At 44.9% G+C, this 124,985-nt stretch overlaps 1 protein-coding gene across 4 annotated transcripts; it reads right to left on the bottom strand.

The window, feature by feature from the left end:
- Positions 1 to 15,085: 15,085 nt before the first annotated feature.
- AP3B2 (adaptor related protein complex 3 subunit beta 2) lies at positions 15,086 to 94,912 on the bottom strand. 4 transcript variants are annotated; one of them, XM_083183709.1, is made up of 27 exons: positions 94,727 to 94,912; positions 70,566 to 70,641; positions 70,411 to 70,485; positions 69,229 to 69,324; positions 61,228 to 61,388; positions 60,100 to 60,166; positions 52,188 to 52,370; positions 51,791 to 51,970; positions 51,002 to 51,099; positions 48,353 to 48,407; positions 47,300 to 47,371; positions 45,066 to 45,128; positions 44,190 to 44,322; positions 42,776 to 42,885; positions 42,192 to 42,368; positions 40,614 to 40,800; positions 40,277 to 40,395; positions 35,510 to 35,621; positions 35,180 to 35,327; positions 33,142 to 33,331; positions 31,846 to 31,918; positions 30,880 to 30,986; positions 30,506 to 30,737; positions 28,327 to 28,411; positions 25,205 to 25,302; positions 22,768 to 22,906; positions 15,086 to 17,840 (listed from the first exon to the last, which is right to left on the bottom strand). In XM_083183709.1, exons 1-27 carry the CDS (start codon positions 94,831 to 94,833, stop codon positions 17,690 to 17,692), a joined length of 3,294 nt encoding a protein of 1,097 aa, XP_083039835.1. In that variant the 5' UTR covers positions 94,834 to 94,912; the 3' UTR covers positions 15,086 to 17,689. The 4 variants fall into 4 exon arrangements, with proteins under 4 accessions (XP_083039835.1, XP_083039834.1, XP_083039832.1 ...); XM_083183708.1 differs by having other exon boundaries at positions 40,265 to 40,395; XM_083183706.1 differs by lacking the exon at positions 94,727 to 94,912 and adding an exon at positions 76,879 to 77,449 and having other exon boundaries at positions 40,265 to 40,395.
- Positions 94,913 to 124,985: the final 30,073 nt, after the last annotated feature.

Below are 124,985 nucleotides of genomic sequence, written 5' to 3' on the forward strand. Positions count from 1 at the left end.
ATCTACATTTTCTTATCTTTGTTTGTATATAGCTTTGGCTTCATAGGCGAATCTAGGGGGTGGTCCGGGGGTGCACAGGACCACCCATTAGCCCATTTTGTAGCTGAGTGATGGAGCTTTCCAACGAGCCTAGCCCCGTGTCTCTAGCCCACTGGGAATCGAAGATACGGCCAGGCAAACCTGGAACGTTTTCCCTATAGGATAACATGGGACCCGCTAATTCCGACCCCCACCCAGTTCAACGGCTGCCAATTCCCCCTTCGGCATCACTGAAGGTTGATCGCAGTCGAACCCAAATCGCTGGGCCTTAAATCTGATACCAGGCTGGATCCATATGGGTTAATTGGTTCCAGGGATATTGAGGTTAAACCGTTTTTTCTTAAATGTAATTTCATGACTGTTTATGTTCTTTGAGGGCAGATTTCTCTTGAACCAAACAGCCCAGTTTCACGGGACCAAAATCATTCGAAGCCAACTCAAAAGTTCTTCAATACGATACTGGTCTCATGTAAATGGGTCAGTTGGTTCCGAAGATATAGCTGACACCAGAAAATGCAGGGACTAGGCTGGTAAATAAGGGGTCATCCTGGAAATGTCCCTGCATGATCCTGGGACCATATTCCCGGGTAAATCCCTGCATTTTCTGTTGTGAAAGGGGTATTATTTCAAACAGCAGTGACCTGCAGTGCTCTGAATACAGCCGGGCAGCCCCCTGCTCTCTGCTCAGCTGTCAATGACTGTCACCCCTGCAGCTTCCGCTCCAATTCTTCTCCCTGCTTTTACCTCAGCCCGCCCCCCCCCTTTAATCGTGTGGTGCCGGCGCCCGGCGTGCTCCCCCGACGTCTTGTAAAACAACAGCGCGCACAATATTTCAAATGTCCACTCGGCTAGAGGGGACACCAGGAGTGGAGTGGGCGCGTGCTCTGCCCTGCGCTCTGCTCCTCTCCCCATAGAAGCAGCTGCACCGCTCTCCATCTCTCCCTGCAGCAGCGAAGGCTCATATAAAAATTTACAGTAAGTGGCACTTTTGGGCGCATTGCTTAAGGGATGCTACAAGTGGTGGTATGTGGGGGCATTACGCATAATGTGTGGCTTAATGTGTAAGGGGCATTACGGTGTGCAGCATCATGTGTAAGCGGCATTATGTTTGCAGCATCATGTGTAAGAGACATTATGTGCGCGGCATCATGTGTAATGGGTACTATGGTGTGCAGCATCCTGTGTAATGGGTACTAGGGTGTGCGGCATCATGTGTAATGGGTACTATGGTGTGTGGCATCATGTGTAATGGGTACTATGGTGTGCGGCATCATGTGTAATGGGTACTATGGTGCCATCAAGCAAGAACCCCCTAGCAATGAGCACGTAGGTAAGCAGCACTTATGTAGCAAATATGTAATGGGCATTACGGTTTGTTATATAGTATGTAATGGGCATCATGATGTATGGCACAATGTGTAATGTGCATTATGGTGTGTGGCCTTATGTGTAATTGGCATTACGGCGTGTGGCTTTATGTGTAATGTGTATTACGGAGTTTGCTAAAATGTGTAATGGGCATTACTGTGTATGGTCTTAAGTGTAATACCACACCCCTTTTTGTGATGCCACGCCTCCTTCCCATGAGGCCACGCCCCCTATTTGCCACGCGGCTGCGCCGCGCAAAGGTCCCCCTACTATTATGTCTAGGTCTGGGACCACCCATTACCATATTTCTAGATTTGCCTATGTTTGGCTTAGCACCACTTATATATATTAAGACTATAGTCTTTTCGCTGGTATGCTGCCCTGGACTTTCGGCATATGCTGATTTTTTGGGGTGCTGCACAATGCACATAGATATAGCTGTAGGGACCCCCAATACACAGAGTATCATGGTATCATTTAGGGTGCTGGGGAAACAAAGGGCCTTATTTTGGTTCACTCTTTCTGACAAAATCCTTCTTAGATGGACAAAACCATGTGCACTGCAGGGGGGCAGATGTAAAATGTGCAGAGAGAATTAGATTTGGGTGATTTATTTTGTTTCTGTGAAGGGAAAATACTGGCTGCTTTATTTTTACACTGCAATATAGATCTCACTTTGAAGTAAAACCCCACCCAAAACTTATTATATCTGCACAAGTTACATCTGCCCCACCTGCAGTGCACATGGTTTTGCCCATCTAAGAAGGATTTTGTCAGAAAGAGTGAACTAAAATAAGGCCCAAAGTGTGTTTTTCTTACTCAGAATTACCACTCCCTTGTGAGCACCTGAGTGATATCACTAAACCAAGTGAGCATCTGCAAGTATCTATCTATCTATCTATCTATCTATCTATACATATATATATATATATATATATATATATTATGGTACTTATGTAATATCTGGACTCCCGTTTTTCTTATGAGGCCGCGTCCCCTCGCGGGGCTTGCTGCGCTCACCACGCTTCGGGCACGGTGGCTCGCTGTGCTCGCCACACTATATAAAATCAACTCCATGCGTAGTTGGATAGTAGGGGTATGAAAAAATGGGGTGAATTTAACATGGGAGTCCACATAATACATAAGTACCTATATTATATATATATATATATATATATATATATATATATATATATATATATAATATATATCACAAGAACTCTGAAGTCTTATGGTAGATGAAGAGATCAAATTCTTCCTTAATGACTAAGATTTATCCAATTATAGGGCTTGATAAGTTGATAGCGGGTATGCAGAAGTGTTAGCCAATAAACGGCTTCAAATGTTCCTGCGCTGCACGGTCACATTGGGAAGTCGGGATAAGTGTGCTGCAAACACTATCTTGTTCCTGACCTCTTGATCCTGTCAAGAAGATCTGGAGGAAGTACTGTACACTTTTAGCACGGAATTGCTCAGTGGTTATGGGTGCACACCAATCAAATAATCATTTCTTCGTATTGGAGCTTTGTAGTATCTGCAAGATTTATCGGATAGTGGGTGGTACAAAGCTTAAGGAATCAGGTTTCAGAGCATATATGAAGAGGCTGATGAAGAAACACTTTATTTGTACCATGGTTAGCTAGAAAAAGGAGAGGAAAAGGGTAGTGATCAAAAGAGACAATACATATATTGCAGTTCATAAGAAAAAGGAAATCTTGGAGGAAAAATAACTCCTTGAGATACTTTCTGACAGCTGGGGGGACAGCAATAAATCTGCAGTCTCTCAACGGATTTCCAAAGTCTGGCATAGAAACATTTGTTGCAACACCGTATAAAACTTAAACCACACCTCCCTTGATATTATTATGACCCAAGTAGTTTCTAAAATCAAGATGATTCATCTTTACTATTAATATACATAGAAACATAGACTTTTATTAAACCACTTGGCCTATCAAGTCTGCACCATTGACAAAAGCCACAGGTGGTTATTGTTTTGCACATGTTAAGTCAGCACTTGTGTATGTACACCATGCATTTGTGTTTCACCATCAACTTAACCATTTATAGTAAATCATTGGTGGCTGGCTACCTCTGGCCATTGATGATAGGCGCTAAACCCGTGACATTGGTTATAAGAATTATCTTATAACATTTCTTCTGATATGCCCTTATTTGTACAATGTATATCTATGAACTGGCAATGAAAGATCCTATTTGTCTGTAGTTCTAATATGTATAATGCCTCCAAATGTAATATATATTTTATTCTATATATACTATTCAAGGCATGGGGAGAAGTATCCTGCCGGGGGAAAAAATTGTTCTAAAATCTGCCATTAGGGAAAAATATGACGCGATACAGTGGCATTTTTATAATAGGACTGCACCCATTTTTTTTAATACTTACCCTCTGGAAATCCTATGATGCAGTAGGGTCTAAGTGCTCTAGTGCTCAGAGCCTACAGCGCTGCTCTGCTACTGCTATAAAGATCGTGGGAATAATGGCCACCGGACCATTTTTCTGAAGATTTGGCATGCGCAGTAGGGTCTGAGCACCGGCAGAGAGGAGGGGGCCTGGGTGGAGGAAGCTAGTGTAGCAAAACTTGAAAGTTACCTGCTGGTGTAGCGAAACGCGTCAGTATCTGCTGCTTGACACTGTGCTACCGTAAGGATCCTGGTCTTCAGCTTGAACCAGCCCCTAAAACTCTCCTGTTTATAGTAAGACTGCTGTCTTAACGGAGATCACAGCATCTAACTTCCCCCCTCCCTCCCTCATTGTTTTAGGGTACAAGGCACCATAGCGCTGTTCCAGAATTGCAATATCTTCAGTGGATCATCTGTTACTATTGCTTATTTGCCAACCACGCGTAGACTAAAACTGGACAGAGATGCCATTTATGGAAATTCAGGTGTGGCAAATATTTTTTCAATTCACCAGCTTTCCAGTTAAAGGGGCATAATAGGAATGGACTTTCCAGGTCCTACCATGTAGCCGAGGATGTCAGGGGCAGATTTATTAAGCTTGGAGAAGAGATAAACTGGAGATAAAGCGGAGAAAAGGTAAAAGGAGATAAAGCACCAGCCAATCAACTCCTGACTGTCTTTTTCAAACACAGCCGATTGGCTGGTGCTTTATCTCCTTTTACCTTTTCTCCGCTTTATCTCCAGTTTATCTCTTCTCCAAGCTTAATAAATCTGCCCCTCAGTGCTCATGTTTTAACATATTAACATGGTGTATTTTTTTGGGAAGGCTGGTCATATCTCTACACACGGACATCCTCCTCTTTTAAAACGCCCCTGATGCTATAGATGAAATGCATGAAAAGAAACCTAAAATTAAATTTCACATTTTTATTTGTAGCCTTTGTGAAAACTGAACTGACCTAAATTTTTCATTCCAAAAAAAAAAATGCTTACTGCATAAATTCTGCCCCATTGACAATATTTATTTAATCAATGCAAAGTAAAAGATAATGATGAGCTAAAATGTGTTACCTACCAAACACTAAATCTAATTGCTATATGCTGGGATCATGTTACCCTTGCAATCTACTTGGAGCAGTTTTTACTATTTGTCACTTAGGGCCTTATTCTGGTTCACTTCTTCTGGCAAATTCTTTCTTGGCTGGACAAAACCATGTGCACTGCAGGTGGGGTAGATGTTACTTGTGCAGAGAGAATTAGATTTGGGTGGGGTTTAACTTCAAAGTGAGATCTATATTTCAGTGTAAAAAAAAAAAAGCAGTCAGTATTCTCCCTGCACAGAAAAAAATAACTCACCTAAATCTAATTCTCTCTGCACATGCTACATCTGCCACCCTGCAGTGCACATGGTTTTGTGGATCTAATAAGGAATTTTCCAGAAGGAGTGAACCAGAATAAGAGTCTTAATCTCATGATTGGGATCTGGGAGCCCACTTACCATAGGATTGCATATGCAATGTGATCTGGGTGGGACCTACTGCACAGGATCGCATTGCAATACGCCTGGATGTAAAGGCCCCCACATACAGCACGATATTCAGACATTTTCTGAGCGATTCTAACAAATCGCTCAGAAAATGCCTGAAGATGCATGTAAATCGCTGTGTATATAGCCCACACAGCGATTTACATGCGCGCAACCACCGTTCTGAATCTGTCCAAGATTCAGAACGGACGGGCTGTACAATACAGAGCAGTCGCTCAGAAAGCTCCTGCTCATCTCCCGCATGTGTGGCTGCGGGCAGATGAGCAGGGCCGAGCGACTGCGGACGCCGCAGACCCGCCGCACCCCGCGCCGCAGAACCCGCCGCCGCCACCCCTGACCCCCCTCCCCCACCAGCTGTAGCACCCATCGCCACCCCCACCTCACCTCTCCTCTCGGCGGCAGCGGGGCGGCAGCGCGGCGGACATGTTAAAAAAAAAATAAAAAAATTTAAATTTCTAAATGGCCGCGGCCAGCCAATCACGGCTCGCCGCGTCATTGCCCCGCCCCCTAGAGCTGGCTATATTAGCCAGCTCGAGACGGGGTAGGGGCAGTCGTCAGTCCGACGGCGGAGAAGGAGAGAAGAGCTCCTGAAGTCCTGGGAGGCGCGGCCAATGCAAAAGAGCTTAAAAGGCCGCCGCCCCCAGGTGAAGAACACAGATGAAGAGGCAGAAGCCCTGGGAGGCGGCAGCCATGCAAAAGAGCTTAGGTGGCTGCCGCCCCCAGGTAAAGATGCCGCAGAAGCCCTGGGGGGCTGAGCTCCCCTGGGTGAAAAAAGAAGAATCAGATTAATAAAATATTTTAAAACCAGTGTTTGTGTGTTTTATTTTAATATTTCCTTTACAGGGGGGCTATAGGTACCGGCGGGCCTTTAATGCCCCACATGCTGGTACCTGTGGTTCTCCCAAGTACCAGCATGTGGGGCAGGCTTGCTGGGACCTGTAGTCCTACTGTAAAAGACAATATTACTGTTAAACAAGCTATCAACCCTGCACCCACCGCCCAGGGGTGCAGGGGATAGCCCGGGGCTGCAGCCCAGGCCTGGGGTGCCCTGGAGAGGGGGGACCCCCTTATTCGGGGGGTCCCCACCTCCCCAAAACCTCCCGGCCTGGGCTGACTAGTTAGGGTGGGTAATGCTTTGGCCACGGGACACCATCAAGCGTGTCCCCTGGCTATGGCATTACACCCCCTGCTAGTGGAGCCTGGTGCTGGTCTCCAAAATACGGGGGACCCCTATTCATTTTGTCCCCCCGTATTTTGGGAACCAGGGCCAGCTCAAGAGCCTGGTGCTGGTCCCCAAAATCCGGGGGACCCCACGCACTTTGTCCTCTGGATTTTGGGAACCAGGACCACTCAAAAAGCCCGGGGCTGGTCATGCCTGGGGGGGGACCCCATGCCATTTTTTTATTTTACAAAATGATTGTCTGTATGACAGGACGAGACGCTGGACCCGGACTTGGTAAGTATTTTTTTTTATGTCCGTTCCCACTGTACCACCAATGTTTAAAAGTTTGCATATGGGGGGGTCGGTCGGTGCAGGGGGAACCACTAGCCACCAATGATTAACTTTTTTTGGGGGGGGGGGGGGGGGGGGCAATATTAGGGGGAGGTGAAAGAATACTTATTAAAGAGTTATAAGTAATGTTCAGTAATAATAACATTTTTGTGATGAAGTGCAGTGTTGTACTTCACTTTCTGTGACAGATTTGAAATCTCCCGTACTGAATCTCCCAATTTGAATCTCTGACACAAATCTCTCTGTATGTGGCTCATTGTCTGAAATAAGCCACAAGAGTGAAATCTCTTGTGCTGAATCTCCCGTTATGTATCTCTGGCACACATCTCAGCGTATGTAGGGCCCTTAACACTGGGCAGATGCAGTAGCAGTAGCTCCAGGACCTGATGCGATGTTGCCCGATAGTGGTACAAAGTAGAAACCTATGGGGGCTGCGAGCCGGACAAAGGGATTATAGCAGGGATTGGAGATTCCTGCTGCCGTCCCTCCTAGATACATTCCAATGGTACTTAATATTTGCGACTAACCCCCGAAAATGGGTGTTTTCAAGGAATTAGCCACAAATATTCAATGCTAAATATCATAGTTGCCTACCCTCCTGCATTCTGCAGGAAACTCTCTGAAATAGCAGCAATCTCCCTCTCTCCCTTATTAGTCTAGCAATCTCCCTCATGTCACCTAGCCCACATTACACTGTTACATCATAGTTACCTCCCCTCCTGCATTCTGCAGGAGACTCCCTGACATAGCAGCAATCTTCCTCTCCCCCTCATTAGTCTACAAATCTCCATCATGTCACCTAGCCCACATTACACTGTTACATCATAGTTACCTCCTCTCCTGCATTCTGCAGGAGACTCCCTGACATAGCAGCAATCTCCCTCTCCCCCTCATTAGTCTAGCAATCTCCCTCAGGTCACCTAGCACACATTACACTGTTACATCATAGTTACCTCCCATACTGCATTCTGCAGGAGACTCCCTGACATAGCAGCAATCTCCCCCTCTCCCTCATTAGTCTAGCAATCTCTCTTATTCACCTAGCCCACATTACACTGTTACATCACAGTTACCTCCCCTCCTGCATTCTGCAGGAGACTCCCTGACATAGCAGCAATCTCCCCCTCTCCCTCATTAGTCTAGCAATCTCCCTCATGTCGCCTAGCCCACATTACATGGTTACATTTTTTGGGTAAAAAAAGAAATGAGAGACAGATACATTTACATTGAATCGTCAGCACCATGTCCCAGCACTTTACCAAGTATAGTATCTCTTACTGCTTTGGGGCTCATCTACATTTGGATATAAGTCATTTTACAAGATTCCTCTCAGATATAGCAGTACACAGCCACGTTTCTAGGTGCCACTTTTACAATCTCTTTTCACAATATCTCCATATATGGAACTAGTCACGCCCTTTGGGAGGAGCATGACTCCTTTGGGAGGAGCATGACTTCAATGGGGTGCTGTGCAAAATTCTATTACCAACTATAATCTCCCTGAAACTAGTTTTCAAAAGTAGACAAGTATGCTAAATATGCCTACTGGCCCTCTCACCTCTCCGGCTGTTAATATTGCTGTTTGTTCTTAAATGTAAAACACATAGGAATATGCTGATACTACAGGGTTGCCGACTTTTTCTGTCTCCTCTCCGGGAGAAGCCCGGAGAGGAGACTTCCAGCTGCAGTTCGGGGGGCGGGGTTTGAGCTTTACATCATTAAGCCCCGCCCCCAGGATGTTAAATACCCCAATTCACAGATCTCAGTGACGCGATCTAAATGACGTGATTTTAGCTCCGCCCCCTCCTCTGAAACCCGCGGATTGATGCATTTCAATCCAAAGGTATGGGGGAAGACGCCGCAATCGGGGGGTGGCGTGGGGGTCCCCCGGAATCCGGGAGGGTTGCCCACCTTTCCGGGGGGCCGGGAGTAGGACCCGATTTTCGGGATCCTCCCGGTAATTCCGGGAGGGTCGGCAACCCTGTGATATACTATATAAGTAATAATACTGTAACTCCAAATGTTATCTATTTTTTTTACAGTATATTGTTACTGTCCTACCCACTGATGCACTTTAACATCACATATCACATTGTAGCTTTCACATCACACTTTTAAAACGGTATATTGCCGTTTTTTTGCCTTTTAAAACGTTTAAGGCTGCAGTGTGAAAGTGTCATAGTTGAAATACCATTTAAAGTTAACTGGTATTTCAACACGTTTAAAAAGCAGAGTCCTACCCGTTTTAAAGCCAATTCAGAGCCGTTTTTTGTGCTGTCCAAATGGCACTGAAATGGTATTTAGTAAAAAATAAAGGTTAGAGCACTGTGATAGGCTGTCCCTTGTCTTGTGTCCCTTCCCTGAACCAGGAAATAAGCTGTGGGTAGAAACGTGTTCAGAGTTTAAACGGCTTGACTGGTGATGTGAATGGTACTTAAACTGTATTTTTAAATGGTAATCTGCTGCAATATGAACACTAGACCTGTTTAAAATACCATTTAAAATTACAGTTTTTCAAAACGTTTCAAAATGTTTTATGTGATGTGAAAGCTAGATTTTGCATGTATAGTGTTAAAACAATATGTTTTTTTTCAGCAGACTGCGTGGGAGTCAGTTACACCATTATGGGGAGAGAGAGAGCAAGGAAAGGAGCAGGAAACTACTTGGACTGTCTGTTCTACATAATCACTCCCACGGTCTGCTGAGGTTGCAGATGAATTATCAGGAACATTGACAAAACTATAACTGAAATGAAATCATCAATGAATAAAGGGCAGACTCAAGCTATAGCACAACAAAGAGGTGTACCTATCATTTTGGCCATGTAGGGTCAGTAATTTTAATATATATATATATATATTTCTTGAACTGTTGCTTATTTACATCAGTTGTATTGCCAATATTCCCTAATAAAGTTTTTATTCAACAATAGCCTTGAATCACCATTTGGCATCTGAGACTGCTATGGATTTAAAACTGCAGCTTCATCAACCCAAGTTTATTTGGATCTGGATTAATAGATTAACAATATCTAGGTAGGTAGTTATTAAGTCGACTGTCTCTGTCTGTCTGTCTGTCTCTCTCTCTCTATACAGTATATATGTATGTGTGTGTTTGTGTGTGTTCATGTGGTAGGGAATTTAGATTGTAAGCTCCATTGGAGCAGAGACTGACGTGAATATTCAACTATTCTCTGTGAAGCGCTGCGGAATATGTGTGTGCTATATAAATAACTGTAAATAAATAAATAAAATAAATATATGGTTGACAAAGGTGAACAGTGCTTAAGGTCAACAGATTTAAAATGGCCGACATATTTATTTTTTTTGTCTCCAATGTAGTGTCTTTTCTGCTATCTGATCACCATCAGTACAGACTTGTACCTTCGCAGGCTCTCCCCGCTCGCTACACTTGGGTCATTGCTACTGTTCCCAGTAGATGTTCACGTGAATAGTAAATAAAGCAGAACCTGAATTTGGGACAAAAAAACAAAACAAAACAAAAATCTATGGCCCATTTTTATGTCAACCTTTTAAGTCTGTCAACCTATACATTGTTGATCGATCATCTGGATACTGTTTATTTGGCCGTGATTTAGTGTAAAGTAGCACTTGAATTTATTAGTGAGATACACATTAGTCATTACTGCATGAAACAGTTGGTCACCAGCAAGTTGTTAGGCAGTCATTAGGTCGACACCATTAGGTCGACATGCGTTTAGGTCGACATGAATCTCGGCATGGGTTAGGTCGACAGAGTCATAAGGACGAAATGGGTTAGGTTGACAGTCAAAAGGTCAACATGGGGTTTTTCACTGTTTTCTGACCCGAACCCGACACAGTCGACATGGACACAGGTTAAAGTGCACTGCGTCTTCTCGCATGGCTCACTGCGCTCGCCATGCTTCGGACATGGTGCCGCACACTATTTTATTCTCCCTTCACGCCCTAGTGGATGGCAGGGCATGAAATACCGCCTGTTGGCACATGTCGGCTCAAGAAACAGTAAAAAAAACCATGTCGACCTTTTGACTGTCGACATAACCCATGTCGACCTAATGTCCATGTCGACCTAATGACTTTGTCGACCTAATCCATGTCGACATAGACTCATGTCGACCTTCCTGCATGTCGACCTAGACACATGTTGACCTAAATACATGTCGACCTAATGGTGTCGACCTAATGACTGCCTAACAACTTGCTGGTGACCCAATGACCGTATGATCCCCATGAAACTGAAAGAGATTTTCTACTGTATCTGAGCAGCTATCTGCTAATAATATTACAGATAATGAATACTTCCAGAAGATCACTGTATCATTACAATGCAACCGCAAGTAACTGATAGAAACATTTGACGGCAAATAAAAACCACTTGGCCCATTTAGTCTGCCCCTGTATACAGTATATACCAGGGTTGCCTACCCTCCTGGAATGGCTGTGAGTCTCCCGAAAATCGGGTCCCCCTCCCAGCCCCCCCGGAAGGGTGTGCAACCCTCCCGGATTCAGGGGGGACCCCCGCTGCGCCCCCGATCACGGCATTTAAATGCCGCAATCCGCGGGATTCAGAGGAGGGGTCGGAGCTAAAATGGCAAAATTGCATCATTTTAGCCCCGCCCCTCCACGAAGATCCGCAAATTCACTTGTTTAACATCATGGGGGCGGGGCTTAGTGATGTCACGCTCAAGCCCCCCCCCTCCCGAGCAGATGCTGAAACTCTCCTCTCCGGGCTTGTCCCAGAGAGGAGAATATTAAAGTCGGCAACCCTGATATATACACTAGGGTTAATTTTTTTGTTGGGAGCCAATTAACTTGCCAGTATATTTTTGGATTGTGGGGGGAAAACTGGAGTACCCAGAGGAAAGCATGGGGAAAATATGCAAACTCCACATAGTTAGGAATTAAACCCATGCTCTCAGTGCTGTGAGGCAGTTATGTTGTTAACCATTACACCGTCCATACTGCCTCATGTATGTATCAAAGTCATCCTGATACCTGTAAAGACTGAGAAGAGTACTGTACATATTTTTGCTGCAAATGTGGAAAATGTATAGGTGTTGCCAATCACAAGGCAAGTGTGTAAAATTGTTTATAGATGACACAAACCTGTATAACAAGCAAAACATTCATTTATGCAGAGGGAAGCAAAATGTAGCTTTTACATACACCAAGACATTGTTATGGAGGATATTATGAGGGCTCTGGTGATTGAGACCACCATATTGCAGGAGCAGCAGAAGGCATGGCTGAAATTAGCCTCTATATAGAAGGTGTGCCTGGGGCATCTGTGCTGCAGAAAATGTCCTCCTCGAATGATGTGGAGGTGTATCTCTTAACCTCTGAGGAAACCGCCATGATACTTAAATGGCTGCCATAAGTTTGGGCAGAAAGTATAGCCTCGTATTCGAGCAGCGAAGTTCAGAGGGCTTATATCTGTTTGTATTAGCAAGGCTAGGCTGAGATTTTGGCCCAGGAGTGAAAGGGCCAGAGAGAGATCAGTACAGTCCATGATTGGCGTATTCTCAAAGGCAGTTCTTTCACAGCTGGAAAAACAAAATGTTAAAGAACTGGTTGCAGAAACCAATCACCAGGATATATGGTGGAGATTCTAGCAACTGATCAATGTATCCGTGGGCAGACTGGAGCTTACAGAGGTGGGTGCTACAAGCAGATACGCAGTCTTAGGCGGAGTTTGCTGCCGCGATAGACTGTCATTTGACACTGTAGTATATGTCTTAAGCTCCAGAGGGGAATTCCAAAGCTGTTGCCCAGGCAAAAGTTGTCATTACCAAAGGAAAGCCAACAGGGAAAGTCTCTCCTCCTAAGTATTTTGAATGTGCTGAACCTGGGCATTTCCATGAAATCAGGGACCAATGGAATGTACAATTGCTCAGCAGGGTTTTGTCTTTTTGCTGCACCATGTCACCTTTAATGGGGGGGGGGGGGGCATCGCTGTTTCAGCTGACTGTACTGATAAGCCAGCTTGTTGTTTTGGCCCCTGTGTACTCTGGAAGAAAGCTGACATTAGTCTCCAGTTCTGCTGTTACAAATGTACAAGTGATGGAAACGTTGCCTAAGATGAAAGTGCGATGCATCTATGGAACTAAAGAGGAATATGAGTGGATTTATCTTCTGCTTATGCTAATTGTCCAAACAATTACAGTAGTTGCTGCCATGGTCCCAAAACTATTATACCCCCTAATCTGTGGTGTGGTGAGACTTTACATTTTTCCAGGAGGTTCTTGGACACCAGCAACTGTTGCACTGGCCAAAAGTCCAACCTTAAGGAACCTGTCCAACTCTCACTGAATCTGGGAAAAGACACAACACAACCAACATCTATGGATTCTGAATACGTCTATGCCAGAGTAGACGAAAGGAGCAGCCAAGGCAAGAGTCGTCAAAGGACACTGTCGTGAAAAGTTTGGTTCCACCAACTATAGCTGAATGCTGTTCCCCGATTCCAACTTTTATTTTGTTACAAAAATTTGCTAGAATCAATACAATAATGTTAACCTAAAAAATGCATTTAAATCTGTTGAAGTTAATTGTACATAATTAAGCTGCCGGAAGGTTTACCTTAATTTTTGGTAAAGGAGAATTATTTTATAGAGCGTGGGTTGTCCAAATTTAATTTTGAAAGCTCCACATTTGGGAGAAGAAACAACTTAGAAATATTTAAGTCCTGACCATTGTCAGACAATGTCTGCAAAACCTGATTACGGCCTAGACCCTCTTGATTCCTACTTCAGGGTTCAATTCCCTTTTCAACAGATATGTATTTGATTATCAAATGCGCTATCCAGAAGCCATTCCATTGTGTAATGTACTATAGCCAACACGAGCTACTACTTCTTTCTATGAGGTTTGGGATTCCAAAAATAATTCTAACTTAACAGTGCACACCTTTTATTTCAAAGTTAATGAAAGATTTAAATCTCATGCGCCTCAGCCCAGTCTGTCATATAGCGGGCGGCAGCAGGAACTGTGTGCGCCTAGGAGGTAGCGGTAAGGCGAACTGACTGTAAAGTGAGAGATCATGTCAGAAGCCTGATACCGCACCCAGGCACAGGTTTGAACTGCGCATCCACCCGCTACCAGCCATTGTTATATTTGCAGATTATTGAAATATCCAATACCCCACTAACAAGGGTATAATCCCTGCATTGGATATACGCGGCAAGGTTGACAGCTGAGTCAACTCCCACACCTGTCACTAACAATTATTATTACATATACCAGTGGGTGTATGACACAATAAAACACCATACTGATGTTAGTGGGAGATCAGAAAGGGGAAAATACAGAGTTGGGGTATATTATCCCCTTTTAAATTCACTTTGTGTTGTGTGATTTGTGTGTCTAATACTTCGCTACATTTTTTAACAATATAACTAATAAAGGTTACATTTTAAGTGAATCATTCTTCAGGTGCATCACCCAGCGTCACACCTTTCTCTTTTTTGTAAATTTACATCTCAGCATGCCTTTCATCAGTTTAAGCATGGCCAAATAGCAGCTGGAGGGCAATTTATTACCCAGCCCTGAGATACAGGCATAATCACACACTGAATATAGGCATGCTGCATATGTGTCCACATACATCTATCCTCCATGCGATACACCCAATGTGCGCGCTCTGTGTGACTTTCTATCCATGAGTGTATATGCATCCTTTTGTAAAACTAAGTAAATGGGCCACTGAGTAAAGTATGTCTAACTTAGCATTTTATATGCAGATACAGCCGAATATAGGCATTCCACATATAATGTTAATCAGTAGAAGCTGCTTGTGCATCATGTTCAATCCATTTTTCGAATAAGATACATTTTGTTGGAAAAAGTAGCAAAAAAGATGCCTGCTGCTTCCAAGTCATGCAATGGCATGGGGCGACGTGACTAGAAGAGCTGTTTAACGTGAAAGGAGGCTACATGTACATAGACACATCTGTATGTATCACCCAATAGTGAAAAATGTAACTCTGACAGAGACGATAAGAGCAACAATTCCTCTAAATACGATAATATTAAAATAAAAACCTAAATTATTAGGGTATAATAAATGAGCACATTTTAAAGTAGTAAATATATACATAGTATGACATAGGCAGACAGAGGTAGACAGGGGGTACATTAAACAAGTTAACATACTTGATGACAGAAATCTGCTGAAAAAATGTTCATGACACATTTGTATGTTCACATTGGACTTTATTAAGTGTCAACAAAAATGAATAAATAAATGTAATTACTTACACTGGAAACAGTACAATACACTGGACTAGAAGGCAGTAAGAAGCCACTCAAGTCACTTCAGGAGCAATAATCTACAACTGTTACACTGTAACATCTAATCAGTGAGCTGCATCAACCATTGCTTATTATCATTAACATACAGTAGGTGTCTACACAGCCACTCACATAGGAGGTCACACTCAAACGGAGAAACGGCACCTGGCATAGGGCCGATAATGTGTCTAAAGATGCACCAGATGCAGCATATAGTGTCACTGTGGCCCTTATTCAGATCTGATCGCAGTACAAATTTGTTTGGAAAATGGGCAAAACCATGTGCACTGCAGGTGGGGCAGATGTAACACGTACAGAGAGAGTTAGATTTGTGTGAGTTATTTTGTTTCTGTGCAGGGTAAATACTGGTTGCATTATTTTTACACTGCAATTTATATTTCAGTTTCAACACACCCCATCCAAATTTAACTCTCTGCTCATGTTACATCTGCCCCACCTGCAGTGCACATGGTTTTGGCCATTTTTCAAACACATTTGTACTGCAATCAGATCTGAATAAGGGCCTGTGAGTGGGCACGTCAGTACTTTAACATTCGTATGCATTGGAATTAGCATAAGAATACAGACATGACTGCAGCAAGGACAGCCATAACTGCGTCTGACTCAGACCCTGGTTGGTCTGCACAATGATTGCCCATTGTATGAGGCTAGCATTAGCGTCTCCTGCTTACATCGTTAAGTGTTACTTACTGTACATAGCCTTGATCCAATTTCCCCCAAGTAATATGTTTACTAATCTATGTTTTCTCAAGGCATCTATGCTTATGTATTGTGTAAAATATTTATAGTTTATCTCGACTTTCAGCTTTTTGAATGTCTGCAGTTATTTAGGAATCTCTCATTCTGCGCATAGTTTCTTACAGGAACTCTGTACTTGCCTAAGTAGCCATTGTATACAAATTGGTTGATGGTTTCTTACTGCACATGCATCTGAGCCACACAGCAAGTTAAGTTCAATGCCAGATATACAGAGGAATTACTCCTCGCAAAGTGAAGGATGGAAACCAGCGTTTGGGTATGATAATGGGCAGTGGTCAGATAAATGCAGGAGTGTCATTGCCGTTCAGACGGCTTTTTCTGAATGTGCATAAATTACAAGTTGAGATCGTACTTGCTACAGGAAAGCCCTCAGCGTACCAGGAGAGCAGCTCGGCCTGCACATTTGAAGAGGATCTCAGAATCTGCAACATGACCCCAAATTGCGACGATGATACCAATGACCAATCATGCCGATGCTCATGTAGACAGGGCCGGCGCCACCACTAGGCAGGATTAGGCATGTGCCTAGGGCGCCGGCCACTGGAGGGCGGTAGTCGGGAGCAGGGACCCCCCTTCCCCCCCAGTGGAATGACTTGGCGGCATCCCGGCCGCCCACCCGCCACCCCAACACCGCCGTTGTGCACAGGGACCCCCACGGATTAAGGTGAGTGGCTGCTGTCACTCCCCCCCCAGCAACTTCGGCGGCCGCCACAGCATTGCCCCCCTCCCCCCGGTGGAATGACTTGGCGGCATCCCGCCCGCCCACCTGCCGCCTCAACCCCGCAGTGGAGCAATGCAGCAACAGCAGCCGCATCGCACCCGGCAACCCAAGCCACCACTCCCCCAGTGAAGTGACCTCATCACCCCCACCCCTGTAGCGGCGCGGCATCGCAAAGCCCCCCCTCCGGAAGATTATTCACTACTGCGTATGTGCAAAAGGTTCTGAAAAACCCGCTACAGTGCATGCATTACACAGAATGCACGCTATAAATGAGCGTATTTAGAGAGTGTTGCAGGCACGTCAATATAAGTGACAGCATTCAAACAGAGGAGGCTGTAGTCATACTGAGAAACCGCTCCTGCCACAGGGCTGGTGCAAGTGATGGCGATGTATAAGGATGCACCAATCGGCATTACAGTGTGCTCGGGAGCTAAAAGTGGGCATCTCAGTCTTTGCACATACAGCCACCCAGATATACACAAGGGAAGGAGTTTGTGGCTGCACCTGCATAATCTAACCTAGCAGCGGTCACCAGTGCTGTGTGCATGCAACTCAGAAGACGGCCCAATAGTTCTGTAATCATAATAACTTGGATACATAAAGATATGGAATAATTGCCATAATCAGTATCAGTCATATTTAATAGGTAACTAGCTTGTAGAATAATGATCAGACAGAGGCAGAAGAATATTCATGCCATACACATTTAATGCTTTGGTTTCATTATTGCAAATGCTTGCTGTCTTTATAAAGATTCCCAGAATGAAGTGGCTTTATAACCAAGGAGCTGACCTTTGCTGAGTACCTCATCACTAATTTAGGGATGTCGCAGACTATAGTTACCGAGTTTTGTGGAGAAAACTTATTACATTGATAACGCTGCTGTGTTATCAGCAGTGAAAAAAATAGCAGATGCCATACATTATATCAGTCTCTCAGAGCACTTGTGTCATTGGTTACACCAGTGTCACAAGGTCACTTTGTGTATCAAGTATCCGGAAACATCACTGTGTCAGTGACTGCACAATGTCCTTTGCTAACATGGTGGCAATCACCATTTTCTCGCTATTGATGGTCAGTAGTGCTGAATCAGCTTCCCTCAGAGTTAAAGTCACTAGGACCAGAGTTCCACTGGTCACCGTCTTAGCAGCAAACCTAGAAAAGTAAAACAGTAAATTAATAAGAAGTAAATAAATACTACACAAGGCGGTCTCTAATGATATAAAAACAGATTTGCAGAATATTGTATGTTAGCAGGAGTGTTACATGCAGGGGCACATTAAAGACTTAATGCATATATATCAAGCTTGTAGGTTTAGTACATCTCCCCCTGCATCTGAAGTAAAACACTATGAAAGATAAGAATTCATTTGCTGTGAACATGTAATGTAATTGGTCCCCTGTGCATTAGATTTGTTTGCGTCTGCACATGCCGTAGGGGTGTGAGCAATTTTAACCCCTTCATGACAGAGCCAGTTTTTGCCTTCCTGACAGAGCCCTTTTTTTCAAATCTGGCATGTATCACTTAAGTGGGGATAACTTTTTTTTGCTTTTACTTATCCCAGTGATTTTGAGATTGTTTTCTCGTGACACATTGTACTTCAAGTTAGTGGTAAATTTTCGTCGATACAGTCTGTGTTTTTTTGTGAAAAATACCAAAATGTCGTAAAAAAATGGAAAATTTTGCGATTTGCAAAATGTTAAATTTTCTGCTTGTGAGACAAATAATCTTACCACTCAAAATAGTGAATAACTAACATAGACCATATGTCTACTTTATGTTGCCATCATTATTTCAACCTCATTTTCATTTTTTTGGACACTAGGAGGCTTAAAATATGAATAGCAAATTCTCAAATTTTCAAGAAAATTTCAAACTCTGATTTTTTTAGGGACCAGGTCAGTTATGATGTGACTTTGAGTGACTTGTATGTGAGACACCCCCATAAATGATGCCATTTCAAAAACTGCACCCCTCACAGTATTCAAAACAGCATTTTGGAAGTTTGTTAACCCTTTAGGTGTTTCACAGGAATTAAAACAAAGTGTAGGTGAAATTTCAAAATTTCATTTTTTTTGCAGATTTGCAATTTTAATACATTTTTCTAAGGAACACAGTAGATTTTACTAGAGAAATGTGACTAAAAATTGATTCCCCCAATTCTTTGGTTTTCATAAATATCCTATATGTGGCCCTAGTGTGCACGGTGACCAAACCACAGGTAATACACATAATAGAAGGAGCACCTACTTGATTTTGGAGCCTCCTTTTTATGAGATTATTTTTTAGGCACAATGTAGGTTTCTAGGCACCATAAGATGCTAAAAGTTAGGTACCCCCCCACAAGTGACCCCATTTTGCAAACTACACCCTTCAGGGAATTCATCTAGGGGTATAGTGTACATTTCAAACCCCCAGGGGTTTCACCAATTGTGGTACAACTGGGCAGTGAAAATGAAAAAAAAAATAATTTTTCATTTTCACAGCTCAGTTGTATCAAAATTGGTGAAACCCCGGGGGGTTTGAAATGTACACTATACCCCTTGATGAATTCCCTGAAGGGTGTAGTTTGCAAAATGGGGTCACTTGTGGGGGGGTTCCACTGTATGGGTGTTTCGGGGGTCATTCAACCAGAATCTGTGCTGCAAAATCCAAAAATCACTCCTTCCCTTCTGAGTCCTGCCATGCACCCAACTGGTATTTTTTGGTCACACATGAGGCATTGCCGTACTCGGGAGAAATTGGGGCACAGATTTTGGGGTGCTTTGTCTCCTTCATTCCTTGTGAAAATGAAAAATTTTGAGCCAGATCTGCATTTTTGTGTAAAGAAATGTAATTTTTTACAGAAAAATGCAGTTCTGGCTCAAAATTTTTTATTTTCACAAGGAATGAAGGAGACAAAGCACCCCAAAATCTGTGCCCCAATTTCTCCCGAGTACGGCAATGCCTCACGTGTGACCAAAAAATACCAGTTGGGTGCATGGCAGGACTCAGAAGGGAAGGAGTGATTTTTGGTGGTGGAATGAATGGTGGGTGCTATGTCGCATTAGCAAGACCCCCGAAGCACCAATACAGTGGAACCCCCCCACAAGTGACCCCATTTTAGTCACCAGCTTTGGGAGGGGGGCTGGCGCTGCGGCTGGCGGGGGGGTGGGAGGGGTGCTGGTGCTGCGGCAGCCGGGTGGGTGGGAGGGGGGCTGCCGGGTGGGAGGGGGGGGGGGGGGCTGGCGATCGGTGCGGTATATACACACACACACACACACACACACATATATATATATATATGTGTGTATCTATATATATATATATATATACACATATATATACACACACATATATATATATATATATATATATATATATATATATGTGTGTGTATATATATATATATATATATATATATATATATATATATATATAGTTTTTCAGTGCATATATTTGAATTTTTAACCTTTTCTGCAGCTTGATGCTGCTGCTGCTGCGGGGGGGAGGGGGGAGGAGGTCAGCGCTGCGTGCGCTTCAGACGCTCCGGGGGAGCCGGGGGAGCTGCTGCTGCTGCCGGGTGAGTGCCCGGCGGGTTGGAGGGGGGGCTGCACATCGGAGGTGATCGGTGCTGTACTTGACAGCACCGATCACCACCGATCCCTGTGTTACCGAGCGGCTTAGCCGCCGGTAACACAGGAAACGCTGTGAATGGCTGTTCAGATTTGAACAGCCAATCACAGCGATCGCCGACCGGGGGGGGCACCCCTGCCCCCCCTGGGCGGCGAGGGGGGATGTCTGCTGTCAGGGACAGCAGACATCACCTAACTGTCACTGCGTCTCTAGACGCAGTGACAGTTAGAAGTCATGACGTATATATACGTCATGTGTCGGGAAGTACTTCCCGACCATGACGTATATATACGTCAAATGTCGTGAAGGGGTTAAGCGAATTCAGCCCAGCAAAGGGTGCAAGATTGGCTTCATTTGGGTGCCGTTTTCAGCATTTATATGGTACCCAAATGGCACCTCACACCCTTTGGCGCTAATAGGATTAACCCCAATGACTATTTTGAGGTAAAGTAAGGATTCACAACCATTATCTTGGGACATCAGAGCTCAGCTGAAATGGCTATGCCTAGTGTCCCATCATTGAATGTAACAATAAACAGGATAATAAGCCTGAGGTAACACAGTGGTTCTTAACCTCGGTCCTCAAGTACCACCAACAGTGCATGTTTTCCAGGTCTCCACACAGAATCACAGGTGAAGTAATTAGCTCCACCTGTCATCTTTTAAAATATGTCAGTGAATAATGAGTGCACCTGTGCACCTGCAGGGTGACCTGGAAAACCTGCACTGTTGGGGGCACTTGAGGTCCGAGGTTGGGAACCACCTAGGTAACATACAATTCCTGTGTTTTTGTTGCTGTTGCAATCACCCCAGTGTTCAGCATAGGTAACACACCACTCATTTGATTTTAGGATAGACATGATTAAGAAAAGGGCAACACATCTAAGTAAGATTATTTAGCACTCTTTAACACGGCAAGCAGACACTACCTTTTACATGTGGGTTCTGCGTCTGGACCATGTGTCTCACTGTATCAGGAGAATAGCTAATTAGCACAAAGGCAAGTATAAAACACTAAAATGATATCTGCAATGCATTTATATTCAAATGCTGAATCCAAGTTCCAGAGCATTTTATGGCAAGTCCATGGAACCTCCTATTCCCCGTGCTATTAATTTGGGACAATTGATTAACCATTGACTTACAAAAGTATTATGCTAAAGATTGTTTGTTAATGCCATACAGTATATGGTGACCATAATTAATTATATTTTTGTTCATCCATAAAGTTGTCTTACTGGGACAGTGAAAGGTAAAGTTTACAGTTAGAGCACTTGGACTAATAACCTTGTGATTGCCAACGTTGATGTGAGAGACCATTTAAATATATTCGCTAAAAATGCCAGCGATGCTCACATTGACGGTTCTTTTTTTGGCGAGCGAACGATGATGCTATTTTGAAAGCGGCTAACGGAATTTGTGTAAGCTGTGGCCGCAAAGATGAGGCAGTACCGATCGTTCTATTTACTATTTGCTTCCATTAATTGTTCATCCTGCTAGATGTTTATATAAGCTGTTCCCTGGATAACTGCCTCTAGTGGTCCTTTCTACCAGGATAAATAAGACATGGATGTATTCATGCAGTACATATCCTACATGTTTAGTTCCCTTGTATGGCTTTCCACACATTTTGACCTTTGTACTGGGCTCAAGATGGTTGCCTTGCCTGGAATGCCCAAGAGTTGGATTAAAAATACTTAGAAATAATGGTATGTGCACTGTAATGTATGGACACTGCATATGTATGGGCACCCCATTTTGTATCTCTTCTATGTGTTATCATGGTAACAAGCTCAAAATGGCGGCCTCATCTGGTACCGTTTCATGGGTGGGTTATGCAACCTGTGGGACTTAATAATAATGGTGGCACCAACCCTGCGTTAAGTTCCCTGTGCCCGTTATGTACACTTTTTTTGGTTTGTTTTCTTCAGCCTCTAATGCTAAACCTCTGTGCTAAGTTTCTGGTATTTGTAAAGCGACCTTAAGTCCTGCTGGAAAAAAGTATTATATAAATAAAATTATTATTATTATTTCAGGTGCCCCGATCGGGAATGTTCGAACCAGTTCGGGGAAGTGGGCGTGCTTGGGTGTTTGGGCGCTCATGTGTTCAGGCACCTGAATGCCCGAGTGCTCCCGAGCGACCCTGAACTTCCGGGGGAGTGCTCTGCAGTGGCGAGTGATCGGTGGTGGTGGCATGGAATGCCTGGCATCAGCGACGGGGAGTGCCTGGGGGACAGGTAAGTGGGAGGGCAGGGCAATGGGGGGGGGTTGCTACTAGAAGGTGGTGTGCACTTTAACGATTGTAGTGAGCCCATGAGGGTTGTCTCATTTGGTGAGTTTTGAATTAAAACTATATAAACTGCAGTCCTATGAGCAAAGAATTAGCAACTTATGAAGTGAATTCACACAATTCATTTAATAATGAATACTGACAGAAAAATGCATATGACTATGTAGACACGGTACCTGTATTCTTTATCAGCACCGCATGGGACACGGTTCATGTTAGCCGCAGATATGACTCGCTGCACAATGACGTGGTCACTGTTATATTTCCCAGACACTGACAACCGCTCTGTGATCTCATTCATACCAGTGAGTTTACCTACATTACAGGATGAGAGTGTTACTATGCAACCTACACAAACCAATTTACTCTGCAACCTACACATTTATGACTAAGATGGCCAGATGTACGAAGCTTGAAAAAGTGATAAAATGGAGAGTGATAAACCACCAGCCAATCAGCTCCTACCTACCATGTTGCAGGCTGTGTTTAAAAAATGACAGGTAAGGGCTGATTGGTTGGTTGTTTATCACTCTTCATTTCATCACTTTTCAGGGCTTAGTACATCTCTCTCCCAATCTGCTGAATTTTCGACAGATAACAAGCCTGGGGTGCCCGCAGAAGCCAGATTTACGGCTCGATGCAATTATCCATGCAGCTAGCTTCATGTGTATAGCTGTACCAACCACTGTTTTTTTATCTGCTGCCACAACTTTCACCATTACCTTTGAATGATACATCATTCCCATGCTTGGGACGAAAATATCAGTCGAAAACAGGCATACTTTGTCATATGCACACCTAAAGCTGGGTACACAGTGAGACAATATGTACCAGGACAAAATGGCATCCAACAGGCCCGCCATATTATTACCATGGTGCATATTACAACAGGTAATGAAGGAAGGAGCAACATATCACTCCTTCCTTTATTAGCATAACACCATGTCACTAGCATTGTCGTACATTTGCCCAGAATCGCTAGAAACCATTGACACTCGCATATCGGGCATACACAGTCAGCTATAGGCCCAATATGTTCTTCCGATTCAGCTGGTAATGACATATCGAGCTGATAATGTCTCAGTGTGTACCCAGTTTAAGATTACCACACAAGTCTGGCTGTACTCCCACATCACAAAACAAACCTCTTGCGGTTGTCCTCAAGGCAGCTGTCCAGATAACACCCAAAAATGCCTATTATAAACGAGGACTAACATCCATAAAGGGGCTTTTGCATGTGTATGTATAATGCGGAACATAATACTGTTAGATGTGTCCGCTTAAGGATCAGGCCCAAAATTAGATGGAAAATACTGTATATCCCTATATATTTTATGTTAGACATTAAGGGGCCAATTCATAGGTGTTGCCACCTCTGTCTTTCTACAGCTGTGTGAAAATATGCTGCAGTAGCTGTCTTGTGTAAATCCACGCCTCCAGCCAGCTTCTCTGATCCACTGCTGCATCCAAAAATGCAGCATTAGATCATCTTTTTGAACCTCAGGCATCTGAGTATCCATCAGGTGTTATGGGTGTCTGCTGAACTCATTCTGCCAGGGGCCAGTGAAGCTGCTTCCAAGGACACAGCAACTAACTACAACACACCCAGAAATCAGGGCCGACAATGTCAGCTGAAGTTCTTGGGGCACTGTGACCATTGTCGTGGAAACAGATCCTGTTTATGTGTGTTAATATTGTAGTAATGTCCATCTCTGAAGCAGTTCCTGACTCACAGATATCCCCATTTATTGAAGGGACATTGGGCTTAATTCAAACCTGACTGCAAAGCACCTTTTTTTCTCAATCAGACAAAACCATGTTGCACTGCAGGTGGGGCAGATGTAACAAGTGCAGAGAGAGTTACATTTTGGGGGATAATTTTGTTTCTGTGCAGGGTAAATACTAGCTTCGTTATTCTTACACTGCAATTTAGATGTCAGATTGAACATTTTGACATTTTGAGAAAAAAGGTGCTTTGCAATCAGTTATGAATTAGGCCCGTTATTCTTACATAAAACAAAAGTATGCCAATGGGAAATGTTTTTAAAAATCTGTACAGCTTAGATAGAAGAGAGTGTGAGCACAGACAGTGACAATTTGCCAACTGGCGGCACTGCCCTTTGAAGTCTATAAAGGAAGAAGCTGTATAGCAGTATATTCTGCATTACCGCATTACCGCATAACATATGTGCTGATGTAGTGTTAACTATTTATTGAAAGCGAACTCTTCTTACTGAATAAACAGTATATTCTATTGATATAATTTTTAGTGTGACAGAAACATTTCACAGATTGAACGAAACATTACTGTATGAACTACTTGTTATTAACATGTCATCATTTTTAATGAAATATCTGTGAGACAAGGAGTGCCCTCATTCAGACATTGTAACCTTACAAAACATACTTTCCTATTAGATTTAATAATATTTCCATATAATACTCATTCATGATATAAAATTGAACATACTAGAACATTTTGTTTGATCCTTCAAAGAAATAGAAAGCATCTCAGTGTAAATACTAATCCATCATCTTTCCTCCATCGCATTGCCTTTAATCTAGCTGCTGCTTTGTAGTCTTTGCCGCCCTTCCCTTCTCGCCATAACTCACCCTGCTCTCTCTTGAACTCATTTTCACTCATAAAAACAGGTTCCATTAATTCTCCCACCGGTGGCTGGATGGACACATAGAACTGACGGGTGTGTGTGCTGCAAAGGGAACACAATGGATATTTTCTTCATATTAGTATTATGCAATTATATATATATATATATATATATATATATATATATATATATATAACCAAATATCCCCACAACAGCCTGTGATCAAGTGGTAACATGTACACTTCGCACTCCATCTCATCGTCAGCCATGTAACACTAAAGCAGCACGATGCCTTCACAAAACCTCTCCCACCAATTAGAACGTAATTAGCATAACGCTTGTACTTGTAATGACTTCCTCAAATATGGGATTATTCATCAAGGTGATCTGGAGCCTGATTCAGGGCCAGATGTATCAAACTTGAAAAAGTGATAAAGTGGAAAATGATAAACAACCAGCCAATCAGCTCCTGCCTGTCATTTTTCAAACCCCGCCTGTAACATAGCAGTTAGGAGCTGATTGGCTGGCCATTTATCAACCTCCATCTTAACACTTTTTGAAGATTGATACATCTGGACCTCAGAGTTGTTAGCTGATGTGCAAATTCGCAATCCGTAAAAATGAGTACCCATGCGTACAGCTCGTAGCGCACATGTGTGAGACAAAATAACGGCAGAAATTACAAAAGGATCTAATCGCAATACCCTTACAATTTAACAGACAGGAAGCCAGTATTTGGGGGGAAGACAACTGCCGAGTGTCTGAAAATATGCAGGCATGCCCAGGCAATTTAAGGGAGGGTGTGACGTCAGCGCCAGCCTGGATTGAATCTGTTGCAGAGTTGGGAGAGGGTCACACTTACTCCCATGTGCACAGACTGGAAAAATTATTCGGATGGATTATCACGGCTCCCATCGCATGCCATATTTAGTGGCATGCGAAGGCATGCGATGGGATGCGATTTTTGCCGGTTTTAACGTTTTTGACAAAATCGCATGCGATTTGATCACATGCGATCGCATGCGATTTTTAACAGAAAAGCATCCAAATGCATTGAAATTAGTATGAAACATGTTCAATGGCCCCCAAATGGCATTTTTGAGGCTGTACCACCCCCACTAACAATGCGAACCTGAAGCGTGGCGAGCGCAGCGAGCCCGCAAGGGGCGGCGGTACGTGTCCTACGACCTTTTCATACCCCCACTATCCACGTCGGCGTGGAGTTGACAATAGAAAGTGTGGCGAGCGCAGCGAGTCACCGAGCCTGAAGCGTGGCGAGCGCAGCGGACACCTGTGAAGCCCGCGAGGGGACGCTGCGCTCGCCACGCTTCGGGCTCGGTGGCTCGCTGCGCTCACCACACTTTCTATTCTCAACTCCACGACGACGTGAATAGTGGGGGTATGAAAAGGTCGTAGGACGCGTACCGCCGCCCCTCGCCATGCTTCGTGTTCGCGTTGATAGTGGGGGTGGTACAGCCTCAAAAATGCCATTTGGGGGCCATTGAACATGTTTCATACTAATTTCAATGCATTTGGATGCTTTTCTGTTAAAAATCGCATGCAATGTGATTTTTTCATGTGCGATGCCCATCGTGGGAGCCGTGATACTCACAAGTACCAATGATTCAATGATTTGGAAATTGCATATGGTTGCATTCACCAGCAGATTTGCACAGGGTGGGTTTTCTTTCTGTCTGTGCAGTGGCTAACTACTCGCAGTCATCTGCAACTTTGCAGATGAGCGATCAGGTCTAAATCAAGCCCCTGATCCGTTAAAACATGCAGAAACAGAACATACTGCATGTGTCCTGTATTTTTAAGTTACTGTACATATCAATTCTCCATTGATGTACACTAGTATAGGGATATAGAAATTGTACAATTCTATAAGCTTCAAAAAACTGAGTTAGCACGCTAAGCTCTTTCCTATAATAAGAAGATCCAGATTGTGAAGGGGAATTCATCTGGATCCCTCTGCCTCCTTTGGCCCTCGTCCATGGTCCCATATGTACAGCAACACTGTTGGACAAAAAATAGCTATGGAGACAGCTACATCCAATCAGGAGTGAGCTCAGTCCTGCTTGGTTGAAGGGATACCCATTCCCTGAGTAGCAAGGGAGAGTCACCTGTATATACACACAGGCAGCTTCTTAAGTTCTGGGTTTGGGTTTTGCATTTCATTGAACCCCTTGCAGCCCTATCGGAGAAAAGGACAGACCTGCGGGGGAGTGGGTGGCAAGGTGAGTATGTATGTTTGTGTGCATAAATGGGTCTATGCATGTATGTTAAGAAAGCTCTACTGTTTTGGTGTATGTGTGTAATTATTGTAACATTGGGCATGCTGTGAGACAATTCCAAGCGGGCCCTCTAATGCCCCACATGCTGGGACTTGTGGTTCTCCAAGTCCCTGCATGTGAGGGAGGCTTCCTGGGACTTATTGTTCCACAGCACACCCCAATGTTACACAATTTTTAACCACAAAATAATCAGCCCGACGTCCACCACCCAGGGGCGCTGGAGACAGCTCCGGGCATCAGCCCTTGATGTCTGAAGCCTGGGGGGGGGGGGGGGGGTGAAACACCTTTATTGGGAGGGTCCCCACTACCCCAGGTACCCTGTCCAGGGGGTTTCAGCCGAGGGACCTTGTGTAAAAACTGTCCCCTGGCTGTGGAATGACACTGGTTGTTGAAGCCTGGTGCTAGTTAAAAAATACTTGGGACCCCCTACTTTTTTTGTCCCCATATTTTTGGAACCAGGACCGGTCTAAGAGCCAATTTCTTAAATACGGGAGTACCCCATCACTTTTCCCACGCATATTTGGGAAACCAAGACTAGCTCAATGAGCACGGGGCTGATTATGCTGGGGGGAGGGAGGGGGGGGGGGGTTAACCAAAAAAACCACACACTCCAGCTCCAGCTAAAAAAATTGCACTTTCGGGAGATCTGGTGCTTCTTATTGGGTGATCCTAACTTTATCGAGGATGACAGGATGCTGCCCAAAGTCTTGAGTTTTATTACTCTGTTTGTTTCCAAAAGTAAAGCGCTATATAAATAAATGTAGATAATCAAATCTTAATATTTTTAGTAGTAATAATAATAATAATATTAATAATAAATTGTTCTAACCAGAGCTGGAAGTTGGCAGCTTGCGTGGAGTCACTGAAATCAATGCCCAATATAACAGTGGTACTTTCTCCAGGAGGCAATAATTCTAAAGGATAAAAAGAGAGAATAGATTTTGTAACATGTAATGAGGAATCCGGATCCACTTATGGTCTGGGCCTGATTCAGATGTGCTTGGAGTTGCTATCATTACTGCTTACATGGAAGCAAAAGCGATAGCACTAATATGGTAATGCGGCAGTAGGCATTATGTCTCCTGCTGCATTACTGATCTGAACTGTGTCCAAGGATGCAGTACCGGATCTTCCCCCGGCACCACTGAACGATTTGTGGTACCTGAGCTGCACGACGTAAAGACCAGGAAATCTCAGAAGAAGAAGATCTCTGGCCTCTTCCCTCCCCCAAATAGCGGCAGCAAGGCTCTGGTTTCACAAACGCAGCCTATCACTGACAGTCTGTGCAGTCCCTGTATCATTTGTTGCAGGATCCATTCATGTACATTTGCAGAGAAATGAACATTGGTAATTTTCACATCATGGTGCAACTCCAACCACATCTGAATCAGTCCCTTGGTACATTGTGTAACATTTGTTCACTCAGAGGTGGACACTGCGACGTCCATCTTTATGCTGTACAGCCTTAATGTGCAAGGACTGAGATGCCGATTTTCTGAATCTTTTCATACTCAAACACTTCTTGGTGCGTTTATAGATGCCACCATTGGTAGCACCATTGAAACTTGCCCCCTCCCAATGCTAGGTGCAGAGTCTCTGCCAGAGTATGGTCTCCAATGTGAGCAATTTAACATCTATGTCCTCTCTGATTATTTTTTTATCTGCCTATGTGCAGTTCTAAAGTATTAAGCTGGCCATACACCTAAAGATTGATTGTCAGATCTGGCTGGATGGAACAAAAACCGGGTAATATCTGAATGACAGTTTGTCAGGTTTCCAGCATTTCGAAGCAAATGGTCAACTGTCATTTGCTCTCATCCGTTACCAGGTTTTTGTTCCAACCAGCCAGATCATACAATAAATCTGTAGGTAAATGGCCAGCTTGTCAGATGTCCAATAGCTGCTTGACGTTCATGCAGTGGATCTGATGCTGTGAAACTTACCGTTCCATTTATCAATAAGCTTTAGCAATTTAAAACTTGTTGCATATGATAAAAGGCACTCAAGCCATTCGGCTCCCAATTGGCTGTGGCACCGTTCATCACAAGCAACAATTATATAAGTAGCTAAATCTCCTTGATAAATAAGCAAGGGGGGCTACTACTACTACTGGGCCCCCAGCTCCTTGCCCACCCGCAGGTTCCATCCAAGGTGCTCCCTCAAGTCTTCCCTCCCACCCGACCACTCATACTCTGCTCAGTGGGTGAAGTTACTGCACTGTAAGTAATTCCCTCAGTATCAGGCCCTTCTCAAATAATAATTTCATATAGTGGGGCAGATTTACCAATGAGTGATATTCCTGCAATTTATCAATTAACTGACTGACTGGTGCTTTATTAATCATTCATTACGAGAAATTGTTAAGTCTGCACCTAGTTTTCAATAAATAAAATGAGGATTGGCAAAGTGAGAAATACCACACCAGGCAATAGCTCTGCTTTTCATGCTGACCAGGACCCACCCTGTTTATCCACCCCAACTTTGTTGCTACCAAGCTAGGGCATGATTGCTGGTGCTGTGAACACTTTGTGGGGAAGTTTTTTATTTAATATTTAACAACTACATTTAAAATGAACCAGTCCTTGAGGCTCAGCATATACCTGTAGACACATCATTTAAAAAAAAAAAAGTGAACTAGGCCCAGTTTGTGATTTAGAATCTGTTCTGTCCATAAAACATTGCATCACAATTATAGGTTGTTTGAAGACACTGCAAGCAATGAAAGCAAATGCTAATATGTCCTGCTGCAGTCTGTACAGTACATTTGTTTTTTTTTTGTCAGGAATGGAAGAACATAAATATACAGGGATTCCCTTTAGCTAAAGATGGTCTTTACAATAAAATAGGAATTTTGCAGCGGCAGAGTGAAAAAGTAACTGCAACAAGACAGGTTCCTTCTTAACTCTTAAGAGGAGGTTTTTGCTTAGTAAGGTATACTAGACTACATAATGAGATTTCATGTAACGTTGTATATAGAATGCTGAAACTGTGCATTAATCCCAGCTTACCTATTTCCTGGAACTCCTGCATCCTCATCCCCGAAAGCAACTTGGGGTCACATATACGGATATTCCGCACCTCGTTCTCAGAGTTATTGGAGATCTGCATTTGTACGGACACCATCCGATGGTCTGGAGTGAAGGGCTGGCGACTGAATATATATTCCACTGAGATACCCTCCCCTGTCATACGGTGTAGCAACTCAAAGGTCCGCACGGAAGAGAATATTGGACTAATTACCTGTCAGGACAAAAATGTGGAGATATTATTATTATAAACAGGAATGATAATGGTGGGAGTTGTATAGATTTGTGTGAGATTTCCTGTTATTGTAGTAAAGTTGCATAAATTGTTAATGATGTAACATTAAGTCCCTACTTACGGTGGGGGTCAGAGACGTATCAGTTAAAGATAATCCTTCCAGGTCAGTCACCAGTCTGGATGAGCCGATGCTTCTTGAAGTTAACAGTGGAACAGAGGGGCTAGAGACTATAAAGATAAACATTACATAAGTCTTTCATGACCCAATGCATCCACACACCACACCTCACACTTATCTAAAAAAAAAAAGACTCGGACAACTGAAATTGGGGTGAATGGGATCGGCTTTTTATTTTCTGAAAGAGGGCGGCCTATTTAAACTAGCTACAAAGATTTACTTTTAACTATCTATGGTGGCGAGGTCAGAACGCATTAAAATTAAATTTAGGGCCATCTGCCCAGATGAACAAGGACTGACCATCTGCTGAGTCCTTGTCCATGAATACTATGTAAAAATCATTGAAAATAAAATTTCGGTCCATCAAGGTAATACGGTAACAACTCAACTAAAGCGACTCAAGGGGCCCACCTGGCTCGGTGATGCCCCTGAAGGAAAAACTGTTACCACGCCCACGTCACTTTCTCCAAAGGAGTTGCACCTCAAGGGAAACAAATTACAAAAAGGTTTATCAATGATAATAACCTAGCCACCGTTCTGAAACCGGCCGCCTCAAAAAGCTGACACACTAAATGAATGAAATGCAAACAAAAACCTTTCACTTAGGGTGAGAGGCGGGCAACGATTGAAATCAAAGAGGCAGAAGCTTCTAGAATCTCCCATAATCCTTGCTTCTAATCCTGCCCCTAAACAGTATTAACCAATAAAACACTACAGCTTAACAACCAATCCCTCTTTCAAAAACAATATACCCCATCCTGTGTTGCCATGTCAGCATAGGCCACAACAGCAATTAAAAAAAAAAAACTAATTTGCTTTAATTGTGAAAATTGTAGGATAATAATAATAATAATTAACTATTTCAAGCCTCCCTGAAGTAAACCAGCATCATACCAGCATTTTACTCACAGTCATCAAGATCCAGCAATGACATCTCTTTTGACTCCTTGGACTTCTTTATTACTGGTTTGGTAACTGAAGACTGAAAAGAAAGAAAATGATCAGTCATGGCTCACGCCTAACAAGTAAAAACGTACAGATGTGTCCTCATACATTATTGCTGCATTCGTACTCTACAGCTCCTCCTGGCCCGCCATATCCTATATGACTCTACACTTACTAGTGCTGGACGTCTCTTTTTGCATCTTTTTACCTAAAAATGTGTCACATGCTGCGGCAATGCTTTGGGGCTAGTTGTGGGAGGACACATCAACAGACAGGGAATATTACATAGCTATACCGCTAATGTGTACATGCAAGGAATGTACATGCAATGGAGACACCTGCCTCCAGACTCAAAACACTAAAGGTGCGCCTGCTGGTTCACAGCAGGATCCAAGTGTGATCACAGCTCTTCCAATGGAGCCTTGCGGTACACAGTTAATCGGCTAACACCTGCAATAGGGGAAAGGATGGCTCCTGCCTTGTACTGCTCAGCCTGCGCTACAGCTAGCAACTGTGCACCTGCCACGGCTGGACTGTGAACTAGCACCCACCGATGAATGCTGATTTATGCTGCAGATGGCTGAATCCTGTGAGTATGATCCTGACACACCAGCCATTGTCACACCTTTTTATAAGGATAGGGGCGCACCTAATTCCAACTTACCCCCTGGCAACTGGGATAAATTTACACCTATGGTGCATGTATACTGTATATTAGAACCTTTATAAAGTTACATATACACTTTAGTTGTCATTACTATCACTACTCTAATATAGTCCAACTGACTATCACAGACCGTCTATCACCAGACCCCTTCCACCAGGAACAAAATACTCCAACTGCAGTTCTAAATTAGGAGGAAAGAGTAGAAGCTAAGCATGTTGTACCTGGTGGAAGGGGCCATGGATGGAAGTCACCTCAGGAGGCCTAAGCACTGTAGAAACACTATGGGCCTAATTCAGACCTGTTCACTAGGCAGCAAGCATTCGCAACCCATGGAACAGGTAAACGCCGCCTGCTGTCTGACAATCATCAAATTAATGGAACCATTAATTCAATTGTATTTATATTGCTAATACTCCCTTTGTTCTGCACCTAGGTGACTCAAACACTATTAATAATTAAGACATTGAAGGGGACTCTCCCTAACATAGGTTTTGGCTCCAGATCCATAGGCTAAGAATCCCTTATTTAGATGTTCTCATGTTAGTGAACTTGATGAAGACCTCAGCTAACCCATCACACATAATGAGACTTACACTCTTCTTCTTCGGCTCAGGCTGGGGCTCCTCCTTCTCTTCCTCATCATCATCATCCTCTTCTGAGGAAGACTCGCTGTCAGACTGACTGCTCTCCGAGCTGCTGTCCTCTGACGCTGATTTCTGGGATGTGTTTGCAGGTTTTTTTTTTCCTCTGGATGCCCCCTTCTGCTCCTGTTCACTTTCATCACTGTTAGGTGAGGAAATGGACAATATTTTAGGTACTTGTATGGCATTGTATTCCATTTAAAATTGTATACCATTGTATATGGCATACAATGGCATACAATGCAATAAGATGCAATTTTAAATTGTATATACAATCTTTAATTGTATAAGCACCTTAATAGGTGCTTACAATGTTAAATGCACCCCCACGCCACTATCAACGCCAACCCGAAGCATGGCGAGCGCAGCGAGCCCGCGACGGGCGGCGGTACGCGTCCTCTGACCTTTTCATACCCCCACTATTCACGTTGGCGTGGAGTTGATAGTGGATAGTGGGGGTATGAAAAGGTCGGAGGACACGCACCGCCGCCCCTCGGGGGCTCGCTCCGCTCCCAATACTTCGGGTTGGCGTTGATAGCACGGGTGGCGTGGGGGTGCTTTTAACATTGTAAGCACCTATTACAGTGCTTATACAATTATTTATCTTATAGGGGGCACATTTAACATTGAAAACACCCATTAGGGTGCTTATACAATTTAAAATCTTATACCATTGTATATGCCATACAATTCGATGGAATACAATTTGAAATTGTATAACATCTGCTAACATTGTATCGCATCGCATACCATCGTATGCCTTATGGTATGCGATGCGATGGGCGCCGTGATAATACACAAGTACCATATTTTATTATACATACACACACACACACATATATATACATTTTTCACACGGAACACACAGTAATATACATTTTAGCATGGTCTTCCTCATTTGGAGTAAGATGCATTCGGAACTCTGTAGATAATGTACATGTAAAAATACATTTGCAAAGAAAAAATAGCTCATTTTACACAAGCAAGAGTCACATGCGATATGCACAGAAATAGCAGTATTGCTGTGTTAGACATACATTGCGTATACTTATGCCCCAAGATACAGGTGAGATGCAAATTCACAGTGGTAGCAGGAAATGCAATCCGCACATTGCTTTACACTACATAATATAAGGGGCTATTCACACCTGATTGCAGCCCTGCCATTTTGCAGTGAGAACAATTATCGATCGACTGCACATGCGTACAGATTGTAGTGCGCATCTTTTCTGATCGCTGGCTGTTTACCCGTCCATTTTCTAGAAGTGTCAGGGAAAATGCAGCCTCGCCCAAGCGTTATCAGGGAGGGTGTGTGACCTCAGCTCCAGGCTCAATCAGCCTGTTTCTATTGCAAAGGCAGAGTAGGTTCTGGGTTACGCACAGGGTGGGTTGTGGCTATCTAATCGCAGGGTACTGCAATTTCACTGAGCAGCGATCAGGTCTGAATCAGGCCATAATGTAATGAGATAAAATATGCAGAATAGAGATTAGTGTTTTGACCATTTTATTAATAATAAACACCACACTCATATCATTTGTTTATTGCTTTAATACTTCAGTGGGAACTTTCTTTTCTGTAGCTATCTAACTGAAGAGGACAAGTAATCAGAATACCTATATGATATAGCGGCAGGGCTACTGGGCGAAGTACTATCAGTTGTAGTGGTCATTGCGCAAGCAGCCATTCTGACGCAGCTACTGTACAGTGGGTGTCATCATCATTATCATGGACCCCTACATCAGGCCACAGGATATGCCCAGAAGTCTCATTATGTTATATGCACACTTATGGCAACATGCCCATACTGAGTCTGTACCCCACTTTTGTCTGCCTGTCTCAATTCCACCTTTCCAGGTATAAGGGGTTCAAAGTCTAGTATATAAAATACATTTAAATATGGACACATTGTGGCACACATACAGAAGGGAACTGCCTTTACAGTGCTCATACTCACTGCACACATCTCTTCACCGTCTCTATTGAACTTACCTGCCCTCACTCTGTGGCTCTTTCTTCTTTGTCTTTTTCTTTTCTTCCTTCTCAGACTCCTCTTCCTCTTCACTCTCTTCCTCTTCCTCACTGTCTGACCCAGACCCACTACCACTGCCACTCTCTGACTCACTCACGGACTCCGGCTCTGTAATACAGACATATCACAGCACATGTAGTACATGTTATCCTTCTCAGGGTACTACTGATATGTGCCTTTAGCAGCAAATACATAATCCCTGCTTTCATTAACTATACAAAACATAGCTGTATCAAAAATACTATTTGGTACCCCACAAACAAGATAAGCATCTTGGTTCTGTCTCTTACCACTGTCTGCAGATTCAGTTGGTCCCGATTCACCTTCAGAGTCAGAGTAAAATGGTTTCTCCTCCCGCTCCTTCCTCTTCTCTCTGCTTGGACACTTGGTCCACTCAGGAACCTGGAGGCATCAATAATATTACTGAGAAATAGAGGACAGAAAACTAACCAGAACTCACTGGGAGGAAGTAGTAAAAAAAAAAAAAAAAAAAAAAAATGAAATAATCAAACACATTTAAGACCTAGGGCAATATTTATGAAAGTCGGCATGCTTTATTCTTAATGCTACCAATATTTTCCTCAAATATGTTGACAAGTGATGGCTTACAGAAGCTGCCGCTTGGTAAATATAGTCTTGAGTCTGTGTTACTCAAAACACAAATAGTCTCTAGTGTTAAGGGGTTTCTGTAGATTAGGATGAATGAGAAGATACCACTCTGTATACATGATACACAGACACTATGGGGGGTATTCTGATTCAATAGGTCCCCCGCACGTACGCATGGGGGACCGATTGTTTGCGACTGCGCATGCGCATAGGTTTTTATGCGCATGTGCAGCCACATGTGTGCGAGCGTCTATAGTGCTCGCACACAGAAGTCCGGGCAGGGGCCGTGGAGGGGCACGGGGCTGCGGGCCGGGCAATTTTCATATGGAAACACCCTGGGCGTTCCCATGCAAATTGCCCAGTGGTGGGGGAGGTGGGCAGCTGATGTCAGCGGATGTCAGCTGCCTGCCCCGTTCCTGCACAGGGCGCCCGCAGACCTAAGATTAGGTCTGTGTTTGCTCTAGAAATAATTTGATGGTTGCCGACCATCAAATGATTTCTCCCCTGCATCCAAGTCTGCAAATGGATGATTATGCAAATCATCCATTCGCATGCCTGAGGGAGTTCGGGTGCGGGCGGCCCTGCGAACAGTGGGGGGCCCTTGGTGGACTTTCGCAGTGAGTCAACCCCAATAAGGGCCAAGGTATATATTACCTTTTTTACCTAGTTACCTTTTATACAGTATGTACTGCACGTGTGCTATCCAGTGATGTCACACAGGGGTTGCCATCAGCTAGTGCCCAGGCCAACAGGCTTATTGTTCACTTACATCTATATTCTGTGGTCAGGATGAAAGCAGCTCAATTCCATAGTTATGAGGACAATTTATACGTTCATACATAGATGGTCCCACTGCCCAAGAAAGGCACCAGTCATTTTTGCATCCGCACCCTACTTTTGTTTTTAGGTTGTAAATCCAAGTGAGCAGGGCCCGAACATATTCCTTCTGCATGTTTTTATAGGTGTATGTTTGCTTTGTTCCCGTATGGTACAGCACTGTGTGCATGTGAATATAATGGCAGGTATAAATACAGTTCTTAAAGTAATAATATGCTATTATTGTTATTCATATTGAAAATGGTAGGAAATGCAAATAGATCATCGTCACTTGGATAGAATACAGTGGCGCTGGAACGTTTTTAGGTTGGGGGGGGGGGGCAAGATATAATCTCATTTTGGCGCCCCCTAAATTGCTATATGTTACCCCCTGATAGTTAATGAAATATGTTTTCATCAATAGTAATAGAGTAACAGAAAAACACTATAGTTTTATTAGTAACAAAATAACATTTGTCCAGCACATGTCCCCACATCCCTCATATGTCCAGCACATGCCCCCACATCCCTCATATGTCCAGCACGTGCCCCCACATCCCTCATATGTCCAGCACATGTCCCTATAACCCTCATATGTCCAGCACATGCCCCCACATCCCTCATATGTCCAGCACATGTCCCTATAACCCTCATATGTCCAGCACATGCCCCCACATCCCTCATATGTCCAGCACATGTCCCTATAACCCTCATATGTCCAGCACATGTCCCCACATCCCTCATATGTTCAGCACATGTCCCTATAACCCTCATATGTCCAGCACATGCCCCCACATCCCTCATATGTCCAGCACATGTCCCTATAACCCTCATATGTCCAGCACATGCCCCCACATCCCTCATATGTCCAGCACATGTCCCCACACCACTCATTTGTCCAGCACATGTCCCTATAACCCTCATATGTCCAGCACATGTCCCTATAACCCTCATATGTCCAGCACATGTCCCTATAACCCTCATATGTCCAGCACATGTCCCTATAACCCTCATATGTCCAGCACATGCCCTCACATCCCTCATATGTCCAGCACATGCCCCCACATCCCTCATATGCCCAGCACATGCCCCCACATCCCTCATATGTCCAGCACATGCCCCCACATCCCTCATATGTCCAGCACATGCCCCCACATCCCTCATATGCCCAGCACATGCCCCTACATCCCTCATATGTCCAGCACATGTCCCCACATCCCTCATATGTTCAGCACATGTCCCTATAACCCTCATTTGCCCAGAACATGTCCCCACACCACTCATATGCCCAGAACATCAATTGTTCACACACTCCCCATAACTTAATACATCCCCAATGTACATTAACTCAAATTGTGAGCAAGTTTAGAGATCTCCTCAACTTACTTTTTTTGTTTTGCTGCCTGGATCTCTCACATACATGGCAGGGCAGACACGCTGGCCGCAGCAGGATGGGGTTGGAGCGCGCTGGGGACCTGGATGCTGGATGCCATGCCCATGCGACGCTCGTCGCTGAAGCAGCAGGGGGCGGGCGGCCGCGGCGTCGGACACTGTAAGTGTCAATCAAACACCGCTGGGCAGGGCGGCCGGCAGGGAGGGGACTGAGTCTGACAGGGAGGATGGATGGAGAGACCCGGCGCAGCGGCGCCAGCGCGCATAGCACTGCAGGATATGTGAGTGTAGAAAAGACCTCACACATACATCAAGACACAGACGGGCCCCGGCCGGGCTCTGGGGCCCTTCAGATCGCCGGGGCCCGTCACACATGTCCCCCTTGACCCCCCCTGTCGCCGGCCCTGACAGCGCCCCCAGACAACGGTACTTTAGCGCCTCAGTAATTTTGGGGGGAGCAAGCTGCCCCCTCGCCCCCCCCCCGTTCCGGCGCCCATGATAGAATATGAAACTGGTATGTAGCCCACTAATATATATATATTTTTAGTACTTCACAAAATGAACCGTTTGATCTCTGGAATAATCACAATTCCTCCCAAAACTAAAACTTAGAAGTTAAATAAGCTTATTTGATGAATCATTTGGACAGTGCGCTGTCATGTATCGATACATCTCTCAGCACCACATCTTCTCCCCTGCCCACCCATGTTATCGGGATAGCCATAGGCTCTCTCTATGTACTTCTCATTCATCTGAATCAATTATGTAAGCCGCAGACACTGAGGAGTATATATGAGGGAGATAATCCTATTGAAGTTACCTCACATTACTCTTGAAACAATATGTCACCTTTTATTTGTTAAACCACCATACACTGTAGTGGGTAGTAAAATAGGATAGATTAGAGGAATGGTATTGGCATAAAGCACTGTCATATTGGCAAGTGGTATAAGCATGGTATTTCCACAGGGTAGAACAATTGTAGGACCTATTATGGAGACAGTCATCTATCAGAAAATATAGTAACTACACAAACAGGAAGGAAATGAATGGTTTTTAGTAAAGGATCTAGCAGGGAAGAAGCAATTGCTTGTGATAGCGGAGGATAGCCGTACTTACTATATATGATAAGAGCCCAGGAGACAGGAGAGTCACACTAGTCATTAGTAAATCACAAAGTATTAGGTGAACTGTAGCCGACCTTTGCAGGATGAGAAATGGGGAGCAGCATAAGCACACCGCAAATCATGTCAGGTTGACTTCCATGCATTTTAGGCCTGGGTTCACAAGGAACTATCCCACAAAATATGATATACCTGTTTGGATTAGATTTTCCATCCACATGAATTACTCTCAGTAGAAAAATGCACTGGGGGAGTTTCAGCAAACCTTTTTAAGATGCATACAGCAGCTAATCAGATTCTTGGAGCCAAATGTAATAATGAGAGAGTTTCAGAAAGTGAGAGATTTTGGGAGAGTTTTCCCTTTTTTTTTTAAAGCGGCAATCATTTACACTGAAAAACCAGGTTGATTTTGCCATGTAAGTGATTGCTGCTTAAAAAAATGGGAAAACTCTCCCAAAATCTCTCACTTTCTGAAACTCTCACCCTAATACATTTGGCCCTAGATATATTTTATCTAGTACATAGAAATAACAACCAGAATTGAATTGGCTGCTATGGACATCATACCATCTGTCCTTTTTAGATAGTTTGCTAAATCCGCACCATTGCATTTTGGACAATGTATCCTTATGGTTGTGGACCCGGCCTAAAGAAGTTAGGAGCAGATTCCAAACAGTGTGCAGAGCACAGGGAAAGCACTGCACACTCAGTCACACACAAGAGGCACCTCTTTCCACTTCCCCAGGAGGCTGATATGGCTCTCTATGGGTTCAGTGTCTTCTCCTTCCTGAGTACAAGGGGAAATTGCTGGTTTATGGCCTGCTGATATAATCCACTAGCATTTATGTCTTCCCTACACTGCAGACAATAGTGGGTGATGGAAAATCTGAGAACTTCTGGGAACACTACAGTGCTACAGGGGGTAGCGAGAACCAAGCCTATTGCAGCAAAAGCTCATGCCTACAACTGCCCGAAACAGCAGGAAAGCTTCTAGAAGGGTACAGGGTCTAATGCAGGGAACAAAGCAGCTGTGCACCAGAAGGGGGCATCAGCCTACACCAGTGGGCAATCCCCACATCCCTATATACTCAGGTTATCACGCACAGCTTCCTTCACCTCCACGTTGCGCACAGATGGATCAGGAGCCTCCTCCGGCCAGTCTGGAAGCTCCTGGTACCCAACAGCTTTGGAATTCAGTAGGTGAGAGAGGGAACCTAACTGAAAATGATCCCGATCTGTGGAGAAGAATAAACAAGTGATCACTAGATCCAGTCCCACAGACCCTCTTACTATATACTCTTTAAACATATTGCGCTCTCCTGTAATATGCAATGCAGCTAATCTTTTCCGCTGATTCCCCTCTTTGAAGTTTACCACTACACAAGATATAGAGAAATGATAACACTTACATTGGACTGTGCTGACATAAATGACAGATGAGTGTCATGAGTACCTTTAAATGAAGACTGCAGTATAGGTGCGGGTTTCTGAGCCAAGAAGAGCTTCTTGGCATGCTTGCTGAGTGCTCCACTTTTTTCCACGGGGATAATCAACTGGCGGATGAATCTTGTTCTGTCTCTGATGTCATAATTTTGGTCATACTTGGCCAGATTCAGAACATACTGAGTAAGGAGCTTTGTCTGATGAGAGACAGGGAGGGGGAATATTTTACTGATAGAGATACGCATAATTGACCTTTCCTCATAAAGACATAGGGCCAGATGCACTAAGCTTTAAAAGTGATAAAATGGAGGAGTGATAAAGAGCTAGCCAATCAGCTCCTACCTGCCATGTCACAGATTGTGTTTGAAAGAGGCAGGAGCTGATTGGCTGGTGGTTTATCACTCTCCATTTTATCACTTTTGAAGCTTAGTGCATCTGGCCATAAAGGAGAAGGGTGTGAAAGAATAAGAAGCCAGGAAGAGAACTAGAACTGGTGATGTGTTATCAATGAGTCATGGAGCTCGGGCCATTGGCTTATAGGTTATTGGGTTTCTGCGGAAACTAGGCTTGTAGAGAATATGGACTGTGACCTCCACTGGGATAGTCAGATGATACAACATTTTATGTACAGTGCTGCTTAATATGTTGGCACTACACAAAACATGATAATAACACAACTACGGTATATTACTCTTAGCATGTATTACAGCAAATCCGTTTCGATTTTGTGTCACTTTCAACATGAGGGAAATTCCATCTGTAAGGGGTCACTAGGTCAACAACAAAAAAATCGACATGCATAAGGTTAACAACGATAAAAGGTTGACATGCACTAAGTCAACCTCGACAAAAAGTCGACATCCCCAAGGTCGACTTTGACAAAAGATCAACACAAGTAAAAGGTCAACATGCATTTTTAAATTATTTGGTGTCGATCTCAACACCTGAGCAAGTGGACCCCCAATTTGTGTAGCACCTACCCTCATATGGCTCTCTTTGCTCGCCATGCTTTGAGCCAGGTGCCTCACTCCGCAACTGCGGCACTCGGCACACTTTACCATTCCAAATCAGAGTCCCCGTGGATGTTACAGTACGAAAAAGGCCAAAATAATTAAGAAAACAAAATCGCGAAAAACTCATGTCAAATTTTTCATGTGTCAACCATTGGCATGTCAACATTTCACTTGTGTCGAACTTTTGCCAATGTTGACCAAGAACATGTCGACCTTTTGTCAATTTCAACCTTGTGCATGTCAATTTTTGGTGTCAACCTAAACACTGTCAAGCTGTCATAACTGCAGGGCTGAGGTTACAGAACACCTAATGAATTCCATCAGTGTACACCTGTAGTATGTATCAGTGCACCAGGCATGTCCATACTGTGGCCCTCCAGTTGTTGTGAAAATACACATCCCAGCATGCCTTGCCATAGTTTTAGCATTCCCTTATAGCAAAACTGGGGCAAGGCATGATGGGACTTGTTGTTGGAGGGCCTTAGCTTGGACATGCCTGCAGTACATAGTATGAAAACTGGAACACATCCCTGTTAGGCTTACAGACGCCATGCTGGCTACTGCCAGTAACATACCTGCTTAGCGTTAGTCAGATACAGCTTGGCAGCAAGGTTTATGGTTTGTAGTTTAACAATATCTTCTTCATTAGTGAAGGACTTGGCCATCTTCCTCAGTACATCAGGAGCTATTTTAGGCACATGCTCGCAGTATTCACCAATCAGCCATATAATACTGGCTCGAGCCATAGGCACCTGCAAAATGGAAAATAACAAACATTTATGGTATAACCAACAATTATGGTAGTCAGCTGCCACATAAATCGGCTCAGGGATAGAGTCATGAGAGAATCACTACAAATTTACATAACATTATTGCAAATGTAGGGACACCATTATCAGAACCGCATAAAACTGAAACTTGGGTTATTTGCATATCATCATCTATATACAGGTATATATCAAGTGTCAGTTTGTGTGTCTCTGAAACACTGCCATTTGTTGGCAGCGAGTATAATTACATCTCTTTCTCTCTCACACCTGCAAAAACATAGTCACTTACAAGGTAGCAGACTAGCTTTTAAAGCATTTGCTTCCATCGAGCTTACTAGTATTACATAAGAGCCCCATCCTCCTTTTTTCCCCACGTGAGCCATGGTTACCTGGATATTGTCAGTTAACTTGGCCATGTGCTTGATTATCTCACTGTGCTGTGCTGGTTGCATTTGCAGCAATTTCTTGATAACCACCACTGACTCCGCTACCACCAGCTCTGCAAGTGCAGGAAAAAAATATACAACATAGCTGTAATTAGGGATTGCCTATACAGAGCTGTCTGTAACTCTAATGGGATGTTTCTGTTGGGTGCCGGATGACTGCACGACAATCGGGATCTCGACAGTCAGTATACAGACATTGGAATCACAACTGCCGGTGCTCCGACGGGGAGATCCTGACTGACAGGGGCTATTCTCCCTTGTGGGGGTCCGCGACCCCTCATTGAGGGAGAATAGAACCTGTGGCGAGTGAAGCGAGCCACTGAGCCCGCAAGGGGCTTCTTTGCGCTCCTTCCCCTGTCGGAGCACTGGCAGCTGGGATTCCAATGTCGGTATACGGACTGTCGGGATCCCGATTGTCAGGCAGTAACACAACACACCCATTTGTGTGTATCGATAGATATATGTAATGTCATCTATATTCTAATATAGAAACACTGTTGTTTAAAACAGGGGCATAAGTTCATCTCAGTCTCCCAGAGGCAAGTTGGAGTTTGGGGCCCCCCATCCCAAATATGGCGTGTATTAACATTCACCTGTGTGTATCATCTCAGAGTCCAACAGCATTGCTAGCTGCAGAGCAGGCTGAGTAGTACCAAGCAAGAGCCATCCTGTCCCTTATTGCAGATGTTGGCAGGGCTCCTGGGGTATAGTGCCAATTAACTACAGGTGTTAGCAGAGGGCCATTGCGGTTTAACATGCAGGTGCCCCTTCAGGGCTTGGAGCCCGGAGGCTGGATCCTCCATTGCCTCTGGGAGTTAAAGAATTTATCATGGCAACACACACAATACATTAACATTTTCATAATTATTTGTTATAATTAATTAAAAAAAAAATCAATTCACAATTCCGCCCACACTATGTTTCATATATAAGCATACAATAAGTATGTGGACTTTGAGTGCCAACATCTCTGAGAGATGTGCAAAATATCCAGTAAAAATGCCAGTGTCGCTCACATTTGTTATAGAAAGGTGGCACTGAAAGGGTAAATAATTGGGTTTATATGATCGTATTAGGAAGGGCTGCTGGCAGGATGCCTTCAGGTAACATGAGCCCCAAGGCAGACTAACTTACATTACTATGGGCTGCAAGAACAGATGGTTCAGGATGAGTTATCTAATTTCTCTTATTACACCTGTCCTGCTGATAGATATGTCAGCCAGGCTACCACACATGGAAATCCTGGAATATAATTTATAATTCCTTTAACAATAAACCCTATGCGATTCCTGGTGTATAAAAGCTATGTAAAAGGCCATTATTTTACAGATGGTCTGTACCCTTCCTTGCTCCTTACCATCCCGATTTGATAGCAACTGAACAAGTCCATTCAGACAGGTGTCACGGACTTTGCCAATGTTAGTTGCACAGCGGCCAATGGCCTGTATTGTAGCAGCCACAAAGTCTTTATCCATGCTACGGATGTAAGTCTGGAAAAAGAAAGAGGGAAACATACTTACTGTATATCTATATTTTCTGTCTTCTGTCTATCCAAACAAACAGGGGTGTAAAACTGCATTACTGGAGGTCCAATACAGTATGTGGTACCAGTGATATGTGTCCTTTTCCTCTACTACTTTCTGACTACAGTATGCTGCACATAAGCAGACAAGTCCTGTGTGTATTTCTCTTCTTTTATGTCATATGAGCAACCCTCAGTGATACATTGGAAGAAGGGACTTTAAGGAACGCCTGAAAGACTGTCGGTATTTGTTGTGTTGTTCTGTGTGGGCTTTAACTGCACTGGATGTCAGGCAGACTTAAGCATTCTCTTACCTCTGAATGAGCACTAATCCATACCTCCCAACATGACCCTCTCCAGGAGGGACACAATGCTCTGTTTCTGGACTTCACTTTTGATGTATGATTACCGTTACCCAGTGACGCATGCAATTTATTGCATGTAGTTCTCTAGGGGAGTTGCTGGCGGGGAGAGGGCGGCATGGTCCGGCCAGCTGGTGGTGGTGGCGGGGGGAGGGCAGCGGTGTCCGTCTGAACGGCGGCAGCTGGGAGGCTGGAGCTTGTAGCTGGTTTCACAGCCCGATTTGTCACAATTGGCCCAAAAGGGCTCGGTGTATGGGCACCTTTAGTAGGCTATCCTCAACTGTTTATAAATAAAGTGAAAACTATGCAGACCTGTAATAAAAGTACTGCATTTCCATTGTGGACTTACCTGGAACTCTCTCAGTATGATGGAAATGTTGGTCTCATTAGCCAGATTTGTCAGCACTTCCAGCTGCAGAGGAGAGATGTATAGTCTAATCAGCACCAAGCATTTTTCATGTCTGCATATGTACTTCTGTGCTACTGTTCTAGATAAGTGGCCAGGGGCCACAAACTGCATTATTAGCACCATAATAGAGGCATGTAACGGTGTCACTGGATTTCACTTTCACAGCATAGCACACATGTTCTTATATCATATAACTACAGTATAAAATCTAACAATATATATAATCTGACTAGATAAACATATTAAATAAAGTAAAAGACACATAAACAATAACATAAATTAAATAATAAATGACAGAAATTAATATATAATATATAAATATATATAAAAAAAATGTATGTTTTTTTTCCATAGTATTAAAGTAGACTGGGCAAACCTATAGCCAATAATACCACATTATCACAGCACATAATATTTCAGGATACATTTGCCATTTGCCATTTTGCCCTGTCCACTTGTTAGATTATCTTGGTGAGGACAAAGAAACATGTGACATAAGCAGTGTTATGATGTGGGGAGAGGAATAGGGGGTCACGAACAACACAGAATACTAATAGGTAGGGCAGTACTGTGTGGGTGTGATCAGTGCTGTGTAGGTGTGATCAGAGCTGTGTGGGTGTAGTCAGATTACTGACCCCCTTATCATCCTCCCAGTTATGAAATAAAAGCCTTGAGATTGCATTTGCCTGGATCTAGAAAGGCAGCAATTGGTACCCACAAGAAATATACAAATATAACCTGATCCTCATTGTAAGACAGGATTGCTGTCAGTTCCAGCCGAGCCCTGAGCTCCTGCAGACTGACTCAGGATGATTCTGCTGTCTAGTTCATATATATACTAAGACTGATAAGTTTTTGTACAGTACAACTCTGTGTATAAACCACCCACATACCAAGGGGCATATTCAGGGCAAGGTCACTGGAGTGGGGGTCAGGAATAATCTCTACAGCAGTGGTTCTCAAACTCAGTCCTCAGTACCCCACACAGACCTGTCACATTTCCAGGTTATCCGGCTGTTATACTGTGTATCTCCAACTGTCATGTTTTGTAAATCTACAGTTGACCAGGAACATGAACCGTGTGTGGTCCTGAGGACTGAATTTGAGAACCTGTGCACTACAGCATTGTTCCAGGATCGTAGCAGGAGTTACAGGCAGCACTGGCGGTCACAGCAACAGGGGGTCAGGCATACACTCTGCAGCATTGTACCAGGGTTGGCCACAGAATAGGGGTCACACAGAATTATCAGTCATTAACAGAATTAACAGCAGTGGTCACGGTGTGGTTGGGGTCTGGTGTGCGCCATAGACTGTGCAACTGAATGGGTGTGATCCATACATATTTCAACATTTTAGCACTGATGGGTACGAAAAGTTTTGGTACTTATATGTTAGTTGGGCGCCCACTAAGCTATTTGCTTAGTTTTACGCGTCCCCTCGCTGGGCTCGCTGCGCTCGTCACACTATATAAAATCAACTCCATGCCGACATGGATAGTGGGGGTATGAGCGTACTAACTATAGTGGGCGTCCATCTAACATATAAGTACCAAAGTTTGTAATATAAGAATGATGAGTGAGGTTGCTAAAAGTATAATATACGCGTGATAACTGGAATGATGAATGACAGAAGTTGGACAGAAGTTGCTGTGAAATTGGCAGCTATCACACACATTCGGGGGCTGTACGCCATCTCAGGATGGTATACAATTACATACCCAAGTTCCTTAAAACATAAATGCTTTTCAGAACTTGGTGAATCATTTCTACTAAAATATGGGAATGGCAGAAACTTTCTGGGGATAAATGTTACCAGGAGATATCACCGATATCGTCTACATTACATGCTGAATGAATTAGTCCATAACTTTAAATATACTTTAAGTTAGTATAAAAGTGGCTATAAGTGGAGAGGAATATGTTATACTATACACTTTATACCACACACCATGGGTGAGATTTTATAGGATGAGAGATTCAGAAAGTGAGAGATTTGAGAAGAAATCTCCAGTTTTTTTTAAAGCGGCAATCATTTACACTGCAAAACCAGTTTGATTTTGCAGTGTAAATGATTGCCACTTTAAAAAACTGGAGATTTCTTCCCAAATCTCTCACTTTTTGAATCTCTCATCCTATTAAATCTCACCCATATGTCCAAATGCATACACATGTTACCTTCAGGATCTTAATCTGGGTTGGGTCAGTGGATCGGATGTAGAAACTTTTTAGGTATGGCTCAAACATTCCCTGTGAAACAAGTCAAATATGACAATGAATTATATAAAAAAAATAATAATTCATTTTCAGTTTTAATTTCTTCAATACCCGTATGTTTGTCCCAGTAATGCGCAATTAAATACATGGAGCAAACCAGACCTATTTATAGCAACCGATCTACAGATTTGCTGTTATCTGTTCATCTACAACAAAGGGATAAAAGTAAAGATCTTACTGGTTACCCCACGTCTTATTTTTCTCTATATAAAACAGGTGTTCTACAAGTGCATCAGCACGTCAAATCCATAACGACATACTACACTATTTGTAGGCTTATGCACAAGTTACATCTGCCCCACCTGCAGTGCACATGGTTTTGTCCATTTGAGAAGGAATTTGCCTTTGGGAGTGAACCAGAATAAGGGCCATTGTTCAGAATTCATAATGAAAACTGAAGCTAAACATTTATCCATTTATCCACTATAATATTTAAAATGAATAATGAAATAGTTATCAGAAGCAGAGACATCAAATGACTTTGACTGCAATGACATGTACGTATTGCATGCAAAACTGGGGTAGCTGCCAACTATGCATCTGTAATTTGGGCCTAATTCAGAAAGGGTCGTAGTTTTCTGAGTAATCACAAAAATACAACCCCAGCAGAAGCATAAAGGGCACCACATAGCACAGTACAAGGCCGCCCTACATGTCGGGACCCTCCACGTGATGAGGCCTCACGGTTTTGCAGTCTCATCGTTAGTGTATGAGCACTTTGTTACATAGCAAAGCATTTGCACATTAAGAGTAGCCCCCCCGCGAACAGTCCAAACACTCCTGCAATGTTGCCCCCACAACGCCAAGTCAATGCCCCAATACTGCCACATAGCCTGGTGGTTTATCACTCTCCATTTTTCCACTTTTCAAGCTAAGTACATCTGGCCCATAATGTCAGAGCATTGCCTTTGATTGTCCATAGAGTATGATCATTTCCAAATAGAACTGACTTACCCTTCTCTTGATGGACATTGTTGCCACATTCTGAAGGACCACAAACTGGACCTCGCTGGAAAAAGAGAATACTATTTAGGAGAGCAGAAACAGCATTATAAAAAAGAGAGCAATATAAATGCTATAAATATTAATAACCATGGAGAGAATGAGAACGATGCATTGGACATAGATGTGCTTTTTCTTGTGTGAAGCATCTTGCCGAGTACAATTGGGGAACAATGCATCCACATCTTAGGGGCTTATTTACTAAGATGGGAGTTCTGTTGAAGATGGGATGTTGCTCTGGGCAACCAATCAAATTCTATTATCTTCTAGATGGTTCTAAATAAATTAGAAGTAGATTCTGATTGGTTGATATTATCTTACTGTGTCCAGTCTCTAGGCCAGTTATAACAGTGCAGAGATCTGAAGAGTGGATACAATAGTACAAACTGCGACTGTGGTCACAGGATGTCTGTGTGTACCCACCAGAAATATTACTTCCTTGCAGGTACAATTACATGTTATGACAAGGCTCCAAATAGAATTTTTCATTTGTAACTTTTCATTTGGTAAAATTTAGATAGTCAATCAAATCAACATAAAACGAGATTATGTTCATGGGGTACACGTTTCAGAATTATCTTTAAAAACAGATACAGACCCAGATTTCAAGCTTTATATGCATACATGTTGTGCATACGTGAAGCAGGATGTGTCTAAAGTAACAAGCTATTATGGGGGGATGCTCTAACATCCGCACCCCCTTACCGCCGCCCATCAATGGCTACCGCTAACATAATTATCGCATATGATCTAACATATGTGATAATTATGACAAAAGACAGCTCTTGCGTTAAGAGCTGTCTTTTGCGGTGACCCGGCGATGAGCGGCGGGTCCCGGCGGCTCCCTCCCTTACCCAGCTTGTGCTGCTGATGCTGCGGGAGGTGGGCTCTCCTTCTCCTCCCTGCACCCGGAAGAGGATCATAGTGTAGGGAGGAGGAGGTCACAGGTCTGGGCAGCACAGCTCTGTGCTGCCCAGACACAGATGAGGGGGGGTCAGTGCGGGGCGGCGGGGGTCGGTGCGGGGCGGCGGTGGGTCGGTGAGGGGCGGCGGGGGGGTCGCGTTAGAAGCCCATAGGCTTCTACGGGGCATTGCCAGATTTTTCTGGCGATGCCCTCTGTCGCGGTAACCCGGCGGGGGATGCTTAGAGCATCCCAAAATGCAGTAAAAACCCAGATAACGGGGTTTTATCCGCATTTTTAGTTTAGAGAATCTCCCCCTATGTCTGGTCTGTTCTGTTCTACAGACTAAGGTCAAATGGGGTGACATTGGTGTGTCTGAGGCGTGTAACCCGATTTTGTGTGCTATTTTTCCGTGATCGGCTACAGTTGGATCACTTGTACCCAGCATGGAGCTTGCGCAAGTACATATGCAATAAAAAGCGGGCTTGCAATGGAGACACTTGAAAATGAACAAATACCTAAACAGATGGCCAGATCGCTTAATTAGCATATCTTACTCCTTAAGGTGCCCACACACTAGAAAGATCTGCGATCTTTAGATGTGCGCATAAATTAGCCTAAAAATCTTTTGTCCGTCCTGGACAAAAGATTTCAGGCAAGCGCAGACCTTTACCACAGATTTTTCTTAACATCCCATGTGTGTTCCTATGGATCTTTTGTTGAAGCTTCTGATCTTTCCTGCAGCATATAAGATCAGAAGATTTACAGTAGCAAAAGATCCACGGGAGCGCGCATCGGACCGATATTGGCCGATTTTTCAACCGATTATCGGTAAGCATTGGACAATATATATCGGCCGATTTCGGCCAATCGGCTAAGAAATCGTTCTAGTGTGTGTGGGCACACATTCCGGCTCCTGCCGGGCGGCGAAAACTCACACAGCCAGGAAGCCATGCAGCACACAGTAGTCTATCATGGAGGGGATGGCCACAGCCCGGCAGCCGTCCCTTCCAGTGGCGGGATCCGGCTGCAACCGGACGGCCGGGCCGTGGCCGTCCCGTTTGAATGGACACAATAGTCTTCATTCACAACTACTGTGCACGGCACGGCTTCCTGGCCGTGCGGGATTTCGCCCTTAGACTGCAGCGGCCGGACATGAACCAGACACAACTGCATCGTTACTCACCCGTTTCATGTGTGGACACTGAATAATGATTGAATCCACTCTAAGATGCAAATTATGTCCAACATGGGCCCCACAATGTCATCTGATGTTCTGTCAGGGGGACCTGGTTTATTATTGTTATGTTTTTCAAAATGAGTGTTAAAGTAGCTTATAGACCTGTGGACTCACCTCATAGTAAGGCCCAGCAGATTTACAAGGCACTTTGGATGCATATCAATCAGTACTAGGACTTAGGGGTAAATTTACTAAGATTGGAGTTCTATTAAAGATGGGATGTTGCCCATAGCAACCTATCACATTCTACTTTTTATTTATTAAGCACCTACTAGAAGATAACAGATAGAATCTGATAGGTTGCTATGGGCAACATCCCATCTTCAGTAGAACTCCCATCTTATTAATTTGACCCCCTAGTGTGTACACACCATTGGACACATGTGCAGTGTGACTATATAGGCAAACACATATTCGCTTAGTGATAATATATATATTGAATACCTGAATATTCACATACCTGTGACTGCGTAGCAACCGGACCAAGGCCTTTGCTATTACCCCAACTTCTGCTTTTGGTGCCAGGTGAAAATATAATTGTGCCACCGCCATAACTACCTGTGGAGAGATTGATGAACGTTACAGCACATATCTTTTTCTTATCCAATCAGTGGAGTACAGAGAGACATTAAACTGTATAAATGTCAATAACACCTGGTGGTGTTCTTAAACTTTTGTCAGTTAGTGTAGCCATCACAGTGTTATAATAGCACATACATTTACCAAGCCCAAGCACCTAACAGGCAGAATACATGATCCCAAACACATGACATGTGAAAGTTGATATTAAAAATCAAGCACTTCCCTTAATTAAAAGAAATTCTTGTATCATAAAAACAGTTATCATTATACCAAATATATGGCTTACAGGACCCCTTGAAGGCTCATGAGAAAACTATGCTGACAATAGAATGTATTTACTTCTGTTAACTTCTTATGTCAAGGCAATTGGTCCAAGATATGTTCTGTCTGTTAAAACTACAGGGCAAATTTGCAACAAGTAATTTTATTCATTTCCACTCGCACACCATTAATTTTTCCTTGGATACGGAGCATGTGCAGTGCACAACGGGTAGGGTACGATATCCCGACACTCAGAATACAAACAGCAGGATCCCGATGGTCAAAATCGTGAAGGATCGTAGTTAGTATTTTTATCCTACCCCTTTCACTCATCCTAATACTAACCCACCCCTCTTGTAGAATTAACCAGTGTAACCCTAAACCACTTTCCCCGGCAGTATCTTACAGCAGCATTCCGGCTCTGTAGTAGGGGCTTGGTGTTGCGGAGCAGTAGGCGGTGGTCTGGGTCCATAATGTACGGCTTGCGTTTCACCAGAGAAGATGGTTCTGATTTCTCTTCTTTGCTGCCTTCGTCATCATCTGAGCCATAGAAAGCTTTATCAGGATTTTCTTCGAGTAGAGACTCCTGCATAAGGTAAGAAGTGAAGGTAGGAAAATAAAGCTATGGTTAAACTAAATAAGAAAAGCCAGCAGAGGATGAAAGCAAACACGTAGGAAACTGTAAAGAAAAGCAGATTAAGAGTTAAGTATAACACACAGTAGCAAATTGAAGGCACAGAAAATACATGGATTTGAAAGGAAAGGAGATATGGAAGAAGTGAAATGGTCCATGTAAAACTCACATTTTTATTTGGGTTCAGGAACTGTGTCCTTGCGTAACGTGTCAGCATATTGATGATCACCACCTGCCCCCACTCCTCCACATCAATCAGCAGGTTACACAGCTTGCGGTAATTCTTATGGATTAGATCAATACGCTCAGGACAAACTTCTTCAAAAGCCATAACTACACTGCCCGCCACCAGCTTGGGGAAAATAATAGTGCATTCAGTACATGTCACTTCTGGGAGAGGCTTAGCATATATCACCTGTAACCACTGAATAAATGCTTTTACTGTTATACAGAAACATAATTACACATTGCACAAGTGACTACTGTGTCTTCTCTATGTATATAAACAAGCAGATGCTACATCTGAATGGCACTTACTAATACTTGAGGAACAAAACGTTGTGTTCCTGGCCCACCAAACATGACAAAAATGGTCAGTGTGTGGAGTTAACACATTTACTATAGTAACAGTGGATAGATATAATAGCATTCAAGTGAAGATACATGCCAGGCTAAATGTCAGGGTGTGTATCCCTTTATAGGTACTTGTGGAGTATCACGGCTCCCACGATGGCCATCTTATGCAAAAAAATCGCATGCGATCGCATACGATTTTGCACTGAAAAGCATCCAAATGCATTGGAATTAGTATTAAACATGTTCAATGGCCCCCAACTGGCATTTTTGAGGCTGTACTATCCCCACTATCAACGCGAACCCGAAGCGTGGCGAGGGGCAGCGGTACACGTCCTACGACCTTTTCATACCCCCACTATCCACGTCGGCGTGGAGTTGAGAATAGAAAGTGTGGCGAGCGCAGCGAGCCACCGCGCCCGAAGCGTGGCGAGCGCAGCGAGCCCCGCGAGGGGACGCGGATACCTTCACAGGTATCCGCGTCCCCTTACGGGCTTCACAGGTGTCCGCGGCCCCTCGCGGGGCTCGCTACGCTCGCCACGCTTCGGGCTCGGTGACTCGCTGCGCTCGCCACACTTTCTATTCTCAACTCCACGCCGACGTGGATAGTGGGGGTATGAAAAGGTCGTAGTACGTGTACTGCCGCCCCTCGCGGGCTCGCTGCACTCGCCACGCTTCGGGTTTGCGTTGATAGTGGGGGTGGTACAGCCTCAAAAATGCCAGTTGGGGGCCATTGAACATGTTTAATACTAATTCCAATGCATTTGGATGCTTTTCAGTGCAAAATCTTATGCGATCGCATGCGATGCGATTGCATACGATTTTGTCAAAAACGGTAAAAATCGCATCGCATCGCATGCCACTATATATGGCATGCGATAGGAGCCGTGATACTCCACAAGTACCCCTTTATATATATCCGGTACTCTCAGATGTTACCATAGCAACCAATTAGATTCTAGAGGGGAACATTTACTAAGATGGCAGTTCTATTTCTCATGGGAAGTTTATATGGGAAACCAATCAGAATGTATTTTTTTTTTATATATATATACCCCTAAGTCAGGGCTGGGTATTGCCCATCCTCAGACTCTGCTTGCTATCACCACACTGGATACAACCATTTAGACCTTCAGCATTGTATTCCTATCCTGAGGTTATCAGTCCAGTGGGTGCTGACCATTTCTCCAGCCTGGTAAAGGGTCCTGTGGCTGTTACTGTACTGCTTTCCCTGTCTTTAGATTCCATTATTTGTGTGTCTACATTGCCATGTTGTGGCAGTCTGTAGTTTATATCACGTCATAGAGGCATATGTACAGTATGAAAGTGTTTTTGCAGAAAATCCTCAGAAAACTAATGTTCAGAGGATTTCTTCATTGGTTTCCCTGAATATATTAAGACGGTAACACTACAGATAAAGGGATTTTTGTAAGAACTTACCGTTCGAATCCCTTTCTCTGATATGGTCCTGGTGACACAGCTCAACACTGGGATGTAGGAGGGTCCGAAGGAGCCAGGCACCTATCCTAAAGCTTTAGAGGGTAGGCTCCTCCCCTACTGCATCCCTGGACTCTTCAGTTCAACTTTCAAAGCCACTGGAATACATAAACTCAGTACAAACGCCTGCACATATTATATGCACATTTTATAACAGAAACTGTTAACTTTTAACCATTTTAACATGAACATCATGAAATTCTGGCATACTTACTGAGCGTAAGGGAGGGATCGCTGTGTCACCAGGACCATATCAGAGAAAGGGATTCGAACGGTAAGTTCTTACAAAAATCCCTTTTTCTCTTTCAATGGTCCTGGTGACACAGCTCAACACTGGGACGTTCCAGAGCCGGTCCTTTGGGAGGGTACGCTCAGGTCTGCAGCTCTCAGCACTGCTCGCCCGAATGATGCGTCCTCCGACGCGAACTCATGGAACCTATAGAATTTGGCAAATGTGTGAACAGATGACCAAGTGGCAGCTCTGCAAACCTGCTCCGCTGTGGCCCCATGTCGGACCGCCCAAGAGGTAGCAACTGACCTGGTGGTATGCGCATTAATTCTGGCCGGTACAGGCCTACCCACTTTGGTGTATGCAAAAGCTATCACAGATCGCAACCACCTAGCAATGGTCTGCTTAGATGCAGGCCAACCAATTTTATGTACGTCATACAATACCAATAAAGTGTCAGTCTTTCTAACACTCTTCACTCTGTCCACATATATGCGTAAGGCACGCACAACATCCAAAGTCTTCAACTTGTCCCTTTTCTTGGAACCCTCTGGGGGTTGAAACACAGGTAGAACTATCTCCTGATTTAAATGGAAGGCAGAGACTACCTTCGGTAAAAATTGCGGCACTGTTCTCAGAACAGCCCTGTCATCGTGAAAGATTAAGAAGGGAGATTTGCATGACAAGGCTCCCAACTCAGACACCCTCTTAGCAGATGCTACTGCTAACAAAAACACTAACTTCCACGTGAGAAACTTAAAGTCAGCCGACCTCAAAGGCTCAAAAGGTGCCTTCTGAAGGCAATCCAAAACCAGTGACAGGTCCCAAGGTGCTACTGGTTGCTTGTAAGGGGGTTTCAGTTTGGATACCCCTTGTAAAAAAGTTTGAATCTCCGGTAAAATGGCAATTCTTTTTTGAAAATAGATGGACAAGGCCGAAATCTGCACCTTCAACGACTGAAGGCTTAGGCCCGAAGAAAATCCATCTTGTAAAAAATCCAACATTTTTGATAATTTGAAGTGAGATGTGTGAGCTTTTTGCCTCTCACACCATCTAATATAAGTCTTCCAGACTCTATAATAATTTGCAGAAGAAACAGCCTTTCTGGCTTTTATCATAGTCTGCACTACTGCGTCAGAAAATCCTTTCTTTTTCAAAATGGCGGTTTCAATAACCAAGCCGTCAAAATCAATCGATCGGAATCCAGATGATTGAATGGGCCTTGTCTTAACAGGTCTGGTCTCAGAGGTAGACGCCATGAATCCACTGATAACCTCTGAAGCCTCGAATACCAAGACCTCCTTGGCCAATCTGGGGCCACAAGGATCACCGGGACCTTCTGGTCCTGTACCCTCTTTAACAGTCTTGCTAACATCGGAATAGGAGGGAATGCATAAAGAAGATCTCCCTGCCAATGGGTAGTCATGGCATCCACTGCCTCTGCTAGCGGATCTCTCGTTCTGGCATAGAACCTGGGCACCTGATGGTTGAACCTGGATGCCATTAGGTCCAAATCCGGAGTTCCCCACATTGCAGTGATCTGGTGAAACACCTGAGGGTGTAGGCTCCATTCTCCTTCCTTGAGCTCCTCCCTGCTCAGGAAGTCTGCTTCTATATTCTCCACTCCTGGAATGAATATAGCCGATACTGCAGGAACATTCTGTTCCGCCCATAGAAAGATTCTGGACACCTCCCACATGGCCAATCTGCTGCGTGTACCTCCCTGGTGATTCAGATACGCCACAGCTGTGGCATTGTCGGTCTGAATCCTCAAGGGGGAGTTCCTTAACCTGTCTCCCGCCAAGGAAATCACTTTCCAGACAGCTCTCAGCTCCAAGATGTTGATTGGCAACGCTGATTCCTCTGCCGTCCACAGGCCCTGCAGCCTGAGATCCAGGGCTACTGCCCCCCAGCCCCTGAGACTGGCATCGGTAGTTACTATCAACCAGTCCCAGGTCTGTAATGACCGACCCCACTGAAGGGAATCTACCTCTGTCCACCATTTCAAGGAGTCCCGAGTGTCTGCGGACAGCACTATCAACTCCGTCTTCATGGTCAAAGTGTTTCCTGACCAGGCTGACAAAATGTTCCATTGGAATACTCGAGAGTGGAACCTGGCAAATTGAAGCGTTTCGAATGACGCCACCATTTTCCCCAGGAGTTTGAGGCACCTCCATACTGACAAGCTCGGAGCACTGAGGATCTCCTGAACTAGATTGACCAGGTCCCTGGCCTTTATCTCCGGGAGGAATACCCGATGGAGATGGGTATCCAGTATGACTCCCAAGAACTGGATCCTCTGTGATGGTACCAACTGAGATTTTTGTAAGTTTAAAATCCAGCCGTGAGCCTGCAAAAAACTGATGGCCTCTTTTAAATGACTTTGAAGCAGTGTTGCTGATTCTGCTTTGAACAGGAGATCGTCCAAATAGGGTATTACTGTGATTCCCCTGAGCCTCAGCACTGCCGCCATCACAGACATTATTTTTGTAAATACCCTTGGCGCGGTTGCTAGGCCAAAGGGTAACGCCCGGAACTGTAAATGCAGGTCTCCTATGGCAAATCTCAACAGCATCTGATGTTCCGGGTGAATGGGAACGTGCAGATATGCGTCCTGGACATCCATGGACGCCAGAAATTCTCCCTGGTCCAGACTCAGGAGTACAGTTCTCAAAGACTCCATTTTGAAATGGTCTACCCAAAGGTGAACATTTAAGGACTTCAAATTTAGTATTGGTCTGAAAGACCCGTCTGGTTTGGGCACCAGGAACAGCGTGGAGTAAAATCCTTTCTTCCACTCTGCCCTGGGAACCGGGACTACCACCCCTTTTTCCAAAAGGGAATGAGCCGCTCTCATAAGAGCTGTGCGCAGGAGCGCCTGCTTTGGTATGGGTGTGGGGATGAACCTCTTTGGAGTCCGCCCTCTGAAAGGGATTTTGTAACCCTGGGTAATAATCTCTAAGACCCAGGTATCCTGGTCTAGAGAAGCCCAAGCGTCTCTGAAGTGTGTAAGACGCCCCCCCACCTTTATCCCTGCCGGGCTGATCCCCTGGCAGTCATGCGGAGGGTTTTTCCTCTCCTTTAGAGGCAGGCTTCTTATTGAAAGAGCCAAACTTGGACCTTTGGGATTTGCCCCTGGAGTTCTGGAACTTTCCCCTGAACGATTGTCCCCGAAAGGACGCACCACCTCTAGGGGAGGGCCGAAAGGACGGCCTAAAAGCAGCAAATCTGGATGACTGCTTTGTTGAGGAGGCCGGCAGAAACGTACTCTTGCCGCCTGTGGCTTGTTTTATAATCTCCTCAAGCTCAGAACCAAAAAGTAACTTTCCCTTGAAAGCTAACATTTCTAAGGCCTTTTTGGACTCATTGTCCGCTTCCCAGGCCTTAAGCCAGAGTACCCTCCTGGCATTTATGGAGACTGTGGATACTCTGGTAGCCATTTTAAGAGCTTCCTCCTCTGCTTCCACCGCATATTCTGCAGCGGCCTTAATCTTTTCTGCTACCAGCAAAGCACCGTGGTCAGCCTGCAGCATGGTGCATAGCTCACCAGCCCACTCTATAATGGCCTTAGAGACCCAGGCTGAAGCAATAAGGGGACGCAGGGTAAACCCCACCCCTTCAAAAATAGCCTTGAGGTTTCCCTCTAGCTTTTTATCCACAGCATCTTTAAAAGCTGCACCACCCTGTACAGGTAATACCGTAGCTTTTGATAAGCGTGCCACAGAAGCATCCACAACAGGCACCTTTTCCCAGAGTTCAGAATGAGACTCCGGCATGGGGTACAGACTAAGGAATCTTTTAGGCATCTGTAGCCTCTTATCTGGGGTTTTCCAAGCCCCTTCCAATAGTTCCTGTAACCCCTCATCTGAGGGAAAAGTAACAGCCTCCTTTCGCTGTCGCTTAAAAACACCCTTAACAGGGGTCTTATCCTCAACAGACAGTTTTAACGCCTGTTTTACAGCCACAATAAGATCCTCTATACCAGCAGCAGAGGTCTCTTCAAAATCATCACCCTGGTCCCAGGGTGTGTCAGTATACTCTCCTTCCTCTTCCTCTAACACATTAGGCATAGCATAAGACCTTTTAGGGGTCCCTGTAACCTCATCCATTTTGTCCAGTATTTCACTGAATCTGTTGATCCCCTTAGCAGTATCCTGCATCACCTGAATAAGTGCAGGATCTGCCTGGGTAAGAGGTAAGGAGCCAGACGACTGCTGAGATGATGGCATAGGTCTCTGTGATTCTACCAGCACATCACTCTGCCTGTCCAGAAGCTGCACCAAAGCGTTTACCGACCTGCCTAGGGCACTGGCCCACGCAGGTTCACTCTGCTCTCCCCTATGGTGTTCACTGCCCATGGGTCTCACATCAGCGCAAGTAATACATAAGCCCCCCTTGGCCATCTGCTCAGGGACAAACTTTTGTGTGCAAACATTGCACGCGCTCAGTGCACTAAGGACTCCCTCCCCCAAAACCACAGCCTGATGCTCAGACATGATGCAAGTGAAGCGTATATATATATATCTCAATATACACAGTGCAAACAATTGTACAAGCGTTTATACAAAGTCAATGCACCCAATCACTTAGCTGTCTGTAGGTTTCAACTGCGGGGAAGCGATGCCCAGGAAATCCAAGTCACTCTGCCAGGATCAATAAGCCAGCTCAGCTCCGCTGCAAGCGTTCTGAAAGGCGCCAAAGTCAGAGTGAAGGAAGAGACCAAAGTCCCTGCTGCTGCGGGGTCCGTGACCTTTTGGCGCCAACCACCCCCAGCTAGCCGCTCCTTAGGTAGGATTTCCTTGTTCCAGTATCTCCCCCTCAAATGGGGACCACTTGGAACATGCCTGTCACAGCGCTGCTGTCCTCTCAGTCAGGAGCTCAGCGTGTAAGCTCCGCATAAAATGGCCGCCGCCATCACGGAGCGCCTGTCCCCCATGATCCCCACCTAAATGTGGAGCCGGTTTCAGGCTACTCCGGAGCCCAGGCAGCCTCTTAATAGAGGCTGTAAGCGCAGCACAGGGAGACCAGACAGAGTCTACCCTGTGCACAGAGAGCTGACAGGACGCGCTTCTGTCAGCTCCTGCTGCGCTAGCAGTGTGAGGATTCACTATGAAAATCCTCACACTGTGCCTACCTAGCTAGGGTAATAGTTAATAAAATAATAAAAAAACCCTAACTACTCTAATTCTTCGGCTGCTCCTGCAGCCCTTTAGAATAGCACCCACTCCAGTGGGCACCTAACACGAACTGAAGAGTCCAGGGATGCAGTAGGGGAGGAGCCTACCCTCTAAAGCTTTAGGATAGGTGCCTGGCTCCTTCGGACCCTCCTACATCCCAGTGTTGAGCTGTGTCACCAGGACCATTGAAAGAGAAATCAGAGATATTTGCTGTGGTTGCTCCATTTTCAACTGTAGGATCAGTTCCGGTAAATTTCTATGGCCATTAAAAAATTACCAGGTTTACCAAGCTCTGGGAAATGTAACTTTTAGGAGCTTGACGCTTGATAGCTAGCAGCGTCTTTAGATGATCGGAACCATTGATAGGAAAAATCCTCTCCAGAAAAAAGTGCAATAGCTCTGCCAAAAGTAATGTCAGAAATGATCAGTTTACTGCATAATCAGTGGTTCTTATAGGTGCTCAGGTATATGCAAAATACTGACTGGTTTAGTAGACAGCCCCCCAATCTTATCTGACAGGTTGTCATGCTTCTGTTTAAAGTATCCTCCCTGATCCAGTTTATATATATAAAAACATATTATTGGATTCTCAATGCTAGACTCACTGTTGTTTTGTCGGACAGCAGTTTCTCTATCACTTCGATGAGCTGGTCCTTCTGGTCTGAGTCCAAGCTGCAGAGAGATGGAGAGGGATGTATCTTTAGGAAAGAACAAGACGCTGACACTGGTGAAAATGGAAGTATATGCCTAAGGCAGCAGATTTTGCGGAGCAGCAAAATGTACATAATTCATAATTTAAAAATTGTAATAGGGTGAGAGAATCAGAAAGTGAGAGATTTGGTAAGAAATTTAAATTTTTTTAAAAGCGGCAATCATTTACACTGCGCCCAGATTGATTTTGCAGTGTAAATTATTGCCGCTTTAAAAAATACCCTGGAGATTTCTTACCAAATCTCTCACCCTATTATATTTAATTCTTTAGTCATTCTTTTGGCCCCTCTGTGACTTTATGCAGATGCCACTAGAAGGCCATTACCTGGTACACATCTGTGCATATGAACGTGCAAGGAATGCGAAACCCACTTTCAGCATCCCTGATGCGTCTTCAGACGCAACCATCGGTCGTGCCACTAAAGCCTGCACTAGCTCCATGATCGGTGCAGATTTATAATGCACAGAAAATAATTGAGCATCTGTGTTTGCAAACACTTCTGTTACATACCTGCGACAATACAATATGACAGACCATCTCTATGCAGAGTGTCCAGCACTTACGTGATTGGGGGCGACTCAAACACAACAGTGCTTTAGTGTGTTCACTCTGTGTAACACATGCAACGTAAGAGATTTTAGGGATTGTCGCACAAGCAGAGTAAGGCCAGCTCTCCAGTTGACAGGTGTCCTTTTTGGTGTGGGGACTCCTGGGTTTAGGACACATGAGACTATTTACCCATGCATCGTATGATGCACGAAGTGCTGGGAGGGATCAGATTAGATCCCTCTCAGGGTGATATGCGAATAAAAGCTCATAGGCATCTATTGGGTAACGCAATCTAAAGGTCTAATCATCTGTTGTCGACCTATTGACTGTCTATTTGCTGTATATCTTCCATCCGGATACCACAACAGACTTCGCAAACCCTACAATGTCCATAGTGGATCCAATTACCCCACCGTCGATGCAAAATGGACTCTTCCAGTGGTTGTAATTGACTCATTTCAGGCACTGTTACCTGTACAGTTTGGGTATAGCATGTGCTGCTGTCTTGCGCACATAAGGAGACATGTCTGAAGCAGCTTCCTTTATTGCAAGCATCATAATTGGCACGATGATTGGCACCCGGATACTGGAGAGAACACGCAGAGCACTGGCACGGATCAGCTGATTTGGGTCCTGCAGAGAAAAAAAACAGCACATGTCATGGACAGCTATTCCTCAAAGCAGCACTGAGCCCTAGACATATCATCAAAAACCTTAAATAATTCTTCAGTATTGGAGAATATTACTACATGGATTACGTGGGCCTAATTCAGACGTGGAGCTATCTCAGATTCTTACTTTAAAGCAGCAGTAATGCACTATTGCGGTAACGCAGCAGGAAGTGTGTGATATAAGTAAACTCATCCTAGTTGGATCAGTGATCCGTGCTGCATTGTAGGACACAGCATTGGATCATCTGTGATACCAACGCTGGCTGTGTGACCCACGGGTCATTCAAATTGGCCACAGCAGTTGTCTGAGGTCCTGGCCTTGTCACACCCCAAAAACCACCAGCAGTACCATGTCCAGGGCATGCGCAAAGTACAGAACATCACTATTTTGCATCGCAACACGCTGATCCAGGAATATATGACTTCGGCCCAATTTGTGGCATTGGTATAGAAAAAAAAACATCTCAGTAAAGTCACTTATAATATATTGACACAATATAAATAAAAGTTAAAAACTATATAAAGCAAAAACAAGTAGATGAATATACATTTACTGTGTAGTTGTTCTCTATTCACATTTTACATGGAACTATCTTTGGGGATGCATGAAGTATGATTGGGTATTAAGTGCTCAATGTGTATTCCACATGAGACAGCCATGCTCAAAATGTGTACATAGGGTTTAATTAGGGGCTCTGGATGCCCCAGGCCTGGGGTAGCCAACTCCAGTCCTCAAGAGCTACCAACAGTTAATGTTTTTCAGATCTCCTCACAGGATCACAAGTGAAGTAATTAGCTCCACCTGTGGGTCTTTTAAAATGTGTTAAGGCGCCCAAGGGATTATATTGGTTACCCTTTGTTGTTACCTTTACAATAACTTCCTAGAAATAATTCACGCGGACACCTTATCTAAAAATAAGACTCAGACAACCATGGCATAAGTTTAAAATGGTCAAGTTATTTATTTAGGTGGTATGACCCTTGTTAGTCTATCAAAGGGATGGCCAAGACAGCACTTGAGACCAGCACCAGTCAGAGGTGTATGTCAATGGCAGCGACTGCCTCGCTCCAATCTAACAAACACACCCCTTACGTAAGGTACAGCCTGCACCGTGACGGCTCCCCGCCCCCTCTAAGGTAAGGCGCGGACACCTCAAGGAAGTGCCCACCGTCCCCGCTCATTTCGGGACTCGCCCACCGTCCTGGCAAGGGGGGGGTAATACCGCACGGTGACCACCTGACACCTCACCCGACTGCTGGTCGAGAGCGCCTTCTCGCCGATTTTTAAACTAAATTAAATTTAACCGAATTGTTTGGACAGCCCGAAGGCAATGAGCACCAGAGAGAGGAAAGAAAAGAAGGGAGGGAGGGTGGGAATCCGGATTCCAAGAGGAAGTTCCTCCCCCTAAGCTGGACCCTATATACCCCCCTTAAGCTACCTCCCCTCTGGGTGCTGATTGGCCCATAAGCACCACATGCTAACCTGTCTAAGAATTACACACTGCTCTGATGCTGCTAGTGTATCTGCGTTTAACCCCTAAATCCCCGGGCTCTTAACTACACTCTGGCTTATGCAGCCTTCGTTTTGCCTAGTCAGTAATGAGTGCACCTGCTAGGTTGTCTGGAAAATGTGACATGTTGGTAGTTTTTTCGAGGACTGGAGTTGGCTACCACTGCTCTAGGCCAATACAGCCCCATGTAATGCACAGCCCCATGTAATGCAGCTAAACACAGGTCACAGTGCATATACATGCTCAGGAAATCGTTATTCATACTGAACACATGCGAGAAACAAAGGTCACAAAACTGCCATGTATGAAATTAGCAGCTAATGATGATTGCTGAGACTTTGGCTTCTGGGGAATGTGAGGAAGACACAAAAATTAATCACATGAAGCTGTTATCACTGTACTGTAGCACAATGGGCCTAATTCAGGTTTGTGCGCAAATGCAATTGCCCACCTGAGCCATCGCAAAGTAATTTGCAATTGCGTATACATTTACAGACCATAGGCAATTACGGAGAACATCAAAGCTAAGGTTGGTCTATGGCCACAGACTCCATGAATTTGCAAATATAATCATGCAGCCATCAAAAGATACAGGCCTCGAAAAACAATGATACACCTAAAATGGCCACTGCCTATCAATCCTCTGTGTCTGAGTTCTCAGTGCGAGTGGGATCACAGCAGCTCCCTTGCGCATGTGCATTGTGATTGCAGCGCATGCACAGTTTGCTGATAATGTGTTGTATGATAATTGGACATTGTGTACAAACATGAATTTGGCACAATGTACATAAGGTCAAGCTTAAAGCAGGCATGTCAAACTTGCGGCCCTCCAGTTGTTGTGAAACTACACATCCCTGCATGCCTTCCCCCAGTTTTGCTATTAAGGAATGCTAAAACTATGGCAATGGATTATGGGATGTGTAGTTTCACAACAGCTGGAGGGCCGCAGGTTGGACATGCCTACTTTAAAGTATCATGGACACATTGCCACAGCCATCTAGTAGTTACTATGAGAACCTCCTTCAACATTGCCTCAGGAGTTAGGAGGACAGCCAGATAACTAAAAAGCTTCTTTACCTAACTGCGCAGATGCTGCCATGGGATTATATAGTAGGACTATATTTCATTCCCCTGCGAAAGGAATAGAAATAGACCCTCAACCAGCGCTAATATATAATGAATGCAAAAACTTCCCTTCTCAGGGTTTTTCTCTTATGCAAATTCTTTCCCTTGATCCTCACAAGGTCGTCTCCACATCACCAAGCCTCAGAGAAAGGTATATGTGAAGATACAAACATAGGATATCATCGCATAAAACTGTATTTTTAATTTCCACAATAAGTAAAACATAGGGGTACAATGTTAAAACGTTTTCCAAAACATCCGGGTAGGCATACAAAATACACTGGGCTGTAGGCTTAGGCCTGGAAAGGTAATTACCAGATGGATTGGAACTGTTGGAAAAAACAGTTCAAACAGGCATATGCAAAGTCACATACGGATCCCTGGTCACGCAGGTGCTCTCACAGTCTGAAGGTAATCTCCTCTCCTGGGCGTCTGCTGGGCCCGTGTCCACCAACTGGCCAGTGAGAAATACACAGGAGCCACTAGCCAGCGCTGGGAGCGACGGGACCGTGATGGGACCGGGCACCGGAGGCAGGTCCTGATACCTTGAGAGGCATACACCTTGATAAAGGATCCAGAGAGGGATCCGAAATGCGTTGGTGGACACGGGCCCAGCAGACGCCCAGGAGAGGAGATTACCTTCAGACTGTGAGAGCACCTGCGTGACCCGGGATCCGTATGTGACTTTGCATATGCCTGTTTGAACTGTTTTTTCCAACAGTTCCAATCCATCTGGTAATTACCTTTCCAGGCCTAAGCCTACAGCCCAGTGTATTTTGTATGCCTACCCGGATGTTTTGGAAAACGTTTTAACATTGTACCCCTATGTTTTACTTATTGTGGAAATTAAAAATACAGTTTTATGCGATGATATCCTATGTTTGTATCTTCACATATACCTTTCTCTGAGGCTTGGTGATGTGGAGACGACCTTGTGAGGATCAAGGGAAAGAATTTGCATAAGAGAAAAACCCTGAGAAGGGAAGTTTTTGCATTCATTATATATTAGCGCTGGTTGAGGGTCTATTTCTATTCCTTTCGCATGTTATTGTCCTTTCTGGGTAAAGAAGAAATACCCTTGAGATAGCACCATCCCAGCAGCTTTTTGCGCACTGTGGTGTATACCAATATTGTTTCATTTATATTTCATTCCCCGACTACCAACTGCATGGAACCTAGGGTTACCACCTTTCCCCTTTAATTCCGGACACATATTAATTACACAGGTTCTGTGGAAGTTTAAAACCAGGTGATATGGAGTCTTGAAGTCAGCCAGCCACAGAACCTGTGTAATTAATATGTGTCCGGAATTAAAGGGGAAAGGTGGTAACCCTAATGGAACCCCTCTAACCAATGATGTGGTAAAATCGCCAAACATTTTCTGTGTTTTAACTGCATTTCCCATATGTAACAAAAAAATAATCCTATGGTATTATCTACGCAATGTTCCGTGAGAGGGATCCAATTGTCCAATCCAATGCTCCCCTCAGCTTGCACATGCACTGGTCGGTGGTTGGACATGTGCAGAATGAGTCTCCTGTCACAGTTGGTCTTACTTTGCAAGATTATTTCACATACAGGGGCAGATTGGCAACAGAAGCAGAGATTCCTGGTGGTATGTTGTGCCTATGGTGCTGCCTGTAGCCGGGAGAAGATAGAGGGTAACAGACTATTTATGTGTGTGTTAGGGAATAGAAGGTAGCAGGCTAGCTGTGTAAGGAGGCCACTTTTGGGAAAATTTTCCAGGGCCACTTTAAATTCCCAATCAGCCCATGTTCAGATGTAACAAAACAACTTTGGTCATCATTAAATAAATTCATTTCATCAACACAATAATCCAGATTGTCATATTTAGTTATGTCTCCATTTGACCATGGAGAGAGAGAGGTGCATGTCTTTCCTGAGGAGTTACAGGAGAAACAGGATGGAGGTGTGATCCTTGAAACTGCTGTTATAAGTCATTCGTTTGATCTGTGTAGTTGCTGACCTGAATTTGATTTAGGAGAATTTGTGTAACCTAGGTCTAGAGTGCAGGATGGCATTAACATATTGGAAAATGGATCCTGGGTGGTAGAGTAAATCAGGAATAAGTCAAGGTAAATGCAGTGTAGTTAAACAAGCCAAAGTCAATACATGGGTAATGAAGCAGGGATGTAGTCACGGACAAGCTTGTTCATAGGTAAATACAGCAGAAGTAGCATGGCAAGATCACAGGAACAAACCACAGTTCTCAGGTAGGAGAAGCTGCTGTGTATAATAATACAAGTACTTGCTCTACCTGGCTACTGAACAGGCAAAGCTCCAGAAGTAATTAGAAGTATCTGGAAACTATTTCTCTAGAACTGCAGTGCAAAGAATAACTGCGATAGACAAGCAAGGCATCACACAACCCAGGGAGCCAGGATCTGGCAGGTGGAGTCCTGACAGCACGCTTCAGAGATGCCAGTCATGCAATGCTCCAAATGTAAGTTCAATGAAGCATTTTCCAACACATTGTCATCACCACATGAGCTTACACTGATTACTTGGTCAACACTCATGTGAGTTTGTACAGTGAAGATCTCACTTAGTGATGGCACATTTACATTAAATGCCGAGGATAGTGGTCACAGCAAATATAGAAAGTTAATCAGTTTAACATTCAAATATGTATATTGTTATGTTATATTGTTATTAACACAATTATATTCCTTAAAGTACACAGAATTTGAGTATATCCATGTTTAAGGTTGCCCATACACGGTGCGATCATTGCATGCGTTTTGGTCTAGATTGCATAGCACGCATGCGATTTGCAGGCAAAGTGCTCGAGACTTAGTTCAAAAAGTATGTGCAGCACATACTTTTTGAACTGTGCGATGGGATGCGCGCGGGAGTGCACATCGCATCGCACCTGCAAATGCACCATGTATAGGCACCTTTACAGAGGAGATATAAGAATAAATGTAAACAATAAACAATATAGTAATTCCACTATACAAGCTTGCAAACCCTTTCCTACTAGCGTCCCAACCCAGCATAATGCCAGGTGGGTGACGTCATTGGGAGGAGGGGCCGCAGCGGTGCTGGGAGATGAGAGCATATCTCATGAGAATATCAGGTAAAAAAGGACCACACTTAGAAATAAGATAATGAAAAATATGATTTTTATAAAGAAATAACATTTACTAAGTAATTTAATTACTTAATAAATGTTGGGAAAGAAAATTGGATAGATATCGGTTTAGATCCGATATCTATCCATGTGTGGGCACCTTTCCATAGGGTCAGATACAGACCTGATCGCTGGTGGGCAATGTTGCAGAGCCCTGAGGTCAGATAGCCACTGGCCAGACAGAGTAAAATCCTGCCCTGTGCAAGTCTGCAAAAAGCTTGTTAGAATCTCGCCGATCGGCAGCCAGCTGTATGCAGTCTGTGCATAACTCTGACCCTTAAGGGTCATAGAACAGGCTGATCAAGGCCTCCCCTAAAATGCTTGGGAACGCCTTCGTTTTTTTCTGCTAATTCCAGAAAATGTCCGGCCTAGACTTACTCAGCAGCTACGAACAGGGGGAAATCCATTAGATAGGGACTGGTTATTAATGGATATCCCCCTGTGTGAAGGGCTCAAACCTAGCGGGGGGAAATTCTGGTGGGGCGGCATTAACCGGACCGGATTTGCAGACCAGCGATCAGGCCTGAATCAGGCCCTGTGTATGTATGACAAAGGTGAAGCCTCCTCCTACCTGGACTAGCACCCCACTAACCTGGCCTCAGGTGCTTTAAAATTAGTATGGGTCTATGCATTTGCTGTCTAGGTACATATTACAATGGACTCTATTATAGATACGATCTGGATAAATGTATATAATGGGGTTGGTATTGTTGGGTAGACAGCAGGATGGTCGACAAGCATTAGGTTTACACCATTAGGTCGACATGCAGGAAGGTCGACATGGGTTAGGTAGACAAGTCATTAGGTCGACACAAGAATTAGGTAGACATGGGGAATGTCGACAGTCAAAAGGTCAACATGGGGTTTTTCACTTTTTTTTGTCTCGAATTTTCGACATGGACCCTAAAACGTAGCACCACGTCCCCTCGTAGTCTAAGGGGATAGTAAAAGATGGAAGAATGTTTGTTGACCGTATGTGCATTGACCATTATCTGAACTGGTTGACCTTAAGCACTGTCTACCTTTCACCTGTTGACCTTTTGAGCCTGTGGGTGAAACTTACTAAGATGGTAGTTCTATTTCACATGGGATGTTGCTAAGGGCAACCAATCAGAATATGCTGCTTACAGTATTTATTTAGCACCTTCTAGAAGATAATAGATAGTGTCTGATCGGTTGCCCATAGCAACATCCCATGTGAAATAGAACTCCCATCTTAGTAAATGTTCCCCTGTTTACCATTTGGGGTTGACCTATTAATAGGCTATCTTTTTCCTGTAGCTCTATCAACCGGATACCAGAGAAATGTACTGAACATGTGCTAGGCTTCCCTGTATGGTAACTGGGAGGTGTCCATTCAGTCCCATAAAGATGCTCTGTGTTATGGGAGTGTTGCAGTACGTCACTGAACTGGTTCCCACATTGAAACCTCACTCTGATGTAGAATCTACACCTACCATTGGGCTGGTGTTTTAATTGCTTAAATAGGCACCAAGCGAGTCTGAGGATGCTCCAAGTGGGTGTCCCTGTAGTGTTCTGGCACAGTCAGAGGTATGCTTAGACACCAACTGGGGGTCTGATACAAACATAAGCATACAGGTGCAACTATGGCAAGACACAGCAGCAGCAGCAGCATGTGACTTGGTCACTTGTGATCCAACTGTAATATTAATACAAGATTGGGAATAATAATGGATTGTAAGAAGGGCATGGGACTAATGAGTTGTAAGAAGGGGGCGGGGACTGCTAATGGGTTGTAAAAAGGGCCTGGGACTGCTAATGGGTTTTAAGAAGGGGGTGGGACTGCTAATAGGTTCTAAGAAGGGGGTGGGACTGCTAATGGATTGTAAGATGGTGGTACCAGTTGAAATATAAGTTTAAATAACATTTACAACAACATCAAGGAAAATATTATATTATTTCATAAAAAGTAAGTAGGCAAAAAAGTTAAAAAAACATTTAACAAAGGACCATGGACACTGGAACTTCATTGTCAGTGTTCTGGGACCAACCTTCAACCCTCGCTGAAAGGTGGAGATGGAGAGAAGAGCCAGATCCTGTTGCTCCTCAGCGTAGCGAACCAAATAGACATAAACCAGTTTCTTCACCTGGAGTATAAGATGATACATTAGATCCACAGGCAGGTGGTTTTCACTAACCATTCCTGCTGCTACTTCTCCAATCAATGTCTGCCCATTTCTTATAATGTCTGTCCATTTCTTATAATACCTTCCCATTTCTTATCAACACATAACTTTTTGTAATAAAGGATCTGTGATTGTCCTAGAAAATGATGTGTATACTGAGTAGATGCATTCACTCTCTTCACACCCAGGCAATGCAGGACACTGAGGCAGATGTATTAAGCTTGGTAAAGTGATACAGTGGAAGGTGATAACGCACCTGCCAATCAGCTGTGTTTGAAAAAAAAAACAGGAGTTGATTGGTTGCTGCGTTATCACCTTCCACTTTATCAGGCTTAATACATCTGCCCTCCAGTACTATCTTGCGTGAGTTACTGTACATCCAGCTCCCATCAGGTGTGGATCGTTTTATTGACAACACTTAGGTTCGACAGTCATTAGGTCAACACCGTTGGGTCGACAGACAGCAAGGTCGACAGGGTTCTAGGTCGACAGGTGTCTAGGTTGACATGGGACAAGGTTGACATGGGTTTAGGTCGACACATGCGTTAGGTCGACATGGGTTAGGTCGTCAGGTCGACGGGTTTTTTCACTGTTTTTTTACCTGAATATCGACACAGTCGACATGGACACAGTTGGAAGTGAACCAAAGCCCCTCGCATCGCTTGCTTCACTCGCAATGCTTTGGGCATGGTGCCTCGCTGCACTTGGCACACTATTTTACTCTCCCACCACGCCCTAGTGGATGGTAGGGCATGAAATACCGCCTGTCGGCACGTCGGCTCAAAAAAACTGTGAAAAAAACCCATGTCGACCCAATGACCTGTCAACCTAACCTATGTCGACCTAACGCAAGTGTGGACCTAAACCCATGTCAACCTTATCTCATGTCGACCTAGACACCTGTCGACCTTCACCCATGTCGACCTAGAACCCTGTCGACCTTGCTTCCTGTCGACCCAACAGTGTCGACCTAATGACTGTCGACCTAAGTGTGGTCGATAATACAACCGTATACCCTCCCACCATGTCCCTGTTTTCACATCTCACCTCAATGTTCTTACAGGCCACATTTTTCACAACAGCTGGAAACAAGTCCGACGTATTCTTTCCTCGAGCTATCATCTAGAGAAGAGAAATGGAGTTCTATCAATGGAACTATAATTTGCTTCGAGGATGCATTTTGTGACATAAAAGGAAATTACCGCAACAATCCGCTTCATCGCTTCCAACTTAAGAGAGTCCTTATTGCTGTCCAACATTTCTTTTAAGTCATCATGTCTGAAAATGAATACAAAGAAAAATAATACAATTGAAACTTCAACTCTAACTTCAACTCTTGGGGCAAAATGTAATAGGGTGTGATTTTTGAACATGTGCGATTTTTGGGTAAAAAACAGGCGAATGCGCACATGTAATAAGGTGCGAATTGCGAATTAAATTGCACATTTAGCGGTAAAAATCTCGGTACTCTTTACTTAGAACGGCGCCCACGATTTTGATCGTGGGCATCGTTAGTAAAAAATCTCGGCCATCTCGGGCATTGAATGCACTAAAAAATCGGGTGCAATGCGACCGACGAGATGCCCGCGATTTCCCATAGGGAACAATGTTAAATGTCTCAATTGACCCAATTTTCCTGTTCAATGCCTCAATTGACCCGATTTTTCCATAGGAAACAATGTTAAATGGGCCACAGAGGCCAAATAGGCACCCTGAAGTGTATAATGGCCACCCGAATTGTTAACGCCACCCCACGATCAACGTCAACCCGAAGCGTGGCGAGCGCAGCGAGCCCGCGAGGGGCGGCGGTACGCGTCCTACGACCTTTTCATACCCCCACTATCCACGTCGGCGTGGAGTTGAGAATAGAAAGTGTGGCGAGCGCAGCGAGCCACCGAGCCCGAAGCGTGGCGAGCGCAGCGAGCCCCGCGAGGGGACGCGGATACCTGTGAAGGTATCCGCGTCCCCTCGCGGGGCTCGATGCGCTCGCCACACTTTCTATTCTCAACTCCACGCCGACGTGGATAGTGGGGGTATGAAAAGGTCGTAGGACGCGTACCGCCGCCCCTCGCGGGCTCGCTGCGCTCGCCACGCTTCGGGTTGACGTTGATCGTGGGGTGGCGTTAACAATTCGGGTGGCCATTATACACTTCAGGGTGCCTATTTGGCCTCTGTGGCCCATTTAACATTGTTTCCTATGGAAAAATTGGGTCAATTGAGGCATTGAACAGGAAAATCGGGTCAATTGAGACATTTAACATTGTTCCCTATGGGAAATCTCGGGCATCTCGTCGGTCGCATCGCACCCGATTTTTTAGTGCATTCAATGCCCGAGATGGCCATGATGGGCGCCCTTCTAAGTAAAGAGTACCAAAATCTCACATTACAAATAGCATTCAGATACTTTCGCAAGTATAGAATTTGCAAATGTAGTAGGGTACGATTTTTGGTAAACGTTACCAGAAATTGCCCCCAAAAAAATAGATCAGGTTCAGGCTGGCGAATTTCATAGAACCATGCACAGTTCAGTGAGATCTGTGCCTGGTTCTGCCCAAAAAAGTGTGTTAAAGTGAAACTTAAGTAACTGTGTGGGGTCTCCCCTTCTGAGCCAAACCAGCCCGGATTGAGCCAGTCCTGGTTTCTTATATACAGGGGAACGCTACACATTTTGTATCCCGTATTTTTTAAACCAGGTCCAGCTTAATGAGTCCGGATTTGGCAAAGGAGGGTGGACCCCATGCCATTTTTATATTTTTAAACAAATACCGCACAATTCCATGTATAAAAAAAAAAACTGAACATGTCTAAAAATCGCACATCTTCATTACTAATAAATCACACAATTTCGTTACTACAAATTTCACTAAATCGCATGCGAATTCCAACTTTGGCAAAAAAATCGCACCCTGTTCCATTTGCTATTTTGGCCGAAAATCGCAAATGTGTCATGTGGGAATTGGTGCGATTTTTTTAGACACCTAAAAAATTACATCTTGCCCTAGGAGTGTGTATGGAAATTGGCACCAACACTAGCCACTAGTGCCGGGATATCAGGGAATCCTGGAGGGGGGAGTGTGACTGTTGTAATGTGTTAATGGATAACAGAAGAACCAAAAAAACACAATGTAACACAAATATGTATGATTTACACTCCTGCATTGTCAGTTTTACTTTTGCTGGTTTCACTTTCCTAAATGTTTATGACCTGTAGCTCTATCTGCGCTTGTGTCAGCTGACATGCGTGCTGTGGTGAGTTCTGGGAGAGATCCGACTGGATCCCTCTCTGCAGGGCAACAGGAAAGAAGCCTGTGGGCTTCTATTGGTCACAACTCCTATGTGGTTCCCTCTTCTTATTTACTATATACTTATCAAGGGGCCCAGCCCATGCACGCTAATGGTTAGCCATACCTCTGTGACAGCTGGCCACACCCATTCTGGAGACCAGCCACACCCCTAAACAAGGGCCCCTATATCTGCTTTCCCCAGTGGGCCTTTCATGCCCCAGTCTGACACGGTTTGGATACATTCATGAACACATGCAGATGTGTCCAATACCTGCCAACCATGGCTAACCAAATGTGAGCTGCATATCAAAGTTACTCGCAAATGCAGTGTTTCATCTTGCATTACATATACAGTATATTCCATGTCTGAAGATAACCAAAATTCAGGATGAGTTTGACTGTTTTGTATTTTAACTTCATCGCATGTAAATATTTTGTTGCAGCGTGAACACACAAAAACACAACAAAACCATAAAAGAACAAAATACGTTTTTAGTTTCAAAATTTGACTGGTAGTTAAAACGTATCACCCGAGGAAAGAAAGTGTTAAGTTTCTACATCCTGTTGCTACCAAATAACTTGACACTGGCTTGTGAAATATTTATTATGTCTCTGGTTGCAGCAGGATGAAAGAGGATGCTACACATTAACTGCAACAACCCTGGATACCATTTACTTTTCCAGTGACACCAAGGACCTGATTCAGACCTGTTTGCTAGGCTGCATATAATCGCAGCCTAGCGAACAGGTAAACATAATTGTCCCAGTAGTGCCACTTACACATATAATGCCCCCCTTGTAGTGCCACTGCCTTAAACACATAACGCCCCCACTAGTGTTTACAAATATAATGCTCCCCATTAGTGCTGCTGGCTTACACACATAATGCCCCCACTAATGCCACTTACACATAATGCCCCGACTAGTGACGCTTACACACATAATGCCCCCACTAATGCTGCTTACACATAATGCCCCCGCTAAAGCCGCTTACACATAATGCCCCGACTAGTGCCGCTTACACATATAACGCCCCCACTAGTGCCGCTTAAACACATAATGCCCCCTAAAGCGCCGCTTACCAACACATGCTGGTTGCAAGGGGTAACATGCTCGTTGCCTGGGGTTCCATGCTTGTTGCCAAGGGGGATTACATGTCCGTTACCATAGGGTATTACATGCTTGTTGCCAGGGTTTGCATGCTCATAGCTAGGGGGGATTACATGCTTGTTGGTAAGGGGGATTACATGCTCATTGCCCTAGGGGTTACATGCTCGTAGCCAGGGGAGATTACATGCTCGTTGCCCAGGGGGAGCTAAATGTGAGATGCCCAGGAGGAAATAAATGGGTTTATTACCCGCCCTTTCCCCTGCCAGATGCTGACCGCCTGTCTGTTGTGGAGGCACAGCATTAGAGACCCTATGCCTCTCCAAAGATGGCCACCGCCACAAAGGAGACAGATGCTAGAGGTCCTCCTGCACCTCTAGCTTCTGTCAGTGTGACAGATGCTAGAGGTACAGGAGCACCTCTAGTGTGTCTTCTCTGTGGTGACCGGCGGGCAGCGAGTGTGGTGTTTGGAGCCCTGCTACTCACGCTCCGCCGGCTCCACCCTCCCTAAGGCCCTGATTGCCATGTTGCTTTGCGGTGTAAACGGTTAATCGGGTTGAGCGACCCATTTCGCGTTCACACCAATGGAGGAGGCAGTGCTTGGATCCCTGATGACGTCAGAGAACCAGCAATATTGCCTCTTCGCTGAGGGGATGTGAACAGACCAAAATGCACAATCGCCCTGGGACTGAACTGTTTCAAAGTCCCGCTGCGACCCTGCATTTTGCGATGTGAATTAGTGGCGGCTGATTATTGCCAGGTTTAACCCAGAAATGTAAAACAGCAGTAGTATTTCTATACAAAACCAAAGATTGCAATAGTCGTTGCTTAGTAAAGTTATCTCTACCAAAAGACAGCTCAATAGTAATAGATGACTTGATTAATCTAAAAGTTCTGTAAGGATGATGATGCGGAGTTATACACAATGCTGATGTTCTTAAGTAGGCATGCCTCTAAATCCATAAAAAGTCTCATGGCACATGCATCCCATGATGTCTGTGCCCAGCGTTGCAGGACCGATTGAGCCGCACAGATTCTTAACAGTGAAACTGAAGAAGTGACATTGCAGTGTCAGATTCTCACCCGTCAGGAATGTATCTTCCAGCTATGCAGGCTGGCCATTGGTGATGATGCTGCCCCATATGATTCTAGTATGATTCTAGATTGCATCAAGTAAAGTTACAAAAGATATGCTTCTTCCCTGAGTGCTTATATGCTATGTTGTGCGGGCTACAGCTCTGTAACTGACATTCCACCAATAGGAAGGCTTCTTTCACTAGTCATTTAAATATAACTGAAACTTGCACAATCCACAGTGGTTAATGGCAAAGTAACATTGGATAACTAGTGTGTGTGTGTGTGTGTGTGGGGGTACATACTAAGCAACCACAGTTTACTTATTTACTTATTATTTAACTGAATACAGGACATAAATCAGTGGTAGAATATGACTGGTTGCTATGGGCAACTCCACTTTTCCTCTTTATATAGGGCCTGAGGTAGACCTTACCGCTCATCTGCAGAGTTCTTGCAAGTGGTTAGCCGCTGCCCAGACAGAACCTGCCCTGTGTCTGAGAGTGAATAGTGATGTTGTCTTTATCCACTATCCTGTCGCACATCCAAACACAATTCACTCACCATCAAATAATTTGTCTGCAAATGTAAGTTTGACCCTTCTACAACTGTGTGACAGAGACAGGAGTATTGAGGCCGGCACTGACATCACACACCCTCCCATAAAATGCCTGGGTACGCCTGAATTTTTTCGGACACTCCAGGAAAACAGAATATGTCCACCAGCAAACGCCGGCTTCCTGTCCGTCAAACTGCGAGAGGATTGCGATTAGATCCTTTCCCTAATTTTTACACTATTTTGGCTTGCGCATGTGCACCTGCCCTTGAATGACGGCAAGCGTAGTCATTCGATAATTAAACATTGCGATACACATCAGCGATAAAATATGAATGAGAAATATGAATGAAAAGTTGTAGCCTAGCAGAGTTGGCGGCAATGATACTTTGAGGGTTGTACGTGTCATCACATCTATTTACTTTCCAGCTCCGAATCCCCTGCACTGTGTCCTGTTCACGGCTACACGTAGTGACCTGTATTTACCATGTAATCCTGACAGAAGTGACAAAATCATTACTGCACAGAATCTTACTGGCCTTTCCTATCATTTACAGAAAGATATCCTTTAAAGAGTTTGCTACAACCTATTAGAAATAGATAAGACAATTGTGATTGGGAAAAGTATAAACAAAGATATAGTGGGACTAAATTGTTTTTAAAGCGGCAATCATTTACACTGAAAAACCTGGTTGATTTTTCCATGCAATTGATTGAAAAATGGGAAAACTCTCCTAAAACTCTCCTAAAATCTCTCACTTTCTGACTATCACATCCTATTACATTTTGCCCCGTATTTCATTTGCAGGCTTCACACAGGGCTAAAAATACTGTAACATTTTGCCTATCTCTATTATTTTACAGTAACAGCATCAATGTAAACAGACCTTACCTTCGATACTGGACAATTATACAAAATTATGCTAAATAAGTGTTCTGCTTACCAGAAAATAAATAAATAAAAAGTATATAGCATAGAGACAGCACTTAGAAAGTATATACGCTCTGTATATTCTTTTTGAGTGCTGCCTCTATGCTAGAGTTATATCAGTAAAGGTAGCACAGTATACTACTAGATTCCTACTAGATTGTAAGCTCTTCAGAGCAGGGCCCTCTTCTCTACTGTTCTCTAAGCCCTCTTCTCTTTACATTTCACTCACAGCTCTGCCATACTCATCTCCATCTTTGACCACCAGCCCCTAATAGTACGTTGATCAAGTCCTCACTACTTATATTTAAGCTGTAATGTGTATTGAACTGCGGCGCTCTTTATTTGTACTCTATTTCTGTTATTTATTTTCTGTTAAGTTTTGTCTCCCTGTACTGTTCCTTTGTACGGCGCTGCAAAACACTAGTGGTGCCTTATAAATAAAATAATAATAAATAATAATAATAGAGCCTGGAGCACAAGCATCTATACAGTCCTTCCCTTTAGGGATATAGGTTATACTGGCATGATTCTACATACACTTAGGTATTACAGTGGCTCCATACCGCACAGGCTGACAATTCGAGCTAGATCCACTGTTCTCCGTGCTGTTTTCGGTGTCTGTGTTCGTAGATTTCAGTAGTTTCAGCTCATCTGATTGCAGTGCATTGTAGAATGTTTGGACTCCCCCATCTGGGGTCAGAACAGGGCTTTTCGCCTCCTCTGATCGATGATTCTTTACCATATTGACAGCTGTCACTGGCAACTGCAAGAATCTCTTCATGGGCTTCATATCTGGCAGAATGCAACAAGAGGTGTGTTCTGTAAAAATCTTCAATAGAGGGACAGGGTGAGATCAGGAGTATTCAGGTGCAGTTCCTGGTGGTCACTGTGGAATTTGGATTCTGAGTGATGTTATGTGTAGCCAGTCGCTCCAGAGTAATGTCCAGCAATATCCGGCAGGTCCTCCTGGCAGTGATGCTTCTGTAAACCAGTGGAAAATGCAGTGGAATTGGCCAATGTGCCCAGTAGACGTTCTAGTAAAGATATCTGTATGATGTATACAGGTAAATATGTCTTATAGCTTCCTCAGGATATGTCTTTCTCTAACTAAGCAGTACCTGATGGTGCATCAGAGCCATAATTAGGGGTCTATAGTAGTGGAGGGATTTCTGTTAAGAGGCATATTCATTGTGACTTCTGAGGATGTAGTCTGTCGGTGTGTCCCTTTCATCTGTGAATACAGTGCTCTGAACAACCACCATACACCTTTATAGTGAGGGTCAGATTACAGACCCCCTCCCTCCATTTTTCCTCCTTTTTGTTTGTCAGCCTCCTGGTCACTTCTCGCCTATCTCATGTCATTTCTTTCACTATGTCTGCTCAGGTTACTTCATCCACTCTTTACCTGCTTCACCTGCCTTCATCCCTTCTGTTTTCCTCCCCTACCCCTTCTATCCTGCTCTCCTCCTTACCTTCTTCCTTCCTTATGTTCTTCACTTCCCAATTCTCATCCTTTCTTTTTCATTCCCTCATACAGTATGTCATACCAGTATTTTCTTAGCACAATGTTACTGTCATCTATCCTGGATTTCCCATTGTCCCTCTTTTCTCTTATCTTTCAATTTATCTTCTGCTACATCCTAAAATTGTAGTGTGTTCTTTACGCCTGTCCTGCCGGCTGATCCTGTTTCAGGCACTCTCTCAGCCACGTTTGCAGGTCATTCCCCTCCTCCAGCTTCTACCACCCCTCCCACAGACAGCTATTGAGCATATCTCTGGAACATGACTCAGCCTGGATGATGAGCTGCACACACTACAGGCTTTCCTCACAAATCTCTTCCCCAGTCTAGCGCAAATATTCTTACTGGAATAATGTTCTAGAACTGTATGACATAAATGGCAGGGAGATTAAGACACACGCCTCACGTTCATGCAAATCCCCATGGAAATTCCTGTATTTTAGTGGTTTTTGTCCCCTAATGTTTGCTCCAAACAAAACTAAAATATGATCATTTATTAATGTACAATTATTATTTTAAGGCTGGGTACACACCTTAATGACAATCTGATTGATCTAAGGATTTGGTAAGTGTTCAGGATGCAGTCACTTTCCCGGCGGTCAAAATCCCGACGCCAGAATCCAGACCACCAAAATCCCGACCGCTGAAATCATGGCACTTTGTCCCTCTGTGGGTGTCCACAACAACCATAGATGGAGAATATATTAGTGTGCCGAGCGCAGCGAGACACTGGGCCTGCTGCATGGCGAGCGCAGCGAGCCCGCAATGGGGGCGATTTCGGCGGTCGGGATTCTGGCGTCAGGAATTTGACCGCCGGGATTCCAATCGCCGGGATTCCATACCAATCCCAAGTGTTCTGCACACATGCCTGGCATCATCAATGTTGGTGGTTCCTACAGGCAGCTTATGGGTTGCACATATACACATACATATAGTCCCTGCCCCAGTGGAGCTTACAATCTATATTCCCTACCACATGTACACGTGCACACACACAGTCACACAGACATTCCAGGGTTAATTTTTGTTAGGAGACAAAATAACCTACCTGTATAATTTTGGATTGTGGGAGGAAACCGGAGTACACGGAGGAACCCATGCAAGCACAGGGAGAATATACAAACTCCACACAGGGCCATGTTGAGAATCAAACCCATGTATCAGCAGATGCTGTACTGCACAGCCGATGTGGTATGTCTGTGGATGATGTCATCCGGGAGTGGATTATTAGGGCGACAGTGTCTAAGTTGACAGTCAATAGGTCTACACATGAAAAAGGTTGCTATGTACAACATCCATTCGCATACTATGCAAACGTACACGCCGTTGCGAATGGTGGGCCGGCGTACTATCTTCCGCAAGGCCGGATCTGGTTGACTCGCAAGGATGCAAATTCGCATCCAAGCAAAACAACCAAAATAACTTCCCATATGGAAATAGTCGAAACAAGAAACGGTCGACATGAGGGGTCTTAAGTTTTTGTTGTGTGTGTCGATTTTTGTCGACATGGATACCGTATTAGTTTACTTCATACCCTTGCATGGCTTTGCCATGTTTTGGGCACTATTATTCTATTATTATTATAATTTTATTTATAAGGCGCCACAAGTGTTTTGCAGCGCTGTACAAAGGAACAGTACAGGGAGACAAAGCTTAACATTACAGTAAATAAATAACAAAAACAGATTACAGGTAAAAAGAGCGCCACAGTTCAATACACATATCTGTTGACCTATTAAAATACACCACAGATAATACCCCCAGTATAATGGTACTTGTTTAGATTCACGGCGGCACTTTCCAGTAGATCGTATGCAAATTTGATTTGATCTGCGATACGATTTAGCCCCCACTATCCACGTCAGCCTGAAGCGCGGCAAGCGCAGTGAGCCCCGCGCGGGTATGTGGTACGCATCCTCCCGACCTGTTCATAACCCACTATCCACGTCCGCGTGGAGTTGATTTTATAAAGTGTGGCGAGCGTAGCGAGCCACCAAACCCGAAGCGCGGCGAGAGCAGAAAGCCCCATGAGGGGTCTCGGAAAACTAGCCCAAAGCGTGGTGAGCGCAGCGAGTCCCGCGCGGGGACATGGAATACATGTCAAGTAATCCGTGTCCCCTTGCTGGGCTCGCTACGCTCGCCACACTTTGAGCCCCTTTTTTTTCGCATCCACTCGCCACGCTTCGGGCTCGGTGGCTTGCTACGCTCGCCACACTTTAGAAAATCAACTCCATGCCGACGTGGATAGTGGGAGTATAAACAGGTCGGGAGGACGCATACCGTGTCCCCTTGCGGGGTTCGCTGCGCTCGCCACGCTTCGGGCTGACGTGGATAGTGGGGGTGTGCTAAATCCCATCGCAGATCGAATCGTATGCAAATCGTATGCTATATCGCATGCAATTTGCATACGATTAGGATACGTTTCGATCCGCAGGGAAGTGCCGCCGTGAAACTAAACAAGTACCAAAATAATGCCCCCAGTATTGCTTTCACTCCATGCTACATTACAATTGTCTACTGCCCTCACTCCTGATCTCTGGGGCACTTATTCATGGATGATCCATGAATAAGTGCCCCAGGCATGAAACGCGTTGGAGCAGCCTAAAGAGCAAAGTCCAGAAGCCCAGAAGCCGTGAAGTGAGTACCGCTACAAGCAAGACTCAGTTATACAGTAAGGGAAAGTTAGCGTCCAATATCACTGCTATCTCCTAAACTTGTTACAGGACTTTTGCAGTTAGTGCGAAAAAGAGCTGAAAACATTCCAGTCATTTGCACTGGCGTTTTACATTAAGGTTAATAGTCAAGACATGAAAAAGGTCGACATTGACAAAAGGTTGACATAAGCACAAGATCGACATGGAAATGGTAAACAAAGAAAAAGTCGTCATGGGGTTTCAAAATATTGGGTGTCTGTGTTGACATGGACAAGTGTACCACGTCCTCTCCCATGGCTCGCTATGCTCCGCACACTATTATTTTTATCCCCAATACTGACTGTCGACCTAATTACTGTCGACCATCGACCGGATACCAAGTAGCAATAGATCAACAGGCAATTAAAAAAATCGGTCATCCGTAAGAAGAGAAAATAACTGAAGCTGGCCATACTTCTCCAAGGGGGGGGGGGCAGTGGCGTAACTACCACTCCGCAGCCCAAGCGGTCGCGGGGGGGAGCAGGCACCGCTGGGGTGCAGGACCACGGTGCTAGGCTTCTAGACAGCGTGCCAGAAGTCCCAAGTGAGAGAAGTCTGCAGCAGCTGCCAATAAAATATGCAGACATCTCTATCTGGCTATCTGTGTGAGGACGCTCATTGACCTGCCCCATGAACCGCCCATGGCGGGTCACTGAGCGTCCTCACACTGTCCAGACAGCCAGACAGCTCCCCTGCTACCCAGAGGCCGCTCCCCCTTTACCATGGCCGGCCGCCGCTCCTTCCTCACTGCTCATTGTAGAGAGCAGGATGCTCTCCTTCCGGATGCATAAAAGCAGCGCAGGTACCTGCGCTGTCCGTGCGTGAGGTTTTGGCCGATGCTGCAGCTGTGCGCGTCACTGAGTATACTATGCCCTTCAGTGGGTGCGCTGCTGCAAGTGCCGTGCTGCCCCCTGCACTGGGTGTTACTTCTCAGTGCGCTACTGCTGTGGGTGCCGTTTTTTGCAGGGGGGGAGAAAAAATTCTAGTTACGCCACTGGGGGGGGGGGGGTGTCACCTGTGATCCCCCCTTGGGGGCAGGACCGCATATGATACACCGTATGCAGTCCTTTTTGCATACGATGTATTGTATGTGATCCCAGCCAAACCTGCCTGGCTGCGATGTGACATACCTCTCCTGCATACCTCTCCGGTGTGAGCTTCAGGCTCTAATGCGATGAGCACGGGACCGCGCATCGCATCAGAACTGATGCCATATACATGCGATTTGGATGCTTCTTATGAGATTTATCGCTGCAATCGCATAAAAAAGTAACCAAATCACATGTGAATCCTCCTAGTGTATGGGCACCTTTAGGATATGCAGCACATACATTTGCATACAACACCCTCTTGTGGGCTTTTTGTGTTCTTGCATGCCATAATATTGACATTCATAAATATGTTTACAGTTCAATTCGTTGCTGTAGATAATATTTGCCTACTTAAAGTCAGGGGGATTCACAGGGCACCATTGAAGGGGCGTGTCATACTCTTCCCAAAGGGTGTCTCTAGCTCCACACATAGGCCCTTATTCTGGTTGGTGCGGCCAGAGCCGCACACGGGGCTCCGGCCGCACAAACCAATCCCCGCCCACCCTACGGATCGCCACGGCCGTCCGTACACGGACGGCTGGCGATCCGCATAAAAATGGTGGAGGCGTACGCCTCCACCATGGTGGGAGCTGCCCCCTGCATTCGATGGTCGTCGACCATCGAAGGCAGGTCCGCACGCCGCGGCAGCTCCCGCAAGCTGAGACCACACGGACAATCGTCCGTGTGGTAGCTTGTATGGGGGCTGAAAGCTGACATCCGGCGACGTCAGCTTTCCGCCCCCATGAGTTGCGTCATGGCCTCATTACCATGCATACGCCCCGCGTTTGCATGGGAACGCCCATGAAACGCGGGGCGTACACATAGGGAAATGAGGGCATGATGCCTCTCACGCCCCTATACGCCCCCTTTGCGGCGGACGAAATACGTCTGCGGCGAAGGGGGCTGCACATGCGCAGATTCACCTCTGCGCATGTGCAGAGTAAAAACATCGGCGGTACGGCCGCACGCGGGCCGTACCGTCCGAATTAGAATAAGGGCCATAGATGTGTCTGTGCTTAAATGCTTGTTGTAAAATAATTATTCTGGGAAGTTTTAAAAATATATTCTGGGAAGTTTTGCAAGTATTAATTCGAATGTTGCTGGCAGCAATATGGAGCTTGTTTACAAATGTGTGTTGTGATATTTCTTTTCTTCTCACATACATGATTTATGCATTTCATGGAGAATGTGAAGGTGACACCTAGAGGCGCAGACATGTACGGCTACATCTAGGAGGGGTGTCATAAAATGACTTACTGTACATCCAAATGTAGATGAGCCCCAAAGCAGATAGCTGAATCTACTGTAGTTGTCAGGGCTTATGCATGCATTGTGTTTTACAATTGGTTCCATATAAATGGTCACAAGAAACCTTACTTACAACTTAGTAAGCCAGCTCAAAGCAAATGCTTCTAAAGCTAGTCTGCTACCTTGTGATTGCCTCTGTGTTTGTGCATGCGTGAGAGAGAAAGAGATATAGGGCGAAATGTAATGGGATGCGTTTTGTTTTTTTTTGCGATTTTTCCCGCAAAATATGCCGTTTTCGGGCATTTCCCGAAAATCGCATATTTTATAGGGTGCGATTTGCGGGAAAAATCGCATTTTTTAAAGGTGCGATTTTTAGTTAGACTAAAAATCGCATCCAGATGTTTTCCCATTAAAAAGGATAGAAGTCGCATATTTAATGGGTTGCGATTTTTAGTAAAGCTTACTAAAAATCGCAAAAAAAATAGACCAGGTTCTGCCTGGCGCTTTTATCAGAAACATGCACAGATCATTGAGATCTGTGCATGGTTCTGTTGTAAAAAAATAGTTAAAACAAAAAAAAAGAAAAAAAACGGCGTGCGGTCCCCCCCCTAAGCATAACCAGCCCCGGGCTCAAAAAGCCGGTGCTGGTATCATAAAATCAAAGGAACAATCAAGTTGGGGTTCCCTGGATTTTATAAAACCAGCACCAGGCTCAAGGTCCGGCGCTGGTTCCCAAAATACGGGGGACAAAATGACTAGGGGTCCCCCGTATTTTAAGAACCAGCACCGGACACAACCAGCCAGCAGGGTAATGCCACAGCCGGGGGGAGACTTTTTATACAAGTCCCCCCGGCCAAAGCATTAACCCCCTGGCTGGTCAGCATGGGCAGGGGTCCTGGGGAAGTGGGGACCCCCCCAATGAAGGGGTCCCCCCCCTCCAGGACTTACCAGCCCATGCTGATAGTCCGGGGCTGTCCCCGATGCCCCTGGGCGGTGGGCATCGGGCTGATGACTTGTGTAAAAAAAAGGATAAAAACTATTGTTCTTTACTGGCGAACTATGAGTCCCAGCAAGCCTACCCCGCATGCTGGGACTTGGGGAACCACAAGTCCCAGTATGCGGGGCATTAAAGGGCCCGCTGGCACTTGTAGTTCTGCAGTGAAAAAAATAGTGCACAAAATCACACTGACACCCTGTAAAATAAAACTTTAATACACACAAAACACACACACACTGATACTTACCTACCTTGAGCCCGTAGGTCGGTCCCTGGATCCTGGGTCCGGGCTCCGGGGCTCCAGGGCAGAAGAGTCCGGTTCCGGGGCCTTGGTCCTGGTTCCGGGGCTGGTCCTGGGGTTCCGGGGCTCCTGGCGTGAAGAATCCGGGGTCCGGGATCCGTGGTAGTCCAGAGGGGTACCTAAGGAGGCAAATCCTACTCACCTGCTCCCCGGCGGCGACCTCCGGTGACAGCGCTGCTCCCGACTGGTACCCGGCTTCAAGGACTTTGCCCGGCGCTGAGATGTTTCCTCTTCGCCGTCTGTGAACAGAATGATTTCTCGGCCAATCAGGAGCCGAGAAACTCGGCTCCTGATTGGCCAGAAATCATTCTGAATATAGACGCCGACGGAGTAACATCTCTGCTCTGGATGCGCTGAGATGTTACTCCGTCGGCGTCTATATTCAGAATGATTTCTGGCCAATCAGGAGCCGAGTTTCTCGGCTCCTGATTGGCCGAGAAATCATTCTGTTCACAGACGGCGAAGAGGAAACATCTCAGCGCCGGGCAAAGTCCTTGAAGCCGGGTACCAGTCGGGAGCAGCGCTGTCACCGGAGGTCGCCGCCGGGGAGCAGGTGAGTAGGATTTGCCTCCTTAGGTACCCCTCTGGACTACCACGGATCCCGGACCCCGGATTCTTCACGCCAGGAGCCCCGGAACCCCAGGACCAGCCCCGGAACCAGGACCAAGGCCCCGGAACCGGACTCTTCTGCCCTGGAGCCCCGGAGCCCGGACCCAGGATCCAGGGACCGACCTACGGGCTCAAGGTAGGTAAGTATCAGTGTGTGTGTGTTTTGTGTGTATTAAAGTTTTATTTTACAGGGTGTCAGTGTGATTTTGTGCACTATTTTTTTCACTGCAGAACTACAAGTGCCAGCGGGCCCTTTAATGCCCCGCATGCTGGGACTTGTGGTTCCCCAAGTCCCAGCATGCGGGGTAGGCTTGCTGGGACTCATAGTTCGCCAGTAAAGAACAATAGTTTTTATCCTTTTTTTTACACAAGTCATCAGCCCGATGCCCACCGCCCAGGGGCATCGGGGACAGCCCCGGACTATCAGCATGGGCTGGTAAGTCCTGGAGGGGGGGGACCCCTTCATTGGGGGGGTCCCCACTTCCCCAGGACCCCTGCCCATGCTGACCAGCCAGGGGGTTAATGCTTTGGCCGGGGGGACTTGTATAAAAAGTCTCCCCCCGGCTGTGGCATTACCCTGCTGGCTGGTTGTGTCCGGTGATGGTTCTTAAAATATGGGGGACCCCTAGTCATTTTGTCCCCCGTATTTTGGGAACCAGCGCCGGACCTTGAGCCTGGTGCTGGTTTTATAAAATCCAGGGAACCCCAACTTGATTGTTCCTTTGATTTTATGATACCAGCACCGGCTTTTTGAGCCCGGGGCTGGTTATGCCGTTTTTTTTCTTTTTTTTTTTTACAACCAAAATCGCATATATGAAAATGCGCACATTTTCAGGACTGAAAATGCGCACATTTTCATGACTAAAAATCGACCTAAATCGCGGCAAATCGCATTTTTTGCCGCTAATTCGCATCTCATTACATATGCGAATTAGCGTCTAAAAATGCGATTTTTAAAGGTGCGATTTCTGGCGAGTTTGGAACTCGTCCAAAAATCGCACCCTATTACATTTCGCCCATAGTTTCACTCGCTGCCAAAAGATGGCAGTGTTCGGAGACACAGAAACGACCATTAGACATATATATAGATGATACAAGTAGCCATAGGCAGTGGCCAGGGCCGGATTAACAATGGGCCTGATGGAGCTCCAGCTCCAGGCCTACTCTCCAAATAGGCCCATTTTATAGCTGAGGGCCAGGGCTTTCCAACGAGACCAGCCAAGTGTCGCTAGACCCCCGGGAACCAGAGATACCGCCAGGCAAACCTGGAACGTTTTCCCCATAAGATAACATGGGACCCGCTGATTCCGACCTCCACCCAGTTTCACGTGTCCAAAATTTTTCGAAGCCTACATGTAAATGGGTGAGTTGGTTCTGAAGATATAGCTGGTTGTTTAAAGGGGGGCGGGGGTGATTTTCTCTCCCTCTCACACCAGAAAATGCAGTGACTAGGCTGGTGTAAAAGGGGCCAGTCCGGGAATGTCCCTGCATGATCCTGGGACCATATTCCCGGGTACATCCCTGCATTTTCTGGTGTGAAAGGGGTATTATTTTAAATAGTAGTGCTCTGAATACAGCCGGGCAGCCCCCTGCTCTCTGCCCGGCTGTCAATGGCTGTCATTTCTGCCTGGCGGCGGCTGTCCCCCAGTTACCACAAGCATGTATTCCCCCTTGGCAATGAGCATGTAATCCCACATGGCAACGAGCATGGAACCCCTGGCAATGAGCATGGAACCCCTGGCAATGAGCATGGAACCCCTGGCAATGAACATGTAGGTAAGCAACACTTATGTAGCATAAATTTTAAAAGGCATTATGGTGTTTGGCATAATACGTAATGGAGATTATGGTGTGTGTCTTAACATGTAATGGGCATTATGGTGTAAATTTTTAATGCGCGCCAATGCCCCTATTTATGAAGCATATTGTGTATTATTGCTCAATCTGTTTGGTATAGTGCAGGAATGTCCAAACTATAGCCCTCCAGCTGTTGTGAAACTACAAGTACCATCATGCATTGCCACAGTTTTGCTATTAGGGAATGCTAAAACTATGTCAAGGCATGCTGGGACGTGTAGTTTTACAACAGCTGGAGGGCCACTGTGTGGACATGCCTGGTATAGTGTGTATTTGAGCTCAATCCATGTGGCAAAATGTGCCTTAATCTGTGTGGCATAATGTGAATTTTGACTCATTCTGTGTACTATAGTTTGAATTTTGGCTCAATCGGTGTGAATTTTGGCTCATTCCATGTGGCAAATGTGTAAGAGGCAAGTACAGTATAAGGGGGTTACTATTGTGTTGCATCATTTGTATAAGGGGTATATGGTGTGGTAAACTTAGGTGACCACATAAAAGGTGCTGAAATGTTGTCTACCAAGTTTCGGATTTCAGTATTTTTTTATGACTGGAGTGCCGCCTCACCCCGCAAGTATCTTAGGACATCGGCATCCTGCGGGTGCACCTTTGGAGGGCACCCGCCAAAATATCTCCCTGCAATTTTCTTATGCCAGCCCCCTGCCTTTTCCAGGCATATATAATAATTAGTTGAAAGTATTTACACAAATACAGACACACCCATGGGCAGACCACCCAACCAGAACACTGGTCACACCCCCCACATTATTAGGTGCTGGCCACAACCACTATTATTGCGCATAGAAGGCCCATGATCATTTTCAGCTCCAGGCCCGTTAAGACCTTAATCTGGCTCTGGCAGTGGCGTAACTAGAATATTTACGCCCCCCCCTGCCGATATCAGCAAAGCCGCCCCCTCCCCCTAGCCCCCCCACCCACCTTCCCAAAGGTGAAGTTAAACACCCCCCTTACCCCTCCGCATGCTGCCGCATTCAGGGTCCCGCAGCGCAGATCTTCTCTCGGCTCCGTCTCCTCCTGTCTACCATTTTCTTTCTTTCTTCGCCCTTTTGACGTCAATCTTTGACCTACTGCATGTCTATGTATACGCTGTCTAATAATCCACACACTGGTCTAATTATGTCTTACCATACATACCATACCTCCCAACTGTCCCGATTTTCACTGGGACAGTCTCGTTTTTTTTGCATGCACACAGCATCTATTCAGTGAAACAGAGGATCTGGAGGCACGGCCAGCAGCTTACACAGTGCTGGCCATGCCCCCATAAGGATGGGAAACGGGGCATGGCCACTGCATCCTCGCTAAGCCACGCACCTGATCCTCAAATTGTAAATGTTGGGAGGTATGTACACACAAACATCAAAGGACAATAAATACATTATATTCACTACTGAAGGACAAGCTCACCAGGCTGGTTTCCAGGCTTCCAATACATCCTAATATCTCTCCAATACTATAATCACTGTATACAAATAAATCAGTATCCGGACTATTTGTCTACAACAAGAAGATAGACAGCCATTAGGTCGACACCATTAGTTCGACAACTCAATAGGTCGACATGCTTTTAGGTCAACATATCATTAGGTTGACATACCATTAGGTCGACATGTCATTAGGTCGACATGCCATTAGGTCGACACTGCCATTAGGTCGACAGTGTCTAGGTCGACAGTCAAAAGGTCGACATGGGTTTTTTCACTGTTTTTTGAGCCGACATGTGCCGACAGGCGGTATTTCATTCCCTACCATCCACTAGGGCGTGGAGTTAGATTATAATAGTGTGCCCAAAGCATAGCGAGCGAAGCAAGCGTTGCGAGGGGCTGCGGTTCACTTCAAACTGTGTCCATGTCGACTGTGTCGACATTTGGGTCAAAAAAACGTAGCGAGGCACCCTGCCCGTGCCAGGGGACGCAGGACATTCATGACAATAAAACATGAAAAACTCATGTCGACCTTTTAACTGTCGACCGAATGCTTGTGTTGACCTTCCAACCCTGGCAACCTTAGCCGTGTCGACCTATTTAAGGCATCGACTTAAGCCATGTCAACCTTTTTTGGTCCACCCAATGCATGTCAACCTAATATGTGTCGACCAAATAATCCATACCCGTATTAGCACAGGAGAAGGTTGTACTGGAGTGCCCACACAAATGTAATAAAACCCTGATTCAGGTTGGCTCGCAAAGAGCCGAATTTGCAGCGGGGTCCGATGTTGTGGATCTGCTCATGCGTATCGGCGAAAATACACACGTGCAGGCCCACAGTGCAAACGCCTACCGACGAGTAATACACTCGCCGAGACGTTTGCACATAGCGGTGCGGCCTAGCGTTTCCCAGATAGTTCCCACAAAATTGTGTGTCAGTCTATTATCTGTTTATATTATCTATTATCTATATCAAAATGGATTTGTTCACGGATGTAGTGAGACAGTTGGAAGTAGTTTAAGTAAGTGACAATTATGTTGCAAGTAACCTGAGCACAATAACATAAACAATAACTGGTAAATTAATCAGCATTCATTATAGTGATGTCTGCTAGTGTAAACTCTAATAATGTATAACTTAGGAAACATAACTGTAACTACAACATAATTGGCAATTCTCCCTGAATGTTAGACATGTGCGGCGGCCACTTTTTCAGGTTTTGGTTTTGGATCTGGATCTTCCTTCGTGTTTTGGATCTGGATTGGTTTTGACAAAACCACCCTTGCGGGTTTTGGTTTTGGATCTGGATTTTTATGAAAAAATGCTAAAAATGGCTAAAATAACAGAATTTGGGCCTGTTTTTGCCCCTAAAGTATTATTGACCTCAATAACATTAGTTTCCACTCATTTCTAGTCAATTTTGATCACTTCACAGATCACAAAATTGTTTTAACTTACTGTAGGTGGGCCAAAAGGTTATACTGAGGTAGCTGGATGACTAAGCTAAGCGACAGCAGTGGGCATCACATACATGTGGACCTTACACTTCCAACCTGGCACATCTTGGAAGCAGAGATCACTGCAGGGACAGACAGGGTGGCAGTTTAATAATGTGTTTTTATTTTATTTATTACTTTTATTTATCTCTCTTACTTTACACTGGACACAGGGCCTTATTCAGATTGCATCGGTACTGCACGCAGTACCGATGTTGTGCGTCTGCGCATGCGTGTTTCTGCGCATGTGCAGGCGCATGCACCCACGGCGACCTTTCGGGCCGCCGGGTGCACGCACCCATGGCAGCGAGGGGGGGCGGAGATGGGCGGGGAGCGCCGGGCTGCCCCATTACCATATGGGAACGCCCAGCGTTCCATGGGCGTTTCCATGAGAACGCTGGGCGTTCTCATGGTAATGAGGCAGTGACGTGGGTGTGTGGGCCGGGTAGCTGACATCACCAGATGTCTGCTGCCCGCCCATATCACGCCAGCGTGCACGCATATATACGCAACTGAAAAGTCACTTATATATGCGTGCACGCTAAACATCATTCGATGGTCGGTGACCATCAAATGATGTGGGCGGACACCCCAGCAAAGCGAATGGATGTATATGCAAAACATCCATTCGCTGCTGTGCGGGCGAAGCCGCACTTTGCTGGGGCGGCGGGGGGGGGGTGTGCGTTCGCCGGGCGGGGTTTGGTGGACTCGCAAGGCTGCAAATCAACCTGAATAACCCCCACAGCCCGTTACACTGGACACTGGATATAGCCCGTCGCACTGGACACTGGATATAGGCAGTCACACTGGACACTGGATATAGTCTGTCGCACTGAACACAGCCCGTTACACTGGACACTGGATACAGCCCGTCACCCTGGACACAGTCCCTGGACAATGGACACAGCCCCTGGACAATGGATACAGCCCCTGGACACTGGACACAGCCCCTGGACACTGGACACAGCCCCTGTACACAGCCCCTGTACACTGGACACAGCCCCTGACACACTGGACACAGCCCCTTGTATTATGGACACTGCAGCCCCTGTACACTGAGTGTACAGTCAGCAGCACTGCAGCCCCTGCGTGTGAGCACTGCAGCACCTAGTTTACAAAAATCACACAAAATATAAATCACAGCATAGGGCACGGAGCACGGAGCAAAGAGCAGAGAGCACCCACCCTCTTCCCTCTCCTATAATGGAGTGAAGATGGCGGGGCGCGCGCGTGTCTTATATAACATCCCGAGAGAAGCGCGATGATGACGTTTTGCCTCATTTTCGGTCCGGAATTCACCCGGGAACTCCCGAGCCGGCTCGGATCCTGACTCGGATCGCGATGTTCGGATCTGTCAGATCCCGGAGATCCGGACCCACTCATTTCTACTGAATGTCAGTTATAATTGCAGCACAGAACCCCACCGGTGGAACTTCGACAAGGGTAAGGATGCCGACACCATCCCGAACTCAAGTATGCCGGGGCGGGTTATGGCTCGGCCTGGGAAAATGAGGGAGTTAGGTTTAGGCACTACAGGATGACCACCGGCATCCCCACCGCAGGAATATCGTATAGAAGCATTCTCCTTGAAGAGACTACAGATCTCCCAGACTGGACCTTGCATAATGGGTATATATATATATATATATATATATATATATATATATACACACACATTAAAATTGGATCATCTGTGCATTTTTCCTGCATTGGTAATAAGGAAACAGGGTAGATATGAAGCTTCGGGATGGGGGAGAAGCAGTATCGGCGCTCATTATGTGCACTGATACTGCTTCTCCCCCATGTATAAAGGTGCCGGAATTCATTAAATGACAAGAGCAGTATGCGCCCCGTCCATATTGGCACTGCTATATAAAAGATAGCACACCGATATGCATGGAAAATGTATGAAAGGTCCATTTCGACAGTTGAAGGGTGGTGATCTCCTATCCCCATAGCAGAGACAGCGTTGTCCCTGCTGCCGGCTCCGGGTTGCGCACGAGATATCTCAATAGATCTCACACATGCCCAGTGAATCAGCCAGGGAGGGGTAGAGAGTGTTGGTGCATGCGCAGTACAGAGCAGGTACCGATAAGGAGAGCCGAAGAGGGAGAACATCATGGCTCTCCTTATAGGCTGTATTGCAGAAAAGCGAGACCGAGATATTTGAAAAACTAAAAAAGTATTTTAATATATCTGCCCCCTGGGCCTTAACATGTGGTAAAGTGGATAATTATAAGGAGAGATAAAAGACCAGCCAATCAGCTCCTAACTGCAATATTACAGACCGTGTTTAAAAAATGACAGCTAGGAGCTGGTTGGTGTATACGTTATCTCAGTTCACTAACTCTCTTCAGAGCTTTGTACTGCCCCTATAATGAGGTTAGTCTACAATGAATATGAACTTACTTGAATATACTGTATAAAAATATTAAGATCTTTGTGGCTCATGTGCAGTGGCGGATAGGACATTGATCTTACTGGGTTTACTGGGAGGCCGTCCACCTGTGAGGCCACTGGATCCCCGGCCTGGCTAATAAAACAACTCTCAAGAGTCAGGTGGTGGGGAGTGGAGCTTCAGGGGCTCAGAGTCTCTGTCTGCATATAGACAGAGACCCTACGCCCCTCCAAAGATGGCCACCGCCTGGTTGGGGACAGACGCTTAAGGTGCAGGGGTGACAGGGGAGCGCACTGTGCTACTAAGAAGTGATGTAACCCCTTGTGATGAGCATGTTACCCCTGGTATCGAGAAAAAAACTTTTGGCAATGAGCATGTAACCCTTGGCAACTAGCATCTAGGTAAGAGGCATTTATGTGGCATAATATGTAATAAGCATTACAGTGTACGGTATAATATGTAATGGGCATTATGGTGTGTGGGATAATCTGTAATGGGCATTGCCGTATGTGACAATGTGTAATGGGCATTATGGTGCAACCAGCATCTAGGTAAGTGGCATAATATGTAATAAGTATTACAGTGTGTGCTATAATATGTAACAGGCATTACAGTGTGTGACAAAATATGCAATAGACACCTGGTGCAGTGTGTGGTGTAAAGTGAATTGGTATTAATATGTGGCAACACCTCTTCCCTACGCCCTACATGTTTGCCTACATATAGTCAAAATAATTATATAATTAAAGTTAGCCCAAATTGTTGAGGGGGTTTGCGATACCGATGAGCATGGCAGCCCTGCAATATAGTAGAAATATGTGTGAGAATCAGAAAGTGAGCGATTTTGAGAGAATTTTCCCATTGCAGGAGATATCCCAAAAAAAGGGACGTTCCCACGATAAGCGGGACAGTTGGGAGGTATGTAATCCGAACCGTTCCAGTATTTAGCACATCCCCGGGAACATACAAAAAGGATAATCTCTTCCTCCCTGTCTCCCCAGTGATTGCTGTTGCATACACCCCCTGAGATTCAGGATGGGACACCACCCAGGCATGGACTTGCTCTACTATCTCCACAGTGACTAAAGCCACATGGAGTGACCCATCCTCTGTGCTGAGCGACGTGCTTAATCATGATCTGCCTGCGATGCACCCAGTGATGCTGTGGGCTGAGCGATCGTGCTGAGCGGGGCTTTGCCTATATTTTATAGAAGCACTGGCTTTCCCTGCAGGCTACTGCGACGCGTGGGACAGCACCTTACCATCTCTGCAGGGGATACACACGGAGCATGCAATGCTCCATGTCCAGATCATTCCGTCTTTTGATTCATCCCCAATAAGCAACACACTGTGCATCATACCACCTATACAGGCCTGGTGACATGGGTTGTCTAGGGGGACAACTGTGACAGGCCCCAATGATTGTGAGGGGCCTCAGAGGCAGATTTCGGCTGTGAGCTGCCTGCGGCAGCTGAACCACACATATAGGCCCTTATTCTAGTCGACTTGGACGGATGCATATATTTCAGACGGCCACCGAGTGTTCTTAGCCCCGCCTACCGTACGGATCGCTCACACATCGTCTGAATGCAGTAAGACGCTGAGTGAACGGACTGCGAGTGGATGTTTCATGTGAACACCTCCCCATCTGTGCGAACCTCCCCCATCCTCTGATGGTCACCGACCCTCGAATGATGGACCAAGCAGTCAGACAGCTCCAGACCACTCGGACATTTCTCCGTGCGAAAGCAGGGATATGGGCGGGCAGCTGACATCCAGCTATGTCAGCTTTCCGCCCCACACACGTGCATCACGGCCGGATTACCCTACGTACGCCCGGCTTTTCATGGAAACGCATATGAAACGTGGGGCGTACGCATATGGTAATGAGCCCAAACAGCCCTTCATGCCCCTCTCCACTTCCTGCTCGGATTGTTCCGACCGATAGTTTTCTGTACGGAATTCACACCGTATTCACCGTATTATGCAGCATTCGCACATGCGCATAAAAGCCTCTGCACATGCGCAAACACAATACATCGGCCGTCCGACCAAACACATAGCTGTCCGACTCAATCAGAATAAGGCCCATAGTACAGCCGGACTGTGCAGCAAGTGTGGTGGTGTCCAGTCCTCCCTCCACCGCTAAGGCACTGCTTCAACTGCCCGCAGCCCCTCCATTGTGGCCCCAAGATTTCTGTTGCGACCCTGTACCTATACATCAGTAAAACAAGTAGCCAATAAAATCCCTTAGGCCCTTTAAATGTGTACATATCCACACAGTCCTGCTTTCTGGTAAAAATGCCATTTATATCTCATATTTCGTTCCTGCCTTCCCATGCCTATGGGGTTGAGTCCCAATTTTAGTACTCCTGATGTGTGTGTACATATCCATGTGTAGGAATAGGATACCATATGGAGATATCATGTGTAAAGCACCACTAGCAATCACTGACCCCTCTGTCTTTGTTGTGACACCTTTGTGCCATGCTAGGCCGGGAGGAAAGGATGTACCATGTATCATGCACGGAGTTCCCACCCTTCTCCTGTCCTCGCTGTGCCATCCCCCTTCAACCAGCAGCATCACTGCCCGGCCAGCAGCAGCACAGGCCACCATTGTACCAGCGTATTTCCTCTACCGTGTCCCTGCTTTAGGAGCAGCAGGCTGCTATACCGTACATACAGGCAGCTATAGCAGCAATCCCCACCCCCCTGCAATGCATAAGGCCATATCACAGCTTCCATAGGGTACCTCTTGTAGTCGCTGCTAAATATGCCCCCGCTGGCTGGGTCTTGTCCATATTCGGGCTCTCCCAGGCTGCCCCCCTTCTCATCGCTGTACCCCGGGCTGGCGGACATGGCTCAGTCAGCACTGTGTGTGCGGACAGCGCCTGGCAATACTGTATATACAGCCGCTGCTGACGTCACCAGAGGAGGTGATCTGCCGAAATCTTCCCTTTGTCTTAACCCCTTTCCTGCCACTAGGCTGCGTGCCCTGCTACTGTGGCTGGCTCCCATAATGGGCCATCTGCTCGCTAATCAGCCCCCATCAGTTACTGTGGGCAGGGAATACATAGAATATGTAGAACAAATGCTGCCGTTTCAGACGAGGCTGAAGTTGGCTTCTTATTCGGCCAGCTTCTTATTCGAGCTCCAGCTTCTTATTCGAGCTCCAGCTTCTTATTCGAGCTCCAGCTTCTTATTCAGAACAATCCTTTTTACAAGGGTAAATGAATCATGGACCACAAATTTGACTGCAGAAATCAACACAGGGGGGTCACGTACATATGACCCACTAGCAATTTCTTTTGACCAACAAGGTTTTGGGCAAAAATTGGGCACTAAAGTGGGCATGGGTCCCAGAATTCATCATTTTGAATAAGTAGCTGGTGTTCTGCAAGGGTTAAAAAGCGTTGGTCAAAAAATATTACACTTGGAATCCACACAGGGGGGTCACTTACATATGACCCACTTGTCATTTATTTTGACCAACAAGGATTTAGGCAGTAATAGGGCAGTAAAGTGGGCATGGGTCACAGATGTCATCATTTTGAATAAGTAGCTGGTGTCCTGCAAGGGTTAAAAAGCGTTGGTCAAAAAATATTACACTGGAAACCCGCACAGGGGGGTCACTTACATATGACCTACTTGCTATTTCTTTTGACCAACAAGGATTTGGGCAGAAAATGGGCACTAAAGTGGGCATAGGTCCCAGATTTCATCATTTTGAATAAGTAGCTGGTGTCCTGCAAGTGTTAAACAGCGTTGGTCAAACAGTATGACACTTGAAACCTGCACAGGGGGGTCAGATACATATGACCCACTTGCAATTTCTTTTGACCAACAAGGATTTGGCCAGAAATTGGGCAGGAAACTGGGCATAGGTCCCAGATGTCATTATTTTGAATAAGTAGCTGGTGTCCTGCAAGAGTTAAACAGTGTTGGTCAAAACATATTACACTTGGAAACCGACACGAGGGTCACCTACATATGACGCACTTGCAATTTCTTTTGACCAACAAGGATTTGGGCAGAAATAGGGCAGTAAAGTGGGCATGGGTCCCAGATTTCATCATTTTGAATAAGTAGCTGGTGTCCTGCAAGGGTTAAACAGCGTTGGTCAAAAAATATTACACTGGAAACCCGCACAGGGGGGTCACTTAAATATGACCCACTTGCCATTTATTTTGACCAACAAGGATTTGGGCAGAAATAGGGCACTAAAGTGGGCATGGGTCCCAGATTTCATTATTTTGAATAAGTAGCTGGTGTCCTGCAAGGGTGAAACAGCGTTGGTCAACAAATTTTACACTTGGAATCCACACAGGGGGGTCACTTACATATGACCCACTTGCCATTTCTTTTGACCAACAAGGATTTGGGCAGTAATAGGGCAGTAAAGTGGGCATGGGTCACAGATGTCATCATTTTGAATAAGTAGCTGGTGTTCTGCAAGGGTTAAACACAGCGTTGGTCAAAAAATATTACAAAGGAAACCCGCACAGGGGGGTCACTTACATATGACCCACTTGCCATTTCTTTTGACCAACAAGGATTTGGGCAGTAATAGGGCAGTAAAGTGGGCATAGGTCCCAGATGTCATCATTTTGAATAAGTAGCTGGTGTCCTGCAAGGGTTAAACAGCGTTGTTCAAAAAATGTTACACTTAGAATCCACACAAGGGCGTCACTTACATATGACCCACTTGCTATTTCTTTTGACCAACAAGGATTTGGGCAGAAAATGGGCACTAAAGTGGGCATAGGTCCCAGATTTCATCTTTTTGAATAAGTAGCTGGTGTCCTGCAAGGGTTAAACAGCGTTGGTCAAAAAATATTACAATAGTAACCCGCACAGGGGGGTCACTTACATATGACCCACTTGCAATTTCTTTTGACCAACAATGATTTGGGCAGAAAATGGGCACAAAAATGGGCATGGGTCCCAGATATACTTTTGAATAAGTAGCTGGTGTCCTGCAAGGGTTAAACAGCATTGGTCAAAATTTTTTACAATGGAAACCTGCACAGTGGGGTCACTTACATATGACCCACTTGTCATTTCTTTTGAGCAACAAGGATTTGGGCAGAAATAGGGCACTAAAGTGGGCATCGGTCCCAGATTTCATCATTTTGAATAAGTAGCTGGTGTCCTGCAAGGGTTAAACAGCGTTCGTCAAAAAATATTACAATGGAAACCCGCACAAGGGGGTCACTTACATAAGATCCACTTGTCATTTCTTTTTAACAACAAGGATTTGGGCAGAAATAGGGCACTAAAGTGGGCATGGGTCCCAGATTTCATCATTTTAAATAAGTAGCTGGTGTCCTGCAAGGGTTAAACAGCGTTGGTCAAACAGTATGACACTTGAAATCTGCACAGGGGGGTCAGATACATATGACCCACTTGCAATTTCTTTTGACCAACAAGGATTTGGCCAGAAATTGGGCAGGAAACTGGGCATAGGTCCCAGATGTCATTATTTTGAATAAGTAGCTGGTGTCCTGCAAGAGTTAAACAGTGTTGGTCAAAACATTTTACACTTGAAACCGACACAGGGGGGTCACCTACATATAACCCACTTGCAATTTCTTTTGACCAACAAGGATTTGGGCAGAAAATGGGCACAAAAATGGGCATGGGTCCCAGATATAATTTTGAATAAGTAGCTGGTGTTCTGCAAGGGTTAAACAGCGTTGGTCAAAAAATATTACACTGGAAACCCGCACAGGGGGGTCACTTACATATGACCCACTTGCCATTTCTTTTGACCAACAAGGATTTGGGCAGAAATAGGGCAGTAAATTGGGCATAGGTCCCAGATGTCATCATTTTGAATAAGTAGCTGGTGTCCTGCAAGGGTTAAACAGCGTTGGTCAAGAAATTTTACACTTGGAATTCACACAGGGGGGTCACTTACATATGACCTACTTGCTATTTCTTTTGACCAACAAGCCCTGGAGTAGTCAGCCTGTGCCGGCATTTTGGGGGCCCACACCTCAGACCCATACCCAGTGTTAGGGACCCCCAGTGACAGAGATGCCTTGACGTACGGCCTGGGGGCTTAGCCCTATATCTGCAGATATATGCAACCAAGATCTCAGTATTATATGTATATTTCTCATTCAGTGTGCAATTGGGATACAAACTGTTTTTTTTCCTAACCAGATTTACCCCTCCCTGTTGGCACCTGAATGATATTACCTCTGATTGAGCAGCTTGCCAATAAAAGTGTTGTGCAGTTGAGAGGCATAGATGGGTCAGCATTAGGAGGGATTGCTGACACCTGAGTGCCATTGGAGAAGCCAGGGGTATCTCCAGGTAAGCTGGCTCTCAGATGTTGTAAGCCATTATCATGTGGCCTTACACTGGGCTATTAGGCCCAAAAATTTGTTATTGTGCATGGGATGGGTTTGGGAGTGTGATTCCCTCTTTGTTGGTATGGCTGGTCTGCTCCAGGGTAGCACACCCTAACACTTTATTAACATTTATGTTTTTCCCTATCACATTGTATGTATTATTTTAACCACACCTTTACCTCCTTACATAGCACTTATGTGCTTCTTATTTAACACCTACTAATTTTCATTTGTGTGCTGCCCTGGAGTAGTCAGCCTGTGCCGGCATTTTGGGGGCCCACACCCCAGACCCATACCCAGTGTTAGGGACCCCCAGTGACAGAGATGCCTTGACGTACGGCCTGGGGGCTTAGCCCTATATCTGCAGATATATGCAACCAAGATCTCTGTATTATCTGATTATTATATGTATATTTCTCATTCAGTGTGCAATTGGGATACAAACTGTTTTTTTTCCTAACCAGATTTACCCCTCCCTGTTGGCACCTGAATGATATTACCTCTGATTGAGCAGCTTGCCAATAAAAGTGTTATTTCTTTTGACCAACAAGGATTTGGGCAGAAAATGGGCACTAAAGTGGGCATAGGTCCCAGATTTCATCATTTTGAATAAGTAGCTGGTGTCCTGCAAGGGTTAAACAGCGTTGGTCAAACAGTATGACACTTGAAACCTGCACAGGGGGATCAGATACATATGACCCACTTGCAATTTCTTTTGACCAACAAGGATTTGGCCAGAAATTGGGCAGGAAACTGGGCATAGGTCCCAGATGTCATTATTTTGAATAAGTAGCTGGTGTCCTGCAAGAGTTAAACAGTGTTGGTCAAAACATATTACACTTGAAACCGACACAGGGGGGTCACCTACATATGACCCACTTGCAATTTCTTTTGACCAACAAGGATTTGGGCAGAAAATGGGCACAAAAATGGGCATGGGTCCCAGATATAATTTTGAATAAGTAGCTGGTGTTCTGCAAGGGTTAAACAGCGTTGGTCAAAAATTTTTACACTGGAAACCCACACAAGGGGGTCACTTACATATGACCCACTTGCCATTTCTTTTGACCAACAAGGATTTGGGCAGAAATAGGGCACTAAAGTGGGCATGGGTCCCAGATTTCATCATTTTGAATAAGTAGCTGGTGTCCTGCAAGGGTTACTCAGTGTTGGTCAAACAGTATGACACTTGAAACCTGCACAGGGGGGTCAGATACATATGACCCACTTGCAATTTCTTTTGACCAACAAGGATTTGGCCAGAAATTGGGCAGGAAACTGGGCATAGGTCCCAGATGTCATTATTTTGAATAAGTAGCTGGTGTCCTGCAAGAGTTAAACAGTGTTGGTCAAAACATTTTACACTTGAAACCGACACAGGGGGGTCACCTACATATGACCCACTTGCAATTTCTTTTGACCAACAAGGATTTGGGCAGAAAATGGGCACAAAAATGGACATGGGTCCCAGATATAATTTTGAATAAGTAGCTGGTGTTCTGCAAGGGTTAAACAGCGTTGGTCAAAAAATATTACACTGGAAACCCGCACAGGGGGGTCACTTACATATGACAAACTTGTCATTTCTTTTGACCAACAAGGATTTGGGCAGAAATAAGGCACTAAAGTGGGCATGGGTCCCAGATTTCATCAATTTGAATAAGTAGCTGGTGTCGAGCAAGGGTTAAACAGCGTTGGTCAACAAATATTACACTGAAAACCCGCACAAGGGGGTCACTTACATATGACCCACTTGCCATTTCTTTTGACCAACAAGGATTTGGGCAGAAATAGGGCACTAAAGTGGGCATGGGTCCCAGATTTCATCATTTTGAATAAGTAGCTGGTGTCCTGCAAGGGTTAAACAGCGTTGGTCAAAAAAATTTACACTTGGAATCCACACAGGGGGGTCACTTACATATGACCCACTTGCTATTTCTTTTGACCAACAAGGATTTGGGCAGTAATAGGGCAGTAAAGTGGGCATAGGTTCCAGATGTCATCATTTTGAATAAGTAGCTGGTGTCCTGCAAGGGTTAAACAGCGTTCGTCAAAAAATATTACAATGGAAACCCGCACAGGGGGGTCACTTACATATGACCCACTTGCAATTTCTTTTGACCAACAATGATTTGGGCAGAAAATGGGCACTAAAGTGGGCATAGGTCCCAGATTTCATCTTTTTGAATAAGTAGCTGGTGTCCTGCAAGGGTTAAACAGCGTTGGTCATAAAATATTACACTGGAAACCCGCACAGGGGGGTCACTTACATATGACCCACTTGCAATTTCTTTTGACCAACAATGATTTGGGCAGAAAATGGGCACAAAAATGGGCATATGTCCCAGATATCATTTTGAATAAGTAGCTGGTATCCTGCAAGGGTTAAACAGCGTTTTTTACAATGGAAACCTGCACAGTGGGTTCACTTACATATGACCCACTTGCAATTTATTTTGACCAACAAGGATTTGGGCAGAAAATGGGCACAAAAATGGGCATGGGTTCCAGATATAATTTTGAATAAGTAGCTGGTGTTCTGCAAGGGTTAAACAGCGTTGGTCAAAATATATTACACTGGAAACCCGCACAGGGGGGTCACTTACATATGACCCACTTGTCATTTCTTTTGACCAACGCTGTTTAACCCTTGCAGGACACCAGCTACTTATTCAAGATGATGACATCTGGGACCTATGCCCACTTTACTGCCCTATTACTGCCCAAATCCTTGTTGGTCAAAAGAAATAGCAAGTAGGTCATATGTAAGTGACCCCCCTGTGTGGATTCCAAGTGTAAAAATTTTTGACCAACGCTGTTTAACCCTTGCAGGACACCAGCTACTTATTCAAAATGATGACATCTGGGACCTATGCCCAATTTACTGCCCTATTTCTGCCCAAATCCTTGTTGGTCAAAAGAAATGGCAAGTAGGTCATATGTAAGTGACCCCCCTGTGCGGGTTTCCAGTGTAATATTTGTTGACCAACGCTGAGTAACCCTTGCAGGACACCAGCTACTTATTCAAAATGATGATTCTGGGACCCATGCCCACTTTACTGCCCTATTACTGCCCAAATCCTTGTTGTTCAAAAGAAATGGCAAGTGGGTCATATGTAAGTGACCCCCCTGTGTGGATTCCAAGTGTAAAATTTTTTGACCAACGCTGTTTAACCCTTGCAGGACACCAGCTACTTATTCAAAATGATATCTTAGACCCATGCCCATTTTTGTGCCCATTTTCTGCCCAAATCATTGTTGGTCAAAAGAAATTGCAAGTGGGTCATATGTAGGTGACCCCCCTGTGTCGGTTTCAAGTGTAATATGTTTTGACCAACACTGTTTAACTCTTGCAGGACACCAGCTACTTATTCAAACTAATGACATCTGGGACCTATGCCCAGTTTCGTGCCCAATTTCTGCCCAAATCATTGTTGGTCAAAAGAAAATGCAAGTGGGTCATGTGTATCTGACCCCCCTGTACAGGTTTCAAGTGTCATACTGTTTGACCAACGCTGTTTAACCCTTGCAGGACACCATCTACTTATTCAAAAAGATGAAATCTGGGACCTATGCCCACTTTAGTGCCCATTTTCTGCCCAAATCCTTGTTGGTCAAAAGAAATAGCAAGTGGGTCATATGTAAGTGACGCCCCTGTGTGGATTCTAAGTGTAAAATTTTTTGACCAACGCTGTTTAACCCTTGCAGGACACCAGCTACTTATTCAAAATGATGACATCTGGGACCTATGCCCACTTTACTGCCCTATTACTGCCCAAATCCTTGTTGGTCAAAAGAAATGGCAAGTGGGTCATATGTAAGTGACCCCCCTGTGTGGATTCCAAGTGTAAAATTTTTTGACCAACGCTGTTTAACCCTTGCAGGACACCAGCTACTTATTCAAAATGATATCTGGGACCCATGCCCATTTTTGTGCCCATTTTCTGCCCAAATCCTTGTTGGTCAAAAGAAATTGCAAGTGGGTCATATGTAGATGACCCCCCCTGTGTCGGTTTCAAGTGTAATATGTTTTGACCAACGCTGTTTAACCCCTGCAGGACACCAGCTACTTATTCAAACTAATGACATCTGGGACCTATGCCCAGTTTCCTGCCCAATTTCTGGCCAAATCCTTGTTGGTCAAAAGAAATTGCAAGTGGGTCATATGTATCTGACCCACCTGTGCAGGTTTCAAGTGTCTTACTGTTTGACCAACGCTGTTTAACCCTTGCAGGACACCAGCTACTTATTCAAAATGATGACATCTGGGACCTATGCCCACTTTACTGCCCTATTACTGCCCAAATCCTTGTTGGTCAAAAGAAATAGCAAGTAGGTCAGATGTAGGTGACCCCCCTGTGTCGGTTTCAAGTGTAATATGTTTTGACCAACACTGTTTAACTCTTGCAGGACACCAGCTACTTATTCAAAATAATGACATCTGAGACCTATGCCCAGTTTCGTGCCCAATTTCTGCCCAAATCCTTGTTGGTCAAAAGAAAATGCAAGTGGGTCATATGTATCTGACCCCCCTGTGCAGGTTTCAAGTGTCATACTGTTTGCCCAACGCTGTTTAACCCTCGCAGGACACCATCTACTTATTCAAAAAGATGAAATCTGGGACCTATGCCCACTTTAGTGCCCATTTTCTGCCCAAATCCTTGTTGGTCAAAAGAAATAGCAAGTGGGTCATATGTAAGTGACGCCCCTGTGTGGATTCTAAGTGTAAAAATTTTTGATTAACGCTGTTTAACCCTTGCAGGACACCAGCTACTTATTCAAAATGATGACATCTGGGACCTATGCCCACTTTACTGCCCTATTACTGCCCAAATCCTTGTTGGTCAAAAGAAATAGCAAGTAGGTCATATGTAGGTGACCCCCCTGTGTCGGTTTCAAGTGTAATATGTTTTGACCAACACTGTTTAACTCTTGCAGGACACCAGCTACTTATTCAAAATAATGACATCTGAGACCTATGCCCAGTTTTGTGCCCAATTTCTGGCCAAATCCTTGTTGGTCAAAAGAAAATGCAAGTGGGTCATATGTATCTGACCCCCCTGTGCAGGTTTCAAGTGTCATACTGTTTGCCCAACGCTGTTTAACCCTCGCAGGACACCATCTACTTATTCAAAAAGATGAAATCTGGGACCTATGCCCACTTTAGTGCCCATTTTCTGCCCAAATCCTTGTTGGTCAAAAGAAATAGCAAGTGGGTCATATGTAAGTGACGCCCCTGTGTGGATTCTAAGTGTAAAAATTTTTGATTAACGCTGTTTAACCCTTGCAGGACACCAGCTACTTATTCAAAATGATGACATCTGGGACCTATGCCCACTTTACTGCCCTATTACTGCCCAAATCCTTGTTGGTCAAAAGAAATGGCAAGTGGGTCATATGTAAGTGACCCCCTTGTGCGGGTTTTCAGTGTAATATTTGTTGACCAATGCTGTTTAACCCTTGCAGGACAACAGCTACTTATTCAAAATGATGAAATCTGGGACCCATGCCCACTTCAGTGCCCTATTTCTGCCCAAATCCTTGTTGGTCAAAAGAAATGGCAAGTGGGTCATATGTAAGTGACCCCCCTGTGCGGGTTTCCAGTGTAATATTTTTTGACCAACGCTGTTTTACCCTTGCAGAACACCAGCTACTTATTCAAAATTATATCTGGGACCCATGCCCATTTTTGTGCCCATTTTCTGCCCAAATCCTTGTTGGTCAAAAGAAATTGCAAGTGGGTCATATGTAGGTGACCCCCCCCTGTGTCGGTTTCAAATGTAATATGTTTTGACCAACACTGTTTAACTCTTGCAGGACACCAGCTACTTATTCAAACTAATGACATCTGGGACCTTTACCCAGTTTCCTGCCCAATTTCTGGCCAAATCCTTGTTGGTCAAAAGAAATTGCAAGTGGGTCATATGTATCTGACCCCCCTGTGCAGGTTTCAAGTGTCATACTGTTTGATCAACGCTGTTTAACCCTTGCAGGACACCAGCTACTTATTCAAAATTATGAAATCTGGGACCTATGCCCACTTTAGTGCCCATTTTCTGCCCAAATCCTTGTTGGTCAAAAGAAATAGCAAGTAGGTCATATGTAAGTGACCCCCCTGTGTGGATTCCAAGTGTAAAAATTTTTGACCAACGCTGTTTAACCCTTGCAGGACACCAGCTACTTATTCAAAATGATATCTGGGACCCATGCCCATTTTTGTGCCCATTTTCTGCCCAAATCCTTGTTGGTCAAAGGAAATTGCAAGTGGGTCATATGTAGGTGACCCCCCTGTGTGGGTTTCAAGTGTAATATGTTTTGACCAACACTGTTTAACCCTTGCAGGACACCAGCTACTTATTCAAAATAATGACATCTGGGACCTATGCCCAGTTTCGTGCCCAATTTCTGCCCAAATCCTTGTTGGTCAAAAGAAATTGCAAGTGGGTCATATGTATCTGACCCCTCTGTGCAAGTTTCAAGTGTCATACTGTTTGACCAACGCTGTTTAACCCTTGCAGGACACCATCTACTTATTCAAAAAGATGAAATCTGGGACCTATGCCCACTTTAGTGACCATTTTCTGCCCAAATGCTTGTTGGTCAAAAGAAATAGCAAGTGGGTCATATGTAAGTGACGCCCCTGTGTGGATTCTAAGTGTAAAATTTGTTGACCAACGCTGTTTAACCCTTGCAGGACACCAGCTACTTATTCAAAATGATGACATCTGGGACCCATGCCCACTTTACTGCCCTATTACTGCCCAAATCCTTGTTGGTCAAAAGAAATTGCTAGTGGGTCATATGTACGTGACCCCCCTGTGTTGATTTCTGCAGTCAAATTTGTGGTCCATGATTCATTAACCCTTGTAAAAAGGATTGTTCTGAATAAGAAGCTGGAGCTCGAATAAGAAGCTGGAGCTCGAATAAGAAGCTGGAGCTCGAATAAGAAGCTGGCCGAATAAGAAGCCAACTTCAGCCTCGTCCCTTTCAGCCAGTTGTATTTAGGGTTAATTAACAGGAATGGAAATTCAGCGTGCAGCCAAACCCAGCAGTGATTCTGGATACTTGGTGGAAAAAGGGAGAAAACGGCAAATTGTAATTAGCAGATGCTAGAGAATATAACACAGGGTAAGGTATGATATTACAGTATCCAGTATGGTTATAGGATATAGGCCTGCCGCCTGGTATGGAACAGCACTGTTTATATATCTACAGTAAATTTTGAGAGGAGGATGGATTGGTACTGTTTAGGTGATTAAATCAAATATCTCGTAGGACCAACATGAGAACTGTCAACCATATATATATAACTTTTAGACAGTGTAGGTTGGCGCCGGCGGTGTGCCCAAGAAAAAGTTCAGTAACGTAACTGAAAATAGGTAGTCAAAAGAGTGACTGAAGGGAACTAACAGGGTTTTGGGACACACTTTTAATTGACAATTGTGAAAGAAATTTCTTTCACAATTTCCCTTCAGTCCCTCTTTTGACTACCTATTTTCAGTTTTATATATCTACAGTGTCGAGATAGACAGACAATAGGTCAAAACCAAATGGTTACCAGGGTCAAAATGAAAAAGGTCGACATGAAATAGGTCAACATGGTCAAAAGGTCAACATATGAAAAGTTTTTAATAGTTTTTACAATTTTCATACTATGTAGACTACAATTGAGAATGGTAAAGTGTGCCGAGTGAGGCACCAGGCCTGAGGCATGGCGAGCTAAACGAGTCATGCTAGGGTAGCGGTTACACTAATTGGAGGGCCAAGTCGAAATGGACCCTTGCGTGTGAAAAACTCATGTCGACCTTTTCATGTTTACCTTTTGACCACGTCAAATTTGTCCCTATTAACCCTGTCAAATAACATAATAGTAATGTTAGTGATGCCAACTGGGCTTGCCCAAAAGGTGCAACACTGGAATTGCTCCATTGGGCACCATCGATACTTTCTCAAGACTGGAGCAAGCTGATTGGCAAAGTGGGGAGGGGCCTTTGATGGGGACTTTGATGACACAATTCAACATGCTTACCTTTCATCCTTGCAAACAGGCTGCAGGAGACTTGTCCAATTTTCTGCCACACAATTTTTCAGGAGCCTCTCCGATGTTTTGGGAGAGTAGGCACGAGAGTATGGCACCATTTAATGGCCACTGGTGCACAAAACACATATTCCTCCATAGATGCGAGGAGAAACTTTTTTTATATATAGGATTATGTATATGCATGTGCCCATAGACTCCTGAGGGAATTAATAGAAGCTTTAGCCTTTTTTTTTTTATTACTATGGCTCCACTTCCATAAAGGTTTAATAAATCTCCCCCAAATCTGAATTCTGTTTAGCTTCGTAGTGGAAGCAGTATTCAACTCAAATAAAAGAGATCATTGAGACCAACTGAAAAGGCTTTGTAGTAACAATCCATAGTGACCATGACCAGTACTAACCGTGCCTTCTTGTGTTCAAGTACTGTCCAGCATTCATCAGTTTACCAGGAGGTGCCCAGGGGCAAACGCAGGATTTTCAGAAGGGGGTTTCCGGAGATGAACACTTACTGTAGGTGACCTAGTATATGCCGGGTCAGTTAAAGTATTATAGATAGATTTATAGATTTATCATATATAAATTATAATAATATATATATATATATATATACAATATTGGTACCAATGCACTAACGGTTTATGTTTTCTTCTTTGCGGTGCTCCCGTCAGCCACATATAACAAATATATGGTCAAAGTCCATAGAGATTTAGAACCTGGGCACTCACCAGACAGCAGTTTTAGTTATTTATTCTTTCATGGCAAAATCAGACAGTAAGCCGACGTTTCGGACCCAGCATGGGTGTGGGATTCAGAAACGCCATGATTAAGGACCATGCTGGGTCCGAAAAGTCGGCTTACTGTCTGATTTTGCCATGAAAGAATAAATAACTAAAACTGCTGTCTGGTGAGGGCCCTGGTTCTAAATCTCTCTCTCTCTCTCTCTATAAATATATATACACATACAGGGGCAGCAACAGCAGTGTAGACCCCTGGGCATAGCAATGTATTGGGGCCCCTACCGATCCTCCAGCGGTAGGGGTGGGGGAAGCTTTGATGTCCCACGGGTGGTAGGGGGTATTATATCAACCGCTCAGCATGTAGGGCCTGGATCAGTAATTTCCACTAATTACCCCTTTACTGCACAGATGGTGGGAGATGGGGTGGGAGAAGGGGGCATTGGACCGAATTAAGGGGCCCTGATACATAATTCCAGGGTGGTAGAGGATGTTTAATATGCAGAGGAGGGGTGTATAGTGGTGTGGGCTTATTATTCATAATTTTCTGGTGGGAGGACAGCTTGCTTGACTGCAGATATCTCCAGTTCCCGGAAAAAGATTTCTTAGATTTTAAATGGAATTAAAAACTAGTTAATCCCACCTACCAAATGGAATTATGGACTAGGGGATCAGAGTTCAGGAGGCAGAGCAATCTGCCAATGAGTATATAAAACTACATAGTTTAAGCTACTAGTGTCCATCAAAGAGGGAGAGTCCCAGCTTTTGGAATATACCCTCAGAAAAACTCTAATGGTGCCCACACACGCACCGATCCCGGCGGTGCGATGCTATGCGATGGGGTGCATGCTCCCGCGGCACCTCATCGCACAGTACAGTAAGTATGTGCTGCACATACTTTTTGTACTAGCTTTTTATCGCATCGCATGCACAAGGCATACGATGCGATGCTATGTGTGCTAGTTAAGCACAGAAGGCACGCCGGGATCGATGCGTCTGTGGGCACCTTAAGTCAGACAGAACCTGAAATATCTGACTGGGAAGAGCAATTAACAGGCTTGGATGGGGACCACTGCTTTGAAGTCAGATATCTCCGGTTCTCAAGGGCCGATTTTTTAAATTCTTGTACCCATGGAAAGAGGGGACCCTTAGCTTTCAGCCTAGTGGTGCCCTCAGAAGGATGTGCCTTTCATGCATTTCTATTCCTGCTCCTGGCCCAGTGAGAAGCAAACAAAATGATCATATGGTAATTGCTGATATGTGGCAGGACACATGATGTGCAGCTTTTGTATTTCAGTATCATCTGTACACGGATGATACTCAAATCTACCAGTCCTCCCCAGACCTGTCACCATCTGTATTGGTCCGTGTCACAGAATGCCTTTCTGCTGTTTCATCTGGGATGTCATCACGCAACCTCAAACTGAATATTTAAATAAAATAATTTTGTTTCCACCAAACAATAGTAGCAGAGGCTGGCTGGCAACTTGTAGCCTGGGGGCAAATGCAATCAAGTGGCCAAGCTCTTCTACCAGTGCAAGGGCAAAATGGATAAGGTAAAAAAAAAATGCAAAATCTGATTACTGCTTCCATTGCGTCTCATAACTTTCTGATTGACCATGGGCACACACATACATATTGTATAGGGACCATGGGCACACTGACATCCACACACATTGTATAGGGACCATGGACACACTGACACACACATACACATTGTTATAGGGACCATGGACACACTGATGTGCACATACACATTGTGTGGGGACCAGGGGCACACTGCCAAATACATATTGTATAGGGACCAGGGGCACACTGAGATGCACACACATTGTATGTGTCTTATACACTGACACCCCCATGCATATTGTATAGGGACCAGGGGGTACATTGAGACATACACATTATATAGGGACCAGGGGCACCCAAACACCCCCACATATTGTATAGACACACACACATATATTATAGGGACCAGTCCAGTGGCACACTGACACACGCTGTACACATATACTTTAATACAGCATACAAAGAACACTGGTATGCAATCCCTCCCCCTTCTACACATTGGATACCTCTACGGCAGTGGTTCCCAACCTGGGGTACTAGTACCCCTGGGGGTACTTTGCAGACCAGTTGGGGGTACTTGAAAATAATATTGGTAATGGCGGACAATGAAAAGGTCTTTTGATGGCTGAAGAAGACCCATTGCCATGGAGACAAACCATGTTGTGTCATATGCCTGACCAGTAATCCACTGGGAGCTTCCCATGCTGCCCTCAGACATTAGCAGTCATCTGCCCAGCACTGACACAGGTGGAGGAAGTAGCGGCATTAATCCTACCGGTGTTAGCGGGAATCCTGGAGATAATACACAACCAGTGTCTAGACACAGAAGGGCATGATTCCTTGCTGTACACTACTCCTCCGCTCCTCCTTAATATAAGGACATGCATAAGGATCCGCATACCGCTAAGTACTGTACATATTTCAAAATGAGAGGAGGGGGTACTTATCAATGAAAAGCCTAATCAAGGGGTACGGGTGAGAAAAAAGGTTGGGAACCACTGCTCTACGGTGTGCTGTGCTGCCAGGCCGGTGTCTGCTGCCGAGGAGCGGAAGTGAGGAGCAGTGACCGGGGCCCAGGAGTGCTGAATTTAATCCCATCTGGCAGCAGGATGTGGAAATAGCATCCTTGCAGCTTGGAGTGGGCGGGATGCAGCGCAGGTGCCGGGCAGGAGGAGGGCTCTAGTCAGCAAGAAGCAGCTCTCTCCGTGGCAGCCCTCTCCATGGCAGCCGCAGGAGTGAAGGGGGAGCAGATAGGGTCAGCTGGCTTTGGGAGCTATGTGTGTGCGGCCAGCAATACAATCGGAGGCTGCCGCTTGTAGCTCCGCCTCCCGGAGCTTCTTCTTCTGAATAGTAGTTACCAACCTGATATCTCATCATTACTGTTGAGAATATGATAATCAATCCTAAATAGGAGCGGGCTGGGCCGGGGGCTTAGTTTTTCACTTGTGTCCTGCCCTGGGGTGACTGGCTTATGCTGGCCTTTTTTGGGGTTCCGCTCCCCAGTTTCAGGCTTAGTATAAGGGACCCACCAGAAATGAGGTCACCGTGAAGCTGTTGGTGGGCAAATATTTCTGGGCCAATGAATATACCAAGAACCTCTATTATTGATTGATTAATAATAAGGAGTGTGCATCTGCATGTGTTTTTCTTTGCAGAACTACAAGTCCCAGTATGATAGCACCTCATGTAAATCGGGTGTGCATTCTAAGATCCCCCCCCCCCCCCATAAGCTATGTTGAGGAGGGCCCGGCCGCCTGTTCCTCATGATGCCCGGCGGTGACAGACACTGTGTGCGGACGCCATGACGATGACACAGCCCGCCCATACGTCTGGTCTGTGGATGACGTGGATCTGGCATGCGGAGTACGGGGACTGGACCATAGTTGCCAAGTCAGCTCCCTTATAACAAGCGCATTGAGTTGCTTTTTTTTTTTTGAGGGTCGCTTTTGTTTGGGCTTATAATTTTTTTTAGTAGCTTGTTTTGGGTTTGTTTTATATTGGGCTTGGTGTTGTTTTTCTTTGTAATTCAGCACAGAGATAAGGGACAAACACATAGGTGAGAACATTGCACATAGGTGCTTGTGTGTGTTTAGTAGGGCTAATCAGGGGCGGAGTTAAGAGTCTGCCCGCCCCTAGGCACCACAATTTTTGCCCCCCCGAGAAGATAGAGAGAAAACCTGCTACAGCCACACCAGTCACTGTGACAGTCACTGCCCACCTGTGAGCTGCTGTCCCCCCTCCCCCCATTCTATGTGGATGTGCGCTCGGCTATCCTGCGTGTGGCTGGCAGCGGCTCTGTGGCACAGTCAGAGTGGCAAGGGAGTAGCTGCCAGTGTTCCTGGTCACTGCGCCTTAATCCGCCACTCCAGCCCCCCCCCCTGAAAAAGCAGGAGAGGTCGAAGATGGGGGTGAGTAGAGGGTTTAGCTTTGGGACCCTCTCTTTCCGGCGAAGGTTGTCAGTGAGTTGGGGATGCCTTGCCGCCTCCAGCAGGTGCCGCTCATAGGCCTGTGCCTCATGGGCCTAGTGGGAAATCCAGCTCTGGGGCTAATCTGATTTTAACAATGATTGTTATAAGATTGTTTTATCTCCACTTAAGGTGCCCATACACATTATAATTTAACGGGTGTGATGTGCGCTCCTGCACACATCACATAGCACAAAAAGTATGTGCTGCACTAGATTGCATTGCGTTCCAAAGACATGCGATGCTATCTAATACAAAACGCACAGTACTATAAATATTTCTCAGTGCATACAAAGGACCACAAATATATACAGCGGCCAATGTTCACTTGAGCTCATATTGGAGCAGATGTATGAAGGAGCCCTATGGGGAAGAAGGGGGCATCAGCGCACGTTACATAGTTACATAGTAGGTAAGGCTGAATAAAGACTTGCGTCCATCTAGTTCAACCTATGTTTATAATAGCTTATCCCTTGTTGTATAGTATGTTCTGATATTTTAAAGACTATTATTATTAGATTATGTTTCTTATTTGTACCCCTGGATGTTTTTAACCAATAAATGTTTATCCACCTTATTTTAAATGTATTTATAGTGTCTGCCGACACCACTTCTCCAGGAAGAGAGTTCCAAAGTTTGACTGCTCTGACTGTAAATAATTTTTTTCTTCCAGATGAACAAAATCTTTTTTCTTCTAATCTAAACTCGTGCCCTCGTGTCCTAGATTCCTTTCTTGACAGTTCCTTATATTGACAGTGACGTTATGCCTCCCCCATGTAAGAAGGAGCCAGTGTGCGCAGGCCGATATGCATGGCAAATGTAGGAATGGTCCACAGCGCTGACCGTTCTGCCCCCTGCCGCTATCCGCTTCAACAGCTGCAGGGTGGCGAAGCCCTATCCCCACAACAGCGACGGCACTGTCCCTGCTGCTGGCTCCAGACTGTGTTGGAGATCTCATGAGTAGCGAGATCCTACGCATGCCCAGTACAGCGTGAGCTGATGCGCTGTCTCCTCAAGGGGACATCGCCGGAGAGGAGAGTTTGCGCTCCTCCGATTCCTCAGACTAGATGTTTATACATCTTGTCGATGTCCCTTCCTGCTTCGCCTCGTTAATGAGGCGAAGCAGGAAGTGTTATAGTATTCTTTAAAAGACAGTTTTGTGCTGTTAAAATATAATTTTTTTTATTAATACATATTTTTTACATGAAAAAAAATCTGCATTTAATAATGTGCTGTTACTTATGGGCCAGTGCTCTGGACTTGCCCCCCAGGCTAAAATTTGCCAGCCAGCCCCTGATCCTACACCACAAACTCACTGCCTAGGTGTCATCCTTGACTCTGAACTGTCCTTGTTCCCCACATTCAACCAGTCTCAAAATCAAGCTACATGCATCCCCAAAAAATATATTCAAAATACAACCCTACCTTACACGAGACATTGATTATTGCAATAATCTCCTTACTGGCCTTCCACAATACAGACTAGCACCTCTACAATCAATCACGAATGCAGCTTCGAGGCTAATCTTTCTCACCAGATGTTCACCTACAAAAAACTGCATTGTCAGTCCCTCCATTGGTTACCTTTTACCTGTATTCTACTGTATTCAATATAAAATACTTTTAATTACACAGACACACACACAAGGCTATAAATCAAACTACACCAACATCCTACTACCTCTGTTATCTCAAAATATCTCCCAACTCAACATCTTTGCTCCTCACAATAAATCTTGAGGCCCCATACACTGATATCTCTGTGAACTCCCACCCCCCATGCTGAAACATAAACTGGAAGCGCCCTGTGCCCATTACTGGAGTGGTGCAAAGCAGGGAGGGAGGGTTGGAGTCACGGGTGAATTGGTATGGAAAACCAGCCTGGGAAATATCTGGGAGCAGAAATTGCTGAGATCCATCATCTTGTCCTCTATCACACTGACGCTCTCCCTCACCCTGCAGCCTGCACTTTTTCACACTTATGCAATCCCTCACTGTGTTGCCTGCACTCTATCACACTGATGCTGCCCTTACGCCATGGCCTGCACTTTAGTACACTGATGCTTTCTCTCACCCTTTGGCCTGTGCTCTATCACACTGATGTGCTCCATCCCCCTGCAGCCTGTGCTCTATTAAAATCACACAGATGCAGATCAGGGAGGGAGTTGTTTTGCGGATCTGGAAGTGATGGTGGAAGTTGTGGTGTGGAGCAGGGAGGGTGGGAGTAATGGTGCAGAGCATGGAGGGAGGGTGGAAATTGTGGTGCAGAGCAGGGTTGGAGTAGTAGTGCAGAGTAGGAAGGTAGTAGGGTTGGAGTATTGGTGCAGGGAGGTAGGGTGGGAGTAGTGGTCTGGAGCAGGGAGGGTGCTGGCAAAATGTGCCATATAATGGCTGCCACCAGTGCAGAGTACCTTTTCATTGTACTCCCACCCATCAGCTGAACAGCAGTACTCAGGGGTCACTTCTCCGGTGATTGGACATCTGAGTGGTGGATAGGGGGGTGCCTGAGCGGTTGGGCTCCAGGTGGTAAGCCTCCGGACACCTGGGCGGTGGCGAGGCTGGGGGTCTGAGGGGTGGGGCTGGCTTTGGTTCCTCAGATCATCAGGGCCTGGCATGGCTTTCCCCTTTGATCCCCCCGTCGCAGGACCTGATGTCAGAAACTATGGTGCACACATACATATACACACAGAACATACATACACGCATACATGCAAACACACTTATAACACATATATAGAACACAGATATACACACATACATGTAGTGCAAACACTTACACTGCCATCTTGAGGGAGGATGCCACTGCAGCTGTCATTGATGCCAGAACTGGGCAGCAGCCTATTTTCCATTCGATTTGTACTATTCTATCTCACAGTGTTCCTGATCCGTCAGGCAGGAGATTAAAATCAAATCGGGATCGAATTCAGCGGTAATAGTTTTGGAGATTACCCTGACCTGGCTATTACAAAGTGTGGTGTTTGTATTGTCACATAGACGTTGCAGTGTTTATTTTGCTGCGCAGACGCTAACCACAGCGTCCAATGAACAACTGCATTAGAGACTACCTCATACCAATCACAGACATTTTAAAATTAAATATGTATGTTGCTTAATTGTGACTAGTAAAGGGGAACTTATATATATATATATATATAGCAGCACTTATTTCCCTTTCGAGGGAAAGAAAAACCAGCACTCACGGTTTGTTGATGGAAATAAGTGTATTTCAAACGTTCATCGTATTCACCAGCCTGTTGGCATTCCCAACAGCTGTTTCAGCCAGCAGCATGCCAGCCTTCATCAGGGCTGAAACAGCTGTTGGGACTGCCAACGGTGAATACGATGAACGTTTGAAATACCTCAAAAGGGAAATAAGTGCTGCTATAATTGTCTTTTTTGGACCCTGCACCACAACATTGTCATATCTGTAATTGAGTGCCAACCTTGCCTATACCTCTCTCTCTCTCTCTATCTATCTATATATAAAATGATGCATAGACAGTGGCACTCCTTAGGACTTTGCAGCAATGAATACGCAGAAGCAATAAGCTTCCAATGTTTCGGATTTTACTCCATTTTCAAGGATAGAATGGAACGCCTGTGAGGAAGGGGTTGGTGTCTGGTTTCTCTTTCTCTAAACAAAAGGCCATTAATGCAAATAGTGACGTATGTGCACACCCACCTACAGATGTTTGGAAACGTCACTGGAAAATCAGACAGGATTGATGGAGGATAGCTACAATAGCGTTCCTGGTGTTAAAACAAAACCTAGTAGGATTGCATAAAATTAATAATTAATATTCCACAATTGTTTGGAGATGATCCCTGCCTGCCTTTTAGGATTAAAGTTACGAATTAGGATACTTCAATAACATATAACTTAAACACATCTTCAAACAAAAAGAGAACTTTGAGGAAAGGGTGTCCTTCCGCCGCAGCATGTGAGGGAGATTCAATCAATATGACTCCATTCAGCTGAGACTTTCTCTGTTAAGATTTGCCACACAAAGCTATAGAATAACAATCGGTACTTGTGTATTATCACGGTGCCCATGTAATTTATTCACTGTTCTCTTAGCCCCGGGGAATCGCATCGCATCTGTACAATGCCATTAGGTGTACAATACCATTAGGTATACAATAATAACATACAATGAGGTTTTAGGCACCCCCCACTATCCACGCCACCCCGAAGTGTGGCGAGCGCAGCGAGCCCCGTGAAGGGTGGGGGAACGTGTCCTCCGACCTTTTCATACGCCTACTATCCACGTCGGCGTGGAGCTGATTTTACATAGTGTGGCGAGCGCATCGAGCCACGGAGCCTGAAGCGTGGCGAGCCCCGCCTGGGGACGCGGATTACTATACATGTATTCCGCATCCCCTCACCATGCTTTGGGCTCAGTGGCTCGCTGCACTCGCCACACTATATAGAATCAACTCCACGCCGAAATGTATAGTAGAGGTATGAGAAGGTCGGAGGACGCGTTCCGCCGCCGCTCAACACGCTTCGCGGTGGCGTGGATAGTGAGGGGGGGGGGGGTGCCTAAAACTTTATTGTATGTCACTATTGTATACCTAATGCCATTGTACACCATATACAATATAAATAAAAGAGCACTGAATACATTACATAGGAAAATCGGATCGCATTGCACGGCACTTACAATGGCCCATGCAATGTGATTTTCCTATGCAGAATAGTCCACTAAGGCAAATTCACTCTCTAATGGACATCTTAGTAAATGTCCCCCTTTTATGCTCCTCGAGCCATTCCTTTGCCATTTCACCAGCATGATGGTCGACAAGCATTAGGTTGACACCATTAGGTCGACATGACTTAAGGTCAACATGCAGGAAGGTCAACATAAGTTTGGTCGACGGGGGTTTTAACTGTTTTTTTTTAGCCAAAATGTGCCGACAGGCGGTATTTCATGCACAAGTTTTGGTTTAATTACGCACAGAAATAAAATGATTACAAATATATTCGTATAACCAACATCAATTGAAGTAAAACTGTCTATTACTTTGATAACATGGTTGGTGGAGCTCCCAGTACGAGTTCAGAAAACTCAAACTGCAAAAATTGGGGGAATCCAGCTAAACAGTGGCTGAAAGACTGATGTCTTTTCTGGGGCACTCAAGAGTGCCCCAGAAAAGACGTCAGTCTTCTTCCAGCCTCTCTTTAGCTGGATCCCCATTTTTTGCAGGCGGTATTTCATGCCCTACCACCCACTAGGGCAGGGCTGGACAACACCGGCCCTCCAGATGTTAGTGAACTACACATCCCAGGATGCTTTGCATTAGTTTTGCTATGTGGCCATGCTGAAACTAATGCAAAGCATCCTGGGATGTGTAGTTCACTAACATCTGGAGGGCCGGTGTTGCCCAGCCCTGCACTAGGGTGTGGTGGGAGAATAAAATAGTGTGCTGAGCATAGCGAGGCACCGTGCCCGAAGCATGGTGAGCGCAGGAAGCCATGCAAGGGGATGTGGTGCTAAGTTTTAGTGTTTATGTGGACTGTGTTGACATTCCGGAAAAAACAACAGGTCGACTTTTTCAATGTTGACCTTACCCATGTCGACCTAATGACCCTGTTGACCTTCCTGCATGTCGACCTCATGACCCTGTCAACCTAAAGTCATGTCAACCTTCCTGCATGTCGACCATAATGCTGGTGACCTGATGATCCATACCCGTGCCAGGGCACTTTATCCTGCTGATAGAGGCCCTGCCCTCAGAGAACACTGTTGCCATGAAGGGGTGCACTTAGTCTGTAACATTTAGGTCAGTGGTACATGGCAAAGTAACATCCACATGAATGACTCGACCCAAGTTATCCTAGGACATTGCACAGAACATCATAATGCCTCTGCTGGCTTGCCTTCTTCCAAAGTGCATCCTGATACCATCTATTCGACAGGTAAACTACACACACTTATTTGGCTATCTACATCACTGATTGCTAACCGTGACACTCCAGCTGTTGAACTACACATCCCAGCATCAGTTTTACTATTTGTCCATGCTAAAACTGATGCAGGGCATGCTGGGATGTGTAGTTCAACAACATTTGGAGTGTCAAGGTTAGCCATCACTGATCTACATGAACAAAATGTGAGTAATCGAACCAGGCCACCAACTTCCATTGCGCCAGGGTCCAGTTCTGACACACAAATGTCCGGGATGAAGTTTAAATCCCGGCGGTCGGGATCCCGACGTTCAAAATGGTTGTCGACCATTGAATGATGTGGTGACTCTCTGGTCACCTTAAATATGGGTGCTCATTCGTCAGGAAGTGGGCGGGCAGTGATGTCAGCTGCCTGCTCCCGGCACCCACATCACGGGTATTCCCATGGGTGCCACTGACCGCTGCCACCCCATGCCTGCAGTCTTGAGTGCATGCTCCCAGCAAACAGTCAGTTTGCCATGGCCATATGCACATGCGCAAAAATGTACCTTACCATGGGCATACGCACATCCGTCCCCCGTGCGAACGCATTGGGTATGCAAATGAATCAGAATAACCCAAGTCACGGAAACAGGTTTGGTGCTTTCCGTGTGGTGTAAGTGTGTAGGTTTGCTGCTTCCCATGAGAGTCTGTCCAGCCGTTATCAAAGGCAGTGCACCAAACCTGTTTCCATGACTTGATGTTATTACCATACACCTCAATAATTTGGCAACAAATTTCAAATACTCATATGCCCTTTTGAGGAAGAAGAAATCTGATCACACTATGCACCTCAATGTTTGACCATATTTCTGCCAACAAAATGTATAATGGCCGAGAGGGAAAGCAGTGGTCTACCGGCACTGGCCTGGTGGAAAATTTGAATGAAACAGAGGACCTTATTCTGGTTTATTCGCAAAGCTGCAAAATTCGCACGGGAACGCCAATGAAACACTGGGCATTCCCAAGGGGGCATAGCTTGTCACCAATGCTCCTTGTGCCCGCACTGCGTCAGTGTGCCGCGCCCTCTCGCACCCAGCGGCTGCACATGCACATAATGGAATATGTGCAGTCGCTCAGCATAGCTACCCTGTGTGAACATGCAGGGGAGCGAATCAACCAGAATAGGGTCCAGAGAACTTTACACTCACATGAGACAGTGCACACCCATTAAATTCCAGGAAAACTTTTAAATCTGCAGATTTGTCTTTTATGGTTGGCTGCTATAGAGTTTATTGGTGATAGTCAATCAGTAGGAACAACTTTCTAAAAATGTAGAGAAAATTCTACCATTTGGGGCCATACATAGTAGGGTGCAAATTTTTAGGGGTCTTAAAAACACACACCAAGTTGCAAATGTGAAATGTGCAACTATTACTGCAAATTCACAAATGTACTAGGGTGCGATGTTTTAGAACAATGCAAAAACAGATTGCAAGTTTTGGCATTTTTATGGGTAAGGTGTGATTTTTTTTTTCTGTCAACAAATAAACAGAAAATGGCATGGGCCCCCCTCTCCCAGGCATAACCTGCCCCAGGCTCTTTCAGCCGGTCCCAGTTTAAAAAATATTTGGAAAATCAGCACTGGGCTCCTGGACCAATCCTGGTTCCAAAAATACAGGGGGACAACAAAATGGGTAACCCCATATTTTTAAAACCAGCACCGGGCTACTACAGTCAGTAGGGTAATGCCATAGCCAGGGACACTTATGTAATTGCTTATACTAATTTGTAATTGGTTTGGCTGTGCAAGTCTCCCTCACATGCAGATACTTGGATAACCACAAGTACCAGCATGCGGGCATTAGAGAGTACTCTGGGACTTGTAGTTCCAGTCAAATATAGTACAATAAAAACAAACACACTGTGCCAGTAAAAATATATTTACATACATGCACATACTTACCACTTGTCCATGAGTAACCCAATAGAGAGTTGCGGAAAATAAAATATACCATCTGTGCACAAGCAGGGATGTCCTTAAACCCTGGACTATTGGGATGCCTTGAGGACTGTTTTTCCACTCACTGCTTTATACTCTTTTTCTAAAGCTTAACCATCCTTTTAAAGAGGTACAGTATGTGATCTGTGGTGGGAGATTTCTGAGCCTGGCAACAGATTTGAAAAATCTCTAAAATCTGTAACTACATATAACCTGGTATTGGGCTATCTTACATTCTTTATTTTCGGAGTTGGACAAATGGATTGTGTTCCTTTAAAATATTAAAAATGATTAAGTTACACTGAAGATGAATGCAGTTTATTTTGTTTACGAGATGTGTGACCAGAGCCACTGCCCTGTTGCAAGCCCAAGGAGGCAGCAGCATTGCCACCTATTGTACCTGCAATTGGTTTGTACATTGCCTGTTCCCAGTCTTCTCTTTCTGATGTGATGTTGTCACATGATAAGGGGCAGAGACCTGGCCCAGCACGCATTATTGCCCTGCTACACCTCTAGGGATGCCAATCCCAGGATCGGCAGGATCCCGGGATTTAGGGCATTTTTGGCCGGTATTTGAATACCGGGATTGGAGTCTCTAATCCCAGGTAGAGAAGGGTCATTTGTGAACGAAGTGGTTCTTTTGGATGGATCACATTAAAGAGGGAGTGAGCAGCCGATCCCAAAAAGGTGAACGGTCGTTCTTTCAGTTTCATTTTTTATTACAATGCATTTGCCTGAGCTCAGCACTGCCACCTGTGGCAGCTGAGATGTACCAACTCTGGAGACTGAGTACAGTGCTGTGACTGCAAGTGAAAAAAAGGAATCACAAGGCTGCTGCTGCTACGGATGGCCATCGGTACAGACACCATCAATGGTTGCCATTGATGGCGATTCTGCACCCAAGCCATCGATAAGTGTTTTACTCGGTCATGTATGTTCTTATTTGTTTAGCTCACTGTTTAAAAAAATAATAAAAAAAGTGAAAAAAAAAATGGCAATAAATGATTGTAAAACAAATTATGCTTTGTTATTATAAAAATTACCCCTTTTATTAAAGCGAGTCGGCGATCCATCTAAAAGATCCGGATCTTTTCATGGATTGAGCACTCGATCATAGCTCTTCTTAGTGACCCGTTCTCCCCATGTCTAATCCCGGGATTACGGGTCCAAGGGCACATGCACATTTAATCCCCTCCGTTTGAACACTGTGTGGTTGCGCAGCATGACCTCTAACATCACGCTGTGCTGCCTGGCAACAAGGTTATGTGGCTGCGCAGCGTGCTGTGAGAGATCACACTGCGCAGCCACACACTGATTCCCACGCCACTGCGTCTGCCCAGACACTGAGTACCCGCCTCCTCCCCGACCTGCTAAGTCACCTCACCTCCTCCACCACACCACTGCGTCTACCCGGACACAGTGCTACCAGTCTCCTCCCCGGCCCGCCGAGTCACCTCACCTCAAACGCCGTATGCCACAGGCCCGCCGCACATTTCCTCTATGCTTAGAGGTAATTTATTAATTATTGGGCATATCAGGAGTTCAATCCCGGGATTGAAAAAAATGACCCGGGATTGGCCTCCGTATACAACACTGACATTCTATTCTCAAGCTAGTTTTAAGAGCTCTGTTTCCCATGTGACAAAAATGCAACATTTCCAAGCCTGGAATATAGGCATATATAAAATGCACATGATGTAATTTGACATGCCTGGCCACAAATCACTGGGTACAAAACAAAAACACACCCCTACCCTTATCTGCACACATCCCATCAGGGTCATATAAGACACAAGGTAGATTCATCAGAGTGCATCTAATGATGAATGCAGTATCATCTGATCCTGCTGATATAACCCGGTCAGATAGTTTTATCCAGGAGTAATGGTCAGATGTTCAGAATTGGCCATACAAATATTTATACTCCCCATTAAAGCCAAGTTTGACAATCTTCTCATGCCCACCATAACCGACTCCCTGCCAGACTGTGTGCCAAAATCATCATTAAAAGATTGTTTTGTTTTTCAAATACAAATCTCTCTCAATTGTACAAACATTGGAATCCTGACCGTAAGATGCCACGACTCCCATGGAGGGAGAATAGAACCTGTAGTGAGTGCAGCGAGGCTGCAAGGGGCAACAATGTGTTTGTCCCCCTGTCGGAGTACAGGCAGTCGGGTTTCCGATGTTGTATCCTGACCGTTTGAATCTCGACGGTTGCGGCGCTATACCACACCCCCTATTTGTCACTCTCCCAATACACCGTTCATCCCCTAAAAGCCCACAAGGGTGTACAATTCTAGAAACCTATTCAATGTCTAGTTGCATCCTTTGTGATGTAGTCCGATGACCAAAGCCATATTAAGGTGGGGGTATAGGTGTACATTAGTTAGTCCTGTTTCAATTAAACTAGCACGGTGGGTGACAAGCAACAGGTGAGTGGAACTGGACGGCTTTAGTTTCAGTAAGTTAATGCTAACATTACATATAATGGCTAAGAAGAAGGGGGAAATTTACTAAAGGAAATTTGTAAAAAAAGAGTTGTATTTGTATCCAGAAATACACTTTTTTTTTACATTTACGATCCCGAAAATACGGCTATTCCTATTGATGTGCTATCAATACGAATTGCAGTATTTTCGGGATAGTGTGGGGGAAATTTACTAAAGGAAATTTGTAAAAAAATAGGTGTATTTGTATTTAGAAATACACTTATTTTTGACATTTACTATCCCGAAAATACGGCAATTCCTATTCATATTGATAGCACATCAATACAAATACGAATTGCCGTATTTTCGGGATAGTAAATGTAAAAAATAAGTGTATTTCTAAATACAAATACACCTATTTTTTTTACAAATTTCCTTTAGTAAATTTCCCCCTAAATGTCAAAAATAAGTGTATTTCTGGATACAAATACACCTATTTTTTACAAATTTCCTTTAGTAAATTTCCCCCCGAAATGTCAGCACAAGGGTGAAGAGAATAATGAAAATTAAAATGTTCTTTTGAGGAAATTATAGCAGATAATTAGAGGTTCAAGGGTACATTTACCATGTAATATTTGCGGCTAATTCACCAAAAACACAATTTTCGTGGGTTAGCCGCAAATATATCAAGTATCCCCCAATGTATGTAGGAGGGACCATATCACAATTCTCCAATCCCTGCTACGATCCCTCCTGTCCCGCTCGCAGCCGGTTTCCCCATAGCTTACTATGCAGGAATGCGATACTGCCCGATTTATCAACATCAGGCAGCATTGTGAGATGGCAGTAGCCCAGTGTAGCCTATGGGCTACAGACCACACTGCTCTATCGTGGTAATCACTGTGATGTTTGAGGAATATTATGGGTGCCAGGCGGGGTCCCAAAGTCATTTACCCAACGTTGGGATCCCAACTGTTAAAACACTGACAGATAGGTTCCCGATGGCCACGGCTATTCTTCCTCACGGGGGTCCACAACCCCCATAGAGGGAGAATAGAATAGGTGGCGAGCACAGCGAGCCACAAGGGGGCTTTGTTGCACTCGCCATGCTGTCTGAGTCCAGTTAGTCAGGATCCCGACGTCGGGCTAATGACTGTCAGGATCCCGACTGTCAGAACCCTATACCACACCCAAATATTATACCAGTTACTGGGATGCTCAGTTCACTTTATGAGTTGTGCGTTGTACTGTATAGCACTCACTGAGATGCTTTCTATTGTTGTCCTGTTTTTAAGTGCTCTTTTTTGCATAGTTAAGGTTTTCTGTGGAGTTTTTTTTGGTTCGGTGGGGGTCATTAATATAATTTATATAACCATCATGAAAATGCTCTGTGTACTGTACAGTTCTCTCTGAATTGCATGGTAGTCACAATGATGCTCTGTCTATTTGAACAGTATTTTAGTACATGCAAATATTACTTCCAGGATAAAATTCATCTCACTGGATCTTTAAATTAGGTACTTTTACAGCTTCCCCTTGTTATTCTGGGATTAGATGGTTCTCTGAATTTTAAACTTTAGGGCAGTTGCTCTCAAACTCAAACATTAAGGTACTCTAACAGTCCAGGTTTTAAAGATATCCATGCTTGTGTACACATGGTTAAATAAAATTGATTAAGCCATCTGTGCTCCAGCATGAGTATCCGATCCCCTTCAGTTTTGTTTACAGGATGTCATGTTTGGTGAGGGCAGGAGTTGGTTAGATGCCCTCACAACGTTTTGTATTTTATCTGTAATTCACATAGGTGTAGGTTATTTTAGCTGCATTGTACCCTCACAGGCTCGGATACTTCGCTCGCCACAGATTTATCCCCCCCCCCCCCCCCCCCCCCCTCCAGATAATAGTGAACCCAGTGCATGATGGGAAAAGTTGACAAAACTGAAGGGGATCTAGGCGCTACCCTCCTGCCATGCTAACTTCTTGCCTTCAGGCCTCCTTGTCTGCATCTCATGTAGCCCATCTGTCCCCCCCTCTCCCTAGACCAGTGAAGGAAAACCTTTGGAACTCCAGCTGTTGTTGAACTACACATCCCAGCATGCCCTGCTACAGTTTTATCATGACCAAATATCAAACTATAGTTCAACATGGAGGACCGAAGGTTCCCCATCACTGCCCTAAACTGTAAGCTCCTTGGAACAGGGTCCTCTTCCCTCCTGTTCTCACAGCCCTCTTCTTGCATTTCAATTACAGCTATTATACTCACCTACCATCTATACCCGCATCTCTTCTCACTTGTGTTCATTCATGTCTACCAATGACAACCTGCCCCTGGTAGCATGCGGGCAACTCCTTTAGTTCCCTATATCTCAGCTCTATTGTGTGGCTAACTGTTACCTCTGTTACGCTGTTTCCACCTCCACCCCCCCCCCCCCCCCCCCCCCCCCCCCCCCAGTTAATGTTATGTTTATTTCGGTGTACTCTGAATTACTCTAATGTATGCCATATGTACGGCGCTGCAAACCACTTTTGGAGCCTTATAAATAACATAATAATGTTAAGTTGCCTTAAGGACATACTTGCCTACCTGACCCTCTCCATGAGGAAGAAAAATGCTCTGATGGTATGATTGCCATCACCTGTGGGGAAACACCTTTCTTATCAATTACCTAGCTCCCCACAGGTGATGGCAATCATACATTACCAGGGAAGTCCAGGAACAGAGCAGGTAGGCAAGTATGTTTAAAAGGTGCCCATACACGGTACAATTTTCCCGTGCGTTATGATCTAAATCGCATGCGATCTGCGTGCAATGCGATCTGAAGCTAGTTCAAAAAGCACAGGCTGAACAGACTTTATGTGCTGTGCGATACCCTTTGGGAGCACGCATCCTATCGCACTGCACCCTCACACCGTGTATGGGCAACGTAAGGATCAAATTTGGAAACCACAGCCTTGGGGGGAAATTTGGTTAAGTATTTTATATATTATGAAACTCTAAATATACAGTACATTGTGCAACACAGTGGTAAGAATAACCGTCTCCAGTGCAGCATGGCAAAATAGGAGTCTTGTATTACAATATAGGACCATTTGCAAGGTTCCTTATTTAGTAACATTCACACAATTTAGCAGTAGGACATGGAAGGTCATCTTCTATTAGAAGCATTCAATGTTTCACTAGGAGAGGTGATGGAATAGGCAGGTGACACTGGTTGGTGCCTTATGGATACCTAACAGCTTTATCCTTACATGCACTATATATAAAGTACATAACTAGACCATGTTTGCACAATGCTTGTTACTTGTGCAGAGTAATTTCCATAAATATACTGATTTACCTTCATAGCGAAAAGCTTATGATGCAATGCTTCACAAATTTTATTGCTTTAAGGTATCCTTGGGACAAATCCAGCAGTTCCATCCGATCACAACTGTAAGGTCACGACCTGGAATTATCCTGCCATTTGCACAACATAAGTGCTCTTAAAAAAAACAAAGTACCATATATAACCAGTGATTCTCA

The sequence above is a fragment of the Crinia signifera genome, chromosome 4, assembly GCF_055691185.1.
Source record: "Crinia signifera chromosome 4, ASM5569118v1, whole genome shotgun sequence".
In the NCBI taxonomy this organism is placed as follows: Eukaryota; Metazoa; Chordata; class Amphibia; order Anura; family Myobatrachidae; genus Crinia; species Crinia signifera.

What these genes read in the sequence shown, in the direction of transcription:
- AP3B2 (XM_083183706.1), bottom strand. Translation starts at nt 77,105, where the DNA reads ATGAAGCCCATGAAGAGATTCTTGCAGTTGCCAGTGACAGCTGTCAAT. An exon ending in TCGAATTGTCAGCCTGTGCG is followed by an intron (nt 70,642 to 76,878) that starts GTATGGAGCCAC and finishes ATTCATTTTCAG; the next exon opens with ACATGATGACTTAAAAGAAA. An exon ending in AACTGAATCTGCAGACAGTG is followed by an intron (nt 35,328 to 35,509) that starts GTAAGAGACAGA and finishes TCTGTATTACAG; the next exon opens with AGCCGGAGTCCGTGAGTGAG.